The sequence below is a fragment of the Triticum aestivum genome, chromosome 2D (assembly GCF_018294505.1).
Source record: "Triticum aestivum cultivar Chinese Spring chromosome 2D, IWGSC CS RefSeq v2.1, whole genome shotgun sequence".
NCBI lineage: Eukaryota > Viridiplantae > Streptophyta > Magnoliopsida > Poales > Poaceae > Triticum > Triticum aestivum.
In genome coordinates this window covers 160,659,723-160,803,901 of record NC_057799.1, presented here as the reverse complement: position 1 = coordinate 160,803,901, position 144,179 = coordinate 160,659,723, and positions in this window count along the sequence as shown.

The window sequence follows — 144,179 nt, the reverse complement described above, 5'->3', positions numbered from 1 at the left end:
TACAATTGTACTCACGTTTGCCCATTTTATGTTTTGCAGAGAGACGTCAGTCTCGCTAGTAGTTCCGTGTGGACTTCGACGTCTAGCTTGATACCTCAGCTACGATCTTGTGCCCTCGGCAGGATCTAGTAGATAGTCAGGCTTCTCAGCCTTTTTCATTTATAGATGTCTGTACTCAGACATGTTAAGCTTCCGCATGTGCTTTGACTTGTATGCTCTGAATGTTGGGTCATGAGACCCATGTATTTAATATCTGGCTCTTCGGAGCCTAATGATTAAATACTCTGAGTCGTAGAGTCTTGTTGTGATGCCATGTTGTATTTGCACATATCGAGCATATTGTGTGTATGTTTGAAATGCTTGGTATGTGTGGGATCCGACAACCTAGTTGTTTATCCTTGGTAGCCTCTCTTACGGGGAAATGTAGTCTTGTACTTCCATGAGCCATAGTAGTCCGCTACAGCCCGGTTCACCTGAGTCCTGCTAGCCCAGCACTACTGCTCCGGAACACTTGACTGGCCGGCATGTGATTCACTTCGTTCCTGTGTCTGCCTCCGGAACACTTCGTTCCATGAGCCATAGTAGTCCGCTACAGCCCGGTTCACCTGAGTCCTGCCTAGCCTGCTACAGCCCGGTTCACCGGAGTCCTGTTAGCCCAGTGCTACAGCCCGGATTCGCACGCTGCTGACCGACATGCTCGATGTTGATTGATGTATGCCTGTCCCCGTAAGTTAGTGCCACTTTGGGTTCACGACTAGTCATGTCGGCCCGGGTTCTCTGTCATATGGATGCTAGCGACACTATCATATACGTGAGCCAAAAGGCGCAAACGGTCCCGGGCCTTGGTAAGGCGACACCCGTGGGAATACCGTGCGTGAGGCCGCAAAGTGATATGAGGTGTTACCAGCTAGATCGATGTGACTTGGAATCGGGGTCCTGACAGCCGTGGAGCGCAGCCTCGAGCATGAACGGTTGGAGACGATGGAGCGCCAAGTTTCTCTAGCGGAGGATGCCGTCAACGCGCGCGAGGCTCGGGCCCAGGAGGATGTCGACCGCCGCGTGGCTGAGGCTCGCGCGGATCTTGTGGGCAGGTACAACCTGGAGCTGGAACTCGTAGCGGCCGAGGCTGCAGGCAGGACTGTTGCCCTCAAGTCCAGGCTCACTGAGGTGGAGCGGCGCGAGGAAGCCACCGCAGCTGCCCTGGTCTCGGCGCAGGCTGAGTTGGCCTCTGCCCGCGCCACGCTGCTTCCTCTTCAGCAGCGGGTCGTCAACGCCAAGTCCATTGCGCAGCAGAACAGGGAGGAAGTGCTTCAACGGCAGACGCTGGAGCGCATGCACGGCCCCATGCTCGAGGGCCTCAGGAACAGGGCCAATGCGGCGCTGGGCCACATCTGTGATGAGAACGCCCCTCATCCCCATGCGAACGACTACGCCAGCAACCTCCGCTTCTTTACTGACGTGGTGACGCGCCTGGAGAATCGTTCCGAGAGAGCTCGCCAACTTGTTGAAGAGAGCAGCTGTGGCCTGCTTGTGCGCGCGTTCTCCCGCGTCTTCAGCCTTCTCCAAAACACTTACCCCGACATCGATTTTGACGCCGCCATTGCCCCCGTACCCGAGGCCATCTGAGGTGACCTGGCGCGATGGGTGGAAGAAAATGTGGATGCACTGGTCAGGGCCTTTACTTCCGATGACGATGCGGTGGTGGTTGTGGCGGACGAAGGCGACGTGGTCGACGACGGCGAGGGCGGCGCCGGTGATGGTGACGGGAACGCCAGAACGGCGACAGCGGCGCCAGTGACGCGTCTGAAGGCGACCCAGGGGACGCCGTGAGCGACATGTCCAATTGAACCCGAGCCTCCCTATTGTTTATCCTGCATGCTAAAACTCGGGCACGGCCCTGGAAGTTGTAAGAGCATTTTGGTTGGGGAAGCCCCTCATGTAAATAGATTGTTGTCTCTATTTCTTAGCCCAAGCTGAATATATGCCTTCATGAACTTGTGAATCCTGCGGCGAGTTTGCTATTTGTAATTTACCTTAGCCGGAACGGGCCCCGAGCTGGCCCATAAGGTCGCGAGTTTCTGAGGAGCCTGTGAGGAGCTTGCCGATCCGCCCGAGGGAGCCTCGCGAGGAACGTGCGCCAGTCATGGCAGGGCACACGTGCAGCGCTCGTGTGTTATGCCCAGCCCCTGCTCGCGAGGGGCTCGCGAGGAGGAGGCAGCAGGCGCAAACACTGAACTAAGGCAGGAACCAAATTGCAAGAAATCGCATGAACGATAAAAGGCACTCCCCACGGGCCCCAACGAAAATTCAACTTCAACTTAAATCCAAAGCCAGAAAGCAGGGCTATAGAGAAGAGGTTAAAAGCAAATGGCCACGTCTGGCGCCTAGTCTAGTCTTCTTGTCTTCTCACTAGCGCGGAGCTAAGTGTTGCCACTAGGACGTGGGAGGGAGCCCCCGAGGCCCAAGGGCGGCACTCCTGAGGCTCCGGGGCGTGTACAGCCCCACTCATTATTACGTGAGAGTGTCACGGGTGGAGACCTTCACAGGCGCGAGCCTTACTTCATATCGCCAGATGAGGGCCCCACCTTGCGCCGCCCTCGACCATCGTTGGGGGCGACCAGAAACCAGGACGTCATCAAGGGGCAAAGGGGACGCCAGCGGCGCCCTCGGCGACCACGGGTCCTCTGCCGGGGGAAGGCTCTCCTGCGCCTCCCAGGTAGAGGGCCTACCTCTGGGGGTCTCCCTGCTTCGTGCGTCGCGGGGAGGGGCCTTGATCCTGGCCCCTCTCCTGCAGCACCCAGTGCGCTCCTCCTGGCGGAACGGAACCTGCCGAGCTGGGGCCGCCATCCGCTGTTGTGACCTGATCCTCCTGCGACCCATGGTTAGCGTAAGCTTGCTCCTGAGAAATTAGTGATACTCTATAGCTGTTGTTGCCGGCGCGGTTGGCGAGGCTCCCGGGAGGCTCCTGGAAGGTCTCAGCTTCTGGCGCCTCCTCTTCCCAGCCTGGCCCGAGGAACCAGCCAGGGCCGTCTTCCAGCGTGTACTCCAGGTCCACCATGCGGGGCACGTAGGCCTCCGAGGCAGTTGCCTCGAAGACCTCGCCGTAATGCCCCACGCTCCACGTTGCCCGGCCCAGCGCGCCGCCCTGACGATGGTAGGGCGGCATCCCGCTGGGGCCGTAGGTGGCAATGCTCATACCCGCGCTTATTGGGGGTGGCGCGGGGAGGCCCGTTGGTCACGCCGGTGTCGATGAAGCCCAAGGTTGCGCCTGGGGGCACGTGGGCGCGGGGGGGGGGGCACCATGCAATCCAGCCGTGGCCTGAGGTGCAAGAAGGGAGCAGAAGGGTGGTGCTCCCAAGGCCGCGGCGTCCAGGAGCTCGGCGACGCGCTCCAGCAACGCATCCCGGCCGCTCTCCATCAACAGGCATCGCAGCAGCTCCCGGTCCACTGTGAGCGCGGCCCTCATGTTCGCTTCTTCCCGCCGGGTGTGCGGCGCCGTGGCCGCGGCGTGGCTTGAGGCCCTTGCGGCTGCCCGCGCTTGTCGTCGGGTGAGGGCGGGCGGCGTCTGACCGTGCCGCCCACGCCCCGCAACGTTTGGCGGTGCGCGTGCTGCCTGGGGCGTGGGGTTGAGGTCTTCTTGGCAAGGCGGTGCTGCCCGGGCCAGCCAAGCTGCCCAGCGGTCGGCGCTGGTCCTCGGGTCATCGGACATTGGAACCGCGGAGTGTCGGCGGATCAACTGGTGGAAGGAAAACTCCGGCGCACCCTACCTGGCACGCCAAATGTCGGATTTCGGGTTCTGGCAAAACCCTTGAGGTTCGAACACTGGGGCGCGCGCGAAGATCTCCTCCTGCCTAATCACGCCCTCAACCTCGCCACGATCTCAAAGGCTAGCTCGACGAACTTGCAACACAAGAGACACAAGATTTATACTGGTTCGGGCCACCATTGTGGTGTAATACCCTACTCCAGTGCGGTGGTGGTGGATTGCCTCTTGGGCTGGTGATGAACAGTACAAGGGGAAGAACAGCCTCCTGAGGTGAGGTGTTCTTGTGCTTGGTGGATGTGAAGATGAACTGAATGAGTTCGAGACGAGTTGAGGCTGAGTTGCCTCCTACTGTGGTGGCTAGTCCTATTTATAGAGGCCCTGGTCCTCTTCCCAAATGTTGAGCGGGACGGGATCCAACAACGGCCAATTTGAAAGGGGACAGCTAGTATAAGCTATCCTGACAAAAGTAGTCTTCGTCTGCCAAAGGCTCTGGTGATGACGCCGTCTTGGGCTCCACGGTGACCTCCGTCCTGCCGTCCTGCTGGCCTAGGTCTCGTTGCACCAATATGGAAACCTTTGGCTGATGCCTCGGTACTCATCGCCTGCGCTTGCCTCCTTAGCACCAAAGAGGAAACGAGGACGTTGTGCGCGCTGTCGCCCTCCTGATCTTGGTCGTCATGGCTGACATCGTAGGAACCTCGCGAGGTTTGCCTTGCCTTGATCTCTCTGCCCCTCGCGAGCCAGCCTGGTGAGGCCGCTCCCGAGGAGGTCTTGTGTCGTCCACCTCATGAGGCTTGGCCCCTCGCGAGGCTCTTGAGCGTTTGCTAGTGAAAACGGGTCGTACTGGGCCGCGAGTGGGGCCATGCCGTGGGCCGCACGCAGGCAAGTCTGGGGACTCCCGTTCCCAGAACGCCGACAACCTCATATTCTCCCATGCGAGAAAACATCAGGTGCTCTCGCAGCTTGGATGGTACGGTGATACGAGCTTTGAGGTCGTTTGATCTGAGATCCAATGGCATCTGAGCAGTCTTTGTGCTTGTAAGCAGTGGCCGAACTCTTTGGGGGCTTTTCTGCAAAAAACATTCGAACCACCGAGGAGTTGTTGGGTCACAAATCCAACGTCTCCGAAGAGCTTGTATCACCAAAGCATCTAAGGTGTGGTAGCACATGATATTCTTACATACAGGAGAATATGATGTTCTCCTTCATCTTAGATGCTACGGTGATACGAGCTTTGAGGTCGTTGGATATGGGATCCAAGGGCATCTGAGTAGTTTTTGTACAAATTGTGTGCAATTCTCAAACTCATTAAGGTTTCCTGTAAAAATATTAAGACATCATGTGAGCTGTTATATCTCAGATCAACAAGCTCCAAGCAACTCGTATCAGCATATAGCATCTAAGGCGTGGGGGCACATGATATTCTCCTGGGGAGGGGGGGGTGCACAACTAATCGGTGTTTGGGAGGGTGGGGACAAATATAATCTAAACAATCCTAAACAGAGCTTCACAATTTCATCTAGGGTCGAGGGGTTAACCCCCGACAATCTACATAGCTCCGCCTAAACACAACGTTTGCATGTACTATGGTACTAGAATTAATATTCATGTTTCAGTTTCCTGTTCATTTTAAATATTGAATTGAGGACCATGCATGTCTTTCATTTTACTCCCTTCGTTCCTAAATATTAGTCTTTTTAGAGATTTCAAATGGACTGCCACATACGGATGTATATAGACATATTTTAGAGTGTTGATTCACTCATTTTGCTCCATATGTAGTCACTTGTTGAAATCTCTGAAAGACTAATATTTAGGAACAAAAGGAGTATTTTGAATTCGTGTCATACATGCATGGTTTGGAAAAATAGATGCACTATACTTATTGGATTGCTGTTGTGTTCGTGTGTGTTCGTGTGTGTGTGTATCTGTGTGTATGGTTGTATGCTTGATATATACGAAGTTTTCTCACCACCATACCGTTCATCTTTTAAATTTGAATTTGCAATGAAAAACTTACTAGGGATACCATGAAATGTGAAATCCACGTTGAGATCACTATATCACAAACTCACTCTAATTCAAGAACTCATCATAAATCAATTACCATATTGAATTACTATTTGTAAGGAAAATACGGGCATTATAATACACATAGATTCGTTCGGCAATTTAAAAGATTCCTTTCGTATTCTTTTTTGGTAGTAGGACCCAACGGCGTACCAGCCAGACCTTGGCTCGTGTTGATCCTAAAAATAAAATGGGCTCGTGTCCTTCTGGTGGCGTGCGTGGTATGCACATTAGCCAACACCAACCAGTCGAGCCTCCGCATTTCGAGTCGAAATATCTGGCGGCCAGAATTCCAGCCCTAGGAAATTCCCCTCATGTCCCCGGTCCATAATGACTACCGATGAACAATGGAGGGATGCTTTAGTAACTAGACAAACATACCTACCGTGCCGAGCACGGTTCAATTCCCTCGGTCGCCGCTACCAAGGTCACTCGTCAACTGCATTGCCTAGTACTACTACTACACCAGCATGAGCACAAAATTGAGCCCGTTTGTTCGTGCCTACTAGTACTTGAGTTAATTATATCTGGACGCGTTCACAAGTTACGGCACCAGTTTCACGTACAAGTAGTACTAGTCAATGTGTACGTGCAATGCACGTTAATTTGGAAGTATATTAAGTGCATGTTGATATTAAGTAGGATATTATTTGCGTATTATTATGTGATTAGCACTATTTTTGGCATGAAATTAACTGCACGCTAAACGTGTTGAGCGTTCGACATTGAAGCAGTCTAGGTCGTTGGATGAGAAGGAACATGTGGCTTGATAACGTTTTATATTTAATTTGATACGGCTCTAGCAGAACATTCAATCGATCAAACCTTAGATTTCATTTAGTCTAACTCTGAATTTACATTCATACGATGATTGATCTAAAATAAACGAAAATGATAAACGTTCGGATTTTAAGCATGGCAATCCGAACGTTTTTCATGGCAAATTCAGATTACGCGGCGGCGGCGGGGGCGTCCTGCGGTTGGAAGCGGCTCCTCTTCCGTGCTCTGTGTGTCGTCTGGCCACTGACTGACGACGACGGCGACGGCGGCGTCTTGCATCATTGTTGGCGTACTCCTGGACGTTAGCCCTAGCTTCAAGGAAGGCCACAATGTTCTGGACTTCGATCTCCAGGAGCGAGTCAACTGGCGGGAGGAGGCGACTGGCGTTGGTGCAAGGAAGCGATCGACAGCGGCCGTCCATGCCGCTGTGGGGGGCACTGGCACCTGCGCGGGGACAGGCGCTGGCAACAGCGTGGCGGAGACATTCGTGTGCACGGGCACCAGCACGGGCGCGCACGTCAGTGCACGCGGAGGTGCATGCGCTGGCAGGTGCACGGGCACCGGCACGGGCGTGCGCGTTAGTGCACGCGCAGGCGCATGCGCTGGCAGGTGCACGGGCGCGTGAAAGTCGGCGGGGACCTCGTGGAACCCCGTGTCATCAAGCTCGGCGACAATGTGCGGCTCCCAGCCCATCAATGCCACAGGGATGGGCGCTGGCGCAGACGGGGCGACGGGAGCCGCAATGGGAGCGAGGACAGGCGCAGCGTCTTCCCACAAGGCCGGTTGAAGCTCGTCCCACAGCGCCTTATGTTCTTGAGACTCTGGCTGGGTGTCTTCCTCAGGAAAATGGAAGACTAAGGGCAGACCATCATGATGCGGCATGGCGTACGGTTAGGTCAGGCTGGTTGGAGGTAGACGACAGGAGAATCGGAGGGGAAGAGAGAAGATTGTAGCGATACTGGGTAGTGCGGGGTTGATTTTAAACTGCGGCGCCGGCGACATTAAAAGTGGGAGCAGTTGGGATGAAGGTGGGCGGCGGAGCCTGGTCAAAGGGCTCGCCTCCCGGTGAGCCTACGCAGCGGTCTGCTCGCACGCCTCCCTGTCAGCCGGTGCAGCGGTCTGCTCGCACGCCTCCCGTCGACTCACACGCTTGCTCAGACGGCACCTGCCGATGAGAAGGGGGACTCGTGGCGGCACGTAAACGCCCACGGTTTCAATAGTGAAAGCGTTCGCCTTAACGTGGCAGGTCTTTCTTCCAAAATACCTTGGCTCTTCATTTGTGCAACTTCTCATAAGCATCTTGTCTCAGATTGAAGAAAAAAATACGTAGGAATATTTGTGCCATATCACGTGATCATGCTCAGTTTCATGAATTTCTAGTCACTTTTGGATTTTCTGAAATTTAAAATCCAGGATTCGAAACAATATCATAACCTGCATCATGATATAAATTTTGAAGCGATACATCTTTCCTGTTGTATTTCTTAAGAAAGGATTTGGTCAAACATTTTGCCTAGTTAGACTTCAGACAAGTTATATGCAGAGTAAAAGGATAATCCCTCCATACCAGTGCATTGGCTGATATATTAACTCAAGTTTTTTAGGGGTATATGTCAACGGCAACATCGCCCGCGAGTTTCTTCGTGTTTGCCCGTGCGTCTAAACGCAGAAGGGGAGGAGAGAGAGAGAGCACACATGGAACCTACCAGTAAGTGAAGGCGAATAGTACGTGCTAACGAGCCGGTCCCACTAATGTACTAAAAATAATATTACGTGTTATCCATTAAATAGGTTGTGGTAATATAATAACATTATATGAACAAAGGGGGCTACAAAAAACATTGATGTTCTACGTATGTTGCCTATTGACGTGCGGCTTGAAGGCCCTAGTCGCATGTTTGATCCTCGTCCTTTATTTTTTAAATTTGTATATGGGTCCAAAATTGTTTCATGACAGGTGGGCCCCTCGGTGTGTAGTTCGTAGCACTTTAATTTGTGGGTCGAAATTTGTTCCATTCCAGGTGGACTATCGGTCTGTAATTTTGTAGCTATTTGTAATAATTAAAGAGAACAACAGAGTTTTTTGCAATGATACCATGGTGCGACGTTGAAGGCGAGAAAGGACGTGCGAGAGAGCGATGACCGAGCCAGAGGGAAATCAATGGGGGGAGGTGTGGGGGTTGCAATGGTGTTTGGAGTAGTTGTGGGCCGAATGCTACGAAAATATAATCTAAACCCACCGGGATAAATACCTACACAAATTAATCCAAGGTTGGAGTCCCCCTCGCAATGTAAATAGCTCCGGCTTTGCGAGGGATGGAGAGGTAGCTTCAATGTGTGGAAGATACGGCGTGAGAAAGCGAGGTCAATCGAGAGACATATAGATAGAGAGACAAAGTGAGTCTAGTCCGACATTCATTGAAAAGATATATATGCTCTGGAGAGATATTGTCCAATTGAGATTTTGGGAAGAGTGAGGGATGTAAGATAGAGCTTGAGAGATGATCCAGCCACAGACATGTAGATATCTTTTGTGCATGGGAGGAAGCAAGGTCAATCGATTACATATATAAAGGGAGAGAGATTGAGCGACTGTGGGTCGTCGTGGGATCGAAAGAGTGAGACGGGTTGGAGAGAGTGACCTAGATAGACGTGTGAGTGAGAGAGTATACAATATGAATATGTCGAATTGGGCTCAATAATGGAGATATATCGTTTGTGTCCGAGAAAGAGCGAGGTCAATCGAGACATACAGAGAGAGAGATTGAGCGAGCGTGGCCCGCCATGAGGTCGAAAGAGCGGGGGCGGCTTGGATGGACTGACCTAGATAGACAATCTGCGTGAGAGAGTACAGAGTGTGTCGATCGAGGCCCGAACAGGGAGATATATCATTTGTGTGTGAAAGAAAATGAGGTTAATCAAGACTCAGATAAAGAGAGCGAGATTGAGAGAGTGTGGCCCGCCGTGCGGAAGAAAGAGTGAGACAGTCTCGAGGGAGTGACCTAGATAGACAACGTGCGTGCATGTGCACGAGAGGTTGGGGGGCTAGATAGGCAATGCATGTATCTAGCAAGAGAGGGTGGGAGGGAGAGAGAGAGAGAGAGAGCTCGGCATGGGGTGCAATGGCGGGTGTGTGAGGTAAATACATTTGGTAACAGAGTGTAAAAAAGGGGGTTATGTAGTTGAGAGAGTTAGAGATCGAAACATGGAGAGAAAGAATGAAGATGTGTCAGAAACCGATAGCTTCCTAATATGGTTAGGAGAGGAAGATTGACCGATGCAGGAAGTATGTAGCATGTGTGCCGAGGGGGGGCAAAAACAACATTTGAATGTAGATAGTACGAGACTTAATATCGATGTTTCAATTCGGTGCACATTGTAAGATTTGAATTGAGGACCATGCGTATGGGTAATTATTTTGAATTCATGCCATACTAGGTTTGGAAAAGTTGACATTGACTCGATTGTTGTGCTATTTACTAGCAAGAGGCCAATGCGTTGCATGGAACATCAAGATGCATTTATACGAGCTGTTTATCTCATGGGAGACAAAGATGAATGAGGGAAGTCCTTATCTGCAAATGTGGAGAGGGGTGCGGGTATATTTTTGCAAAATTGTCATAGTTTGCTTTCTATCCGTCTGATATAGATCGGACAGTCTATATTGCAGGATGGCAGGCACACCATCATCACCAACTCGGTTTTTTTATAAGAGTAGATATTAGGTCATATGTTTGAATCCATCCAAAGTTTTATCACTACCATGGTTTTCAACATATACATATGGATTTGTATTAAAAAGTAGCATGGATACCGTGAAATGCGAAATCCATGTTAGAATTGGAGATCGCAATGTGACACACACTCTAATTTAAATAACTAATTATGTGACACACACTCTAATCCACGTTAGCTTGGATACCGTGGATTCTGTTTCGATTTTTTTCAAATAACTCCTAATTAATTAATTTATAGTATCTCGTTTCAAATGACTAATTATTTGCAAGGCAAACACGGGCATGGTTATACATAAAGATTCGTTTGCAAATGAAAGAAGATTCATTTGCATTCTCAAATGTAGGCGCACCAGGCAGACTAGGGTCGTGTCTTGGTGGTCGCGTGTGTCGTACGGACACTTAGCACCCAGCCACCCACCCCCTCCCTCCCTCCCCCTCCCCCCCAAAAAACGACGAGAAAATAAGTTCGCGCTTCCATGTTTTGGATTGAAATATCTGGCGGCACCAAGCAAAATCTCCCTTCTCCACCGTCCCCTTCAGCGCCCAGATTGCTCAAATCCCTAATTCGCCGCCAACCCAAGCAAAGTTCGAATCGCCCCTCGTCTCGTCTCTTTCCCCACCTCTGAGCCATACGACGACAATGAAGATGACGGTCGCGCTTCACCACCGCACCGGAGCTACCTCATCTATGCCCTCGTCCACCGCACCGGGTGGTCCACCGACAACGTCAGCCGCCGCAACCGACGTGCCTCACAGACACCGACTTCCACCGCATCAGGTGCGCTTCACCGACGCCGTCTCCCACCTCACCGGGGCTACTTCACCGAGCACATCGTCGCACCTCCCCCCCCCCCCGAGGCCGTTGGGGCTTCACCAACGGTCTCGTCCACCGCATCATAGCGCTCCGCTGCCACTCGAGATCTGCATCCGTGCGCGGCCAGCAAATGCCAGCGCATCACCCTCAACGGCTCTGAAGTGACCCGCACTCTAGCTAGGCGAGCATCCCCAAACGTCGGCGCGAACTAGGTATCCACACATCACTCCCTTGTGCACTGTTCCGACGATGTTTGGATATCCTTTCACTGCTCTCTTAGCTTACTCGCCTATGCAACTCTGACTTTAACTCTTATTTTTTCTGGAGATATCATCTGAAACAAGCAAAACCATTTTTTAGCGAAGCATGACGGCGCTACGGGATCTGGTACACATCCTGCACACCCGTATAACCTTGTAAGTATCTGTCCTCCGATACAACAACAAGGTCGATTCCTCTTATTTGATCAAGCATTCGCCGTGTCAAAAATGCAGAGGGGGATGCAAGGAGCACAAGGCCTGCACATCCAAGCAAGTGGTAACATGGACTTGTACATGGAACATCCCAAGCGCAAGCAGAGCTGCAGTGAGCCTGTACAACGAGCTAGCGTAAGTCCCTGCATTTCATTTAATTCGTACTGGCCTGCGTGTATGATTTGTGTGCAGTGGCGGATCCACGAATTCAAGTTACCAGGGGCGAACATTTAACTTAAAAAATACGAAGGCACTTGCACTCCAGAAATCAACATAACTTGAGAAATGTGAAGCTACATGCACTTTGAAAACCAGCTAATGATCCAAAGTAGTTCAGATTATAAAACACTAAATGATGTAAGCACCAAAAAACACAAAATGCAACATGGTGTACAAGGACTACTAACATGGTCTGTACCTGCTTGAATTATTCGTTCTCTAGCTGAAAATATCGAAGTGTAATTGCACCTATAACCAGTGCGCAAACTGCATATCAATATATCTATCCTGCACAAGTATGCCAATAGTTTCAAACAACAGATTAGAAAAGTATTTATGCTACGTTGTCATGATACGGCGACTTTCTGGTAGATGGCCTCGACGTTTCCTCAAGCCATGAAAATGAACTATAATTTGCTTCTCATCAATTCCTGCAAATCTCTATGTCTCTCTCAACATAGCAGATCATCATTAGACACTAAATCCTTCAATGGGAGCATGCAAAATGCTTGCATTAGATCCCTCATTAGACACTATATGTTCATCACCAGGAGCATGTAAAATGTTTGCATCAAATCCTTCATTAGTAGTCTGTTCACTAGACACTTTAGGCTCAAGAACAACATGAGCTTGTATGTTTGCACTAGAAACTTGATTAGATACATCAGATTCAGTCAGTTCAGTATTGATTGGGGGAGTTATAAAATAAGCAGAAATAGGTTTCATTTTCACATAGATTCCCTACATACAAGCAGTTTTACAACACCGTCAGGTTTAACTATTGGCCAGAAATTGAACAGTTGAATTAGATATAATCAGGGATGTGATGTACCTGCTCGTTGCGCATGCTGCTCTTGCAAGCTGCGACTGTCCGTTTGTGCAAGCTCGATGCCATGCCGTGCTGCTGCCGCTGCCTCCCACACAGGCTACACCCAGGGTTGGATCTTCATCTTCCTGTCCTTCCATTCGCTTGAAGCCCGGCGATCGCCCTCCAACGAGGGCGCGAGGAAGTGTTGTGTCGGTCTGTCTAGCGGCGGCTAGGTTAGGAGTGAACCATCCTGGAGGCTGGAGCGAACGAATTGGGATTTTTCCTGCTGTCGATCGATATGGGAGGCGCTCGTTTGGGCCTGCCTTGCACTTACGTTATTGGCCCATCCGAATTGAAACATTTTTCTTCATTTTTTACATTGCCTTCTCGTGCATTGGGACGAACAAAACTAGCATGGGCCAACCTGGACGACTCAAACTAGGTGCACACTTTCCAGCCACCCGAGGCGGCCGCCCATACCAGCCCCTATGGTGGCGTCGCCCCTTTTGCGTGTATGATTGGGGTACTGAAAAATAATCCAGTGGCGCTTTTGATTTACCCACCGAATGGTTGAATTGCTTGTTTCTATGAACTGAGTTCGCCAATAATGTGAAGGATGCCAGTCTTTTCATCCTATTGATTGCTTAGATCTCGATATGTCAATTGTAATCGCGTGAAATATACAGTAAAAGCCAGTGTGATGTGTGTGGCTACAACTAGTCTGAATACACATCCTCATATAACATATCAAGGACGCACCATCTTACTAGATTAACCATTCGACTTACCAATGCAGTGAGGGAAAAATAAGTATTGGGACTGCGTATCCAAGAAATTGATGCCATGGACTCCTTCGTAAAACCTTGTAAGCGAAAAAGAAGTTGCAGTGCGCCTGTACAAAGAGCTAGCGTAAGTTCAGTTACCTGCTTCTCGGAATTTTAGTTAGCCATTTATTGCAAAATTGTTCAATTACGTTGCTTGGCTTAATTTAGTTTGCTACTGATTACATAATGCCATAGCCTGTTAATCCTATTATAGACTGCGCCTATCTATGTGTTTGATACTTACTGTTAAGAATTACCTGTTTGCCTTAACTTAAATAGCTACTTAAGCACGTAGATAGCTGGTCATATGTACTTCTAGGGTGCAGCAGAATTCATGTGTAATTTACGTTCTGATACCCTATTTGTTTAAATGGTTTGCTGTTATGACTTGATGCACTAGTAATGTTTGCATGTTCATAGATAGACAACTGTCAAGTTTATATGAGGGACACCGTCTTTTTAACTTATATATGTGTTGGAACCATTTTGCTTACGTCAAACAAATTTACAGATGTCTGTGTTGCTGGTAAACGGTACCGACTTGTTACTTTAATATGTTACCAAGAACTTGTTAGTTTTATTAGTTCATGTGTAATTAAATATGTTGCCAAAACTGGTTAGTTTTACTAGTTTCATGTTAGTTTCTTATGGCTCTTGCAAAATTTATTTATTGATTGCTAACATTCAAGTTTGCAGGACCCAACTGAAACTCCGTTGGCACAACAGGTATGTTTTTAGAAACTTCCTTGTTTACCTGGTTTGCTGCTGTAACTTGTTGTTGCAATCATCTTACCAACTTCAAGTTTCAGGATCCAATTGGAAGTCCAATTGCACAGCAGGTACATTTTCAAAAATATATTTGTGTAACAGGTTTGCTGCTGTAACTTGTTGCTCTAATCAAGTTACTGACTACTCAACTTTTCAGGATCCAAGAGAAACTCCAATGCCACAACAGGTTCCTTTTGCAAAACTTGTTTGTTTAACTGCTTTGCTGCTGCAACCGGTTGCTCTAATCATGTTACTGGCTACTCAACTTTTCAGGATCCAAGAGAAACTCCAATGCCACAATAGGTACCTTTTGGAAAACTTGTTTGTTTAACTGCTTTGCTGCTGCAACAACCGGTTACAATGATGTTAATAACTACTTTTCAGCATCCAATTGAAACTCTTTAATTCCTTGTTTGTTTAACTGGTTTGCTGTTATAACTCCCAGTTGAGATGTTTTGCTAACTTCAACTTTTCGGAATCCAATCGGAACTTTAATGGCAAAACAGGTTAGCCCAAGATCAAAGAGCGAGGTCCCCATGGACGTTGTATCATCCCACAGCAGTGGCACCGGCCCAATCGTGCATCATGAATTGCCAACTGCTGATGCTCTAGAGGCTAAACTAGTGGTAGAAAGAGATTCTGCTTCTGCACTTAGAGATGAAGTTGACATGTTGAGGAAGCAAACAACACAATCACAAGAAGTACTCAAGACAACCATTAAATATTTGGTGGATTTCAAAACGAAGCAAGCTGAGACTGACCGCATTGTTAAGGTCCTGAAGGAAAAAAGGAAATTAAATTCCCACTTGGTAAATCATAGGTGAAATGTTCTTTCCATCGTTGAATAACCTTTGTGTTGTTTGTTCATGTAATCGATCAAACCATTTGTTTTAGAGATCATGTAATAATTGTTTTTTGTTTTTGGTTTGTAATTTTATTTGAGCACAAGTCTGTATTAATTGATAAGACTCGGAGACATTTCATTTTGATTGTTGTGCCAGACCTACAAATATGCCAATCGGGCTGAATGTGCATTCAGCAATAATAGTAGTATAGATGGACCATAAGTGGCACGCATCAGAAAGGGCCAAGATGCTGTACTAGCTTCGCTAGAAAAAGGATGCTCTTCTAGCAAAAAAAATATAGCGGCCTGGCTTATGTATGTTAGTTGATATTATTGATCCATATCTATAAGTGTTTATATGTCTGTTAGTTTTGTACATTCTTGGTTGATTGACTCGTATTTGAATCTTGATGCATCGCTTGTGTACATATCTAAATGGGAGTACATATTATGCTGCATGTGACATTTGAGTTGGACATAAAGTGTTCCAAATATTCGAATTCACCTTACACTGGATTCTAGCTTCTGAATTCAAGTATCGGTATTTGTAAATCATATTCATATATGACAGTGGAATACATCTTTGTCGTGCTTTTGAAGATATATAAAAACACATAGAATGATTTATAAAGATTCGTATAGGAATACAAAATGGATTTGAATTTAGTTGCCAGGGTAAACGTGGATGCTTATTGTCCCACGTCGGCTGCCCGAAGCCAAGTGTTTGGGAGATGGAAATTACTGTCTACCCCTTACACGGACAATCCACCGGCCCGATTTCCACTGCTCTTAATAGGGGTAGGGTAGTAACTTCAATTAGACGTGACACGACCGCCTCTGAGCCCATTCTGACACGGTGGGAGCCAAACATGGGCGGCAAAACACATTTGATTCAAGCTCGTCCGAAAGACCTCTGTTTCTCCCCCCATTTCCCCATTCATACACTGTGGGCGGTAAAACAAACTCGCCTCGGCGCGATGTAGGCAAATATTTTCAAAATAGGGCAGGTTTGTAACTTCACTCAGACGTGACACAACCGCCCTACCTGTCAGCCCGGTTCATACACCGTGGGCCCCAACCATGGGCGCCAAAACACCCTATCCTCGCCAGAAATGGCTCTGGGCAAATATTAGCGAGATGCGAGATTACCATCCTATCCCCAACCGACAGGACGTCCAAATTTTAAACGGGGGCTAAGTTCGTCACTTTCCCATATTTCAGACAGGCGCGTCCCAAAAGCATGGTTCCCCGTACCTCTCCCTCCATTTTCCCATTCATACACCGTCCGCGCTAGAACACCATCCCCACACCAGCCTCCTCTGTCCGCCACCCCATCCATCGTCGTCGTCCTCCACCCCATCCATCGCCACCGTCCTCCACCATGCCAGAGCGCCTACCAATACTGCGTCGTCCACTGCTAGAGATGGACGTTTCTCATCCACGGCGACGGACCAAGAGCCTTGTATCGCGTCCTCTCGCTTCATCGGTGTCGTCGTCCTCTTTGTCGGGGCCGCTCACACGACCTTCTCTTCCACCGCAACCGGACTTATCCCCCGATGCACCCGTCTACGCTCGCAGATCTGCTTCAACGCCATCGACAGCCATCGCACACCCGATGCCTACACGGCGCCACAAGAGAGGTGGTACTTCATATCTCCTGAACTTTTTGATCTCAACCAGAAAATAGATCGTAACTTGGTTACTGTACTTTCTTTTCAGCTCTTAGAATTTAGTTCTTAGTTCGAAGCAAACTATGGATGCTAAATAGCATTTCTCCGGTGTGCAGCTTTAAATCTGCCATGGAACAGTCATAATAGGGTTTAATTGATCATGCTTAGGGTTTAATTGATCATGTTGGTTCCGTGGTGGTTTCTTTAATAGAAATCGGAGGGGAAACCCTCTTTTGCTAAAAAAATGCTAGCAGAAGAACACTCGGGTGTGTATCTCTACAGGGTGCCCACGGTGGGCCGCGGCCCACCCTAGGATTTTGGGTCGGCCCAGGCCCCGATTCCCCTCTGTTCTGCTGCGCGCTTCCGATCTCTACTCGCCCCCAGCCGCCTGCCTCGCCGGCGACTTGCCGTCCCCGGACGGCATGACTCTAGGAGGAGACGCCGGACTAACAGGAGGTCAGGAGCCGCTCGCCCAACAGCGTCACCGCTGCCCGGGCGCGCCGCCGTGCCTACCTTCCCAGTCCGTTCAATGCTCAGGCGTGCAGCACCCACTAAGCCAACCCGATTTATCCTGAGATACTTCCTCAACACTCAGCAGCCACTCCTCATCACCCATTTTCTAATTGATTCATTACTCATTAGGCAGGACTGTCATTAGGGTTTGTTGTGTGCTGAGTGCTACCTACACTTAATGGTTCAGATGTATTTCAGTAATCTTTAGTACCTGTAAAGTTCACAGGGTTTCAAAATTCCGGCCCTAGGAACAGACACTAGTCATTTTGGATTGTTGGTCGTAGTGACATTGACCCAGATTACTACTGCAGGCCAGGTTTGTTGACAATTTTACTTGTCTTTCTTACTCATTCGATATGATATCCAATTATTCACGTCGATTAGGTGCAAACAATAAGTGCTAGACAAACTTCTTGATTCAGATTTTGGACGGTCTCTTACTGCAGTTACAATTCTGCATACTTGTCCTAGTAAGCTCACAAGTAAATGATTGATTCACTACATCTATGCTTGCCTTGTCATATTTGTTGTCAATATTCTTTTAGGGTGGACCACCCTGTTTCAAAATACTGGAACCGTAGACATGAGTGAATAGTATTTCTCTGTGTGATCTCTTCCATCATGTGTGGGCAACGAACACTGCATTGTATAGAAAGAAAGTGTCATTTCCAGCTTTTACATAGACTACAATCTTTTACATGGAATACAATCTGCCTACTTGCTATGCGTCGCACTACCAGCACTCCACCCTTGAAGCTAAACATTATGCCACTCATAATTCCTTAGTTTATTTGTTCAAATACGAATTTGATATGATTCTAATGTTCCTACTTCAGTTTTGAAATGTGTGTCTGCCTGTTATAGAGACATAAGAGGTTTGTATTTCTGTGTGGTCTGGTCAGCACGGTTGGGGGGTGAACTTTGCATATGCAGGGGTTTATAGGGAGACACTCTTCGAGTTGAATCCGCAATGCATTCCATAGATAATCTGACTACTTTTTATGTTTTCATGAATCTCAGATTCTGAACAGCATCATAATGATTATGAGCTTGCGCGCATGAAAAGAATAAAGCAGAACAATGCCATGGCTGTCAAACTTGGCATTAAGGGACTGAAATCAAGTCTGGATGCAATGCAATGCAAACGCTCTCCACCTACAGATTCATGCTCAGAATATGATCCTAACAGTGATTCTGAGCTAGAGGGAGACCTAAGTCAATGTAGCTCCCTAGTGGAGGAGTCAGAGGCAGATGCCCTATCTTATTCACCCATCAAGGTGCTTGCTCTAACTTTCCAAGGTTATATTGGTCGCACATATCTTGCAACTGATGCTTTGCATTGCTTCTACTTTGTTGCACTGCCATTAGCTTAGTTTACACATCGTGTATGTGAATACGCCCTGCCTATCCATTTTCAGTACATATTCCATCTGTCATCATACCATATTTATCCATTGAAATGTTGTTCTTGTGTATCAGACGTTCAAAAGGAAGAGGGCGATTGCTGATCGCGGAGGAGCACGAGCAAAGTATTTGGAAAAGGTAGTGACACCTGATAAATCAAATAGCCCATTAGGTGTAGTTGCAATATCACCTGACCCACAAAACACCCCAACTCTAGCAGACTCTAGCCCTACTACACTGGTCATTTCTGATGCCCCAACTCAGCAGACCCCAACTGCAGCAAACAGTATGATGATGCCAGTTGACATAGCACCAGCTCTACGACGCAAAACCCCCATTCCAGCAAAGAGTACACCAAATCCAGTTGCCAAATCCCTTTTCGAACCAGAGAGAGCCCCAATTGCAGCAAATAGGACCCCTGTTCCATTTCTTCCCAGTTTAGAAGACGAAGCTTATATTGTTGTCAGGAACTTTGTGCGCATCTTTCCTTCATGGAAAGATTATACCGCAGACACAGAACAATTTCCAGTCTTCCTCCGCAACTTACGCGTAAGTAATGTACTAATGTTATTCATGGTAATTACTGCATATGTTTCTGCTGACAGAAGACACAAGATTTCATTCTTTTAAATAGGCGAGGACCAAACTGGATTGTCAAGACGAGCAAGGGTTGGTTGCGCTTTTCAAGCACTCGTTGATGAAGTATCGTTCCTACCTGAGGCAAGCGCACTTCGATGGCAAGCCTCTAAACGAAATTTCTGTAAAGTCTCCGGTGCTACATTTATCAGACAGTGACTGGAATAATCTTGTTACACATTGGTCTCGTCTGCAGCGTAAGGTACTGTCTATGATATCACATCACAATTTGAACTACATTTCTGCATTTGCCTTAACGTCTCACTTGTACGAAAACTGTTAGCAGAAGAACACTCATTCTCAAGGGACCACAGAATCTCGCAACTATACTGCACACTGCATTGCTCTTGTGAGTACCTCTTGCCCTGTATGACCATACTTACTTTCATAGCTGTTTGATTATGTAGCATCACTGCACATGTTAGCCTCGTTATCGTCCATTTGGTGGACATTATAAGATCCGTATGGACTCTTACATAAATTTAGAATCAACCCAATGCTTTTGAAGAGGTTTAGCTCTGCAGTCCTCTTGTAAGGACTGAACGTCGTCTATCACTGTACTTACATTAACAGCTACTCCCTCCGTCCCATAATATAAGAACGTTTTGTACAGTACACCAGTGTTCAAAACACTCTTGTATTATGGGAAGAGGGATTGGTTCATTGTGTAGCATTCTGCATCTTATCTCCCTCGCCCACCATTTACTAAAAAATATCAGATCTATATTTAATCTTACCAAAAAGTTGAATACACAGACAATGCCAGTGCAGAAGTGTAGCCCATTGCTCTTGTCAGTACATTTTGTCCTGTAACGCTTGTACTTCCAGGGATTGGTAGTTGATTATGTAGCATCAATCTGCATCTTATCTTCATTATCCTCTATCCCTTCCAGTATTATCATATCTATAATTACTCTCTACAAAATGTAGAGTACAGGCAATGCTTATGAAGAAGATTCTGTGCTGAAATTCTTGAGTTATCCTTCCCTTGACATGGAGAAGGGCATTATAAAGCCGGTGTTAACTGTTAATGTAAGTCAGTCCTTCTAAAGCCTTTATCCTCAACTGCTGTTTAATTTGCTCATACTCCCTATCGTTTACTGCTGTTTAGTTTGCTGTTTCTATCAAAATGCATGTTTGCAAGAACCGTAAGTTCCAAGTTTTACTTGTAAAATCAAATTCCTTATTCATACCATGCACATTACTCAATACTCCCTATATGTATGCTTGTTTTTGTGGATCTATAATCCAGTGTGTGGTGAAGCAGCCCACATTTGCACCTTGTCATCTCCTGTTTTATCTTACTGATGTGGCTGATGATATGAACAACATGCCATGCACATTAACCAAAATAGATACAATGATTGTCTTTGCCCTTCATCTATGCTTGTTATGTTGACATGGTAATCCAGTAGTGTGGGGAAGCTCCCCGCATTATGAACAATGCCAAATTATGCTATTGATATTTTGAACTTACTCTTTATTTTCTAATTTCAAATTGGATGGAATTGACAGCACAGTTATCATCTTTGTTTATACACGTGCAAAACCTGTCATCTCTCTGCTTGTTTCAGGGTGATATGCCTGATGGCATGAACAAGTCTGCTGAAGGCTGTGAGACAAACCCAACATATATTGCAGCAAAGAAGGCAAAACATCTTGAAGATAGCGAGACAACCCCAAAGTCTTGTCTTGATGCAGTGTTCAAGTTACTTGAGACTAGCAGTCAGACAAGCTCACAGAATTCGCTGTCTGAATCAGTTCGACTTCTTCAGTCCCAAGTTCTAGCAGAAAGGCATTCTGCAACTCAACTTCGACTTGAAGTCCTATCTCTAAGAAAGATTGCGGAGAACACCAATGAGAACCTCATTGCTAAACAGCTACACCTGGAAGCTATGACCGACATGCTAGGCCGGTCTCACAGCCTTGCTCAGCAGCTTGCGCAGCAGTTCCCGCGCAAGCCTAACCTTTCTTGAACTGTCTTGGAAGTGGTCTCGGTTTAGTATTATTTTGTTACGCTGCAATGGTGCCCAGTTTTTGTAATCTGCTTCTTCGTTGCGCTTTATGATCACTGGTGGCGAACTTCGATGCCCAGTGGATGTAATATACCATAAATCCTTTATTGTATAGTGTAGGTTTATTCTAAGTTACTATGTCGTAATTTCTTTATTGTATAGAGTAGGTTTGTTCTTAATTCCTACTAGTTACTGCCATCATTCGCTATCTGAAAAAAATCTGATGTAGTCGACCGGGCCGAAACATTCGCCTCTAACGGGCCTGGTTTTTAGCGGGCCACAATTGGGCCGGCCTGCATCTTTCTTGGGCCCGAATGGCCATTGGGGCCTTCACACTTTGCGCCAGGCCCACAACTTACTCCGGCCTATATTCGGCCCAAATTTTAGTTGGGCCTTTTGTGGACCCAGCGCTTAGTTTGGCCCATGTAGCGTTGGGCCATTAACAGGCTGAATATTCTGCTGGCCTGTTACGGCCCAGAAGAAACCATGGGCCTTTAGCAGGCCGAAATGCATGTTGGGCCTCAATTTTCACTAGTCGTCGACGGGCCTTCAGCAGGCTGAAATGTAGACCGGGCCTTTTTCGGCCCAGTTATATGACGGGCCGTTACCAGGCTGAAACATATCTCGGGCCTTAGTTGGCCCACTGATATCATGGGCCTTTAACAGGCCGAAAGCTTAGTACACGCATCAACGGGCCGAATTATACGACAGGCCTTTAACAGGCCCAAAGTCACGTTGGGCTGAACTGTTGCCACCTTTATCACGGGCCGTTAGTGGGCCGGATGTCGCGTCGGACCATATATGGCCCATGGGCAGCACTGGTCATTCCCAGGCCGAAAGACACACCGGGCTGAAATGGGCCCATGTCTACATCGGGCCTCTAACAGGCCGAAAGTCACTGGGCTGTAATTGGGCCCAAATATTCGGCGAACAATTAACGGGCCAGATCTGGCTTCGGGCCGTAAATGGGCCTTTATTAAACAGGCCGTTATTGGGCTGGCCCACTAGTACCCGAGTAAGTACTACGGGCCTTTGATTGGGCCGGCCTTTTTAACCTATATGGGCCTCTGTTGGGTCGTGCCACGTGTCGACATATCATAGGCGCCTCATGTCCAATGAATGGATGACATGTGTCCCAACGGTGAGCCAACATGTGTTTCCTCCGACCAATGAGAATTTTACACGTGGAAATCCTCATTGGTCTGGGCTGTTAGCGGGTTATCGGATCGAAAACCGGACCTGATAACTTAACGGTGACCCGTTACGGTGGATGCCACGTGTCGGTCACCCTTGACGAAAGCACTTCCATGACGCGGCATTTATCGTCATGGAAGTGGACACTTCTGTGATGATAATTTTCGTAATGTCATGGAACACTTCTACGACAGCACAGGTATGACTATCTTGATTCTGTCATAAAATTGTCATGGATGTACATGCATGACAGAAAACGTGACCTACTGTGACAAGCATGTATCATCACGGAAGTGTATTTTTTTGTAGTGCAACCTTCTCACTTCCACATGCATGCAAGGGTATATTAATGTCCTTGGTTGCTAGTACGAGGCAAACCCCATCAATTTTGCCTTGATTAGTGTTAGTGGCCTTCTGCAAATTGTAATATTGATACTAGCCTTGTATACAAAAAATGGAGGTAGTAACTATTTGACTTCATTCCCCATTGTGGTGACGTCGACGATATCTCGATCGTTGTGGCTTTGGCGAAGTGCGTTCGATGGAGCACACCATTGAGGCAGACCACAGTAAGTCGTTCGCGAGTGCCGCCTGCAAGCCGAGACAACCGCCTTCTTTGCATCCAGGAAGTCCGTTGAACCAAAGGAGGCCTAAATGTACTACTAGTAGCACAATAGTGCGGTAAAGGTGGTTTCTCGAAGAAGACAATGGAGAAGGGTTGTAAGCGAAGAGTGAAATGATGGTTGCTTCATCCATGCTTTGTGATTTGATGCCTCACTTCTTTGGGATTTGTGATAGAAGGGACAAGGGAGTAGACTCTGTGATCTATACATGCGTCCAAATAGGGGAGAAAGAGGAGAGAGGCTGCATTTTACTATTCTTTCAATCAATCAATTAGGGAGCTTCGGTTCCTCTTTTTTTCCTTTGGCAACACCCTCCACAATGGTTCCCATCGATGCCAAAAGCTATTTTCACATTTGGGTACACATTGTGGATGCCCTTAAGCGTACCAGTTGGTTTTGCTCATTGGTGCTATCTATACAAATATCGATTATATTGAACTAAAAAAATATATCAAGATTAAAAAGGAGGTGATTTTGTCGCGCTGAAGGCGGGGGAGGTTTCTTATTTTTAGAGGAGGTTGGCCTGGCGGTTTGCTAACATGCGGTCCCATGTGTCAGTGATGTACCAAGTTGATCCGCGTCCAACATGAGGCAGAACCACGGCAGAAGCAACACGTGGTTAACTTGAAGAAGATGAGGGAGAAGCAGATTCAGCAAAGAGTGAAACGATGGTTGCTTCGTCCCTCCAACTTAACTGTGGGAAAGGTGCATCTTTGTGATTTGACGCCTCATTGCTCATTACCACGACGGCGCCAAGACCAGGGTGCGTCCCCCTTGCTGCTCTACATTGTTATTTCGGTATGGCACGTGGACCCGGTTGCTTGATGTCCCACATGTCGGCGAAAGGGTCTAGAACATTTATGAAAGCGAGCACTCCATTCTTACGACGGAGGAGTACACGACATGACGGCCCTGTGAACTGTTACTTGTATTGTAGTACTACTATAGTTTTGCTGTTTCACACGATCCATCGATACAAACTCGATTAACCAGGCAAGGGCGGGATTTTCCCCACGTGGTAGGCAGGGTAGTTTGGCATAGTCAGTCTGACACAGAGAGCGAGAGAAAGATGTGAAATGCTTGAATGTGTAATGGGCCCTTGTGTGTGTGTGTGTGTGTAGTCTGACCTTTCATATCACTAGATGATACTAGGCATACATTTCAAAGGCAGTTTTAATATATGCAAATTGAATAATTAAGTAACAATATGAGGTCTAGTAAAACTAAAAACACATATGATTTACTGTGTTAGAGTGTAGTAGTGCTGTATTGCATAGTTGTTAGATGTAACATGCGAGAACGTGTAGAGATGTACTTTTGGAGGGCCTACAGAGAGAAATTGGGCATAAGGTGGATTCAAATATTTGTATTCGTCTTCATAGCATTTGTAACTCACATCTACAGTTTGACGGTAGATGTGAATGCTTGTTCGCTCTTACGGAACCAGTACAACAATAATGGGGTGGCGTGCGCCAATTTAGGCACTGGCACGTTGGCCTACTCGGATCCACAGAGAGAGCGACAAAACAAATAAATACACTGACGGTTAGTGTATTTCAAGCGAAAAGCGTAATACGGTCACCGGACTTCAGAATATGGTCATTACGGTCACTATATACGTTTTGAAGTGATTATACGGTCACTTGTTCACCGTTCAGCATCGGATTGTACTATGTTGATCGGCTAAATAGTCTGTGTGGCACTATGTTGACTGGTTAAATTGAACATGTTCCTTGTGGGTCCCACATGTCAGTTCAGATAGGAAAAAAGTGAGATAGACACAAATTTACACAGGCACGATAAGACTGCAACCCGTGCGTGGGAACCACCTGGTTGTGTATGTGCCTGTCAGGGCCTGATGTGTGCGCATGCACGTGTAGGTTGAGCACTTCAGCATGAGCGTGTGTGTTGGTCGTGTGGTGTGTGCATGCATGCGTGCGTGTGTGCCTATGAGTGTTGCGTGGCTGCGTGTGTACATGTGAGTGTTGCATGCATGCAGTTCGTGTGCATGCGTGTGTGTGTGTATAATCACCACACTAGCGCTTGTGTACTAAAACAGATGGCTCAACATACCAATACAAGGCCACCTTGTCCGTTGTGTCCGCGGTCATGACTTCGAATACCCACCGTCCAATATTTTTTTATTGTTTGTTTTCATTCTTATACATGCCGATAGGTGGGACCTATGGTAGTGAGATAATGTAATACAACACTAGATGTGCCACGTGGAGCATTTAACTGGTCAACTAGTCGTGTCTTCAACAAATATAGAGATGTAAGGTCAGCCCGTGACTGTATAATAACCACAAGACGTAAATGGTGACCGTAATGAGTGGATTTTTAAGTCCAGTGAATATATCGTGATTTCACTTCAAATACAGTGATCGTTGCTGTATATATCGCGAGGCAAACATGAAACATGCATGAATGTGCTGGGGGCGTACTTTGAGAGGACCTAGAGATAGTTTGTGTGCGTACGTGAAAGGGGCGTAGAGGGGGGTGTGCGATGGAGAGAGATGCTCTTCGTTTCTCTTTATTATGACTAACTTTATGTATAGTATAAAATATAAAAATTCACAGTGCGGAATAAATATCATTGGGTGCACCATTCAATGCAAATTAACTTTCATACTCCATATAACTTTGTAACGTTGTATATATGTATAATTTCTAAAATAAATTTTTGGCCACACTTTGTGTGGTTTTATTCAAAAGGAATGTTGTATGCGAATTAAAAGTGAAGAGAGGGATTTTTAGATCAATTGGGTACGTGATAAGATGTAACATGTGTGAATGTGTTGTTGACGTATTTGGCGGGGCCTACAGAGGATATGTGTACGTATTCAAGAGAGACATGGATAGAGGGGCCGGCGGGGGCGACGAGGGAGAAATAGCACGAGAAATGAGAGAGAGAGAGAGAGAGAGAGAGAGAGAGACGAATAGGATGTCTCGGCGAGAGATGCCCTTGAGTGTGTCCATGCAGGGGGGATAGAGGCATGAGGAGAAATAGTTTGTGCGGTGTCTGTGTTGGTATGTGTGGGTGTGAGAAGATAACGAGACCTAGGGGTAGAGGTTGTGTCACCACGTGAGGTCCGGTGGGCCGAGGTGAGGCCCTTGGGTCGGTTCCATCCTGCGCCACATTGGTTGACCTATGATGCATATCAGGGAGACCCATGAAGGACTAGCCATACAAGACAAAGATACCAGAGCCGTGAAGGACTCTGTGTCCATTGACAAAGCTGGCGAGATAGGCCTTGTCTCTGATATTACCATTCATCCAGCCTAACTTTAAGGTGCATCCAACAGAATGCTCTGCTGGAATCATATTCGTCAATTAGGAAGTGAAGAAATATTCCCTAGAGGCAATAATAAAGTTGTTATTTTGTATTTCCTTATATCATGATAAATGTTTATTATTCATGCTAGAATTGTATTAACCGGAAACTTGATACATGTTTGGATACATAGACAAAACACTGTGTCCCTAATAAGCCTCTACTAGACTAGCCCATTAATCAAAGATGGTTAAGCTTCCTAACCGTAGACATGTGTTGTCATTTGATGAACGGGATCACATCATTAGGAGAATGATGTGATGGACAAGACCCATCCGTTAGCTTAGCATATTGATCGTTCAGTTTTATTGCTATTGCTTTCTTCATGTCAAATACATATTCCTTCGACTATAGGATTCTGCAACTCCCGGATACCGGAGGAATACCTTGTGTGCTATCAAACGTCACAATGTAACTGGTTGATTATAAATATGCTCTACAGGTATCTCGGAAGGTGTTTGTTGGGTTGGCATAGATCGAGATTAGGATTTGTCACTCCGAGTATCGGAGAGGTATCGCTGGGCCCTCTCCGTGATACACATCATAAGAAGCCTTGCAAGAAAAGTGACTAATGAGTTAGTTGCGGGATGATGTATTACAGAATGAGTAAAGAGACTCGCTGGTAACGAGATTGAACTAGGTATGAAGATACCGACGATCGAATCTCGGGCAAGTAACATACCGATGACAAAGGGAATAACGTATGTTGTCATTACGGTTCGATCGATAAAGATCTTCGTAGAATATGTAGGAGCCAATATGAGCATCCAGGTTCCGCTATTGGTTATTGACCGAAGAAGTGTCTCGGTCATGTCTACATAGTTCTCAAACCAGTAGGGTCCGCACGCTTAACGTTTGATGACGATTTTGTATTATATGAGTTATGTGATTTGGTGACCGAATGTTGTTCGAAGTCCCAGATGAGATCATGGACATGACGAGGAGTCTCGAAATGGTTGAGAGATAAATATTGATATATAGGATGATAGTATTCGGACATCAGAAGTGTTCCGGATTGTATCGGGTATTTATCGGAGTACCGGGGGGCTACCGGAACCCCCGGGGGAAAGATATGGGCCGTATGGGCCATGAGAGGGGAGCACACCAGCCCACAAGGGGTGGCGCGCCCCCTATGGAAGCTGGTCGAATTGGAAAAGGAAAAGGGGGGGTTCGCCCCCCCCCTTCCTTTCTCTCTTCTCCCTTGCCTTTCCCCCTCCGGTAAAAAGGAAAGGTGGAGGCCGAATTTGGAGGACCCCAAGTAGGATTCCTCCTACTTGGGGCGCCCCCTTGGCTGCCTCTCCTCCCCTCCAACCTATATATATGTGGGTGGGGCACCGCTAGAACACACACCAACATCTGTTAGCCGTGTGCGGCGCCTCCCTCCACAGATTACACCCTCGGTCACATCTTCGTAGTGCTTAGGCAAAGCCCTACGCGGACCACTTCACCATCACCGTCACCACGCTGTCGTGCTGACGGATCTCTCCCTCGACACTTTGCTGGATCAAGAGTTCGAGGGACGTCATCGAGCTGAACATGTGCAGAACTCGGAGGTGCCATACGTTCGGTGCTTGATCGGTCGGAATGAGAAGAAGTTCGACTACATCAACCGCGTTGTCTAACGCTTCCACTTTCGGTCTATGAGGGTATGTAGACGCACTCTCCCCCTCTCGTTTCTATGCATCTCCTAGATATATCTTGCGTGAGCATAGGAATTTTTTTGAAATTGCATGCTACGTTTCCCAACGGTGGCATCACAGCCAGTCTATGCGTAGATGATATGCACGAGTAGAACATAAAGAGTTGTGGGCGGTGATCGTCATACTGCTTACCGCCAATCTCTTATTTTGATTCGGTGATATTGTTGGATGAAGCGGCCCAAACCAACATTACATGACCACGTTCATGAGACCGGTTACACCGACAGACATGCAACTAGTTTTGCATAAAGGTGCCTGGCGGGTGTCAGTTTCTCCAACTTTAGTTGAATCGAATTTGACTGTGGCCGGTCCTTGTTGAAGGTTAAAACAGCAAACTTGATAAATCACCATTGTGGTTTTGATGTGCAGGTAAGAATGGTTCTTGCTAGAAGCCCATAGCAGCCACGTAAAACTTGCAGCAACAAAGTAGAGGACGTCTAACTTGTTTTTGCAGGGCATGTTGTGATGTGATATGGTCAAGACATGATGTGACATACGTTGTTGTATGAGTTGATCATGTTTTTTAAAAGTTATCGGCAACTGGCAGGAGCCTCATGATTGTCGCTTTATTGTATGAAATGCAAACGCCATGTAATTGCTTTACTTTATCACTATGCGTTAGCGACAGTTTTAGAAGCAATTGTTGGCGAGTAGACCACGACGCTACGATGGAGATCAAGGTGTCAAGCCGGTGACGATGGAGATCATGATGGTGCTTTGGAGATGGAGATCAAAGGCACAAGATGATGATGACCATATCATGTCACATATTTTGATTGCATGTGATGTTTATCTTTTATGCATCTTATTTTGCTTAGTACGGCAGCAGCATTATAAGATGATCCCTTACCAAAATTCCAAGGTATAAGTGTTCTCCCTGAGTATGCACCATTGCGACAGTTCATCGTGCTGAGACACCAGATGATGATCGGGTGTGATAGGCTCTACGTTCACATACAACGGGTGCAAGACAGTTTTGCACATGCGGAATACTCGGGTTAAACTTGACGAGCCTAGCATGTACAGACATGGCCTCGGAACACTGGAGACCGAAAGGTCGAACGTGAATCATATAGTAGATATGATCAACATAGAGATGTTCACCATTGATGACTACTCCATCTCACGTGATAATCGGACATGGTTTAGTTGATTTGGATCACGTAATCATTTAGATGACTTGAGGGATGTCTATCTAAGTGGGAGTTCTTAAGTAATATGATTAATTGAACTTAATTTATCATGAACTGAGTCCTGATAGTTTTTGCATATCTATGTTGTAGATCAATGGCCCGTGCTTTCATTCCCTTGAATTTTTTGATATGTTCCTAGAGAAAACTAAGTTGAAAGATGATAGTAGCAATGATGCGGACTGGGTCCATGATTTGAGGATTATCCTCATTGCTGAATAGAAGAATTATGTCCTTGATGCACTGCTAGGTGACAGACCTATTGCAGGAGTAGATGCAGACGTTATGAATGTTTGGCAAGCTCGATATGATGACTACTTGATAGTTTAGTACGCCATGCTTTATGGCTTAGAACCGGGACTTCAAAAATGTTTTGAACGCCACGGAGCATATGAGATGTTCCAAGAGTTGAAATTAGTATTTCAGACTCATGCCCATGTCAAGAGGTATGAGACCTCTGACAAGTACTTTGCCTACAAGATGGAGGAGAATAGCTCAGCCAGTGAGCATGTGCTCAGAATGTCTGGGTACTACAATCGCTTGAATCAAGTGGGAGTTAATCTTCCAGATAAGATAGTGATTGACAAAGTTCTCTAGTCACTCTCACCAAGTTACTAGAACTTCGTGATGAACTATAATGTGCAAGGGATAACAGAAAAGAATCCCGAGCTCTTTGCGATGCTGAAATCGGCGAAGGTAGAAATCAAGAAAGAGCATCAAGTGTTGATGGTTAACAAGACCACTAGTTTCAAGAAAAGGGCAAAGGAAAGAAAGGGAACTTCAAGAAGAATGACAAACAAGTTGTCACTCCCGTGAAGAAGCCCAAAGCTAGACCTAAGCCTGAAACTGAGTGCTTCTACTGCAAAGGGAATGGCCACTGGAAGCGGAACTACCCCAAATACTTGGCCGATAAGAAGGATGGCAAAGTGAACAAAGGTATATTTGATATACATGTTATTGATGTGTATTTACTAGTGTTCATAGTAACCCCAGGGTATTTCATACCAGTTCAGTTGCTAAGATTAGTAACTCGAAACAGGAGTTACAAATGAACAAAGACTAGTTCAGGGCGAGGTGACGATTTGTGTTGGAAATGATTCCAAGGTTGATAAGATCACCATCGCACACTCCCTCTACCTTCGGGATTAGTGTTGGAACTAAATAAATGTTATTTGGTGTTTGCGTTGAGCATAAATATGATTGGATCATGTTTATTGCGATACAGTTATTCATTTAAGTCAGAGAATAATTGTTGTTCTGTTTACATGAATAAAACCTTCTATGGTATTACACCCAATGTAAATGGTTTATTGAATCTCGATCGTAGTGATACACATATTCATAATATTGATGCCAAAAGATGCAAAGTTAATAATGATAGTGCAACATATTTTTGGCACTACCGTTTAGGTCATATTGGTGTAAAGCGCATGAAGAAACTCGATGCAGATGGACTTTTGGAATCACTTGATTATGAATCATTTGATACTTGCGAACCGTGCCTCATTTTCAAGATGACTAAGACTCTGTTCTCCGGAACAATGGAGCGAGCTAATGACTTATTGGAAATAATACATACCGATGTATGCGGTCCGATGAGTGTTGAAGCACGCGGTGGGTATCGTTATTTTCTGACCTTCACAGATGATTTGAGTAGGTATGGGAATATATACTTGATGAAACACAAGTCTGAAACATTTGAAAAGTTCAAACAATTTCAGAGTGAAGTGGAGAATCATCGTAACAAGAAAAAATAAAGTTTCTACGATCTGATCGTGGAGGCGAATATTTGAGTTACGAGTTTGGCCTTCATTTAAAACAATGTAGAATAGTTTCACAACTCACACCAGCTGGAACACCATAGCGTAATGGTGTGTCCGAACGTCGTAACCGTACTTTATTAGATATGGTGCGATCTATGATGTCTCTTGCCGATTTACCACTATCATTTTGGGGTTATGCATTAGAGACAGTTGCATTCACGATAAATAGGGCACCGTCTAAATCCGCTGAGGCGACACCGTATGAACTTTTGTTTGGCAAGAAACCTAAGCTGTCATTTCTTAAAATTTGGGGTTGCGACACTTATGTCAAAAGGCTTTAGCCTGATAAGCTCAAACCCAAATCAGAGAAGTGCGTCTTCACAGGATACCCTAAGGAAATGATGTCTGCTAGGACAACATCGGTATTTCCCCAAAGAGGAAGGGATAATGCAGCACAGCGATAGTAGGTAAGTAGGAGAACCAAGCAACACAACGTAAACAGCCCCTGCACACAAATAACAACTACTTGCAACCCGACGTGTTAAAGGGGTTGTCAATCCCTTTCGGGCAACGGCGCCAGAAATTGGCAAACGGACGTGAATAAAGTTGTAGTAGATTGATAGATCGAACGCTAAATAAAATAAATAAGAATAAAATGCAGCAAGGTATTTTTGTATTTTTGGTTTAATATATATGAAAATAAAAGCAAAGGAAAAGTAGATCGCAAAGGCAAATATATGAGAAAGAAACCCGGGGGCCGTAGGTTTCACTAGTGGCTTCTCTCGAGAAAAATAGCAAACGGTGGGTGATACGTCTCCAATGTATCTATAATTTTTTATTGTTACATGTTGTTATATTATCATTACTGGATGTTTTATAATCATTTTATATCATTTTTTGCTACTAACCTATTGACATACTGCCAACTGCCAATTGCTGTTTTTGCATGTTTTTTACATCGCAGGAAATCAATATCAAACGGAGTCCAAACACCGCGAAACTTTTTGGAGATTTTTTATGGACCAGAAGACCACCAATGGGCCAGAGCAGCACCTGGGGGTGCACCGAGGGGGCACAACCCACCAGGGTGCGCCTGGGGGGCCAGGCGCGCCCAGGTGGGTTGTGCCCACCTCGGTGGCCTCCCGCACCCCCTCTTTACCCTATAAATTCCAAAAAATTCCAAAAACCCTCAGGGTTAACCTAGATCAGAAGTTCCGCCGTCCCAAGGCTCTGTAGTCACTGAAAACCAATCTAGACCCCGTTCCGGCACTCTGCCGGAGGGGGGATCATCACCGGTGGCCATCTTCATCATCCCGGCGGCCACCACGATGAGAAGGGAGTAGTCCACCCTCGAGGCTGAGGGTTTGTACCAGTATCTATGCGTTTAATCTCTCTCTCTCTCTTGTGTTCTCGAGATGTCACGATCTTGATGTATCGCGGGCTTTGTTAATATAGTCGGATCATATGGTGTTTTCCCCTCTCTATCTTGTTGTGATGAATTGAGTTTTTCCCTTTGAGATTTCGTTGTTATCGTATTGAATACTTTTATGGATTTGAGAACACTCGATATATGTCTTGCAATTGAATACTCGTGGTGACAATGGGGTATCGTATTGATTCACTTGATATATGTTTTGGCACTCAACTCGCGGATTCCCGAGGTGACATTGGGGTAATTTATGCATAGGGGTTGATGCACGTTCTTGTCTTTGTTTCTCCGGTAGAAATCTTGGGGCACTCTTTGAAGTTCTTTGTGTTGGATTGAGTATTATGAATATGAATTTGCTTTGGTGTTATTTTAGTACGAACTCTAGGATAGATCGAACGGAAAGAATAGCTTTATGTTATTTTAGTATGAACTGTTGAATAGATCGAACGGAAAGAATAGCTTTGAGGTGGTTTTGTACCCTACAAACAATTTATTCTTATGTTCTCCGCTAGATAGGAACTTTGGAGTGATTCTTCATCGCACTTTGAGCGATGGTTATATGATCCAATTATATTAGCACTGTTGAGAGATTGCACTAGCAAAAGTACGGACCCTAGGCCTCATTTTCAAGCATTGCAATACCGTTTTTGTGCCCGTTTACTACTTTCTACCTTGCTGTTTTTATTTATTCAGATTATAAGATTATATTTCTACCATCCATATTACACTTTTATCACCATCTCTTCGCCGAACTAGTGCACCTATACAATTTGCCATTGTATTGGGTGTGTTGGGGACACAAGAGATTTGTTGTATTTGGTTGCAAGGTTATTTGAGAGAGACCATCTTCATCCTACACCTCTCACGGATTGATAAACCTTAGGTCATCCACTTGAAGGAAAATTGCTACTGTCCTACAAAACTCTGCGGTTGGAGGCCAACACATGTCTACAAGAATAAAGTTGCGTAGTAGACATCAAGCTCTTTTCTAGTGCCGTTGCCGGGGAGGTGAGTGCTTGGAGGTATATCTTTAGATCTTGCAATCAAATCTTTTAGTTTCGTGTTTTATCATTATTTTGGTTTATAAAAGACAACTACATAAAAAATTTAATTGAGGTTGCATCATATTATTGATCATCTTTATAATATCTTTCATGAAAATGATGGAAAGGAAAATTGTGCTCAATTGTTAGAAGAAGAAGTCAATAAAATGTTTGGCACAAAGTATTCGAATGATGAGCATGATTGCAATGCTGTTAGTATGAATTCTTTGAATATCCATGATGCTAATGATATGCAAAGCCATAAGCTTGGGGATGCTATGTTTGATGAAGATGATGTTTTTAGTCCCCCAAGTTTTGATGAGAAAATTTATTATGATGAAAGCATGCCTCCTATTTATGATGATTATATTGATGAAAGTGGATTTGGGGAGGTCATGACTTTATTTAATGATGATTCCACTATGTTGGAAGAAGTCACAATTGATTATGACAACAAAGTTCCTATCTATGATGATTATGGTGATGACATGTATGCTATAAAGAATAATGATAACCATGAAACTTGTCATCATGATTTTAATTTTCAATCCCATGATAGTTATTTTGTTGAGTTTGCTCCCACAACTATTCATGGGAATAAATTTGCTTATGTGGAGAGTAAGAAAATTTCTATGCTTATGTATCATGAAAAGAATGATTTATGTGATGATTATATTCTTGAATTTCTTCATGATGCTACTGAAAATTATTATGAGGGAGGAACTTATGCTTGTAGGAATTGCAACAATGTCAAGTTTCCTCTATATATGTTAAAAGTTTTGAAGTTATGCTTGTTTTGCCTTCCTAGGCTAGTTGATTCTTGTTCCCATAAGTTGTTTGCTCACAAAATCCCCATGCATAGGAAGTGGATTAGACTTAAATGTGCTAGTCATATGCTTCATGATGCTCTCTTTATGTTTCAATCCTTATCTTTTATGCGAGCATCATTGAACTCGTCATGCCTAGCTAAAAGGCATAAAAGAAAAGCGCTTGTTGGGAGACAATCCAACACTTTTACCTACTGTTTTTATGTGTCACCATGATTAATCTACTGTAGTAATCATGTTTTATTGCTTTTGTTTCAATAAAGTGCCAAGTAAAGCCTTTGGGATCATGTTGGGTGGTAGTTGATTTGATCTTGCTGAAAAATAGAAACTTTTGCGCTCACGAAAATAATTCTCATTTTTAACAAATGAGTGATTTTGAGTTGATTCTTTTTGCATAAGTTTAATATACAAATTTCTCACGTGGTCCTATTTTTTCATAATTTTTGGAGTAGCATAAGTATGGTTTGAGTACAGATTACTACACACTGTTCTGTTTTTTGACAGATTCTGTTTTCAATGCATAGTTTGCTTGTTTCCTAGTTTCTATGGCTTATATTGCTCAATATAAATTGTGGAAATGATATTCTACAGTGGTAATTGTGGAAAAAATTATAAATCTTGTCTTTGACAGTACCAAAGTGAAATGGTTTGCTCTTTACCATACTAATAACCTGTCTCACGAAGTTCCGTTAAGTTTTGTGTGATTGAAGTTTTCAAGTTTTGGTTGAGATGTCGATATGAGGAGAATAAGGAGTGACAAGACCCTAAGCTTGGGGATGCGCAAGGCACCCCAAGGTAATATTCAAGGAAGATCCAAGCAACTAAGCTTGGGGATGCCCCGGAAGGCATCCCCTCTTTCATCTCCAACATTATAGGTAACCTCACTTGGAGCTACATTTTCATTCGTTACATGATATGAGTTTTACTTGGAGCGTCATTTTCTTTTGCTAGGATTTGCTTGCTATTATTTAGAATAATGTTTTGCATCTTTCATTTCAATAAAAATGTCAAGGATAGCCTTTACCCTGCTTATTTTGCAAGTCTACATGTTGTTGTTTCAAAACAGAAAGTTTACCGCTGTTGCAAAAATTCCCTAGAAAAGTCAGAACGTGGTGAAATGTTGAAACCTTTTGCATAATAAGCTCTGATAAATTTTCAACAGTGTGGTAAAATTTTAATAATTTTTGGAGTAAAATAAGTATTGATACTCTTGCATTCTTTACAGACTGTACTATTTTGGCAGATTGCTGTTATGTTTGTATTGCTTGCATATGTTTGCTTGTTTAATGATTCTATTTGAGGATAGGAGTATTAAATATGCAGAGGCATTTAGTATGAAATGTTGAATAATAATTTTAGTGATTTGCTACAGTAGAGAATGATAAGGTTTTTGCATTGGTTTATACTAACTTATCTCACGAGTTCTTGCTGAGTTTTATGTGGATGAAGCTTTTGAGATTTAGGGAAACCGTGATATGAGAGGAATTAAGGAGACACAAAATCTCAAGCTTGGGGATGCCCAAGGCACCCTAATAACCCACAAGTATAGGGGATCGCAACAGTTTTCGAGGGTAGAGTATTCAACCCAAATTTATTGATTTGACACAAGGGCAGCCAAAGAATATTCTCAAGTATTTGCAGTTGAGTTGTCAATTCAACCACACCTGGATAACTTAGTATCTGCAGCAAAGTATTTAGTAGCAAAGTAATATGGAAGTAACGATAACGGTAGCAAAAGTAACATTTTTGGGTTTTGTAGTGATTGTAACAGTAGCAACGGAAAAGTAAATGAGCGAAGAACAATATGTGAAAATCTCGTAGGCATTGGATCGGTGATGGAGAATTATGCCGGATGCGGTTCATCATGTAACAGTCATAACATAGGGTGACACAGAACTAGCTCCAATTCATCAATGTAATGTAGGCATGTATTCTGAATATAGTCATACGTGCTTATGGAAAAGAACTTGCATGACATCTTTTGTCCTACCCTCCTGTGGCAGCGGGGTCCTAATGGAAACTAAGGGATATTAAGGCCTCCTTTTAATAGAGTGCCGGACCAAAGCATTAACACATAGTGAATACATGAACTCCTCAAACTATGGTCATCACCGGGAGTGGTCCCGATTATTGTCACTTCGGGGTTGCCGGATCATAAGACATAGTAGGTGACTATAGACTTGCAAGATAGGATCAAGAACTCACATATATTCATGAAAACATAATAGGTTCAGATCTGAAATCATGGCACTCGGGCCCTAGTGACAAGCATTAAGCATAGAAAAGTCATAGCAACATCAATCTCAGAACATAGTGGATACTAGGGATCAAACCCTAACAAAACTAACTCGATTACATGATAAATCTCATCCAACCCATCACCGTCCAGCAAGCCTACGATGGAATTACTCACGCGCGGCGGTGAGCATCATGAAATTGGTGATGGAGGATGGTTGATGATGACGACGGCGACGGATTCCCCTCTCCGGAGCCCCGAACGGACTCCAGATCAGCCCTCCCGAGAGGTTTTAGGGCTTGGCGGCGGCTCCATATCGTAAAACGCGATGAATCCTTCTCTCTGATTTTTTTCTCCCCGAACACGAATATATGGAGTTGGAGTTGAGGTCGGTGGAGCGTCAGGGGGCCCACGAGGCAGGGGGCGCGCCCCCCACCCTCGTGGACAGGTGGAGGCCCCCCTGACGTGGATTCTTCTTCTAGTATTTTTATATTTTCCAAAAATAAGTTCCGTGGAGTTTCAGGTCATTCCGAGAACTTTTGTTTCTGCACATAAATAACACCATAGCAATTCTGCTGAAAACAGCGTCAGTCCGGGTTAGTTCCATTCAAATCATGCAAGTTAGAGTCCAAAACAAGGGCAAAAGTGTTTGGAAAAGTAGATACGACGGAGACGTATCAACTCCCCCAAGCTTAAACCTTTGCTTGTCCTCAAGCAATTCAGTTGATAAACTGAAAGTGATAAAGAAAAACTTTTACAAACTCTGTTTGCTCTTGTTGTTGTATATATGTAAAGCCAGCATTCAAGTTTTCAGCAAAGATTATGAACTAACCATATTCACAATAACTCTTAGGTCTCATGTTTACTCATATCAATGGCATAATCAACTAGCGAGCAATAATAATAAATCTCGGATGACAACACTTTCTCAAAACAATCATAATATGATATAACAAGATGGTATCTCGCTAGCCCTTTCTGAGACCGCAAAACATAAATGCAGAGCCCCTTTAAAGATCAAGGACTGACTAGACATTGTAATTCATGGTAAAAGAGATCCAGTCATAGTCATACCCAATATAAATTAATAGTAATGGATGCAAATGACAGCAGTGCTCTCCAGCTGGTGCTTTTTAATAAGAGGGTGATGACTCGACATAAAAGTAAATAGATAGGCCCTTCGCAGAGGGAAGCAGGGATTTGTAGAGGTGCCAGAGCTCGGTTTTGAAAGCAGAGATAAATAATATTTTGAGCGGCATACTTTCATTGTCAACATAACAACCAAGAGATGGCGATATCTTCCATGCTACACACATTATAGGCGGTTCCCAAACAGAATGGTAAAGTTTATACTCCCCCACCACCAACAAGCATCAATCCATGGCTTGCTCGAAACAACGAGTGCCCCCAACTAACAACAATCCCAGGGGGAGTTTTGTTTGCAATTATTTTGATTTGATTTGCATGGGACTGGGCATCCCGGTGACCATCCATTTTCTCGTGAGTGAGGAGCGGAGTCCACTCCTCTTGAGAATAACCCGCCTAGCATGGAAGATACGGACAGCCCTAGTTGATACATGAGCTATTCGAGCATACAAAACAGAATTTCATTTGAAGGTTTGGAGTTTGGAGCATACAAATTTACTTGGAATGGCAGGTAGATACCACATATAGGAAGGTATAGTGGACTCATACGGAATAACTTTGGGGTTTAAGGGATTGGATGCACAAGCAGTATTCCCGCTTAGTACAAGTGAAGGCTAGCAAAAGACTGGGAAGCGACCAACTAGAGAGCGACAACAGTCATGAACATGCATTAAAATTAATATACATTAAGTGCAAGCATGAGTAGGATATAATCCACCATGAACATAAATATCGTGAAGGCTATGTTGATTTGTTTCAACTACATGTGTGAACATGTGCCAAGTCGAGTCACTTAAATCATTCAAAGGAGGATACCACCCCATCATACCGCATCACAACCATTTTAATAGCATGTTGGCACGCAAGGTAAACCATTATAAACTCCTAGCTAATTAAGCATGGCATAAGCAACTATAATCTCTAATTTTCATTGCAAACATGTTCATTCATAATAGGCTGAATCAGGAACGATGAACTAATCATATTTACAAAAACAGGAGAGGTCGAGTTCATACCAGCTTCTCTCATCTCAATCAGTCCATCATATATCGTCATAATTGCCTTTCACTTGCACGACTGAACGATGTGAATAATAATAATTGTGCACGTGCATTGGACTAAGCTGGAATCTGCGAGCATTCAATAAACAGGAGAAGACAAGGCAATATGGACTCTTGGTTAAATCAACAATAATGCATATAAGAGCCACTTCAACAATTTCATCATGGTCTTCTCCTATCGACCCCCAAAGAAAAGAAAAGAAATAAAACTATTTACACGGGAAATCTCCCAACAAGCAAAAGAAGAACAAGAAATCTTTTTGGGTTTTCTTTTTAATTATTACTACTACAGCATGAAAAGTGAACTAACTAAAAGCTACAACTAATTTTTTTGCTTTTTCTTAAGGTTTATTAAACACACAAGAAAAAAGCGTAAAAAGAAAATAAACTAGCATGGATATTACAGTGAAAAAGTATGAGCACCGACATCTACCAATGAGTGTGTGAACATAAATGTAATGTCGGTGGGAAATACGTACTCCCCCAAGCTTAGGCTTTTGGCCTAAGTTGGTTTATTGCCACGGATGGCCTGGCGGATATCCATAGTTGTAGCCGGGGCTGTACTGAGATGCAGCGGCTATTGCCTCCTGAGCTGCAGCGTGGCGGCGAGCTGCCTCCGCCCTCCTCTCGTACTCATCTGCCTCCTCTCTGGTAATAACATGTCTTCCTTTTGCCTGATAATCAAAGAAGGCAGGAGCAGGGAGAGTAATATGGACAGCACGACGTCTGTCAAAGATTAAGCGATACTGGAGGGACTGCTCGTTCCTCTCAAGAAAATGATGATGAACCATGGCATTATAATCTAAATAAACATTAGGCAGCTCAACATCATACTCACGTACAGGTACCTCAAGAAAATTAGCTAGACGGGCTGCATAAATCCCTCCAAAGAAATCTCCATTAATTTTATTATTATGCAACCTACGTGCAACAATAGCTCCCAAATTATAGGATTTGTCTCCTAACACAGCACTCCTAAGAACACTGAGGTCAGGCACACACATGTGACATGCTTCATCCTTACCATTTATGCACCTACCTATAAAGAGAACAAAATAATGTATAGCAGGAAAATGAATACTCCCTATGGTAGCTTGTGTTATGTCTCTAGATTCACCCATAGTTATACTGGCAAGAAAATCTCTAAATTCAGATTTGCGAGGTTCACGAGGACTACCCCATTGTGGAAGTTTGCAAGCAGTGGTAAAATCCTCTAAGTCCATAGTATAAGAATTCTCATAAAGATCAAATAGGACAGTTTGAGAATTGCGTGAAGATGAAAATTCAAACCTCCTCACAAAGGAACTAGTGAGATAGTGGTACTAGGGGCACTTTTCTGCCTCAAAGCTCACAAGATCGGCGTTACGCAAATATGCGTTAAATTCTTCCTTGATTTCTGCTCGATCCATAAAGTCTTCTGAAGGCCACTCACAAGGCCGCACTGGGGCGTCCCTTGGTGGTTCATCATCAGCATCACGCATTGTAAGCCTGGGTCCTTGCTTCCTTGAAGGACCACCTTGGTACATTTTCCTAAACATATTTCTTCCTCTGAAAAATTTCTGAAATTTTTAGTAACTTCAAATAAAAGTGAACCAAGCTCAACAAAATTGATAGCAACTACTCCTACAAGTGCCCGGAGCCTATATCATGCATTTTCACTACTTGGAACCATATAAATTTGACATGCAAGCTCAAGAACATGGTCACCTAGGCAGCACAAATTTGCAATGAATAAAGCACTAGAACAAAAACTAATTGGACCAATGGAGGAGTCACATACCAAGGAACAATCCCCCCAAGCAGTTTTGTGAGAGGTGCTTTGAGCAAGGAGATCAAAAATCGCAGCAAAATGAGCTAGAACTCGTGCTTGAGCTGGATGGTGATTTTTTTGGAGGAAGAAGAAGTGTGTGGGTGCAGGAATAAGTGGAGGGAGCCACTATGGGCGCATGAGGCAGGGGGGCGCCCTGTAGGGGTGGGCGCGCCCTGGACCCTCGTGGCCAGGTGCTTGCTCCCCCTGCTGTGTTCTCAGTGCCAAATATTCTCAAATATTCCGGAAAAATCATATTAAATTGGCAGGGCATTTGGAGAACTTTTATTTTCGGGGTGTTTTTTATATTGCATGGATAATTCAGAAAACAAACAGAAAAATACTATTTTTACTTTATTTCAACTAAATAACAAAAAGTAAAAGAAGGGTACAGAAGGTTGTGCCTTCTAACTTCATACATCTCATGCTTATCAAAAGGAATCCACTAACAAGGTAGATCAGGTCTTGTTAACAAACTCATTCCGATTAACATGGAACCGGAAAAATTTCGAATGACACTATGTTACCTCAACAGGGATATGCACATCCCCAATAATAAGAATATCATATTTCTTCTTGACAGTAGGAAGGGGAAATTCAAAACCTCCAAAAATAATCGATGGAATTTTTCCAATAGAATTGATACTGTGGACTTGAGGTTGTTTCCTCGGAAAGTGTACCGTGTGCTCATTACCATTAACATGAAAAGTGACATTGCCTTTGTTGCAATCAATAACAGCCCCTGCAGTATTCAAAAAGGGTCTTCCAAGAATAATAGACATACTATCGTCCTCGGGAATATCAAGAATAACGAAGTCCGTTAAAATAGTAACGTTTGCAACTACAACAGGCACATCCTCACAAATACCAACAGGTATAGCAGTTGATTTATCAACCATTTGCAAGGATATTTCAGTAGGTGTCAACTTATTCAAATCAAGTCTACGATATAAAGAGAGAGGCATAACACTAACACCGGCTCAAAGATCACATAAAGCAATTTTAACGTAGTTTCTTTTAATGGAGCATGGTATAGTTGGTACTCCTGGATCTCCTAGCTTCTTAGGTATTCCACCCTTGAAAGTGTAATTAGCAAGCATGGTAGAAATTTCAGCTTCCGGTATCTTTCTTTTATTAGTAACTATTTCTTTCATATACTTGGCATAAGGATTCATTTTGAGCATATCAGTCAAACGCATACGCAAAAATATAGGTCTAATCATTTTAGCAAAGCGCTCAAAATCCTCATCATCCTTTTTCTTGGATGGTTTGGGAGGAAAAGGCATGGGTTTCTAAACCCAAGGTTCTCTTTCCTTACCGTGTTTCCTAGCAACAAAGTCTCTCTTATCATAACGTTGATTCTTTGATTGTGGGTTATCAAGATCAACAGCAGGTTCAATTTCTACATCATTATCATTGCTAGGTTGAGCATCATCATGAACATTATCATTAACATTTTCACTAGGTTCATGTTCATTACCAGATTGTGTTTCAGCATCAGAAATAGAAATATCATTTGGATTCTCAGGTGGTTCAGCAATAGGTTCACTAGAAGCATGCAAAGTCCTATCATTTTTCTTTTTCTTCTTTTTAGAAGAACTAGGTGCATCTATATTATTTCTTTGAGAATCTTGCTCAATTCTCTTAGGGTGGCCTTCAGGATACAAAGGTTCCTGAGTCATTTTACCCGTTCTAGTAACCACTCTAACAGCAAAATCATTCTTCTTATTATTCAATTCATTGAGCAAATCATTTTGAGCTTTAAGTACTTGTTCTACTTGAGTGGTAACCATAGAAGCATGTTTACTAATGAGTTTAAGTTCACCTTTAACTCTAGACATATAATCACCCAAGTGTTCACTCATATAAGCATTTTGTTTTAATTGTCTACCAAAATAAGCATTCAAGTCTTCTTGCTTAACCATAAAGTTATCAAATTCATCCAAACATTGGCTAGCAAACTTAGTAGGAGGGATTTCAGCTTTATCATATCTATAGAGAGAATTTACCTTTACTACCTGTGTCGGGTTATCAAGACCATGAGTTTCTTCAATAGGTGATGAATTAAGATCATATGTTTCTTCAACAGGCGGTAAATTAAGACCATGTATTTCTTCAATAGGAGGTAAATTCTTAACATCTTCAGCTTTAATACCCTTTTCTTTCATAGATTTCTTTGCCTCTTGCATATCTTCAGGACTGAGAAATAGGACACCTCTCTTCTTCGGAGTTGGTTTAGGAATAGGCTCAGGAGTTGGCTCAGGAAGTGTCCAATTATTTTCATTTGTGAACATATTATTCAATAGAATTTCAGCTTCATCCGGTGTTCTTTCCCTGAAAATAGAACCAGCACAACTATCCAGGTAATCTCTGGAAGCATCGGTTAGTCCATTATAAAAGATATCAAGCATTTCATTTTTCTTAAGAGGATGATCAGGCAAAGCATTAAGTAATTGGAGAAGCCTCCCCCAAGCTTGTGGGAGACTCTCTTCTTCAGTTTGCACAAAGTTGTATATATCCCTTAAAGCAGCTTGTTTCTTATGAGCAGGGAAATATTTAGCAGAGAAGTAATAAATCATATCCTGGGGACTACGCACACAACTAGGATCAAGAGAATTAAACCATATCTTAGCATCACCCTTTAATGAGAACGGAAATATTTTAAGAATGTAAAAGTAGCGAGTTCTCTCATCATTAGTGAACAGGGTGGCTATATCATTTAATTTAGTAAGATGTGCCACAATAGTTTCAGATTCATAGCCATAAAAAGGATCAGATTCAACCAAATTAATTATATCAGGATCAACAGAGAATTCATAATCCTTATCAGTAACACAGATAGGTGAAGTAGCAAAAGCAGGGTCAGGTTTCATTCTAGCATTAAGAGATTGCTGCTTCCATTTAGCTAATAACTTCTTTAGATCATATCTATCATTGCAAGCTGAAATAGCTCTAGCAGCTTCTTCATCCATAACATAACCCTCAGGAACAACAGGTAATTCATATTTATTAGGGGGAGAGTCTTCATCATCACTATCTTCAATATTATCAGTTTCAATAATTTCATTCTCTCTAGCCCTAGCAAGTTGTTCATGAAGAAATTCACCAAGTGGCACAGTAGTATCAAGCATAGAAGTAGTTTCATCATAAGTATCATGCATAGCAGAAGTGGCATTATCAATAACATGCGACATATCAGAATGAATAGCAGAAGCAGGTTTAGGTGCCGCAAGCTTACTCAAAACAGAAGGTGAATCAAGTGCAGAGCTAGATGGCAGTTCCTTACCTCCCCTCATAGTTGAGGGATAAATTGTTGTTTTCGCGTCTTTCAAGTTCTTCATAGTGACCAGCAGATATAAATCCCAAGTGACTCAAAGAATAGAGCTATGCTCCCCGGCAACGGCGCCAGAAAATAGTCTTGATAACCCACAAGTATAGGGGATCGCAACAGTTTTCGAGGGTAGAGTATTCAACCCAAATTTATTGATTCGACACAAGGGGGGCCAAATAATATTCTCAAGTATTTGTAGATGAGTTGTCAATTCAACCACACCTGGATAACTTAGTATCTGCAGCAAAGTATTTAGTAGCAAAGTAATATGGAAGTAACGTTAACGGTAGCAAAAGTAATATTTTTGGGTTTTGTAGTGATTGTAACAGTAGCAACGGAAAAGTAAATAAGCGAAGAGCAATATGTGAAAAGCTCATAGGCATTGGATCGGTGATGGAGAACTATGCCGGATGCGGTTCATCATGTAACAGTCATAACATAGGGTGACACAGAACTAGCTCCAATTCATCAATGTAATGTAGGCATGTATTCCGAATATAGTCATACGTGCTTATGGAAAAGAACTTGCATGACATCTTTTGTCCTACCCTCCTGTGGCAGCGGGGTCCTAATGGAAACTAAGGGATATTAAGGCCTCCTTTTAATAGAGTGCCAAACCAAAGCATTAACACATAGTGAATACATGAACTCCTCAAACTATGGTCATCACCGGGAGTGGTCCCGATTATTGTCACTTCGGGGTTGCCGGAACATAACACATAGTAGGTGACTATAGACTTGCAAGATAGGATCAAGAACTCACATATATTCATGAAAGCATAATAGGTTCAGATCTGAAATCGTGGCACTCGGGCCCTAGTGACAAGCATTAAGCATAGCAAAGTCATAGCAACATCAATCTCAGAACATAGTGGATACTAGGGATCAAACCCTAACAAAACTAACTCGATTACATGATAAATCTCATCCAACCCATCGCTGTCCAGCAAGCCTACGATGGAATTACTCACGCGCGGCGGTGAGCATCATGAAATTGGTGATGGAGGATGGTTGATGATGACGACGGCGACGGATTCCCCTCTCTGGAGCCCCGAACGGACTCCAGATCAGCCCTCCCGAGAGGTTTTAGGGCTTGGCGGCAGCTCCGTATCGTAAAACGTGATGAATCCTTCTCTCTGATTTTTTTCTCCCCGAACACGAATATATGGAGTTGGAGTTGAGGTCCGTGGAGCGTCAGGGGGCCCACAAGGCAGGGGGGCAAGTGCGCCCCCCACCCTCGTGGACAGGTGGAGGCCCCCTGACGTGGATTATTCTTCCAGTATTTTTTCTTGTTCCCATAAGTTGTTTGGTCACAAAATCCCCATGCATAGGAAGTGGGTTAGACTTAAATGTGCTAGTCATATGCTTCATGATGCTCTCTTTATGTTTTAATCCTTATCTTTTATGCGAGCATCATTGAACTCGTCATGCCTAGCTAAAAGGCATAAAAGAAAAGCGCTTGTTGGGAGACAATCCAACACTTTTACCTACTTCTTTTATGTGTCACCATGATTAATCTACTGTAGTAATCATGTTTTATTGCTTTTGTTTCAATAAAGTGCCAAGTAAAGCCTTTGGGATCATGTTGGGTGGTAGTTGATTTGATCTTGCTGAAAAACAGAAACTTTTGCGCTCACGAAAATAATTCTCATTTTTAACAGATGAGTGATTTTGAGTTGATTCTTTTTGCATAAGTTTAATATACAAATATCTCACGCGGTCCTATTTTTTCATAATTTTTGGAGTAGCATAAGTATGGTTTAAGTACAGATTACTACACACTGTTCTGTTTTTTGACAGATTCTGTTTTCAATGCATAGTTTGCTTGTTTCCTAGTTTCTATGGCTTATATTGCTCAATATAAATTGTGAAAATGATATGCTACAGTGGTAATTGTGGAAACAATTATAAATCTTGTCTTTGACAGTACCAAAGTGAAATGGTTTGCTCCTTACCATACTAATAACCTGTCTCACGAAGTTCCGTTAAGTTTTGTGTGATTGAAGTTTTCAAGTTTTGGTTGAGATGCCGATATGAGGAGAATAAGGAGTGACAAGACCCTAAGCTTGGGGATGCGCAAAGCACCCCAAGGTAATATTCAAGGAATATCCAAGAAACTAAGCTTGGGGATGCCCCGGAAGGCATCCCCTCTTTCATCTCCAACATTATAGGTAACCTCACTTGGAGCTACATTTTCATTCGTCACATGATATGAGTTTTACTTGGAGCGTCATTTTATTTTGCTAGGATTTGCTTGCTATTATTTAGAATAATGTTTTGCATCTTTCATTTCAATAAAAATGTCAAGGATAGCCTTTACCCTGCTTATTTTGCAAGTCTACATGTTGCTATTTCAAAACAGAAAGTTTACCGCTGTTGCAAAAATTCCCTAGAAAAGTCAGAACGTGGTAAAATGTTGAAACTTTTTGAATAATAAGCTCTGATAAATTTTCAACAGTGTGGTAAAATTTTAATAATTTTTGGAGTAAAATAAGTATTGATACTCTTGCATTCTTTACAGACTGTATTGTTTTGGCAGATTGCTGTTATGTTTGTATTGCTTGCATATGTTTGCTTGTTTAATGATTCTATTTGAGGATAGGAGTATTAAATATGCAGAGGCATTTAGTATGAAATGTTGAATAATAATTTTAGTGATTTGCTACAGTAGAGAATGATAAGGTTTTTGCATTGGTTTATACTAACTTATCTCACGAGTTCTTGCTGAGTTTTGTGTGGATGAAGCTTTTGAGATTTAGGGAAACCGTGATATGAGAGGAATTAAGGAGACACAAAATCTCAAGCTTGGGGATGCCCAAGGGACCCTGATAACCCACAAGTATAGGGGATCGCAACAGTTTTCGAGGGTAGAGTATTCAACCCAAATTTATTGATTCGACACAAGGGGAGCCAAAGAATATTCTCAAGTATTTGCAGTTGAGTTATCAATTCAACCACACCTGGATAACTTAGTATCTGCAGCAAAGTATTTAGTAGCAAAGTAATATGGAAGTAACGGTAATGGTAGCAAAAGTAATATTTTTGGGTTTTGCAGTGATTGTAACAGTAGCAACGGAAAAGTAAATAAGTGAAGAACAATATGTGAAAAGCTCGTAGGCATTGGATCGGTGATGGAGAATTATGCCGGATGCGGTTCATCATGTAACAGTCATAACATAGGGTGACACAGAACTAGCTCCAATTCATCAATGTAATGTAGGCATGTATTCCGAATATAGTCATACGTGCTTATGGAAAAGAACTTGCATGACATCTTTTGTCCTACCCTCCCATGGCAGTAGGGTCCTAATGGAAACTAAGGGATATTAAGGCCTCCTTTTAATAGAGTACCGGACCAAAGCATTAACACATAGTGAATACATGCACTCCTCAAACTATGGTCATCACCGGGAGTGGTCCCGATTATTGTCACTTCGGGGTTGCCGGATCATGACACATAGTAGGTGACTATAGACTTGCAAGATAGGATCAAGAACTCACATATATTCATGAAAACATAATAGGTTCAAATCTGAAATCATGGCACTCGGGCCCTAGTGAAAAGCATTAAGCATAGCAAAGTCATAGCAACATCAATCTCAGAACATAGTGGATACTAAGGATCAAACCCTAACAAAACTAACTCGATTACATGATAAATCTCATCCAACCCATCACTGTCCAGCAAGCCTACGATAGAATTACTCACGCGCGGCGGTGAGCATCATGAAATTGGTGATGGAGGATGGTTGATGATGACGACGGCGACGGATTCCCCTCTCCGGAGCCCCGAACGGACTCCAGATCAGCCCTCCCGAGAGGTTTTAGGGCTTGGCGGCGGCTCCGTATCGTAAAACGCGATGAATCCTTCTCTCTGATTTTTTTCTCCCCAAACACGAATATATGGAGTTGGAGTTGAGGTCCGTGGAGCGTCAGGGGGCCCACAAGGCAGGGGGCAGGTGCGCCCCCCACCCTCGTGGACAGGTAGAGGCCCCCATGACGTGGATTCTTCTTCCAGTATTTTTTATATTTCCAAAAATAAGTTCCGTGGAGTTTCAGATCATTCCGAGAACTTTTGTTTCTGCACATAAATAACACCATAGCAATTCTGCTGAAAACAGCGTCAGTCCGGGTTAGTTCCATTCAAATCATGCAAGTTAGAGTCCAAAACAAGGGCAAAAGTGTTTGGAAAAGTAGATACGACGCAGACGTATCACACCCCAAGATAATATTTCAAGAAGTCTCAAGCATCTAAGCTTGGGGATGCGCCGGTAGGCATCCCACCTTTTTTCTTCAACAATTATAGGTTCGTATCGGTTGAGCATAAGTTTTTGCTTCTTCACATGATGTGTGCTATTCTTGAAATGTCATTTTGTTTTGTTTTGCTTGCTGTTTTAAGAAAATACTTAGATATAAAAGTTTTTAAATAAAATAGAGTCCTCAAATAGTTGCCAGGGAGGCTAGGTAAGCGGCATGCACATCCCGTCAACAAAGCTCTTTTCTATGGAATTGCTCTAGTGCTTCACTTATATCTTTTTGAGCATGGTGTTCTTTAGTCTTTTTGAATAAATTCTCTCTTGCTTCACTTAAATTAATTTGATAGAAAGAAATATTATGCTCATGATCTTCACTTATATTTGTTTTAGCTTATCAAAAGCAACACATGAAAATTAGTCCCAAAGTGATAGATATCCAAGAAGGATATAATAAAAACTTTCATGAAGATCATTGGACAAAATAAACTTGATTCCTTGTAATAGTTTTGAGATATGATGATGTGATATGTGAGTCATATTGATGAGTAATTGTGCTTTAGTAAGAATATTGGTGTTAAGGTTTGTGATTCCCTATGCAAGCACGAAAGTCAATAGTTATGCAATGAAATTACATCCTACTTGTGGTGCATTATTCGGTGTTAATTATGCTCAATGCTCTCTTATGAGATTATTCGTTTCTTGGTTGGTCGCTTCTCAATCTTTTGCTAGCCTTCATTTTGCACTAAGTATGATCACTACTTGTGCATCCAAAATCCTTTAAACCAGTTTGGCCACATGAGTCCACTATACCTACCTATATGCGGTATTCTTTTGCCGTTCTAAGCAAATTTGTATGTGCCATCTCTAATTTTCAAAATAAATTTCTCTTTTGTGTGCTCGTACCGCTCGCGAGGCGGTGAGGGGAGGCCAATATTTTCCATGATAGATGTGTTATTTTCACGATGAGTGTTTATTCACTTGTCATTGCACGAGAGTAAGGCAAAGGTATTAGGGATACCCAGTCCCGAAATGAAAAATGAATTTACTTTATGTTGTCAAATAATAAGTTCCTTGGAAAGTGTTGGTATGAAGGGCACCCGTGGATACGGTTAGCCATGGAAAGTGAAAGTATGGTGGAAAAAGGAATAAACTTTATTTCTTGTTTGGGAACCGCCTATGATATATCTAGCATGGAAAGTGTTGGGAGCTCTAAGTCGTTTTCGTTGGTGGGAAAAGTATGCCTCTCAAAATGTTTTTATCTCTTATTTTTCGCTTTGAGCTCTGGCACCTCTACAAATCCCTACTTCCCTCCGCAAAGGGCCTTTCTTTTACTTTATGCAATTTTTATTTTTAATTTGAGTCACCATCTTCTCTAATAAAAGCACCAACTAGGGGGCACTATGATCGTACTTGAGCATTGAGTATAGCTAATATGCGAGTGTGTTTCATGAATGGATCAATGATTGAGCATGATGGGCTAGGGATAACTTATTTTAGCATTGATATTGCGAAAGACATTGTTGCTTGCTGATATGCTTGAGTATTTAAGTCCTCATGTCAAAACTAGACTATTGCTTTGAACCATATAAAAGTCCAAATGTGCATGCTATAAAAAAGGAATATGAGATGACATGTTAGGCAGCATTTCACATCAAAAATTCTGTTTTTATCATTTACCTACTCGAGGACGGGCAGGAATTAAGCTTGGGGATGCTGACACGTCTCCAACGTATCTATAATTTTTGATTGTTCCTTGCTGTTATATTATCATTCTTGGATGTTTTACAATCATTTTATAGTCAATTTATATCATTTTTTGGTACTAACCTATTGACATAGTGCCAAGTGCCAGTTGATGTTTTTCCATGTTTTTTACATCGCAGGAAATCAATATCAAACGGAGTCCAAACACCGCGAAACTTTTTGGATATTTTTTATGGACCAGAAGACCACCAATGGGCCAGAAGAGTACCTGGGGGTGCCCCGAGGGGGGCACAACCCACCAGGGCGTGCCTGGGGGCCCAGGTGCGCCCAGGTGGGTTGTGCCCACCTCGGTGGACTCCCGCACCCCCTCTTTACCCTATAAATTCCCAAAAATTCCAAAAACCCTCGGGGTTAACCTAGATAAGAAGTTCCGCCGCCGCAAGGCTCTGTAGCCACCGAAAACCAATCTAGACCCCATTCCGGCACTCTGCCGAAGGAGGGATCATCACCGGTGGCTATCTTCATCATCCCGGCGGCCACCACGATGAGGAGGGAGTAGTCCACCCTCGAGGTTGAGGGTTTGTACTAGTAGCTATGTGTTTAATCTCTCTCTCTCTCTCTCGTGTTCTTGAGATGTCACAATCTTGATGTATCGCGGGCTTTGTTAATATAGTCGGATCATATGGTGCTTTCCCCTCTCTATGTTGTTGTAATGAATTGAGTTTTTCCCCTGAGATTTCGTTGTTATCGGATTGGACACTTTTATGGATTTGAGAACACTTGATATATGTCTTGCAATTGAATACTCGTGGTGACAATGGGGTATCGTATTGATTCACTTGATATATGTTTTGGCACTCAACTCGCGGATTCCCGAGGTGACATTGGGGTAATCTATGCATAGGGGTTGATGCACGTTCTTGTCTTTGTTTCTCCGGTAGAAATCTTGGGGCACTCTTTGAAGTTCTTTGTGTTGGATTGAGTATTATGAATATGAATTTGCTTTGGTGTTATTTTAGTACGAACTCTAGGATAGATCGAACGGAAAGAATAGCTTTATGTTATTTTAGTACAAACTCTTGAATAGATCGAACGGAAAGAATAGCTTTGAGGTGGTTTCGTACCATACAAACAATTTATTCTTATGTTCTTTGCTAGGTAGGAACTTTGAGGTGATTCTTCATCGCAGTTCGAGGGATGGTTATATGATCCAATTATATTAGCATCGCTGAGAGATTGCACTAGCAAATGTACGGACCCTGGGCCTCATTTTCAAGCATTGCAATACCGTTTTTGTGCATGTTTACTACTTGCTACCTTCCTGTTTTTATTTATTTAGATTATAAAAATATATTTCTACCATCCATATTACACTCTTATTACCATCTCTTCGGTGAACTAGTGCGCCTATACAATTTGCCATTGTATTGGGTGTGTTGGGGACACAAGAGATTTCTTGTATTTGGTTGCAGGGTCGTTTGAGAGAGACCATCTTCATCCTACACCTCTCACGGATTGATAAACCTTAGGTCATCCACTTGAGGGAAAATTTCTACTGTCCTACAAAACTCCGCGCTTGGAGGCCAAACACGTGTCTACAAGAATAAAGTTGCATAGTAGACATCAGTGGGTATACAAATTACTGTTGGGCAATTGATAGAACTTCAAATGATCATGACTATATCTAGGCAATGATCATTATATAGGCATCACGTCCAAGATTAGTAGACCGACTCCTGCCTGCATCTACTACTATTACTCCACACATCAACCGCTATCCAACATGCATCTAGTGTATTAAGTTCATGGGGAAACGGAGTAATGCAATAAGTACGATGACATGATGTAGACAAGATCTATCTATGTAGAGACAGACCCCATTATTTTATCCTTGGTAGCAATGATACATACGTGTCGGTTCCCCTTCTGTCACTGGGATCAAGCACCGTAAAATCGAACCCACTACAAAGCACCTCTTCCCATTGCAAGATAAATAGATCAAGTTGGCCAAACAAAACCCAAATATCGGAGAAGAAATACGAGGCTATAAGAGATCAAAGAAACTCAAATAACTTTCATGGATATAAAAAGATAGATCTGATCATAAACTCAAAGTTTATCCGATCCCAACAAACACACCGCAAAAAGAGTTACATCATATGGATCTCCAAGAGACCATTGTCTTGAGAATTCAGCGAGAGAGAGGAAGTCGTCTAGCTACTAACTATGGACCCGAAGGTCTACAAAGAACTACTCACGCATCATCGGAGAGGCACCAATGGAAGTGGTGAACCCCTCCGTGATGGTGTCTAGATTAGATCTGGTGGTTCTGGACTCTGCGGCGGCGGGAATTCATTTTCGTCAACTCCCCTAGGGTTTCTGGAATATTGGGGTATTTATAGAGCAAAGAGGCGGTCCGGGGGGCACCCGAGGTGGGCACAGTTGTGCTCCCCTCGGAGCACCCCGAGGCGCAGCCTTGGCCCATTAGGTGTCTTCTGGTCCATTAAAAATCTCCGTGAAGTTTCATTGTGTTTGGACTCCGTTTGGTATTGATTTCCTGCATGTAAAAAACATGCAGAAAACAGCAACTGGCACTTGGCACTATGTCAATAGGTTAGTACCAAAAAATGATATAAAATGATTACAAAATATCCAAGATTGATAATATAACAACATGGAACAATCATAAATTATAGATATGTTGGAGACGTATCAGCATCCCCAAGCTTAACTCCTGCTCGTCCTCGAGTAGGTTAGTGATAAAAACAGAATTTTTGATGTGGAATGCTGCCTAACATGTCATCTCATATTCTTTTCTTTATAGCATGGACATTTGGACTTTTATGTGATTCAAAGAAATATTCTAGTTTTGACATGATAACTTAAATACTCAAGCATATCAACAAGCAGTCATGTCTTTCAAAATATCAATGCTAAAATAAGTTATCCCTAGCCCATCATGCCTAATCATTGATCCATTCATGAAACACACTCGCATATTAGCTACACCCAATACTCATGTACGATCATATTGCCTCCTAGTTGGTGCTTTTATAAGAGAAGATGGAGACTCAAATTCAAAATAAAAATTGTATAAAGTAAAAGAAAGGCCCTTCGCAGAGGGAAGTAGGGATTTGTAGGGGTGCCAAAGCTCAAAGCAAAAAACTTAGAGATAAAAACATTTTGTGAGGTGTGCCTTTCCCACCAACGAAAACGATTAGAGTTCCCAACACTTTCCATGATAAATATATCATAGGCGGTTCTCAAATAGAAAATAAAGTTTATTCCTTTTTCCACCATACTTTCACTTTCCATGGCTAGTCGAATCCACGGTTGCCTTCCATACCAACACTTTCCATGGAATTTATTATTTGACAACATAAAGTAAATTCCTTTTCATTTCGGGACTGGGCATCCCTAATACCTTTGCGTTACTCTCGTGCAATTACAAGTGAATAAACACTCGTCGTGAGAATAACACATCTAGCATGGAAAATATTAGCCACCCCTCACCGCTCCGCGAGCAGTACGAACACACAAAAGAGAAGTTTATTTTGAAAATTAGAGATGACACATACAATTTGCTTAGAACAGCAAAAGAATACCGCATATAGGTAGATATAGTGGACTCATGTGGCAAAACTGGTTTAAAGGATTTTGGATGCACAAGTAGGGATCATACTTAGTGCAAAATGAAGGCTAGCAAAAGATTGAGAAGCGACCAACCAAGAAACGATTAATCTCATAAGCGATCATTAAGCATAATTAACACCAAATAATGCACCACAAGTAGGATATAATTTCATTGCATGACTATAGACTTTCGTGCTTGCATAGGGAATCACAAACCTTAACACCAATATTCTTACTAAAGCATAATTACTCATCAACATGACTAACATATCACATCATCAAATCTCAAAACTATTACAAGGAATCAAGTTTATTATGTCCAATGATCTTCATGAAGTTTTTTTATTATATCCTTCTTGGGTATCTATCACTTTGGGACTATTTTTCATGTGTTGCTTTTGATAAGCTCAAACAAATATAAGTGAAGATCATGAGCATAATTTTTCTTTCTCTCAAAATAATTTAAGTGAATCAAGAGAGAATTTGTTGAAAAATACTAAAGCACACCGTGCTCAAAAAGATATAAGTGAAGCACTAGATCAAGTCCATAGCTCACAAAAATTTAAGTGAAGCATAGAGAGCAAATCTAACAAGTCATGACATAATTTTGGCTCTCTCAAATAGGTGTGTCCAGCAAAGGATCAAGACTTAAAACACAAAATAAAACAAGCAAAGACTCATATCACACAAGACGCTCCAAGTAAAACACATAGTATGTGACGAATAAAAATATAGTTTCGAGTAAAATACTGATGGTCGTTAGAAGAAAGAGGGGATGCCACTCAGGGGCATCCCCAAGCTTAGTTGCTTGCTCTCTTTTGGATAATAGATTGAGATGCCGGGGCATCCCCAAGCTTAGGCTCTTCTTACTCCTTATTCCTTCATCCATCGTAATATAACACAAAACATGAAAACTTCAATCACACAAAACTCAACAAAACCTTCGTGAGATCCGTTAGTGTAGAAAGCAAATCACTACTATAAATACTGTATCAAACCAATTCATATTTTGTTCTTGCATTATATCTACTGTATTCCAACTATTCTATGGCAAAACTCATCAAAGAAAAGCATAGAGCCATCAAAGCAAGCACACAATGCAAAGAAAACATAATATGTCAAAACAGAACAGTCAGTAGCAATCTGACTATTTCGAATAATTCTAAAACTCCAAAAATTCTGAAAACTTAGGACGTCCTGAGCAATTTTTATATTAATCTTCTGCAAAAAGAATTGGTATTTTATCACTCTCTGGTGATTTTTAACAATTGTTTTCGTGAGTGCAAAAGTTTCTGTTTTTCAGCAAGATCAAATTAACAACTATCACCCATGAAGAACCTAAGGAATTTACTTGGCACAAACACTAATTAAAACACAAAAAACACAATCATAACAGTAGCATAATTGTGCAAACACTCAAGAACAGAAAGCAAACGGCAAAAATAAATTTTATTCATTGGGTTGCCTCCCAACAAGCGCTATAGTTTTACGCCCTTAGCTAGGCATAAAGCAAGGATCTAAGTATTGTCATCTTTGGTTCAAAATCCATAGGATGCTCTCATGATTGATTCATATGGTGGCCTAATTCTTTTTCTAGGGAAGTGTTCCATACCCTTCCTCAACGGAAATTGGAACTTGATATTGCCTTCTTTCATATCAACCATGGCACCGATAGTGCGTAAAACGGTCTACCAAGAATAATTGGACAAGACGGATTGCAATCAATATCAAGAACAATAAAATCTATGGGCACATAATTCCTATTTGCAATAATAAGAACATCATTAATTCTTCCCATAGGCTTTTTAATAGTAGAATCCGCCAATTGCAAATTCAAAGAACATGATTCAATATCGGTAAGACCAAGCACATCACATAAAGATTTCGGAATTGTAGAAACACTAGCACCCAAGTCACATAAAGCAAAACACTCATAATTTTTAATCTTGACTTTGATAGTAGGTTCCCATTCATCATGTAATTTTCTAGGAATTGAAACTTCTAATTCCAATTTTTCTTCAAAAGCTTTCATCATAGCATCAACAATATGTTTAGTAAAAGCTTTATTTTGTTCATAGGCATGGGGTGAATTTATCATGGATTGCAACAAAGAAATACAATCAATCAAAGAGCAACTATCATAATTAAAGTCTTTGTAATCCAAAAGAGTGGGTGCATCACTAGTTAAAGTCTTGACCTCTTCAAACCCACTTTTATCAATTTTCTCAACAAGATTTTCACCCTTCGAATTACCGGGACGCCTTCTAGCTAAAGTTGACTCTTCTCCAGTCCCTTTTTCATCAATCTTAACTTTACTAAACAAGGAATCAATATAAGAAACACCAATCATTTAAGATCTTCACCACTTTTATGAAAGTAATCACTAGAGAACGCTTTTTTCTAAAAATTCTCTTTTAGCTCTAAGCATAGCCGTTCTTTTCTTACTTTCATCCATAGAAACATAAAGAGCTTTAATTGATTCATAAACCTTAGGCACACAAATTTTCATCTTGAGATTTTCCACATCATGAGAAATTCTATCAACACTTCTAGACAAATCATCAATCTTATTCAACTTTTCTTCTCTGGTAGTGTTGAAAACTTTTTGCGTGTTGATAAATTCTTTAATATTATTCTCAAGATAGAGGTGTTCCTATTATTATTATAAGATTTATTTCCATAGGAATTACCTTAATTATTAGAGGAATTACTAGGAAAAGGCCTAGGATTAAAATTACCTCTATAAGCATTGCTATTGACATTATTTCGAGAGATAAAATTCACATCTATAGCATCACTATTTTGCTCAATCAAAGTAGACGAAGGCATGTCATTAAAATCCATAGGAGCACTTATACTAGCAACCAATTTCATAAGAGCATCAACTTTTTCACTCAAAGAAGAAATTTCTTCTACCGATTTTACTAGTAGGAGCTCTTTCGGTATGCCATTGGGAATAATTTGCCATAATATTATCAAGAAATTTGGTGGCTTCACCCAAAGTAATTTGCATAAAAGTACCACCTGCGGTAGAATCTAAAAGATTACAAGAAACAAAATTCAACCCCGCATAAAAAATCTGTATGATCATCCAAAGATTTAACCCATGAGTTCGGCAATTCCTTAGCATCATTTTCATCCTTTCCCAAGATTATGCAACATGCTCATGTTCAAGTTGCGTGAAATTCGTAATCTGGGTTCTAAGGGAAATAATTTTCGCGAGCGGAAAATACTTAGTGATAAAAGCATCTTTGCACTTATTCCAAGAATCGATACTATTGCGAGGCAAAGAAGAGAACCAAATTTTTGCAGAATCACGCAAACAAAATGGAAATAATTTCATCTTCACAACATCATTGTCCAGATCTTTTTTCTTTTGAATATGGCATAATTCCACGAAGGTATTAAGATGGAACACGGCATCCTCATTAGGAGTACCCGAAAATTGATCTTTCATAACAAGATTCAGCAAAGCAGTATTAATATCACAAGACCCTGCACTAGTGGCGGGAGGAGCAATCAGAGTGCCAATAAAATCATTGTTGTTGGTATTTGATAAATCACACAACTTGGTGTTCTCTTGAGTCATGATGACTATGCAACAAGATTGCACTCAAAAACAGATCCGGCAAGAAAACGGCAAACAAAAAAGAGGGGCGAATAAAACGGCAAATTTTTGTGAAGTGGAGGAGAGGAAAACGAGAGGCAAATGGCAAATAATGTAAATTGTGAGGAGATGAGATTTGTGATTAGGAACCTAGTATATGTTGAAGATCCTCCCCGGCAACGGCGCCAGAAATTCCTTTTGATGTCTGCTAGGACTACGTCGGTATTTCCCCAAAGAGGAAGGGATGATGCAGCACAGCGACAGTAGGTATTTCCCTTAGTGATGAAACCAAGGTTATCGAACCAGTAGGAGAACCAAGCAACACAATGTAAACAGCCCCTGCTCACAAATAACAACTACTCGCAAGCCAACGTGTTAAAGGGGTTGTCAATCCCTTTCGGGCAACGGCGCCAGAAATTGGCAAACAGACGCGTATAAAATTGTAGTAGATTGGTAGATCGAACGCTAAATAAAATAAATAAGAATAAAACGCAGCAAGGTATTTTTGTATTTTTGGTTTAATAGATCTTAAAATAAAAGCAAAGGAAAAGTAGATTGCAAAGGCAAATATATGAGAAAGAGACCCAGGGGCTGTAGGTTTCACTAGTGGCTTCTCTCAAGAAAAATAGCAAACTATGGGTAAACAAATTACCATTGGGAAATTGATAGAACTTCAAATAATCATGACGATATCCAGGCAATGAGCATTATATAGGCATCACGTGCAAGATTAGTAGACCGACTCCTGCCTGCATCTACTACTATTACTCCACACATCGACCGCTATCCATCATGCATCTAGTGTATTAAGTTCATTGGGAAACGGAGTAATGCAATAAGAACGATGACATGTTATAGACAAGATCTATCTATGTAGAGATAGACCCCATCGTCTTATCCTTAGTAGCAACGATACATACGTGTCGGTTCCCCTTCTGTCACTGGGATCAAGCACCGTAAGATCGAACCCACTACAAAGCACCTCTTCCCATTGCAAGATAAATAGATCAAGTTGGCGAAACAAAACCCGAATATCGAAGAAGAAATACGAGGCTATAAGAGATCATGCATATAAGAGATCAAAGAAACTCAAATAACTTTCATGGCTATAAAAAGATAGATCTGATCATAAAATCAAAGTTCATCCGTTCCCAACAAACACACCACAAAAAGAGTTACATCATATGGATCTCCAAGAGACCATTGTATTGAGAATTCAGCGAGAGAGAGGAAGCCATCTAGCTACTAACTATGAACCCGAAGGTCTACAAAGAACTACTCACGCATCATCGGAGAGGCACCAATGGAAGTGGTGAACCCCTCCATGATGGTGTCTAGATTGGATCTGGTGGTTCTGGACTCTGCGGCGGCTGGAATTCATTTTCGCCGACTCCCCTAGGGTTTCTGGAATATTGGGGTATTTATAGAGCAAAGAGGCGGTCCGGGGAGCACCCGAGGTGGGCACAACCCACCAGGGCGCGCCTGGGCCTCCTGGCGCGCCCTGTTGGGTTGTGCTCCCCTCGGAGCACCCCCCCCAGGCGCAGCCTTGGCCCATTAGGTGTGTTCTGGTCCATCAAAAATCTCTGTGAAGTTTCGTTGCATTTGGACTCCGTTTGGTATTGATTTCCTGCGATGTAAAAAACATGCAGAAAACAATAACTGGCACTATGTCAATAGGTTAGTACCAAAAATGATATAAAATGACTATAAAACGATTATAAAACATCCAAGATTGATAATATAACAACATGGAACAATGAAAAATTATAGATACGTTGGAGACGTATCATGAAACAATTGGGTACACCTTCTACAACCGATCCAAAAGGCAAGATCTTTGTTGCTAAGAATGGATCCTTTCTAGAGAAGGAGTTTCTCTCGAAAGAAGTGAGTGGGAGGAAAGTAGAACTTGATGAGGTAATTTTACCTTCCCTCAAATTGGAAAGTAGCACATCATTGAAATCCATTCCCGTGATGCCTACACCAACTAGTAAGGAAGCTAATGACGATGATCATGAAACTTCAGATCAAGTTACTACTGGACCTCGTAGGTCGAACAAAGCACGTCCCACACCAGAGTGGTACGGTAATCCTGTCCTGGAAGTCATGTTACTAGACCATGATGAACCTACGAACTATGAAGAAGATATGATGAGCCCAGATTCCGACAGATGGCTTGAGGCCATGAAATCTGAGATAGGATATATGTATGAAAACAAAGTGTGGACTTTGGTGGGCTTGCCCTATGATCGGCAAGCCATAGAGAATAAATGGATCTTCAAGAGGAAGACTGACGCTGATGGTAATGTTACTGTCCACAAAGCTCGACTTGTCGCAGAATGTTTTCGACAAGTTCAAGGAGTTGACTACGATGAGACTTACTCACCCGTAGCAATACTTAAGTCCGTCTGAATCATGTTAGCAATTGCCACATTATGAAATCTGGCAAATGGGTGTCAAAAATGCATTCCTTAATGGATATCTCAAAGAAGAGTTGTATATGATGCAACCAAAAGGTTTTGTCAATCCTAAAGGTGCTAACAAAGTGTGCAAGCTCCAGCAATCCTTCTATGGACTGGTGAAGCATCTCTGAGTTGGAATATACGCTTTGATGAGGTGATCAAAGCATATGGTTTTATACAGACTTATGGTGAAGCCTGTATTTACAAGAAAGTGAGTGGGAGGTCTGTAGCATTTCTGATATTATATGCGGTTGACATATTGCTGATTGGAAATGATATAGAATTTCTAGATAGCATAAAAGGATAATTTAATAAGAATTTTTTTAATGAAAACCTCGGTGAAGTTGCTTACATATTGGGCATCAAGATCTATAGAGATAGATCAAGACGCTTGATAAGATTTTCAATTAGTACATACCTTGACAAGATTTTTAAGTAGTTAAAAATGGAACAGTCAAAGAAGGAGTTCTTGCCTTTGTTGCAAGGTGCAAAGTTGAGTAAGACTCAAAACCCGACCACAGCAGAAAATAGAAAGAGAATGAAAGTCATTCCCTATGCCTCAACCATAGGTTCTATAAAGTATGCTATGCTGTGTACCAGACCTATTGTGTACCTTGCCATGAGTTTGGCAAGGGGGTACGTTAGTGATCTAGGAGTGGAGCACTGGACAGCGGTCAAAGTTATCCTTAGTTACCTAAGAGGACTAAGGAAATATTTCTCGGTTATGGAGGTGATAAAGAGTTCGTCGTAAAGAGATACGTCGATGCAAGCTTTTACACCGATCCGGATGACTCTGAGTCTCAATCTGGATACATATTAAAAGTGGGAGCAATTAGCTAGAGTAACTCTATGCAGAGCATTGTAGACATAGAAATTTGCAAAATACACACGAATCTGAATGTGGCAGATCCGTTGACTAAAATTATCTCACAAGCAAAACATGAGCACACCTTAGTACTCTTTGGGTGTTAATCACATAGCGATGTGAACTAGATTATTGACTCTAGAAAACCCTTTGGTTGTTGGTCACATGGCGATGTGAACTATGGGTGTTAATCACATAAAGAGGTGAACTAGATTATTGACTCTAGTGCAAGTGGGAGACTGAAAAAAATATGCCCTAGAGGCAATAATAAAGTTGTTATTTTACATTTCCATATATCATGATAAATGTTTATTATTCATGCCAAAATTGTATTAACCGGAAACTTGATACATGTGTGGATACATAGACAAAACAATGTGTCCCTAGTAAGCTTCTACTAGACTGGCTCGTTAATCAAAGATGGTTAAGTTTCCTAAGTATAGACATGTGTTGTCATTTGATGAACAGGATCACATCATTAGGAGAATGATTTGATGGACAAGACCCATCCATTAGCTCAACATATTGATCATTCAGTTTTATTGTTATTGCTTTCTTCATGTCAAATACATATTCCTTTGACTATAAGATTATGCAACTCCCGGATACCGAAGGAATACCTTGTGTGCTATCAAACGTCACAACGTAACTAGGTGATTATAAAGATGCTCTACAGGTATCTCCGAAGGTATATGTTGGGTTAGCATAGATCGAGATTAGGATTTCTCACTCCGAGTATCGGAGAGGTATCGCTGGCCCCTCTTCGTAATACACATCATAAGAAGCCTTGCAAGCAAAGTGACTAATGAGTTAGTTGCGGGATGTTGTATTACGGAACGAGTAAAGAGACTTGCCGGTAACGAGATTGAACTAGGTATGAAGGTACCGACGATCGAATCTCGGGCAAGTAACATACCGATGACAAAGGCAATAACGTATTTTTTTCATTACGGTTCTGTGACGCCCGGATAATTAAACTACAGTAACCCTCTACTAATGATGCCATGTCACCTCGATTACTGTTGCTAATCTCGCGTTATTTCGAAACTGATTCAAATTCAAATTCAAAATCAAGCAAACAATAAAAGATTTCAAATAGGTGGATCTTGCGAGTGATTCACGGATTGGGGGCTGATAGGACCTTTGTCCCGACGGCCCTCTGTGTGGATCTTTGTGGCAGAAGCGACAGGGCAGGTTGAGACTATCTAGGTGAGAGGTGGGCCTGGCCCTGGTCGGCGTCCGCGGTTACTTCAAAATAACACGCTTAACGAGTTCTTGGTATTTGATCTGAGTCTGGCCATTTGGTCTACACGCACTAACCAACTACGTGGGAAAGATATGGGCACTTGACGTCGTGGTATCAGCCGAAGCCTTCGTGATGTCAGCGACTGAGCAGCGCGCGCCAAATAGGACCGCGTAACGTGACTTCCTTTGTAATGGAGGTTGCTAGGTCTGCTTCCGGCCGCCCACGCAACGTGCAGGTGTGCAATGGGCGATGGGCCCAGACCCCTGCGCGCTTAGGATTAGACCGGCGTGCTGACCTCTCTATTGTGCCTAGGTAGGGCTGCGACGTGTTGATCTTCCGCGGCCGGGCATGACCCAGAAAAGTGTGTCCAGCCAAATGGGATCGAGCGTGTTGGGTTATGTGGTGCACCCCTGCAGGGAAGTTTATCTATTCGAATAGCCGTGTCCCTCGGTAAAAGGACGACCCGGAGTTGTACCTTGACCTTATGACAACTAGAACCGGATACTTAATAAAACACACCCTTCCAAGTGCCAGATATAACCCGGTGATCGCTCTCTAACAGGGCGACAAGGAGGGGATCGCCGGGTAGGTTTATGCTATGCGATGCTACTTGGTGAACTTAGCATCTACTCTCTTCTACATGCTGCAAGATGGAGGTGGCCTGAAGCATAGTCTTCGACAGGATTAGCTATCCCCCTCTTATTCTAGCATTCTGCAGTTCAGTCCACCAATATGGCCCTTTACACATATACCCATGCATATGTAGTGTAGCTCCTTGCTTGCGAGTACTTTGGATGAGTACTCACGGTTGCTTTTCTCCCTCTTTTCCCCCTTTCCCTTCTACTTGGTTGTCGCAACCAGATGCCGGAGCCCAGGAGCCAGACGCCACCGTCGACGACGACTCCTACTACACCGGAGGTGCCTACTACTACGTTCAGGCCGCTAACGACGACCAGGAGTAGTTTAGGAGGATCCCAGGCAGGAGGCCTGCGCCTCTTTCGATCTGTATCCCAGTTTGTGCTAGCCTTCTTAAAGCAAACTTGTTTAACTTATGTATGTACTCAGATATTGTTGCTTCCGCTGACTCGTCTATGATCGAGCACTTGTATTCGAGCCCTCGAGGCCCCTGGCTTGTATTATGATGCTTGTATGACTTATTTTATTTTTAGAGTTGTGTTGTGATATCTTCGCGTGAGTCCCTGATCTTGACCGTACACGTTTGCGTGTATGATTAGTGTATGATTGAATCGGGGGAGTCACAGGTTCGATCGATAAAGATCTTTGTAGAATATGTAGGAGCCAATATGAGCATCCAGGTTCCGCTATTGGTTATTGACTGGAGAAGTTTCTCGGTCATGTCTACATAGTTCCCGTGTGTGAGAATGTGTGAGACCCCCGATGGATATACACCGTGTGCACGTATGTATGAGAGAGAAATTTAGCGCGTGTGTGAGGAGGGGCCTATGGAGAGTGAATCTACACGTAAAAGACTGATGTACACATTGATTAAAAATATTTTTATCCAAATATTAGGATGGGATCATGATATTTTCAATTCGCCTAAGGAATGGTCATTGATCCATCACACATCCATATTATATCGAATTTGAGCATGTCTATGTTATTATTCAACATAATTGATCCACAGAGTTAGTATTTTGAAGTTCACCAATGCATCGCTTTAGCAATTCGAATATAAACATGAGTATAGTTCATGTTGTGTGTGTAAAGCACATTATACATACAAAAGTTACACAATGAACATTCTAAATAGCTAGCTAGGAACTAGCGTACATTTGAATTCAACTTAAGGTGGTTTAAAAAATTCGAATTCAACATGAAATCCATTCAGTTATTTGAATTTGTGATCATGGCATTTGTAAATCATACCTAAATTAAGGGGGCACAAATCTTTGCTTTGCTTTTGTGCATAATAGCATATATAGTTGTGTACAAAATAGATTCAAATTTACCTCCTCCATTCCAAAATAATCGTAGTTATAGGATTTTCAAGAGTCATATTTTCAAAAAGAAGCGCATAATTTAATGAGGTTTTCAAACATACAAGGTCAAATTTAACGTTGTCTATTTAGGTCAATCCTGAAAGATCAAGAGTACTCTAAACATGAATGATTCTGTTTCAAAATTTCGAACGAAGCACCAAAAGAGCCTCTACTCGCCCGAAACCGCGTGAGACCAATGTTTGGTAGAAGGAAATTACTTTTCTAACTCTGACCCGTGAAACCTACCCGCCCGACGTCCATAGGTCTAAACCGGGGTAGGTTTGTAACTTCATCTTAACGCCACGCAACCGCGTCCGAAAAACATTCATACACTGTGGCCGCCTAAACACACATGCGCGCGGCCGAAATCGCTCCCGCCACTCTTTGGGACACTTGGGATTTCCGTCCTACCCTCGACCCACAACAGGTCCGAAATTTAAGAGGGGGCAAAGTTTGTACTTTCCCCAAATTTCAAACAAGCGCGTCCCAGACCGAAATATAGCTCCCCCCAGTCTGGTTCCCCATTCATACTCTGTGGGCGCCAAAACTACCTCTCCACCAGCTGCGAACACCCACCATCCTCCGTCCGCCACCCCATCCCACCCATCAACTGCCGCCCTCCTCCATCACGTCGAAGCCGATACCCCGACGTCGTCGTCCACCACAACGCAATGCCCTCCACGGCTAGTAGTTGAAGCTGTGGCTGAGCTGCCTCCAGGACGCCGACATGTGCCGTACGCGAGCCAGCTCAATCACGTCGTCCTGTGCCTCACCACTGCTGCTCCAACGTCGCCACCGTCCACCGCACCGGAGATGTTCCCGCTTCGCCGTCCATTGCCGCCTCAGATCTGCTTCCCTTTCGCCGACAGACGGCCATTGCAACACAGTCAACAATTTGGCCATGGGTTCGTCCAAGGCTCCACCGTCCTCCACAACATCGGTTCCCCCAGTAAAACCAAGAAGATCGGCGCAAAATCGGGAGGACACAGCACTGGCAACCGAAACTGGTACTCCTCTTCCATTATTCGTGCAAATCTTACGTGTCTGCTTGCACAGTATTCATCCCACAGAAGACACTAGTTGAATGCTGATACATCTCCATCGTATCTATAATTTTTGATTGTTTCATGCCAATATTATACAACTTTCACATATTTTTGGCAACTTTTTATATGATTTATTGGACTAACCTATTGATCCAGTGCCCAGTGCCAGTTCCTGTTTTTTGCATGTTTTTTGTATCGCAGAAAATCCATATCAAACGAAGTCCAAATGCAATAAAATTTCACGGAGAATTATTTCGAATATATGTGATTTTTGGGAGTTGGAATCACCACAAACGGAGGCCCACATAGCCCACAAGACACCAGGGCGCGCCCCAGGCCCCTGGCGCATGGTGGTGGGTTGTGCCCTCCTCGAACATCGGTTGGAGCCCTACTTCGGGCGCAAGGAAGCTTATATCCGGAAAAAAATCATGTTAAAATCTCAGCGCAACCAGAGTTACAGATCTCCGGGAATATAAGAAACGGTTTTCAGCCAGATCTTGGGAACGCGAAACAGAAGAGAACAGAGAGGGAGATCCAATCTCGGAGGGGCTCCCGCCCCTCCGCCGCCATGGAGGCCATGGACCAGAGGGGGAACTCTCCTCCCATCTAGGGGGAGGCCAAGGAAGAAGAAGAAGGAGGGGGCTCTCTCCCCCTCTCTCCCGGTGGCGCCGGAGTGCTGCCGGGGCTAGGATCGGGACGGCGATCTACATCAACAATCTTGCTACCGTCAACACCAACTCTCTCCCCCTCTATGCAGCGGTGTAACACCCCTTCTCCCCGCTGTAATCTCTACTTAAACATGGTGCTCAACTCCATATATTATTTCCCAATGATCTATGGTTATCCTATGATGTTTGAGTAGATCCGTTTTGTCATGTGGGTTAATCATGATCTTGGTTTGTATGATTGTATATTTTATTTATGGTGCTATCCTACGGTGCCCTCCGTCTCGCGCAAATGTGAGGGGACCCCACTGTAGGGTGTTGCAATATGTTCATGATTCGCTTATGGTGGGTTGCGAGAGTGACAGAAGCTTAAACCCGAGTAAGTGGGTTGTTGCGTATGGGATAAAGAGGACTTGATACTTAATGCTATGGTTGGGTTTCATGACCTTAATGATCTTTAGTAGTTGCGGATGCTTGCTAGGGGTCCAATCATAAGTGCATATGATCCAAGTAGAGAAAGTATGTTATACGTCTCCACCGTATCTATAATTTTTGATTGTTTCGTGCCAATATTATACAAGTTTCCCATACTTTTGGCAACTTTTTATATGATTTATTGGACTAACCTATTGATCCAGTGCCCAGTGCCAGTTCCTGTTTTTTGCATGTTTTTTGTATCGCAGAAAATCCATATCAAACGAAGTCCAAATGCAATAAAATTTCACAGAGAATTATTTTGGAATATATGTGATTTTTGGGAGTTGGAATCACCGCAAACGGAGGCCCGTGGTGGGCACAACCCACCGGGATCCGACCCCTGAGCCAAGCGTGTGGAGGTGGGTTGTGCCCTCCTCAAACGTTGGTTGGAGCTCTACTTCGGGCGCAAGGAAGCTTATATCCGGATAAAAAATCATGTTAAAATCTCAGCGCAATTGGAGTTACGGATCTCCGGGGATATAAGAAATGGTTTTCGGCAAGATCTGGGGAACGCGAAATAGAAGAGAATAGAGAGGGAGATCCAATCTCGAAGGGGCTCCGGCCCCTCCACCGCCATGGAGACCAAGGACCAGAGGGGGAACTCTCCTCCCATCTAGGAGGGAGGCCAAGGAAGAAGAAGAAGGAGGGGCTCTCTCCCCCTCTCTCCCGGTGGCGCCGGAGTGCCGCCGGGGCAACGATCGGGACAGCGATCTACATCAACAATCTTGCTATCATCAACACCAACTCTCTCCCCCTCTATGCAACGGTGTAACACCCCTTCTCCCCGCTGTAATCTCTACTTAAACATGGTGCTCAACTCCATATATTATTTCCCAGTGATCTATGGTTATCCTATGATGTTTGAGTAGATCCGTTTTGTCCTATGGGTTAATCGTGATCTTGGTTGGTATGATTGTATATTTTATTTATGGTGTTGTCCTAGGGTGCCCTCCGTTCTCGCGCAAATGTGAGCGGGGCCCTGCTGTAGGGTGTTGCAATATGTTCATGGTTCGCTTACGGTGGGTTGCGAGAGTGACAGAAGCTTAAACCCGAGTAGGTGGGGTATGACGTATGGGAGTAAAGAGGACTTGATACTTAATGCTATGATTGGGTTTCATGATGTAACATCCCAAATTTTCAATTTCGAATGTTATACATTAGATCATCATTGCATAGCATATTTTATTGCATTTCGGCAAATCCTCGAAATCCTAAGCAACTCAAGGACCCTAGGAGAGAGTTGGGGATTTTCCCGGTTTTCATATTTGATTTTATTTATCAAATAATGAAACGAGGATTTTTGGTTTTAATTATTTTTCTCTCCGAAAAATATTTCGTATTAAAATAAATGAGAGGAGAAAATATAACTTCTCCAAAATAATTGAAATATTGGAGGAAAAATATTAAAATCAAATATTGGATTTTATTCGGATTTTATTTGCAATTTTAATTGCATTAGAAAAATTGCACGTTTTCAAAACTGTATTTTTGGGCCAAGAAAATGTTCATCTCGTTCTAATTATTTTAATTAGACGGTGAAAATTTGTTTTGGCATTTTTGGATTTTTATTTATTTTTCTACTATTTTTTCTAGGTTCGGCGAAATTATTTTAAAAAAACTCGCGAAGCGCGCCGACTGGGCCGAAACCCAGCCGACGGCCCAGCCCAGCCCAGCCCCGCGCCTCGTCTCCCTCCTGGAGACCGAGACGGAGACCACTGCCACCCCGAGTCCCGCTCGTCGCCGCCGCCCCTTGCCCCTTCCCCAAGGCAGCACCCCCCTCCTTAAATACTCCCCCCGCCGCCCCTCTCCTCACCCCGCCCCGACCCGAAGCCGCCCCGCCGCCGAGAGGACCCGCCGGAGCAGGAGCCCGACGCCGCCGCCTCGGGAAGCCCCGTACGTCGCCGCCCTCGTCGCCCCTCGCCGCCCCCGACGACGCCCGAGCCCCGCCGCCCTCGCCGCCCTCTCCCGAACCCGTCGGAGCCCGCCGGAATACCTCGTCGGAGGTATAACCGCAGCCGCCGCCGTGCCGGTTTTTTTAAACCGTTCGGTTTATTTATTTTTTTGAAACCCTAGATTTTTTTAATAGACCGGTTTATTTTTTTGTTCGGTTTAGTTAGTTAGTGAACGTTCACCGATCCGTTCGTTTTAACGAACGTGTTCGCCGGTTAGTCGCAGTTAACGAATGTCCGTTCGTTTAACTGTTCGTCGGTTTTCTTTTTCATCGGATTTTCCGTGATTTCCCAGATCACGATTTCTGATCAGATTTTCATTTTGGTTTATCTTTTAGCTCGTTTATCAGAATCAGGCGATTCAAGCGCCTAGAGTTTCGTCTCGAAATTCTATTTCCGTTTAACCTATTCAAACAAGTTTTTGCTACTGTAAAATTTGACTTAGATCCAGATTAGTAAACGAAGCTTGTTTCTTTCACCGTTTGACTTTCGTTTCTTCGTTTGATTCGATTCTTTTTGCAAACCAGAGTTCTTAAGTTGAACTTTATGGTTAAATCTTTATTTGAGTTTTACCTGTGCATTAGATGAGTGCTTATTGTATGCTTGTTTGTTTGCGATAGAGTACCCGGAGTGCGCCGCTTGCTACTTCGAATCTCTAAGTTTCACGGATCATCAGCAAGGCAAGTAACACTTTGATCATACCTCTTTTACTACCCAGTTTTATTGCATTAGACCAATCCTCAAACATTGCATGATTAGGATCTAATTAAATTGTGGGTACTGGGAAGTAGATGAGGTAGTACCTATTGCCCTGTTTATTATCAAACTTTGGGAGTTACTTCTACGTTTGCTCATATTGCTATGCTATGCTAGTAGACGTGGATTGGGTTTGAGTGTTACCATGACAGATGTGAGATTGTTAATTAATGGTTAACCTTAAGGTGGCAACTAAAACTCACATCTGGGTGGATTGAGGTACCTGGGTATTCCAGGATTGCCTGTTTTCTTTTGGACCGCCACCCAGGTTCAAAGGGATCATGAGATTATTCATGCTAGAAACTTCCGTGTGCAGCCGCAAGCTATTATGGGCTCTAGCATAGTTGAGTAGGTTGTGTGAGCTCTTGAAGAGGTAGACTAGCAGATGTAGGGGATGTAGGTGGTACTGTCTACCCGGAGTAGAGAGTTAACGCTTCTGAAAGACTGTGTCTCGGTCATCCGTTTCTCAAACACCATGAAGTGCGAGAATCCCAACGGAGGAGATCGAGTCTTGTGGGGAAAAGTGCACAAACCTCTGCAGAGTGTATAAACTAATCATGGTTAGCCGTGTCCCCGGTTATGGACATCTTGAGTATCTAGTACTTGGATTATCATGTGAATCTCATCATGTTACTTTAATTAATTTTGTTGGGTTAATGATGATACTTAATTGGGATTGAGATGCTGTCAACCATTCTCAATGTTTAACAACCACCATGATAGTTAAATAAAATTTATTCCTTTGCAGTAGGGAAAAATTGGCTTTTCGCAAAACTGTAACCATAGAGCCTTCTACCAGCCATATATGCATGTAGTATAGCATTATTATGTTCATTACTCTCTATGTGTTACATTGCCAGCATATTCCATGTGCTGACCCGTTTTCGGGCTGCAACGTTTCATGTTGCAGACTTTTCAGACGACGAGTAAGGTGCCTTAGGTCGTGGTCTTATACTCAGTGATGCCGTTGGAGTTGATGGACTCACTTATCTTCCAAGTCTTCCGCTGTTATCGTTTTAGATGGCCTTAAGCCATATTTGTCATACTTATTTCTCTCTTGAGATACTCGATGTAATAAGTGTGTGATTGCTACTCTGTTATAAATCCTCCATTTGTACTGTGCGTGTCAGCATTACTGATCCAGGGATGACACTGGTGCACGGTAGATCAGACTATTTGAGGTCTGGTCGCTACAAAGGTGGTATCAGAGCACACGCTGACTGTAGGACACGACCACTAAGCTTAAACCCTAGAACACTACTCTCTTCTCATTTCTGACTCCTCTCCACTTTCTACTCTTTTAGGAATGGCGGATGCAAGGAACAAGTTCATGCAACCGGATGAAGATACACCTTTTGGACGACACTTGAAGGAAGTCACTAAGTACCTGAACATCGGAATACCAAGCTTCACCGGGACTTACAAAGCCACACTACCAGAAGAGGAGCGCTGGAAGATTCAAGTTCAAGTTCCAGGAAGGACGTTTACGCCAGTCACTGAGCCTATAGAGTTTTCCTTTGATGCACCAACCTGGAGTTTAGGGAAGAGCATGGCAGCCCACATCTCTATGGGACGCATTGGAGAAGTCTACCATAGGGAGCTTAAGGATACTATTTATCAGATTTGTGGACGCCGAGATGAGCAATGGGAGATGATCAGCACCAAGAAGGATGGATCAATTGCAGCTTTCATCCAGGAGCAAAACCAACACATTCGTCGCCAGGAGAACCAGATGTGCGCAGACATGTTAGATCTGAAGAAGGCATTGACCAAGATCACGGAGTTGGAGGAAGAACTCAAGTCTACGCGCGATGGATATGAGGAGGAGATCGCCACGTTGTTGGAGAAGAATGACGACCTGATAAAGAAGATCGGAGTATTCATGGGAGACCCAGCACCAGGAGGAGAAGATGACGATTCTACTTGCCCGGATAACTACATCATCATCGACGACACCGACTCGGACCCCAGTGAAGATGACTTTGTTGATGAAGCTGGAGCAGATATCATGGAGTCTTCGACCGATCAAAATTTCTAGTAGACCACCATAATCAGTAGTAGTATTCCCCCATGTATATAGTATAGTCCGAGCACTTTGTAACGATAGTTAGATCGATTGTATGCCTTGTTTGATTGATTGAGTGATATTGATTGTGTTTGTCTCATGAGCATATGGGTAGTGTTTTCTCTCTAGACCTCATTCTATTCTAAATTCTCATCTTTTCTAAACCTATCAGATGCCTCCGAGACGCGACACCGGATTTGTTTTCCCACCGGAGATCACTCAGTTGATTCAGCAGCAGAATGCCCTGATGCAAGTGTTAGTACAGAACCAAGGCAACAACAACAACAACAACCCACCACCACCACCTGTTGATCACTTAGCCCGTTTCTTGAGGCTAAATCCGCCGGTGTTTTCCAGCAGCACCGAGCCGATTGTTGCAGATGATTGGCTCCGCAAAGTTGGAAGGGAGTTGACCACTGCAGGATGCACAGATGCGGAGAGAGTGCGTTTTGCCGCACATCAGCTTGATGGACCCGCAGCATCATGGTGGGAGAATTACACAGCCACACACCCTATTGACACTGTCACATGGGACCAGTTTCAGCAAGCTTTCCGTACTGCCCATGTTTCAGCAGGAGCTATGGCTATGAAGAAGCGTGAGTTTCGCAACCTACGCCAAGGAGGACGCACCGTAGGCCAGTATGTGGAGGACTTTAGTAAGTTAGCACGTTATGCTCCAGATGACGTTGCTACAGATGCAGCCAAGCAGGAGAAGTTTCTCGAAGGACTGAATGATGAGCTGAGCATGCAGTTGATGGTAGCAACCTTCAACAACTACCAGGAGTTGGTAGATAGAGCTCTCATGATTGAAGGGAAGCAGCAGCAGATTGAAAACCGTAAAAGGAAGTATGGACAAGGGAAGTACAATTCTGGAGCTCAGCAGAAGCCACGTTTTACCCCGAAATCGGGAGGACAGTTTCAGCATACCCATGGAGGAGGTAGTTCGCACAACCATAATGGCCCCAAGAATGGTAATGGGAATGGAGGAAGCAACGGCCAGAACCGTACCAACCCTTCAACCCCAGCTAAGAGAGACCTGAGCCAAGTCACTTGCTTTAAGTGCCAGAAGACTGGACATTATGCCAATGAATGTCCTGAAGCCCAGAATGGAAATGGCAATGGAAGCTCTGGGAAGAAGCCGAACCCTTTCAACAAAGGACATGTGAACCACGTTAGCGTGGAGGAGGTAGAAGCTCAGCCAGATGCAGTAATAGGTATGTTTTTGGTTAAGTCATTTACTGCACTCGTTCTTTTTGATACTGGTGCATCGCATTCATACATATCAAGGGGATTTGTGGATAAGTATAAACTGCCAACCCAAGCCCTTAGGTCACCCATGTTAGTAACCTCGCCAGGAGCAGAGTATATGGCTAGTTTATGGTGTGATCGGTTACCATTAAGGATTGGTAACTACGTGTTTCCCTCGGACCTAATAGTACTGGAATCGCAAGGATTGGATGTGATATTAGGCATGGATTGGTTATCGAAGTATGGAGGGAACATTGAGTGCGCCAGTAAGTCGATTTTGCTTACCACCCCAGAAGGAAGAAGGATTAAGTATGTATCCCGGCATATGCCGAAGAGGACTCAGGTGAATTCCTTATCAGGAGTTGTACAGGAGGAAGTACCAGTGGTGAAGGATTACCCGGATGTATTTCCAGAAGAGTTGCCAGGCATGCCACCAGATAGAGACATTGAGTTTTTGATTGAGCTTTTGCCAGGCACAGGGCCAATATCTAAGAGACCGTACAGAATGCCCGCAAAAGATTTGGAGGAGATTAAGAAGCAGATTAAGGAGTTACTGGATAAAGGCTATATTCGCCCAAGTTCTTCACCTTGGGGATCACCCGTACTTCTAGTGGAGAAGAAAGATGGATCGTTGAGGATGGTTGTTGATTATCGTGGATTGAATGAAGTGACCATCAAAAATAAGTACCCACTGCCGATGATCAATGATCTGTTTGACCGATTACAAGGAGCTAAGGTATTTTCCAAGATCGATCTACGATCAGGATACCATCAGTTGAAGATTCGAGAGCAGGATATACCTAAGACGGCTTTTACCACCAGGTATGGGCTGTACGAGTATACCGTTATGTCATTTGGTCTGACTAACGCACCTGCCTATTTCATGAACCTGATGAACAAAGTGTTTATGGAGTTTTTGGATAAGTTCGTCGTAGTGTTCATTGATGACATTTTGGTTTATTCCAAGAATGAAGAGGAGCATAAGGAACATTTGCGTTTGGTACTTGAGAAGCTCAGAGAACATCAGTTATACGCCAAGTTCAGCAAATGTGAGTTTTGGTTGAAGGAAGTTGGATTCCTCGGACATGTTATATCCGGAGAAGGAATAGCAGTAGACCCCGCCAAAGTCGACACTGTGACAAACTGGGAATCACCCACATCAGTTGGAGAGATCCGGAGTTTTCTTGGACTTGCAGGATACTACCGGAGGTTCATTGAGAATTTCTCGAGGATTGCTAAGCCCATGACAGAGCTGTTAAAGAAGGACACCAAGTTCAATTGGACTGAGGAATGTGAAGCTAGTTTCCAAGAGTTGAAGAAACGTTTGGTTACATCACCAGTGCTGATTCTGCCAGATCAACGCAAGGATTATGAAGTATATTGCGACGCTTCACGTCGAGGACTTGGAGCAGTGCTAATGCAGGAGGGAAGAGTTGTTTCATATGCTTCACGACAACTTAAACCCCATGAGAAGAATTATGCCACCCATGATTTGGAGTTAGCAGCCGTAGTACATGCGTTGAAGACATGGAGACATTTTCTCATCGGAAATCACTGTGAGGTGTACACGGATCACAAGAGTTTGAAGTACATTTTCACGCAGAAGGAGTTGAATCTCAGGCAAAGGAGATGGTTGGAGCTCATTAAGGATTATGATATGAGATTGCATTATCACCCAGGGAAGGCTAACGTAGTAGCTGATGCGTTGAGCCGCAAGAGCCATGTTAACACCCTCATGACCGGAGAGTTACCGAAATTATTAGCCGAGGATCTTCGCGAGCTATGTTTGGAGATAGTTCCAAGAGGCTATTTAGCAACGTTGGAGATTCAGTCTACCTTGATGGAAAAGATCAGGGAAGCTCAGAAGACAGACAAGGAGATTGCAGAAATAAAGAAAAGGATGAGTAAAGGAAAAGCCAAGGGATTTCGTGAGGATGAGCACGATACCTTATGGTTTGAGGACCGCGTTTATGTGCCCAATGATCCGGAGATCAGGAAGTTGATCTTGCAAGAGGCCCATGATTCGCCGTATTCGATTCACCCAGGAAATACCAAGATGTATTTGGATTTGAAGGATACTTTCTGGTGGACCGGAATGAAGAAGGATATTGCGGAGTATGTAGCAGTTTGTGATGTATGTCAGAGAGTGAAGGCAGAGCATCAGAAGCCAGCAGGATTGCTACAGCCATTGCCGATACCCGAATGGAAATGGGATAAACTAGGCATGGATTTTATCACGGGATTGCCCAGGACTCGTTCAGGCTATGACTCAATATGGGTTGTAGTCGATCGTTTGACGAAAGTAGCTCATTTCATCCCAGTGAAGACCACTTACACCAGTGCTAAGTTGGCAAAGATATACATGACCAGGATCGTATGTCTGCATGGAGTTCCGAGGACCATTGTATCAGATAGAGGAACCCAGTTTACTTCGAAGTTTTGGAATCAGTTACATGAAACTTTGGGTACCAGGCTAGAGTTCAGTACAGCCTTTCACCCACAGACAGACGGACAGACCGAGAGAGTCAATCAGATTTTGGAAGATATGCTGAGAGCTTGTGCGCTAGATTATGGATCTAGTTGGGACGACAATTTGCCGTATGCAGAGTTTTCTTACAACAACAGTTATCAAACCAGTTTGAAGATGGCCCCTTTCGAAGCTTTGTACGGAAGGAGGTGTAGAACACCATTGTTGTGGACGAAGTTGGAGACCGCCAGTTGTTTGGACCAGACTTGATTAAGGAATCAGAACAGAAGGTGAAATTGATTCGCGATAGGCTCAAGGTAGCCCAGTCCAGGCAGAAGAGTTATGCGGATTCTAAACGCAAGGAGACAGTTTACGAAGTCGGAGACAGAGTTTACCTACGAGTATCACCACTTCGAGGAGTGAAGCGCTTTGGAGTTAAGGAAAGTTAGCGCCACGTTTTGTAGGACCATACAAAGTTTTGGAGCGTATGGGAGAAGTTGCCTACAAGCTGGAATTGCCTGAAGGATTGTCAGGAGTTCATGATGTATTTCACGTTTCCCAGTTGAAGAAGTGCCACGCAGATATGGCTGAGATACCACTGAGAGATACGGTGCCATTGGAAGCGATTCAGCTGGATAGTGACTTGACCTATGAGGAGAAACCAGTTAAGATTCTTGAGTATGCCAGCCGAGTCACCCGCAGCAAGGTTATCAAGTTTTGCAAAGTTCAGTGGAGTCACCATACCGAGGACGAAGCCACCTGGGAGCGAGAGGAAGATCTACGGAAGAACCACTCTCACCTATTTTCTAGCCAACCCGAATCTCGAGGGCGAAATTCCTCTTAAGGGGGTAGGTTTGTAACATCCCAAATTTTCAATTTGGAATGTTATACATTAGATCATCATTGCATAGCATATTTTATTGCATTTCGGCAAATCCTCGAAATCCTAAGCAACTCAAGGACCCTAGGAGAGAGTTGGGGATTTTCCCGGTTTTCATATTTGATTTTTTTTATCAAATAATGAAACGAGGATTTTTGGTTTTAATTATTTTTCTCTCCGAAAAATATTTCGTATTAAAATAAATGAGAGGAGAAAATATGACTTCTCCAAAATAATTGAAATATTGGAGGAAAAATATTAAAATCAAATATTGGATTTTATTCGGATTTTATTTGCAATTTTAATTGCATTAGAAAAATTGCACGTTTTCAAAACTGTATTTTTGGGCCAAGAAAATGTTCATCTCGTTCTAATTATTTTAATTAGACGGTGAAAATTTGTTTTGGCATTTTATTTATTTTTCTACGATTTTCTTTTAGGTTCGGCGAAATTATTTTTAAAAAAAACTCGCGAAGCGCGCCGACTGGGCCGAAACCCAGCCGACAGCCTAGCCCAGCCCCGCGCCTCGTCTCCCTCCTGGAGACCGAGACGGAGACCGCCGCCGCCCCTTGCCCCTTCCCCAAGGCAGCACCCCCCTCCTTAAATACTCCCCCCGCCGCCCCTCTCCTCACCCCGCCCCGACCCGAAGCCGCCCCGCCGCCGAGAGGACCCGCTGGAGCAGGAGCCCGACGCCGCCGCCTCGGGAAGCCCCGTACGCCGCCGCCCTCGTCGCCCCTCACCGCCCCCGACGACGCCCGGGTCCCGCCGCCCTCGCCGCCCTCTCCCGAACACGCCGGAGCCCGCCGGAATACCTCGCCGGAGGTATAACCGCAGCCGCCGCCGCCGTGCCGGTTTTTTTTAACCGTTCGGTTAATTTTTTTCGAAACCCTAGATTTTTTTAATAGACCGGTTTATTTTTTTCTTCGGTTTAGTTAGTTAGTCAACGTTCACCGATCCGTTTGTTTTAACGAACGTGTTCGCCGGTTAGTCGCAGTTAACGAACGTCCGTTCGTTTAACTGTTCGTCAGTTTTCTTTTTCGTCGGATTTTCCGCGATTTCCCAGATCGCGATTTCTGATCAGAATTACATTCTGGTTTATCTTTTACCTCGTTTATCGGAATCAGGCGATTCAAGCGCCGAGAGTTTCGTCTCGAAATTCTCTTTCCGTTTAACCTATTCAAACAAGGTATTGCTATTGTAAAATTTGACTTAGATCCAGATTAGTAAATGAAGCTTGTTTCTTTCGCCGTTTGACTTTCGTTGCTTCGTTTGATTCGATTCTTTTTGCAAACCGGAGTTCTTAAGTTGAACTTTATGGTTAGATCTTTATTTGAGTTTTACCTGTGCATTAGATGAGTGCTTATTGTATGCTTGTTTGTTTGCGATAGAGTACCCGGAGTGCGCCGCTTGCTACTTCGAATCTCTAAGTTTCACGGATCATCAGCAAGGCAAGTAACACTTTGATCATACCTCTTTTACTACCCAGTTTTATTGCATTAGACCAATCCTCAAACATTGCATGATTAGGATCTAATTAAATTGTGGGTATTGGGAAGTAGTTGAGGTAGTACCTATTGCCCTGTTTATTATCAAACCTTGGGAGTTACTTCTACGTTTGCTCATATTGCTATGCTATGCTAGTAGACGTGGATTGGGTTTGAGTGTTACCATGACAGATGTGAGATTGTTAATTAATGGTTAACCTTAAGGTGGCAACTAAAACTCACATCTGGGTGGATTGAGGTACCTGGGTATTCCAGGATTGCCTGTTTTCTTTTGGACCGCCACCCAGGTTCAAAGGGATCATGAGATTATTCATGCTAGAAACTTCCGTGTGCAGCCGCAAGCTATTATGGGCTCTAGCATAGTTGAGTAGGTTGTGTGAGCTCTTGAAGAGGTAGACTAGCAGATGTAGGGGATGTAGGTGGTACTGTCTACCCGGAGTAGAGAGTTAACGCTTCTGAAAGACTGTGTCTCGGTCATCCGTTTCTCAAACACCATGAAGTGCGAGAATCCCAACGGAGGAGATCGAGTCTTGTGGGGAAAAGTGCACAAACCTCTGCAGAGTGTATAAACTAATCATGGTTAGCCGTGTCCCCGGTTATGGACATCTTGAGTATCTAGTACTTGGATTATCATGTGAATCTCATCATGTTACTTTAATTAATTTTGTTGGGTTAATGATGATACTTAATTGGGATTGAGGATGCTGTCAACCATTCTCAATGTTTAACAACCACCATGATAGTTAAATAAAATTTATTCCTTTGCAGTAGGGAAAAATTGGCTTTTCGCAAAACTGTAACCATAGAGCCTTCTACCAGCCATATATGCATGTAGTATAGCATTATTATGTTCATTACTCTCTATGTGTTACATTGCCAGCATATTCCATGTGCTGGCCCGTTTTCAGGCTGCAACGTTTCATGTTGCAGACTTTTTAGATGACGAGTAAGGTGCCTTAGGTCGTGGTCTTATACTCAGTGATGCCGTTGGTGTTGATGGACTCACTTATCTTCCAAGTCTTCCGCTTTTATCGTTTTAGATGGCCTTAAGCCGTATTTGTCATACTTATTTCTCTCTTGAGATACTCGATGTAATAAGTGTGTGATTGCTACTCTGTTATAAATCTTCCATTTGTACTGTGCGTGTCAGCATTACTGATCCAGGGATGACACTGGTGCACGGTAGATCAGACTGTTTGAGGTCTGGTCGCTACACATGACCTTAATGATCTTTAGTAGTTGCGGATGCTTGCTAGGGGTCCAATCATAAGTGCATATGATCCAAGTAGAGAGAGTATGTTAGCTCATGCCTCTCCCTCATATAAAATTGCAAGAATGATTACCAGTACTTGTTATCGATTGCCTAGGGACAAATGACTTTCTTGTTGACAAAAGCTATCTACTTTTATTACCTTGCAATTTACTCATAGTTTTTTCCCGCAAAGTACTTGTAGATTTATTCTTGCCAAATAGTTTCATACTTGTTTCCGGTAAAGCAAACATTAAGTGTGCGTAGAGTTGTATCAGTGGTCGATAGAACTTGAGGGAATATTTGTTCTGCCTTTAGCTCCTCGTTGGGTTCGACACTCTTATTTATCGAAGAAGGCTACAAACGATCCCCTATACTTGTGGGTCATCAGTATGTTAGCTCATGCCTCTCCCTCATATAGAATTACAAGAATGATTACCGGTACTTGTTAACGATTGCCTAGGGACAAATGACTTTCTTGTTGACAAAAGCTATCCACTTTTATTACCTTGCAATTTATTAGAAGTTTTATTCTCTCAAAGTACTCGTAGTTTTATTCTTGCAAAATAGTTTCATACTTGTTTTAGGTAAAGCAAACGTCAAGTGTGCGTAGAGTTGTATCGGTGGTCGATAGAACTGGAGGGAATATTTGTTCTTTCTTTAGCTCCTCATTGGGTTAGACACTCTTATTTATCGAAGAAGGCTACAAGCAATCCCCTATACTTGTGGGTTATCAAGACCTTTTTCTGGTGCCGTTGCCAGGGAGCAATAGCGTGGGGTGAATATTCTCGTGTGTGCTTGTTTGCTTTATCACTAAGTAGTTTTTATTCTCTATTATAAGTTGTTCTCTATCTTTAGTTATGGATATGTAACACGAAACACCAAAAAAATTAGTGGTACTTTCTACTCATGGAGATGGGGAACCTCCTAAAACCCTCGATGCTCGTTATGGGAAAAATAATATGCACTACTTTGATAATCCTGAGAAAACCCCATTCAACTTGATAATGGGAGTAACGGATCAACGTGAATACTTTAGGGATTATTGGTTGACACAAAAAGGGAAACTTTTATGGGATCAAATTTATATGTTGCATTGGTATGCTCGGGATTTATGCTTGAGATGTGATTTTACTTGTTGCTCTAGGATGAATGCTCCACACCTTCCCTTTTCATGCAAATTTAATGATAATGAAAGCTTAGCTCCTATGCTAATGGTATATATGATTATTATGATGTGGAACGGATAGAAGAATTTGTTGCTTTTAAGGGTGCTTATGAAATTGAATCTTTGTTTTTCAAGTATGAGGCTTTTGATGATGATGTTTATAGACCTGAAAATTTTGCCATCCTTGAATATTGCTATGATAATTATAAATACAATTCCGATATTGATTTATTTATTGAGAGAGTCTCCGCTGTCCAAGAAGAGACTAATATTTTGCAGGAGTCTATGGAAGAAGAAATTGATGATATTGTGAGCCCATTGGATGAAAAAGATGAGGAGGAGAGCGAAGAACAAAAGGAGGAAGAGCGGATTGATCACCCGTGCCCACCTTCTAATGAGAGTAACTCTTCAACTCATACATTGTTTAGTGTCCGTTCGTTCTTACCGAAGGATGAATGCTATGATAATTGCTATGATCCCATTGTTTCGTTTGAAATATCCCTTTTTGATGAACTTGATGCTTGCTATGCTTGTGGCCATGATGCCAATATGAATTATGCTTATGGAGATGAACTTGCTATGGTTCCTTATATTAAGAATGCAATTGTTGCTATTGCACCCACACATGATAGTCCTATTATCTTTGTGAATTCTCCAAAATCTACTATATTGGAGAAGTTTGCACTTATTAAGGATTACATTGATGGGTTGCATTCTACCATTACACATGATGATTTTGATTATTATAATATGCATGTGCTTGCTGCTCCTACTTGCAATTATTATGAGAGATGAACTACATCTCCACCTCTTTATGTTCCAATACGATAAAATTGCAAGAAACCTCTTATGCTATGTATTGGCCTTTACTTCATGTGCATGAATTGTTCTTGTATGACATGTCGATGCATAGGAAGAGAGATAGACTTCGTCATTGCATGATATATATTGCTTTGTGCTCACTACTAAATGCCAAATCATTGCTAATTAAAATTGGCTTTGATATACCTTGGGATCCGGGTGGATCCATTACTTGAGCACTTTATGCCTAGCTTAATGGCTTGAAAGAAAGCGCTGCCAGGGAGACAACCCGGAAGTTTTAGAGATTCATTTATTTCTGTTGAGTGCTTTTATAAAGTTTAAAAACAAAAAAATATAGAGGGGAACTTAAAACTTCACAAAAAGAAAAGTGAAAGTGAGAGGGACGAGCATTGTGAAAGTGGGAGCTAGACTTGAACTTTGTTTATGCCCATGGAAACTTTGTGAATCTTAATTATAGAAACTTTTCAACAAAAATAATTATCCCCTCGTACAATTCCATTGTATTATAAAAATAATGTGCCAAGATTTGCCTTTAGGATGATTAGATTGCTTGTTAGTATGTGCGGTGCAAAAACATAAACTTTGGCTGTAGCGCGCGATTTTACATTTTTTACTGGAACGTCGAAAGCTTCTAAAACTTTTTGCACAGTCTTGCTATACAATTTTTTTATTTTGTCATAATTTTTGGAGTACCAGAAGTACGGTGAATGTTCAGATTACTACAGACTGTCCTGTTTAAGATAGATTCTGTTTTTGATGCATTGTTTTGCTTGTTTTGATGAAACTATCGATTCTATCAGTGGATTAAGGCATGAAAAAGTTAATTACAGTAGCTAAAATGCAAAAACAAAATATGAATTGATTTGCAACAGTACTTAGAGTAGTGATTTTCTTTATTATACTAACGGATCTTACCGAGCTTTCTGTTGAGTTTTGTGTGGATGAAGTGATTAAAGATCAAGGAGTTCTCGGTGTGAGGAGAAGAAGGAGAGGCAAGAGCTCAAGCTTGTGGATTCCCAAGGAACCCCAAGTAAATATTCAAGGAAACTAAAGCGTCTAAGCTTGGTGACGCCCCGGAAGGCATCCCATCTTTCTTCAATAAGTATCGGTATGTTTTCGACTTCGTTTCGCCCATGTGATATGTGTGAATCTTGGAGTGTCTTTTGCGTTTAGTTTTCATTTTTCTTTTATGCACCATGCTAGTATGAGATAGTCCATGGTTTATTTATAGAATGTCCATTGCACTTCACTTATATCTTTTGAGTGTGGCTTTATGGAATGCATCATGTGCTTCACTTATATCTTTTGAAGTTTGGATTGCCTGTTTCTCTTCACATAGAAAACCCTTATTTGTAGAATGCTATTTCGCTGCACTTATAATTATTAGAGCATGATCTTTTGTAGAAAGAATTAAACTCTCATGCTTCACTTATATCTATTTAGAGAGTCAATAGGAATTGGTCATTTGGATGGTTAGTTATGAAATCCTACATAAAACTTATGGATCACTGAATATGATATGTTTGATTCCTTCCAATAGTTTTGCGATATAGAGATGACAATATGTGGGAGGTACTAGTAAACGGTTGTGGTTAGTAAGAATATTGGTGTTAAGGTTTGTGATTCCCGAATCATGCATGTATAGTCTCTCGTTATGCTATGAAGTTGGAGCATGATTTATTATTGATTGTCCTCCTTATGAGTGGCAGTCGGGGACGAGCAATGGTCTTTTCCTACCAATCTATCCCCCTAGGGGCATGCATAGTAGTACTTTGCTTCGAGGGCTAATAAAAGTTTGCAATAAGTATATGAGTTCTTTATGACTAATGTGAGTCCATGGATTATACGCACTCTTACCTTTCCGCAATTTGCTAGCCTCTACGGTACCGTGCATTATTGCCCTTTCTCACCTCGAGAGTTGGTGCAAACTTCGCCGGTGCATCCAAACCCCGTGATATGATACGCTCTATCACACATAAGCCTTATTATATCTTCCTCAAAACAGCCACCATACCTACCTATTATGGCTTTTCCATGTCCATTCTGAGATATATTGCCATGCAATTTCCACCGCTTCCGTTTGATGACGTGAGCATTCATTGTCATATTGCCTCGCATGATCATGTAGCTGACATAGTGTTTGTGGCTCAGCCACCGTTCATAATTTTTATACATGTTACGCTAGATTATTGCACATCCTGGTACATTGCCAGAGGCATTCATATAGAGTCATACTTTGTCATAGGTATTGAGTTGTAATTTTTATTTATTTTGAGTTATAAGTAAACAGAAGTGTGATGATCATCATTATTCATTTTTAGAGCAATGCCCCAGTGAGGAAAGGATGATGGAGACTATGATTCCCCCACAAGTCAGGATGAGACTCCGGACAATGAGAGAACAAGAAAAAGGAAAAAAAAGGAAAAAAAGAAAGAAAAGAAAAAGAAAAAGAAAAAAGAAAAAATAAACAAAGAGAGAAGGGGAATTGTTAGTATCCTTTACCACACTTGTGCTTCAAAGTAGCACCATGTTTTTCATACAGAGAGTCTCCTATTTAGTCACTTTCATATACTAGTGGGAATTTTTCATTATAGGATGAGATGCACACCCACTTAGTTTCATATTGAGCTTTCATACACTTATAGCTCTTAGTGGGTCCGTTGCATGGCAATCCCTACTCCTCACATTGATATCAATTGATGGGCATCTCCATAGCCCGTTGGTTATCCGTGTTGATGTGAGACTTTCTTACTTATTTGTCTTATTTATATTTACCCCTATCATCATACTCTATTCCACCTATAGTGCTATATCCATGGCTTGCGCTCATGTACTGCGTGAGGGTTGAAAAAGTTGAAGCGCGTTAGAAAGTATGAACCAATTGCTCGGCTTGTCATCGGGGTTGTGCATGATAAATACTTTGTGTTAAGAAGACAGAGCATGACAAGACTATATGATTTTGTAGGGATAACTTTCTTTAGCGTTGATATTTTGAAAGACATGATTGTTTGTTGGGATGCCTGAGTATTGATGTCTTTATGTCAAATTATAGACTATTGCTTTGAATCACTTATGTCTTAATATTCATGCCATGATTAGATATATCATCAAGTTTATGCTAGGTAGCATTCCACATGAAAAATTATCTTTTTTATCATTTAACTGATCAAGGACGAGTAGGAATTAAGCTTTGGGATGCTGATACGTCTCCGTCGTATCTATAATTATTGATTGTTCCATGCCAATATTATACAAGTTTTACATACTTTTGGCAACGTTTTATATGATTTATTGGACTAACCTATTGATCCAGTGCCCAGTGCCAGTTCATGTTTTTTGCATGTTTTTTGTATCACAGAAAATCCATATCAAACGAAGTCTAAATGCAATAAAATTTCACGGAGAATTATTTTGGAATACATATGATTTTTGGGAGTTGGAATCACCGCAAACGGAGGCCCACCCAGCCCGCAAGACACCAGGGCGCCCCAGGCCCTTGGCGCGTGGTGGTGGGTTGTGCCCTCCTCAAACATTGGTTGGAGCTCTACTTCGGGCGCAAGGAAGCTTATATCCAGAAAAAATCATGTTAAAATCTCAGCGGAATCGGAGTTACGGATCTCTGGCAATATAAGAAACAGTTTTCAGCCAGATCTGGGGAACGCGAAACAGAAGAGAACAGAGAGGGAGATCCAATCTCGGAGGGGCTCCCGCCCCTCCGCCGCCATGGAGGCCATGGACCAGAGGGGGAACTCTTCTCCCATCTAGGGGGAGGCCAAGGAATAAGAAGAAGGAGGGGGGCTCTCTCCCCATCTCTCCCGGTGGTGCCGGAGTGCCGCCGGGGCTAGGATCATGACGGCGATCTACATCAACAATCTTGCTACCGTCAACACCAACTCTCTTGTTATCGATTTGCAAGAATGATTACCGGTACTTGTTATCGATTTGCTAGGGACAAATGACTTTCTTGTTGACAAAAGCTATCCACTTTTATTACCTTGCAATTTATTCGTTGTTTTATTCTCACAATGTACTTGTAGTTTTACTCTTGCAAAATAGTTTCATACTTGTTTTAGGTAAAGCAAACGTCAAGTGTGCGTAGAGTTGTATCGGTGGTCGATAGAACTTGAGGGAATATTTTTTCTACCTTTAGCTCCTCGTTGGGTTCGACACTCTTATTTATCGAAGAAGGCTACAAACGATCCCCTATACTTGTGGGTTATCAACCGCTTCTTACTGCACCTTCTTGCTGATACTAGATGTTCCTAGTACCTCGCGAGGCACAAGGTTTCTCCTTATATACTATTTCACCTTAGCTAGAGGTCCATCTCCCCCTGGATTTCAATTCCTGGTCAAGTGATTCCCAATTAATGGAAGCACCAGCTGCGGAGGCGCTAGTCCGCCTGTTACACCGGGGAAGCAGCGCCTCGGTGTCTATCTTAGGGGTGTGTGGGGCCTAGGAGCTGCTGGCGCCCGATTTAGAGGTCACCCGGCCTTAAAGGGATGTCGGGGGGCGCTGCCAAGCACGGCGGTGGTGTGAGGTCAAGGGGAGGGCGGGACGGTGGAGGCAGGGGTCTGGGCCGGCGGTCGCTGGAGGTTCGAGAAAGATCGTCAACAATGGCTGGCGGGAGGTAGACGAAGGCCATCTCCCCGTTCCCTGTAGATCGGACGGTTCAGAAAAAATCGACTAGCCTATTTATTTCCAGTCGACTGTTATTTTGATAGGACCACATGTGGTGGTGTGCTGGAGGAGTACCTGCATTTCCCAGCCATCCCTGTGCTCATATTACAAAATCATACAGAGTATAGACTAATTTCATTTGCCATGCAATGTTGTAGAGCCATCATATGTCTGCTGTCATTTATTTTTCAGCCACCTCCTATCTGCTACTTTTACAATGCACTAGTTCTGCACACACTTCACCCATACTCTCACTATTTTTTTATGCATGGGTATTTCAGCCTCTGCCAAACTGTTGACAAAAACACGAAAGAAAAGAGAGAAGCCGCTCCAACTTTGTACGCAGGTAGGCAAGATAAGTTTCAGCACTTTAAAGGGTGCAGTGTCAGCAGATGGAGATGGTAAACGTAGCTCTGGAGTTGATGATCTCACTCGCCATGAACCACCATCCCAGGTGCTTGCTTTAACTTCGCGGTGTCATATGTGGTTGCATGTTGCATATGGTGTCTAGCTTGTATTTGAAAGGCCGAAGTCGGTTTTTATTAAGATAAGGAAAGATATTTTTTACATGAACCACCATCCCGGGAGCACCAGAAGCAAAATAGCTAGTCAGGGCACTGGCTGAGCCAGTGACAAGCCCAGCACAGACATGCATCATGTGCAAGCCAGCTAAAAAGCCACGATGGTGGCAAACAGCCTGCCTCCCACCAGGCTCTCAGGTCCTCGATGATCATGCTCAGCACTCCAGCTGGGTGTCTAGCTTGTATTGCTTCCAATTTGGTTAAATTGCATCTTATTAGCTTACACACTATACCATTGAATATGACATGCCTTCCTGTTTTTGGTACATACTACTACAGCTGTCTATTAACCATGTTCTTACATCAAACTAATGTTCTTGTGTATCCCTCATCAGTCACTTATGATGAGACAGTCAGGCCCGTGGATTACTGTGAGAAAAGATCCTCTTTTAAAGAATGCAGTGTCAGCCTCCCCACATGATTCTCAAGAAACAACAAGGCTAGATGAAGATAGTCAACATAGCTCTCTAGTTGATGACTGCATTTCCCCTACACCACCATCGCAGGTGCTTGCTCTAACTTGGCAGCGTGATATGTGGTTGCATGTTGCATATGGTGTCTAGATTGTAATTCTTCCAATCTGGTTAAATTGCATGTGCTATTATGCTTAGTTTATACATTATACCTGTTAATGTGACATGCCTTCCCGTTTTTGGTACATAGTACATCTGTCTATTAAGCATGTCCTTACATAAAACTATTGTTTTTGTATCCCACATCAATCAATTATGATGAGACACCTTTAGTATATGCAGTGTGATATTGGTTGCATCTCTTTCATATGATTTATAGCATGCACTGCTTTGTTGAAACGCCATTTATGATGGGACGCTTTTAACTTGGGAGAGTCATATTGGTTGCATCTTTCATGTGGTGTCTAGCTTGCATTGCTTCTAATTTGTTGAAATGGCTTCTGGTTAGTTTACACAAATAGTTGTGAATATGCCATGCCGTCCTGTTTTTCGTACATATTCCTTCCTCGTATTATGTGTTTGCCTTACATAAAAGTAGTGATTGTCAGTATGGTGCATGAATGAGTTCTGAAGAGGGAATTTTATTGCTTTTTTGTCGGCTTTACTTGACAATGCAAAATCAATAAAGTGGAAGGAAATTAGCAAGGCAGTGTATAATGGTGCTCCTTCCAACCAACTGAAACGGAGGGCCTCTACAGATTCTACTCCGCCACCCCCTCCCCAACAAGATTTGTAAGACAACACATGCATAGACACTCAACGTAGTTGTGTTGATGATGAGCACGTCTCCCCTAGTCCACCATCATAGGTGCTCCCTCTAACTTGGCACTATTATATGTGGTTGCATGTTATGTATGATGTCTAGCTTATATTGATTTTAATTTGTTGAATTCCATCTGCTTACTTTACACGTTATACTTGTGAATAAGACATGTGTTCCTATTTCTAGAACATACAATATCTGTCTATCACACCATGTTCTTACATCAAAGTACTATTGTTGTGTAACCTACAACAATCACTTATCATAAGACACGTTTGACTTGGGAGTCTGATATAGGTTACATCTCACATTATTTTCTAGCTTGTACTACTAATTTGTTGAAATGCACTAATGACGAGACATTTTTAACTTGGTAGAGAGATATTTGTTGCATCTTACATATGGTGTCTAGCTTTCATTGCTTATAATTTGTTGAAATGCCTTCTACTTAGTTTACACATCATAGCTGTGAATATGCAATGGCACAAATGACGAGAGACCTTTAACTTGGTAGTGTGATGTTGTTTGCATCTTGCATATGATTTATTTCTTGTACTGATTCACATTTGTTTAAATGCCAGTTATGACGAGACACTATTAACTTGGTAGACCGATATTTGTAGCATCTTTCATATGGTGTCTACCTTTCATTGCATTGCTTCCAATTTATTGAAATGCCTTCTGCTTAGTTTACACATTATAGGTCTGATTGTCTCATGTCGTCCTGTTTTTCGTACATATTACATCCTCCTATCATGCGGTTGTCTAACATCAAAGTTCAGTTCTTCTGTATCATGCACCAATTTGTTCTAAAGAACTAAATTTTTATTCCTTTTTCTTGTTGGCTTGACTTGACATGGCAAAGATAAAGAGGAAGGAACACAGAATGGTAGGGGATGGTGTTAGTACTCAGGACGCACGGAAACGGAAGCGGAAGAATTATGCAGATTCTGTTGGTATTGATGGTGCAATAGAATGTCGAATTCCACCGGAAATTCTACAAACACGGTGTCCCCTGCTACACCAGCTGCAAAACAATCCAAACACAAACTAATGGCTGCCACCAAACAAGCAACGACAACCCTAGTTGTTGGAGCACCTTCTTCCATAGTACCAACATCTGCATGAGTTACTTGTTCGACAACTCTGCTAGCGGCAAGTTCCCAAGCTCCCTTGACACCTGACACTACTTCGGAAGCACTCTTGACACAAGATGAGTTGGCAAGATCAGGTGAACCTTGTGAGCCTCAACAGCAAGAAGGTAGTTGCTCGAGTCAAGTTATAGTTGCATGCTTCTTTATATGTAGTCTCAGAGTTTGATGTACACTAGCACTTCCTATGTTCGTTGTTGAACTAGCACCTAGGCGCAAGAGGAAACAGACATCAGGGATAATGCTCGATAGGTTAACTAAATCTAGAGGAGGAAGAATGCAGATCGATTTTAAGGCAGGTTTAAAAAGGCCACGTGATGCTACAGAGTCAGCCAAGTTAGTACTAGAGGCAGCCGATGTCGTTACGTGTCATGCACGTATCCTCCTAACATGGATTCAGTACAGGAATGACAAAGACGAAACCCAGTTTAACACCTTCCTCGACCATTTATCTGTAAGTATGGTTATGTATGGAAATTAGTAATATCGTCTCGCTCTGTCCCATACTTTCTAGGTTGCTGGTAATGAGACTCCCATAATTTTCAACAGATGAGGTTCAAGTTGGATAGCCAAGATGATGCAACCAGCCAAGCATGCACCCATGTTTTCAAGTCTGCTTTGCAACAGTATCGGTATAACTTGAGGAAAACTCACTTTGAAGGCAAGGCTAACAGTGAACTTGCTCAAACATCTCTAGTAGAAAATATATCAGATGAAGACTAGAGAGGCCTTGTTAAACACTGGTCTGATCCAAAGTATCAAGTACATTATATATATGTGACCAGATCACATGTTGAACTCCTATTTACGCATGTGCCTCACAACTCTATCTTCTTGTAGGTGAACTGTTCAAAGAACAAGGCCAACCGTACGAAAGTGAAATTCCAACAGACGGCAGGATCTCGTAGCTATATTGCACATTGTGAGGCTCTTGTAACTAGTTGTTGTTTCACTCTTTCCGTTGTGCCATATTATCAAATCTATATTGACTTTTCCAAATGCAGAGGAAAGCCCGCAAGGACCAAAAAGTAACTGAACCAAATGATGTGGAAATCTTCAAAGACTTTCACACTAGTAATACAAAGGGCATGACTACACCAATCAAAGCCACTTTTATAAGTCCTTAATCCTCATGACTTTTAACTACTACTTACTCTGACTTGTGCATTGAACTGCACGGTTTGCATCCAATATCTATTACTATTTTCAATTTTATACACAATTGTCTTAGCATATCATTGCACCTTACAAGGTTTAAGAGAGAGGAGTGATGTTCCTTTGATCTTGATTTATAATCTAGTTCCGTGTTGGACTTGCCCACACAACGTTACAATTGCCTGTTTGTCTGTTCTCAATTGTTTTGTGATATGAATGATGTCATACTATGCTTACCGTATTATAAACTTTGTCTCTTTATCCTTAGATGTCAATACAATGTGAAGAAATAGACAATACATTAGCCATGGTACATGGTCATATGTTTGGAACCTGGCTTTATTATGTACTTTGCAGTAAAATACAACTAATATTTTACACGGGTTCACCAGAATAAGTTCTGTATATAGATCAAAGCTATTCTGTTTGGTTTTGCTGCCTCCTTAATATCTTCTGTTCTGGTACTACTAATGTACGAACTCAAGTTTTCAGCAAGCTATGGAACAAATTGTGGAACCAGCACCTTCTGAAGGTGACGATGCAACTATAACCGCAATGTCAACTCTTGTTGCAGTGGGTCAGTACATGTCCACTAATAGTGCCAAAAGCATGTTCCTACATAATACTGGGTTGGTTGTTAAGGCAATCTCGTCCAAACTGCCTCATGATCAAGATATGCAAGCTCAAAACAATGTTATATCTGCGCTCCAGACACAAGTCCAATCCCTAACAGAGACCCTTTGTGAAACAAGGACAACCATTGTTTGATGTCGTCAAGATATGCATGGTTTTGAAACCAGACTATCAGACATTTGCTATGTTGTTCATGAGCCTAGGAGAAATGAAGGTGAAGGTTATGGTGTTTGTCGAATTTCTGGTTCCAGCAAAACCCTCAAGGTTCGAACACTAGGGTGCGCACGGAGATTTCCTCCCTACCGATCTACGCCCTAGCTCGCTAAGATCTCGCGGACGAACTCGACGAACTTGCAACACAAAGACACAAGATATATACTGGTTCGGGCCACCGTTGTGGTGTAATACTCTACTCAAGTGTGGTGGTGGTGGATTGCCTCTTGGGCTGATGATGAACAGTACAAGGGGAAGAACAGCCTCCTAAGTACTGCTCCACCGTTGAGTACTGCTCCAGCCCCCACGCCTTGATGTGCAAAGGTGCCATCGAAATACATGACCCAACCGTCTGGCGCTTCCTGGTGAGGTGGACCGGTCTTCTCCTACTTCAAGTGTCGGGGCTTCCGTCCATTCCGCCACAAAATCAGCGAGCGCGGCTCCCTTGATGACCCTGGTAGTGCTGAACTCCAACTGGAATGCTTGTAGCTCGATGCTCCACTCAGCGACCCTTCCGGCAGAATTGGGGCTCCTGAGCACCCTCTCCAATGGGTAGGCTGAGATGACCTTGATGGGGTGGCCCTGGAAGTAGTGCCACAGCTTGCGCGAGGCCACCAAGAGCGCGAGCAGGAGCTTCTGGGGCATGGGATATCGCGCCCTCGCGTCCCGCAACACTGTGCTGACAAAATACACCGGGTGTTCGACAAGGACTGGTGCGCTGTTGAGGCTCGTGTCTTGTGGAGGTTGGGACGCCTCCTGAGGTGGAGGGACTCCTGACGCCTGATTGCTTGCGGGAATCTCGGTGACGTTGTCCTGCCGAGCTTGGTCTTCTATTGACGCTGCTAAGGCTCTTGCGGCGCCTTCCTGATCTCGCATTGCTTCAGATGTAGCTTGGCGCGATGCGCCTTGGCTTGGTGCTCCACCCGAACCGCCACCAGAGCTACGCTGGTGGAGTACAGGGTAGCAGCAAGGTAGAGTGCTAGAGGCTCGAGAGGTCGCGGTGCCACCATCACTGGAGGGCTGGTCAGGTATCTCTTGAGGTCTTGAAAAGCTCGGTCGGCCTCCTGGGTCCACTCAAATGGGACCTTCTTCTTAATCAACTTGAAGAAGGGTAGGGCGCGCTCTCCTAGCTTGGAGATGAAGCGCCCCAACGCAGTTACCCGACCAGCCAGCTTCTGCATTTCCTTAAGGGTCTGCGGTGGGCTCATGTCCTCAATGGCCTTGATCTTCTCTGGGTTCGCCTCGATCCCTCTGTGGGACACGAGGAAACCCAACAGCTTTCCGGAAGGGACACCGAACACGCACTTCTCTGGGTTAAGCCGCAAGTTCACCTGGCGCAGGCTCGCGAAGGTCTCCTCCAGGTCTTGAATCAAGGTCCTTGCCTCCCGAGACTTCACCACAATGTCGTCGACATAGGCCTCCGTGTTTCTCCCGAGCTGCCGCCCCAAGGTGATATGAATCAGTCGCTAAAAGGTTGCGCCCGTGTTGCGCAGTCCGAAGGGCATGCATGTGTAGTAGTACATCCCACACGGGGTCAAGAAGGGTGTCTTCTCAACATCTTCTACCGCCATCTTGATCTGGTGATACCCTGAGAATGCATCCAGGAAGCACAGCAGGTCGCACTCGGCGGTGGAGTTGATGATCTGATCGATGCGTGGGAGCGGGAACGGATCTTGGGGGTAGGCCTTGTTAAGGTTGGTGAAGTCGACGCACATTCGCTCCTTCCCGGCTTTCTTCAGCACTACGACGGGGTTCGCCAGCCATTCGGGATACCGAACCTCGCGAATGGCACCCGTCACCTCCAGCTTGCGGGTCTCTTGGATGATGAAGGCCTGCTTCTCAGTGGACTGCCGTCTCGCCCGCTGCTTCACAGGGCGTACATTGGGGCATACCCTTAAATGATGCTGAATCACCTCTCTCGGGACTCCCACCAGCTGATCGGGCTCCCACGCGAATATATCCTTGTTCGCTCACAAGAACTTCACCAACGCTTCCTCTTGGCTTGGGTCGAGGCTGGCACCTATGGTAAAGGTGGATCCTGAGGGCCCGTCCTCGTCGACTGGCACCTGCTTGGTTTCCGCCTTGTCTTGTGTGAACAACTGATTCTTCTTGGCCGGTGCAGCTCCCTTGGGCTCGGAGGCGCCCGCATCGGCAGGCTGCGCTGCCGCAGCGGACTTGAGGGCGAGCTCGAGCACTGCCAGGGCCTCCTTGGCGTCCCCCTTGACAGTGAGGACGCCTTTGCTTCCGGGCATCTTCATGAGGTTGTAGGCCGGATGAGTCACCGCCATGAACTGGGCCAGAGCTGGGTACCCGAGAATGGCGTTGTACGGGAGGCCGATGTGGGCGGTGTCGAAGTCGACCAGCTCGGTGCGGTAGTTGTCGCGCGTGCCGAAGGTGACGGGAAGGCGGATCTGCCCCAGGGAGCAGGCAGTGCCACCACCAACTCCTGAGAAAGGCTTGCTGAGGCTGAGCCGCTCGAGTGGCACATGAAGAAGGCTGATGGCCTCCACAGAGAGCAAGTTGAGGCCGGCGCCACCGTCGATGAGGGTCTTGGTAACAGCCACGTTGCAGATGGTGGGCATGCAGAGCATTGGGAGCATGCCCGAGCCGTCGGTGGAGTCGGGGTGGTCTTCTGAGCCGAAGGTGAGGTCGGCCTCTGGCGCAGCCCAACCCGGCGGAGCCCCCGAGCGCTTGGAAGCGGCGCCAATCTGGCGGAGGAACGGCTTGACGTGGCGATCTGAAGGCGGTGCTTGAGAGCCGCCCAGCAGTGCCGCGACTGCGTGGTGCACCGGTACCGCGTAGCGCGCAGTGAAGAGGTCGCGGAGTTCCTCCCAAGATACCACCGTGGATCCTGGGAGGTTGAGCAGCCAGGCGCATGGCTCGCCGGCGAGGGCCACGGGGAGCCAGTTGGCCATGACCTTGTCGTCGCCCAGGGCCTCGAGGACGGCCTCCTCGTATGCCAGCAGGAAAGCCGACGGGTCCGCCGCGCCGTCGTAGTGCGGCGGCATTTCCGGCCTGAACTTGGGTGGCCATCGCGCCTGCCGTAGGGCGGGGGCCAGGGCTCGGAGCCCCTGGCCCCGTCGTCAGCACCGGCCACCGGAGCCGGTAGTGTGGCGCCTGCCATGAGGGCGAAGTGCGGTGGAAGTGGAGCGTATGTCGGTGGAGAGGAGCTACGGCGCACCCCTACCTAGCGCGCCAAATGTCGGATTTCGGGTTCTGGCAAAACCCTCAAGGTTCGAACACTGGGGTGCGCGCGGAGATTTCCTCCCTGCCGATCTACGCCCTAGATCGCTAAGATCTCGCAGACGAACTCGACGAACTCGCAACAAAAAGACACAAGATTTATACTGGTTTAGGCTACTGTTGTGGTATAATACCCTACTCCAGTGTGGTGGTGGTGGATTGCCTCTTGGGCTGATGATGAACAGTACAAGGGAAGAACAGCCTCCTGAGGTTGGGGTGTTCTTGTGTTCGATGTGTGGCTAAGGATTGGCTCTTGATCTGATGCCTGAGGCTCAGTTTCCTCCTACTGCTGTGGCTAGTCCTATTTATATAGGCCCTGGTCCTCTTCCCAAATATTGAGCGGGAAGGGAGCCAACAACGGCCAATTTGAAAGGGGACAGCTAGTACAGCTTATCCTGACAAAAGTGGTCTTCGCCTGCAAAAAGGCTCTGGTGGTGACGCCGTCTTGGGCTCCATGGTGACCTCCATCCTGCCGTCCCGCTGGTCTTGGTCTTGTTGCACTGATATGGAAACCTTTACCTGATGCCTCGATACTACGCGCCCGCGCTTGCCTCCTTAGCACCAAAGAGGCAACAAGGACACTGCGTGTGCTGGCGCCCACCTGGTCTTGATCGTCATGGCTCACGTCACGAGAGCCTCGCGAGGTTCTCCCTACCTTGATATCTGTGCTCCTCGCGAGGCAGTCTGATGAAGCCGCTCCCGAGGAGGTCTTGTGTCGTCCGCCTCGCGAGGCTTGGCCCCTCGCGAGGGTCTTGGATGCCTTGTTGATGAAGATGGGCCATACAGGCCTGCCAGCACAGCCACGCCATGGGCCGCAGGCAGGCAAGTCTAGGGACCCCCATTCCCAGAACGCCGACAATGCTCCATCGGACAGTACAACATGAAAATGTAACAGTCAGGTGAAATGAATTGAGCTTATGAACTTCCGGTGGTGCATTTATCTGCCGGACTGTTAACTTTTATGCCAACCTTCATTTTGTTTTATGGTTGTAGTTTGTTTTGTTGCGATACAAAATTTGTTCTTAACGTGCAGCGATCGGCTGAAGAAAACAACAAGCCATTTTTGTATAGTGTAGGGTGTTCCCTATATTTGCACTGGTGGCGAACTTTGAGCCCAATGGATGTAATCTGTGCATTCGCCTTAATAGCCTAGCGTTAGTTTCTGGCTTATTTATTTCCCTAGTCTTATTTTTCCTTGGTTTGCTAGTGGCCGCAACAACAATGGGCGAGATATGGACCATGGTAACCTTGAGCCTACTACGGGTTGTAGGATCAATGGGCCTCCTACGGGCCGTAGGATCAATGGGCCCCTACGGGCCGTCGGATAAATTGTCCTCCTACGGGCCGTAGAATCAATGGGCCTCCTACGGGCCGTCGGATAAATGGCCCGACATGGGCCGTAAAGGGGCGTAATTGGTATCGGGCCAGCATGGTAACGGGCCGTTAACAGGCCGGAAGACAGCAAAGGCTTAATTCTGTCACATGCATAACGGGTCGCTAATGGGCCGGAATACACGACAGGTTGGAAACGGCGCAACGTGTTAACAGGCCACAAATGGGCCGACTCTAACCACGGGCTGAATTTGGCCCATTAGGAGAATAGGCCAGTAACGGGCCGGAAGTAATTGAGGGCCGGAAAGGAGCCCAAGAATGTATGGGCCGTCAGTAGGCCGAAAGCTAACACGGGCTGGAAACTGCCCATGTGAATCATGGAACGTTAATGGGTATAAAGAAATTTATTGTTTATTATGGGCCGCAGGCCACTAAGGACCCAAAGATACGAAAGGCCTCATATGGGCCGAAAGACGTCATGGGCCATACATGGGCCGAAAGTGAAACAGGCTGTTATTATACTGGACGGCCCACATGACGTTGTTGGGCCGAATTCTGGAACGCCATAACGGGCCGTGAGATAAATGGGCTATATGCGAATAGACCGTTAACAGGCTTTTCATGGGCCGACCCGCTAGCTTTTGACAAAGTCAAACGGGCCGGCCTTTGTAAGCTAAATGGGCCACTGTTGGGTCGTGCCACGTGTCGACATATCATAGGCGCCTTTCTGTCCCAATGACGAGCTGACAAGGTGGTTCCTGTCGCCAATGAGAATTTTACACGTGGAAAATCCCCATTGGTCTAGGCTGTTAACGGGTTATCGGATGCAAACCGGAACCCGATAGCTTAACGGCAACCCGTTACAGTGGAAGCCACGTGTCGATTACCCTTGACAAAAACACTTCCATGACGTGGTATTTATCGTCATGGAAGTGGACACTTCCGTGATGATAATTTCAGTATTGTCATGGAACACTTCTATGACAGCACATGTATGACTATCTTGATTCCGTCATAAAATCATCATGCATGTACATGGATGACAGAAAATGTGACATACTGTGACAAACACGTATCATCACGGAAGTATTTTTTGTAGTGATGGACGTAATTCAAATTGAACTGCATGTACATGCAACAGGAAACCATCATGGGTTGGAAAAATCATTTACGTATTACATTACATTATACAATAATATCATGGTAACACAAAATAAGCATTCATGCCTTATATGTGGAAATAAAATGTAAATATCTGGCAAGACAACTGGGCCCCACATGGTTGGCACTCTATTTTGCGCCTCGAGGTTTGGAAGGTGAGTGGCGCGGGTTATTAATCAGACGCTATTCTGTATTGAAAACTGTCAGCAATTAAATTCACACACGGCTTTTGCTGTGGGAATCGTGTGCAATTCAAACTACAGTACTCGTAAATTCCGGTGACCGGCGTTTGAACTGTTCCCGTCGATCTAGATTCTGGCCGCCAATAAATACTACCTTGTTCACATCATCCTGCATGCATTCTCATCTACATCCTCTCCTCGCTCGCCCCCTCCCCTCTCTCACACACACAATCTCCGCCATGGCGCCACCGATCTGCCTACGCATCGACGAGGAGGCGCCGCCCCCGAGGACGTTCAGTCGAAGAGCAGCGACGAGGAGGACCCCCATGCGTCGCCGGATGAGGTTGCACCGGACCCCCCAACTTTAGAGTGGTTTTGGGGCCATTACAATCTTTGTCTGTGGAAGTCGCTGCCGCCGGCTGATAAAGCCAGGCAAGTGGCATTGAAGAAGGAGATGGCGGAGGAGGAAGCTAGGTACAAGGCGGCCTGTGAAGCCCGTGAGGCCGCCTGGAAAAAAGGAGGTGGTGGAGCTTTGGGGGCGGGGGCGTTGATGTGCGGAGGAGGTGTACGAAGACGGGTACTTTGCAAGGAAGGCCAAAGGCACTAGGTGCCTCATCACTGCGTGGAGGTGGGTTGATAAGGTCCAGTGTGCCACCGACGAGGAGCTCCGGTGGGCTCCCAACGAAATGGCAAGATTGTTTGCGCACGTCCGCCAGAAGAGGCAAATCGGTTTGTCAAGCGCTGCGAGGCGGAGGAGCCGGAGGAGTGCCCCCGCGCTGGGAAGACACTGCGCACCAGGGAGCTGTTGGCGAGGGGTTGCCGGAATAATCCTCCCTAAGGAGGGCTTATTAGTTTTAGTATCGTTTGTTTTCATTTTTATGCATTGTACAGTAGTTAAGTATCATCACGTATATGTGATGATATTGTATATATTTGTGATGAACTAATAAAAAATTAATATATATTATGAATTCCATTTTTTTACTGTTTTTGTATACTAATTTGTATCTAGCTGTTATCATCCACATATACATAATGGAAAGCAGATATATATATATACACATTGAAATAGAACAATATATAAGAACGGAAAACGGAGTACACACATTGAAACAGAGCAATATTATGATTGTTGTGAATACATAGCGATCCACGTAGAAACAACTCAACAAAATAAAACATGTCCATGACCAGCAGCCCTTTCCTACGGTAGCTCTTGGCTCTGCCTGAACTCATGCACGTGTTCGTCCAAGCGGTCGACACGCTCGCTGTACATCTGGATCGCGATCTCGAGCTCCAAGTTGGCTATTTCATCGGAGATCACCAGCTCAAGGATGCGATGGCCATGTTCCTCTACTGCGCCTAGGTGGACACCTAGGCCAAGGAGGCAGTCAAGCCTTGCGACCAGCGCATCTGCATCGAGCGGGTCACGGACAAGGCGAATGGCGCGACCCATACGAATGGCGTGGCGGGCGTCCGGTGCAAGTACGGCGCGGCTGGCCTCTGGTACAAGTACAGCCCAAACGGCCTCTACCCACTTCTGGCGAGGAACTGGGGTACTGACAGGCCGTGTACCCAGCTGTGATGCCCTATCGACAGCAGGCAATCGCCGATGGATCCGCTCTTGCTGTACGGCGCGCTGCGCCTCTCGCTCTGCGACGCTCCAATGGTCTTGTTGTGCGGCGAGCCGCAGCCTATCGGTGCGGACGCACCTAGCTTGCTCTGCGGCGCACCATTGATCATGTTGTGCGGCGAGCTACAGCCTCTCAGTGCTGACATGCATATCTTGATTCCCGGCGCTGAAATGCCGTGCGCCAAGGGTTTGCTCAACCCTAGCGATGACATGCAACACGGCGTCATCCAACGCGTTGCCGGGGACACCTCGGCCTCAATGGGCCGTGGCGCCTTCTCGTTTTCCTTTGTCAAGAAGGTTGATGGCAGAGGCGTTGCTTCGGTGGGTTGGCATGCTTGGAAAATGTTGATGGGCTATAGGTTGCGCTTGTTGCCTCGGTGTGTCGCGCGCTGCCTAGGTTTATGCGCAATATCACTGGGGTGGCGGCGGGAAACTGATGAGGAAATGGTGGGAAACGGTGGTGTGTTCATAAAACTCCATCAATTAATGGAAACTTAGCATAGAAGGAATAGCGAGCTGGCACGATGCATGCAGACACATTGCTCGCCCAAGGCTATGATCCATATACTTGTGTGCCCAACAGAGCACACTATTCCATTAAAGAATATTGTTTTGTACATAGAGAGTGTAGGTGTTGTGTAGACTGAGCAAATCATGGCAAATGATTAAACTAAGGAATAGGTCGATGATGATTTCAAGAATGGCAGACAATAATTTACCAGCAAGCATCATTTGCCAAGAACACACACAGCTTATTAGCAGGAAATGTCTTTGTTATTGTCGGTCTTCCCACAGAATTAGCCGGTGCACCATTGTACGTTGCCCGCATTCACATCATCGTGCCGGCCTATGCTCCCGTCCCTCGGCGCGCTCTACTTGGCATTAGGCACCGCGGCATGCTCTGCTCACGTACCTCCATGCGATCGGCTTGTGGACGGCTTTTCCCTGCGTGTTCAACTGCCATATGCATATATATGGTTGCTTGCCGTTGAGGCGGCCGTAGAGTGCTCTGCTCACGTCCCTTCGCGCGCGCTCTGCCAGCATTTGGGGCAGGTGCACGATCATGTTGGGGGCCCCATATGCATGCGGTTGCGCCATGCGCGTCGCCATGATGCAGTTATGTGTGACACAATGGAGTAACGCGCTGCAAAAACTGCCATCCGGGCATGCCAATATTCCAGGTCGTCCGGCTTCCCCATTAATTCCAGCAACCATTATAACCTTAGTCTCTTCAACCTTTCGATTGCGCCCCACAACACAACAAGCACACCCACGACGATACATACCTAGAGGATATCTAGCGGCTCTCCGATGGAGTTTGGCGTGCATCAAGTGGAAACCCATGCGAGGGAGACGGATCTCTCGGTGATGTACACCATCGACTCGGTCGTGGTGGAGGACTACATCAACACCGTGGAGCAGTTGCTTGCTTGAGACAAGTACAAAGTGGTCAGCATCGACCTCCAGTACACCGGCGGTCATCCCAGGATAGATCAGAAGGTTGTCCTCACCCAGTTGTGCATGCGCCATCATGTCCTCATCTACCACTACTGCATGGCCACAGAGCTTGGCGACCATTTCACCAGGTTTGTCAACAGCACAGACTACAAGTTCGCTATGGTGGAAACCACCGACAATGTAAAAGCCCTCAAGGTTACAGGCTTGGCCGGCAACAACCGTGTCAAAATCCGTGGACACTACAAGGTCCGGGGCAGCACCAAGAAGGACTCCCTGGTTGAACTCGCCTCGGCCATGATCGACCCCTACTACGAAAAGATGAAGCAGAATGCCAAGAGAATACATCCTGTATCATGGCACAGAGTCTGGATGGGAAAAATGGATGAAGCTCACCTCAAGTTCGCGACCAAGAATGTGTACACATGCTACGAGATGCACAGGCGGATCGTTGACATGAGGGTGTGCCTCCTTTCTGTAAATGACGAGGATGAATCGAGCCACCAGCAGAGTAGTGGCGGCAGGCGGCATAAGAAGAAGTAGATGATGATCAGATGATCGAATATCCTAGTTAATTATTCATGTAATAGTTTGCTTTGGTGTGTGCAAATGTCATGTGTGTACTAGCCACCTATGTGATTGGATGTTTAATTTGGTTATGCAACCATTCCTTATAAGTATATATGTTGTTGTTCCGTATGCAATCACATCGCACACGGATAGTACTAGGGAAACTGTCGGTGATGAATTCATCAATCACTGAGAATCATATATCAGGAAGCGTTTTCGCACAACACACATGGCTTATTAGCAGCAATCGTCTGTGTTATTATCGGTCTTCACACACATTTCTTATTACGGACCTGTTTGTTGTGTATCACACACATCTTGTTAAGTTGAAATGTTTCTGTTCTCTTGGCTCAGCGCAAAAGGTTCATCCGAGTGAACTGTATGCCCTCTATCGCACATACCTTGATCTAGCTGACCGTTTCTGTCGTGTTGCCTAATCACAAACAGTTCATCTGAGTGAACTGTATGTCTTATATCGCACACACCTTCATCTCGCTGCCAGTTTCTGTTGTTAAGCTCATCGCAAACAGTTCATTCGAGTGAATTGTATGCCATGCATCACACACGCAACTATAACCTGAATCATGTTTGATGTCTCCGACATCGCAAACAGTTTGTATTATTTTTGACGGTTTTCTTACAGCACGGTTTGCGATTAGTGCATCGCACACAATTTTGTCGAAGGGTCTCTGATTGTAGTGTCGCGTTAGTAGCATCCTGCCATAGTGACATGATGCACTCCGGAATGCTACGTGTTATAGACGGTTGCAACACTAGGAAAAACACCTTTTAACTTGATATATACTATGAGAGATCACCCTAATAATTGACTATTGCACAATCAAAGGGTGCAAACAATAAAGGGATAAACATGTCAGGCAATTCATAATAGCATGATATGGTATAGCCCTAGGCGCCGGGAGTTCTACATGATCGTCTTCAATCTCTAGTTGAAGCGACGTGACAGCCAATATTTCATTGTCGTGGCAACCGTTTCAAAAATGTTGCCGTGGCAATCGTTTGAAAAGCGTTGTCGTGGCAGCAATCTCAAAAAATGTTGTTGTGGCGGCCGTTTCAGAAAATGTTGTCGTGGCACCAAAATCTGAAATTCCACCGTGGCACGAAATGATAGCTCTTCATCTCGCGCCTGTTACACCTTCTCCTCATCGGGGTCCTCCATGTACATCATGCCACCGTCACATGTAACCTATCTCTATGATATTTACATTAAGGTGGCAATCTCATGGCTCCCGCATCATGTCGTGACGCGCAGGCCACTTAACATTACAACATATAACCATCTCATACATAAACTCATTATCACGACGAAGGCTATACCACATCATATGCAAACCCTGCAAAACCAAGTTAGACAACCTCTAATCGGTTTGGCAAATTTTAGTTACATGGCTTCTAGGCTTTCCGGATAAACCTAGCTACCTACGTGCACACTAAAAATTGACAATCCTTGTTGCTAGATTAACTTTCAGGGTGTGTGAAAGAAGAGACTTAATTAAAAATCTCGTCCACCCACACTAAACTTCGTCTAATATGCGTGACCCCCCTCGAAGATCATCCATCTTCATCACCCTCTTGCGTACGCGACAGTTCACTATTCTTGACTATGGTGAAGCCCAAGGAACTGTTAGCAGATCATCGATAGCCAGAGCCAAGCAATTTTCAGAACCTTGTAAAAAGCGACACCATGTCGTCAATGAACTGAACCGAAGCAACACTTAGCATAGAAAGAACATCACCCTCGCAATCACATGTGATCTATCTACTCATAGAACCGCTCATGATGCCACTGTTGGGAAACGTAGTAGAAAACAAAAAATGCCCTACGAACACCAAGAACAATATGAAGATGCATATCGGGTTTGGATCAACGATCGTTACCGACTCTGGAGTGCAGTGGAACTAGAAGAGTCGATGTAGATTGTAATTGGAGTCCCTCGAATGTCGATGACGATTACATGAATCGCCCTCGAACGATCCCTCGAACTGAAGACCGAAGGCACGCGACCTCTCTACTTGGTTGCAAGCATACAGTCTTCATGATCCGGTAGCGCTTCGCCGTCCAGAGCTAATCGTCGCCGGAGAATTAGAGGAAGGAGATTAGAACCAAATGGGGCTTCTAATTATGAGGATTAGAGGTGGCTAGGGCTAGCACTAATTAATCAACTAGGACCAACCAAAACTAGAACTAGATCAACTAGAGGAGGCTCCAAAACTTATATATCTCATAGAGCAAACTCCCCTAGTATATATAGGTTGGAGGAGAAGGAGAGGGCAGCCACCAAGGGGGGAAAGTCCCCCTTGGGGCGCCAGCCATGGGGGAAGAGTAGGCCATGGGGGGGAAATACCTGGAAACATTTTCTACCTATATATATTAATCGGTAATACCCAGTATTACCCGATATTCACCGAAACCCTTCTCGTGACTCAGAAACGCTTCTAGAACCTCTCGGAACCATTCCGGATACTAATGAAATAATTCCACAAATATATTCTCATTACTCCCACACTACTAACACTCAGCATATCGTGATTACCTTAAGCTTGTGACCCCGTAGGTTCGGTAAATCATAGACATGAACGAAACGCCTTCGTTCAATGAACGATAGCGGAACCGTGGACATCCATATCGGTCCATGTGATTACACGAATGATATTCGAGAGAACCTTTGGTTACCATGTGATGTTCCCTTTGCTTCGCGATACTTTACAAAACCCGGTGTGCATCGGTATCCTCCTGAGTCATCACCATGCTCACGTTACCGGTTTTGTTCTTCTTTCTTGTTAACGTGTTCCGGCATCCCTGTGACGTAGTAACCTGTGTCTGGCCAGACGATGATGGATGCCGTCACACCGAGAGGGCCCTAAGAATATCTCTCCATCATTGGAGGATCAAATCCCACTCTCGAGCTATCCGGTCACTTGTCAAACTTTCCGATGAGCCTAACAGTTTTCGTTATGATCACCTTGTTACAGATGACGTTTGAGCAACACCAAAGCCCACCGTCTAGTAGAAAGTGATCGGGACACTCTCATGGTCTGAGGAACTAAAACACATGCTAACAATCTGTGTTATAACAAATGATTCCAGACGAGACAAAGTACAACAGATAAGTTTGGGTCGATTCAATATGATCGTTCTTCTAACGTCATACCCTCAATGTTGTTTTAGGACTATCGTTACACTTAACGGTATCCTAAGATCCGGAAAACATGATCACCAACAACACTTGAGCCAATCTTAGAGGTGAGACTGGGAACCTATTGTTTAACCATTTATCATTCACACGTGCATATGAGTTTTCCATTGAATCGCATATTCCATGATCATAGCAGTTATAGCATGAAAGATGAACTCTTAATTATGAATAATGGAAATATAATAATACAATATTATTGCCTCTAGGGCATATATCCAACAGTTTGTCAAACAAATTTGTTAAGTAATTTATATTATTTTCCATTCTCCAAGAAATATATGGAAGGTAGTAGACAATACCTACTACAGTTATGGTTCAGAATTAACTTGCGAGGAGAAAAAATATCTTGCCTCGCTTATTAATGGTGTTGAGACTTTCAAGAATAATTATGAAATTAACCAAAATTGTGCTCAATACGTACCACTAGTCCACGTGTTGAACTAGGGCAACATCCATGGAAATAGCATGGTAAGATTTTTTTTACTATTGTGTCACTAGTGTATTTTTTGCATACATTCTTCTTAAGCTAAACTACATTGCGAACTATGTTATTATTGTGTTTTTCAACAGAAACTCCCGAAGGATTGTGTGCCATATGATGCATATGGAAGGTGACATGGATATTATCAGCTTACGGCCAAGTCTGCCTATGGTTTTTCGCAGTCCATATTCGATTTCTCGAAGAGATGAAGACCTCACAATCAAAGGATGGAGAAAATTTATGAATGACGGCAGGGAACTGCTTGGAGGCAACATGGTGCATGCGCAACCCACAAATTGGAGACATGTGGATCTCTATTCTCCATAATAGAGATGGAGGGGCTATCCTATTTTATGCTATTTTACATTAGAGAGATAAGCATGTCCTAGCTAGTACTTGTCATGTGCTAGGATGATGATGAGTTATTACCTAGGATGATAACCATTAGCTAATGTTGGTTAACTTGTCATGTGCTATATTGATGGTGAGTTATTTTATGACTACGGAAGATGAGTTATTATATAACTAAGATGGTGATGAGGAGGACATACTACTTGTCATGTGCTAGAATGATGATGAGTTATTATCTACGGATGATGATGATGCATTATTATTATATGACTATGGATGAGTTGTTATATCAATGGTTGTGTAAGAAACATGGATTAGATTAAAGTGGACGGATCAATATGATATGATGAGATCGTATGTGTATGGTATAATTAGAGTACTATATAAAACCTGTACGAATACAACGTAAATACATAGAAGAAGAAAAATACATAAAACATTAGCAGTACCACGGGAACAGGAGTAGCAGTAGCGCGGGTCCTACCCGCACTGCTGCTACATATCAGTAGCTTCACCATCCTTCAAACTTTCCAGAACGAAACAACCATGTATATTGATTTTATTGATAATGGCGTAGCGGCGGCTGTCCAGTTGTAGTTGCGGGGCTACCCCCAACCAGTAGTGGGTCCCTTTATTTTCCTCAAATTTCACTTGGGGTAGCTCGTGGAGTCCATCAATGGTGTAGACCATATCCCATGAGATAGAGCAAAAGAGAGATAATGAGAGAAGACGGCATGACCTACGAAAACGTGTGGCTGGAAAAGAGAGTGTGTCTTAATAACGAGAGAGAGGGGATAGAGCGGTGGGTGGAAATAGAATTCACCAGACGCGTGTCGCCCACGTAAAAGGTGACGAGCGCTAGTCATGATTATAGCCGGTTGACAAGAATCAGTTCTCTTTCTTTATTTGATGACTCACGCCCCCCCCCCCACGATGCGTGCGTGGATTTTAGTATCGTCCATTCGATGATCTGTGTTGAAGTTACCCTCACGATAGAGCACAACTTCTATCAGTCAGAAAAAGCTAGAACCGCACGTCTCTCTCACACACACACACCCCAATAGAGCGAGAGGCACCCCCTTGCTTGGGCGCGACTATGTGTCGCTTGGTGCAAGATCGAACGTGGTCTCGCCAAAAGCGGGCGACAATGGGTGGCCCAGCGTGCTGGAGGTCCACCAGCCTTAAGTGCTCTTTTTTTCACCTTTTTATTTATTTTTTGATTTCCTTTTTACTTTTGTTTATGTTTCGAAATATTCTTAACATATATATTATAAAAATCAATTTAAATAAAAAAATGAATAGATGTTAATGATGCATTTTTAAAATGTTACACATGTATAGAAAATTATTTCTGATGTATACAAAAAATGTACAACGCGTATGAAAAAAATAGACATCAAAACATATATCTGAGAAAATGTTAAACCTGTATAAAACTATGTCTCTGATGTATAAAAAATATGCAGAATGGTGTATGGAAAAAGTACGCATCAAGATGTCTATTTTAAAAAAAATTCAGTCATGTATTTGAAAAATGTTGGACGTGTATAATGTAATGCAAAAAAGCACAATACATCTGGAATTTTTGTGAAATTAGAACCTATATTTGAAAAAAATATTGTTTAGGATGTACCTGGAAAATGTTAAACGTGTATAAGAAAAATGTTTCTTATGTACACAAAAAATGTACAATTTTTATGAAAAAATAGATATCAAAACATATATATGAAAAATTGATAATCATTTACTTGAAAATATTGAATGCGTATAAATAAATGTTGGGGAACGTAGTAATTTCAAAAAAATTCCTACGCACACGCAAGATCATGGTAATGCATAGCAACGAGAGGGAAGAGTGTTGTCCACGTACCCTCGTAGACCGAAAGCGGAAGCGTTATGACAACGCGGTTGATGTAGTCGTACGTCTTCACGATCGACCGATCCTAGTACCAAAAGTACGGCACCTCCGCGATCTGCACACGTTCAGCTCGGTGACATCCCACGAACTCACGATCCAGCAGAGTGTCGAGGGAGAGCTTCGTCAGCACGACGGCGTGATGACGCTGATGATGAAATTACCGGCGCAGGGCTTCGCCTAAGCACTACGACGATATGACCGAGGTGGATTATGGTGGAGGGGGGCACCGCACACGGCTAAGGGATCAATGATCAACTTGTGTCCTAGGGTGCCCCCTGCCCCCGTATATAAAGGAGCAAGGGGGAGGCCGGCCGGCCTTGGGGCGCGCCAAGGAGGGGGAGGAGTCCTCCTAGTAGGAGTAGGACTCCCCCTTTCCTAGTCCAACTAGGAGGAGGAAGGGGGAAGGAAGGAGAGGGAGAGGAGAAGGAAAGAGGGGGCGCGCCCCCCTCCCTAGTCCAATTCGTACTCCCTATAGGGAGGGGCGCGGCTGCCCCTTGTGGGTTGCCTCTCCTCTTCCCTATGGCCCATGTAGGCCCAATAGTCCCCCTGGGGGTTCCGATAACCCCCCGGCACTCCGATAATTATCCGGTGATCCCTGGAACTCATCCGGTGTCCGAATATAGTCATCCAATATATCAATCTTTATGTCTCGACCATTTCGAGACTCCTCGTCATGTCCGTGATCACATCCGGTACTCCAAACTATCTTCGGTACATCAAAACACATAGACTCATAATACCGATCGTCACCGAACGTTAAGCATGCGGACCCTATGGGTTCGAGAACTATGTAGACATGACCGAGACACGTCTCTGGTCAATAACCAATAGCGGAACCTGGATGTTCATATTGGCTCCCAAATATTATACGAAGATCTTTATCGGTCAAACCGCATAACAACATACATTGTTCCCTTTGTCATCGGTATGTTACTTGCCCGAGATTCGATCCTCGGTATCTCAATGCCTAGTTCAATCTCGTTACCGGCAAGTCTCTTTACTCGTTCCATAATGCATCATCCCGCAACTAACTCATTAGTCACATTGCTTGCAAGGCTTATAGTGATGTGCATTACCGAGAGGGCCCAGAGATACCTCTCCGACAATCGGAGTGACAAAACCTAATCTTGATCTATGCCAACTCAACAAGTACCATCGGAGACACCTGTAGAGCACCTTTATAATCACCCAGTTACGTTGTGACGTTTGGTAGCACACAAAGTGTTCCTCCGGTATTCGGGAGTTGCATAATCCATAGTTATAGGAACATGTATAAGTCATGAAGAAAGCAATAGCAATATACTAAACGATCAAGTGCTAAGCTAACGGAATGGGTCAAGTCAACCACATCATTCTCTAATGATGTGATCCCGTTAATCAAATGACCACTCATGTCTATGGCTAGGAAACTTAACCATCTTTGATTCAACGAGCTAGTCAAGTAGAGGCATACTAGTGACACTCTGTTTTGTCTATGTATTCACTCATGTACTAAGTTTTCGGTTAATACAATTCTAGCATGAATAATAAACATTTATCATGAAATAAGGAAATAAATAATAGCTTTATTATTGCCTCTAGGGCATATTTCCTTCAGTCTCCCACTTGCACTAGAGTCAATAATCTAGTTCACATCGCCATGTGATTTAACACCAATAGTTCACATCACCATGTGATTAACACCCATAGTTCACATCGCCATGTGACCAACACTCAAAGGGTTTACTAGAGTCAGTAATCTTAGTTCACATCGCCGTGTGATTAACACCCAAAGAGTACTAAGGTGTGATCATGTTTTGCTTGTGAGAAAATTTTAGTCAACGGGTCTTCCACATTCAGATCCGTATGTATTTTGCAAATTTCTATGTCTACAATGCTCTGCACGGAGCTACTCTAGCTAAATGCTCCCACTTTCAATATGTATCCAGATCGAGACTCAGAGTCATCCAGATCGGTGTCAAAGTTTGCGTCGACGTAACTCTTTACGATGAACTCTTTATCACCTCCATAACCGAGAAATATTTCCTTAGTCCTCTAAGGATAATTCTGACCGCTGTCCAGTGATCTACTCCTAGATCAGAATTGTACTCCCTTGCCAAACTCGGGGCAGGGTATACAATAGGTTTGGTACATAGCATGGCATACTTTATAGAACCTATGGCTGAGGCATAGGGAATGACTTTCATTATCTTTCTATCTTCTGTCGAGGTCGGGCTTTGAGTCTTACTCAATTTCACACCTTGCGATATAGGCAAGAACTCCTTCTTTGACTGTTCCATTTTGAACTACTTCAAAATTTGTCAAGGTATGTACTCATTGAAAAAACTTATCAAGCGTCTTGATCTATCTCTATAGATCTTGATGCTCAATATGCAAGCAGCTTCATCGAGGTCTTTCTTTGAAAAAACTCCTTTCAAACACTCCTTTTATGCTTTCTAGAAAATTCTACATCATTTCCGATCAACAATATGTCATTCACATATACTTATCAGAAAGGTTGTAGTGCTCCCACTCACTTTCTCGTAAATACAGGCTTCATCGCAAGTCTGTATAAAACTATATGCTTTGATCAACTCATCAAAGCGTATATTCCAACTTTGAGATGCTTTGCACCAGTCCATGGATGGATCGCTGGAGCTTGCACATTTTGTTAGCACCTTTAGGATCAACAAAACCTTTTGGTTGCATCATATACAACTCTTCTTTAAGAAATCCATTAAGGAATGTAGTTTTGACATCCATTTGCCAGATTTCATAAAATGTGGCAATTTGCTAACATGATTCGGACAGACTTAAGCATTGCTACGAGTGAGAAAATCTCATCGTAGTCAACACCTTGAACTTTGTCAAAAACCTTTTTCGACAAGTCTAGCTTTGTAGATAGTAACACTACTATCAGCGTCCGTCTTCCTCTTGAAGATCCATTTATTTTCAATGGCTTGCCGATCATCGGGCAAGTCAACCAAAGTCCACACTTTGTTCTCATACATGGATCCCATCTCAGATTTCATGGCCTCAAGCCATTTCGCGGAATCTGGGCTCATCATCGCTTCCTCATAGTTCGTAGGTCCGTCATGGTCAAGTAACATGAACTCCAGAATAGGATTACCGTACCACTCTGGTGCGGAACGTACTCTGGTTGACCTACGAGGTTCGGTAGTAACTTCATCCAAAGCTTCATGATCATCATCATTAACTTCCTCACTAATTGGTGTAAGCATCACTTGAACTGATTTCAGTGAAGAAATACTTTCCAATTCGGGAGAAGGTACAATTACCTCATCAAGTTCTACCTTCCTCCCACTCACTTCTTTCGAGAGAAACTCCTTCTCCAGAAAGGATCCATTCTTAGCAACGAATATTTTGCCTTCGGATCTGTGATAGAAGGTGTACCCAAAAATTTCGTTTGGGTATCCTATGAAGATGCACTTCTCCGATTTGGGTTCGAGCTTATCAACTTGAAACTTTTTCACATAAGCATCGCCGCCCCAAACTTTAAGAAACGACAGCTTAGGTTTCTTGCAAACCACAGTTCATATGGTGTCGTCTCGACGGATTTAGATGATGCCCTATTTAACATGAATGCATATGTCTCTAATGCATAACCCCAAAACGATAATGGTAAATCGGTAAGAGACATCATAGATCGTACCTTATCTAATAAAGTACGGTTATGACGTTCGGACACACCATTATGCTGTGGTGTTCCAGGTGGCGTGAGTTTGCGAAACTATTCCACATTGTTTCAAATGAAGACCAAACTCGTAACTCAAATATTCATCTCCGCGATCAGATCGTAGAAACTTTATTTTCTTGTTACGATGATTTTCCACTTCACTCTGAAATTCTTTGAACTTTTCAAATGTTTCAGACTTATGTTTCATCAAGTAGATATACCCATATCTGCTCAAATCATCTATGAAGGTCAGAAAATAACGATATCTGCCGCGAGCCTCAACACTCATCGGACCGCATACATCAGTATGTATTATTTCCAACAAGTCTGTTGCTCGCTCCATTGTTCCGGAGAACGGAGTCTTAGTCATCTTGCCCATAAGGCATGGTTCGCAAGCATCAAGTGATTCATAATCAAGTGATTCCAAAAGTCCATCAGCATGGAGTTTCTTCATGCGCTTTACACCGATATGACCTAAATGGCAGTGCAACAAATATGTTGCACTATCATTATCAACTTTGCATCTTTTGGCATCACTATTATGAATATGTGTATTATTACGATCGAGATTCAGTAAACCATTTACATTGGGTGTATGACCATAGAAGGTTTTATTCATGTAAACAGAACAACAATTATTCTCTGACTTCAATGAATAACCGTATCGCAATAAACATGATCAAATCATATTCATGCTCAACGCAAACACCAAATAACATTTATTTAGGTCCAACACCAATCCCGAAGGTATAGGGAGTATGCGATGATGGTCTTATCAACCTTGGAATCACTTCCAACACACATCGTCACTTCGCCCTTAACTAGTCTCTGTTTATTTTGCAACTCCCGTTTCGAGTTACTGCTCCTAGCAACCGAACTAGTATCAAATACCGAGGGGTTGCTATAAACACTAGTAAAGTACACATCAATAACATGTATATCAAATATACCTTTATTCATTTTGCCATCCTTCTTATCCGCCAAGTATCTAGGGGCAGTTCCACTTCTAGTGACCATTTCCTTTGCAGTAGAAGCACTCAGTTTCAGGCTTGAGTCTAGCTTTGGGTTTCCTCATGGGAGTGACAACTTGTTTGTCATTCTTCTTGAAGTTCCCTTTCTATTCTTTTGCCATTTTTCTTGAAACTAGTGGTCTTGTAAACCATCAACACATGATGCTCTTTCTTGATTTCTACCTTCGCCAATTTCAACATCGCGAAGAGCTCGGGAATTACTTTCGTCATCCCTTGCATATTACAGTTCATCACGAAGTTCTAGTAACTTGGTGATAGTGACTAGAGAACTTTGTCAATTACTATCTTATCTGGAAGATTAACTCCCACTTGATTCAAGCAATTGTAGTACCCAGACAATCTGAGCACATGCTCATTGGTTGAGCCATTTTCCTCCATTTCATAGGCAAAGTACAGTCAGAGGTCTCATACCTCTCGACACGGGCATGAGTATGAAATACCAATTTCAACTCTTGGAACATCTTATATGCTCCATGGCGTTCAAAACATTTTGAAGTCCCGATTCTAAGCCGTAAAGCATGGTGCACTAAACTATCAAGTAGTCATCATACCGAGCTTTGTCAAACGTTCATAACGTCTGTATCTGCTCCTACAATAGGTCTGTCATCTAGCGGTGCATCAAGGACATAATTCTTCTATGCAGCAATGAAGATAATCCTCAGATCACGGACCAAGTCCGCATCATTGCTACTATCATCTTTCAACTTAGCTTTCTCTAGGAACATATCATAAATAAAACGGGGAAGCTATTTGCGAGCTATTGTTCTACAGCATAGATATGCAAATACTATCAGGACTAAGTTCATGATAAATTTAAGTTCAATTAATCATATTACTTAAGAACTCCCACTTAGATAGACATCCCTCGAGTAATCCAAATGATCACGTGATCCATATCAACTAAACCATGTAAGATCATCACGTGAGATGGAGTAGTTTTCAATGGTGAACATCACTATGTTGATCATATCTACTAGATGATTCACGTTCGACCTTTCGGTCTCCAGTGTTCTGAGGCCATATCTGCATATGCTAGGCTCGTCAAGTTTAACCCGAGTATTCTGCATCTGCAAAACTGGCTTGCACCCATTGTATGTGAACGTAGAGCTTATCACACCCGATCATCACGTGGTGTCTCAGCACGAAGAACTGTCGCAACGGGGCATACTCAGGGAGAACACTTATACCTTGAAATTTTAGTAAGGGGTCGTCTTATAAAGCTACCACCGAACTAAGCAAAATAAGATGCATAAAGGATAAACATCACATGCAATCAAAATATGTGACATGATATGGCCATGATCATCTTGCGCCTTTGATCTCCATCTCCAAAGTACCGTCATGATCTATCGTCACCGGCATGACACCATGATCTCCATCATCTTGAACTCTATCAATGTGTTGTCACATGGTTGTCTCGCCAACTATTGCTCTTGCAACTATTACTATCGCATAGCGATAAAGTAAGGCAATTATTTGGCGCTTGCATCTTATGCAATAAAGAGACAACCATAAGGCTTCTGCCAGTTGCCGATAACTTCAACAAAACATGATCCTCTCATACAACAACTTATATCTCATCACGTCTTGACCATATCACATCACAACAAGCCCTGCAAAAACAAGTTAGACGTCCTCTACTTTGTTGTTGCAAGTTTTACGTGGCTGCTACAGGCTGAGCAAGAACCGTTCTTACCTACGCATCAAAACCACAACGATTTTTCGTCAAGTATGTGATGTTTTAACCTTCAACAAGGACTAGGCATAGCCACACTCGATTCAACTAAAGTTGGAGAAACTGACACCCGCCAGCCACCTGTGTGCGAAGCACGTCGGTAGAACCAGTCTCGCGTAAGCGTACGCGTAATGTCGGTCCGGGCCGCTTCTGTTGGGGAACGTAGTAATTTCAAAAAAATTCCTACGCACACGCAAGATCATGGTGATGCATAGCAACGAGAGGGGAGAGTGTCGTCCATGTACCCTCGTAGACCATTATGGCTCCTGCCAGTTGCCGATAACTCCGTTACAAAACATGATCATCTCATATAATAAATATAGCATCATGTCTTGACCATATCACATCACAACATGCCCTGCAAAAACAAGTTAGACGTCCTCTACTTTGTTGTTGCAAGTTTTACGTGGCTGCTACGGGCTGAGCAAGAACCGTTCTTACCTACGCATCAAAACCACAACGATAGTTCGTCAAGTTAGTGTTGTTTTAACCTTCTCAAGGACCGGGCGTAGTCACACTCGGTTCAACTAAAGTTGGAGAAACTGACACCCGCCAGCCACCTGTGTGCTAAGCACGTCGGTAGAACCAGTCTCGCGTAAGCGTACGCGTAATGTCGGTCCGGGCCGCTTCATCCAACAATACCGCCCAACCAAAGTATGACATGCTGGTAAGCAGTATGACTTGTATCGCCCACAACTCACTTGTGTTCTACTCGTGCATATAACATCTACGCAATAACCTGGCTCGGATGCCACTGTTGGGGAACGTAGTAATTTAAAAAAATTCCTACGCACACGCAAGATCATGGTGATGCATAGCAACGAGAGGGGAGAGTGTCGTCCATGTACCCTCGTAGACCGTTAAGCGAAAGCGTTATGACAACACGGTTGATGTAGTCGTACGTCTTCACGATCGGCCGATCCTCAGTACCGAACGTACGGCACCTCCGCGTTCAGCACACGTTCAGCTCGGTGACGTCCCGCGAACTCATGATCCACTAGAGCTCGAGAGAGAGTTTCGTCAGCACGACGGCGTGGTGACGATGTTGATGAAGCTACCGATGCAGAGCTTCACGTAAGCACCGCTACAATATGACCGAGGTGGATTATGGTGGAGGGGGGCACCGCACACGGCTGAGAGAGATCAATGATCAACTTGTGTGTTCTAGGGTGCCCCCTGCCCCCGTATATAAAGGAGCAAGGGGGAGGCCGGCCGGCCCTGTAGGGCACGCCATGAGGAGGAGTCCTCCTCCTACTAGGAGTAGGACTCCCCTCTTTCCTACTCCTACTAGGAGGGGGAAAGGAAAGGGGAGAAGAAGAAGGAAAGGGGGGCGCCGACCCCCCCCCCTTCCTAGTCCAATTCGGACCAGAGGGGAAGGGGGCACGCGGCCTGCCCTGGCCGGCCCCTCTCTGTCTCCACTAGGGCCCAACAAGGCCCATTAACCCCCGGGGGGTTCCGGTAACCCCTCCGGCACTCCGGTAAAATCCCGATTTTACCCGGAAGTCTTCCGATGTCCAAATGTAGGCTTCCAATATATCAATCTTTATGTCTCGACCATTTCGAGACTCCTCTTCATGTCCGTCATCATATATGGGACTCCGAACTACCTTCGGTACATCAAAACATATAAACTCATAATACCGATCATTATAGAACTTTAAGCGTGCGGACCCTACGGGCTCGAGAACTATGTAGACATGACCGAGACACGTCTCCGGTCAATAACCAATAGCGGAACCTAGATTCTCATATCGGTTCCTACATATTCTACGAAGATCTTTATCGGTCAAACCGCATAACAACATACATTGTTCCCTTTGTCATCGGTATGTTACTTGCCCGAGATTGGATCCTCGGTATCTCAATACCTAGTTCAATCTCATTACCGGCAAATCTCTTTACTCATTCCGTAATGCATCATCCCGCAACTAACTCATTAGTCACATTGCTTGCAAGGCTTATAGTGATGTGCATTACCGAGAGGGCCCAGAGATACCTCTCTGACAATCGGAGTGACAAAACCTAATCTTGATCTATGCCAACTCAACAAGTACCATCGGAGACACCTGTAGAGCACCTTTATAATCACCCAGTTACGTTGTGACGTTTGGTAGCACACAAAGTGTTCCTCCGGTATTCGGGAGTTGCATAATCCATAGTTATCGGAACATGTATAAGTCATGAAGAAAGCAATAGCAATATACTAAACGATCAAGTGCTAAGCTAACAGAATGGGTCAAGTCAATCACATTATTCTCCTAATGATGTGTCCCGTTAATAAAATGACAACTCATGTCTATGGTTAGGAAACTCAACCATCTTTGATCAACGAGCTAGTCAAGTAGAGGCATACTAGTGACACTATGTTTGTCTAGGTATTCACACATGTATTATATTTCCGGTTAATACAATTCTAGCATGAATAATAAACATTTATCATGATATGAGGAAATAAATAATAACTTTATTATTGCCTCTAGGGCATATTTCCTTTAGTCTCCCACTTGCACTAGAGTCAATAATCTAGATTACACAGTAATGATTCTAACACCCATGGAGTCTTGGTGCTGATCATGTTTTGCTCGTGGAAGAGGCTTGGTCAACAGGTCTGTAACATTCAGATCCGTATGTATCTTGCAAATCTCTATGTCTCCCACCTGGACTTGATCCCGGATGGAATTGAAGCGTCTCTTGATGTGCTTGGTTCTCTTGTGAAATCTGGATTCCTTTGCCAAGGCAATTGCACCAGTATTGTCACAAAAGATTTTCATTGGTCCCGATGCACTAGGTATGACACCTAGATCGGATATGAACTCCTTCATCCAGACTCCTTCATTTGCTGCTTCCGGAGCAGCTATGTACTCCGCTTCACACGTAGATCCCGCCACGACGCTTTGTTTAGAACTGCACCAACTGACAGCTCCACCGTTCAATGTAAACACGTATCCGGTTTGCGATTTAGAATCGTCCGGATCAGTGTCAAAGCTTGCATCGACGTAACCATTTACGACGAGCTCTTTGTCACCTCCATAAACGAGAAACATATCCTTAGTCCTTTTCAGGTATTTCAGGATGTTCTTGACCGCTGTCCTGTGATCCACTCCTGGATTACTTTGGTACCTCCCTGCTAAACTAATAGCAAGGCACACATCAGGTCTGGTACACAGCATTGCATACATGATAGAGCCTATGGCTGAAGCATAGGGAACATTTTTCATTTTCTCTCTATCTTCCGCAGTGGTCGGGCATTGAGTCTGACTCAACTTCACACCTTGTAACACAGGCAAGAATCCTTTCTTTGCTTGATCCATTTTGAACTTCTTCAAAACTTTATCAAGGTATGTGCTTTGTGAAAGTCCAATTAAGAGTCTTGATCTATCTCTATAGATCTTGATGCCCAATATATAAGCAGCTTCACCGAGGTCTTTCATTGAAAAACTCTTATTCAAGTATCCTTTTATGCTATCCAGAAATTCTATATCATTTCCAATCAGCAATATGTCATCAACATATAATATTAGAAATGCTACAGAGCTCCCACTCACTTTCTTGTAAATACAGGCTTCTCCAAAAGTCTGTATAAAACCATATGCTTTGATCACACTATCAAAACGTTTATTCCAACTCCGAGAGGCTTGCACCAGTCCATAAATGGATCGCTGGAGCTTGCACACTGTTAGCTCCCTTTGGATCGACAAAACATTCAGGTTGCATCATATACAACTCTTCTTCCAGAAATCCATTCAGGAATGCAGTTTTGACATCCATTTGCCAAATTTCATAATCATAAAATGCGGCAATTGCTAACATGATTCGGACAGACTTAAGCATCGCTACGGGTGAGAAAGTCTCATCGTAATCAACTCCTTGAACTTGTCGAAAACCTTTCGCAACAAGTCGAGCTTTGTAGACAGTAACATTACCGTCAGCGTCAGTCTTCTTCTTGAAGATCCATTTATTCTCTATGGCTTGCCGATCATTGGGCAAGTCAGCCAAAGTCCACACTTTGTTTGTCGGGTGGTAGGTGCGACATATGCCAACGGGTGGCTTATCATTGTGGAAGCCAGTAAGACATTGCCGGTGCCTGGAAACGGGATAAGGCGAAGACATGCACGCCGGCGGATCTTACCCAGGTTCGGGGCTCTCCGTGGAGATAACACCCCTAGTCCTGCTCTGCGGGGTCTCCGCATGATCACTAGATCAATATAAGTGGCTACAAGTGCTCCTTGAGCTGTTTGGCTAGAGGAAGAAGAAGGGCAAGGCTAGCTCTCCTTTTCTCTCTATGTGGTGTGTGAAACTCTATGAGATCAACCCTTTGCATGGGTGTCCCGGGGGGCTTATATAGGCCTACCCCCCAGGGGTACAATGGTAATCCGGCTGGGCGCGGGTCCCAGCCGTCAGTGTCTATGCTCGCCGGCTTCTCCGCCGGCCGTTGGGGCCCGCCGACTGGTGGGTCCCGCCGGCTGCCGGCCTCTTAGCCGACAGGCCGGCCTCACCGCTCGGGGGCCTTATCGGCGGCTGGTTACTGTTGCCTCACCTCTGATGACGAGGGCTTTGTCGAGGTAAGCGTGGCTACAGTGTCGCCGCCTTGCGGGCTCTCACTGTAGCCTCACCTCGTCTTGTCTTCTTAATGAGGCACATGTTTCGAGGGAGGGAGGTAGCCAGCTATTGGGAGCCGGCTACGCCCCTGGCCAACTAGGGGAGGCTGGGCTGCCTTCGAGTGTCTCTCTGGCTAAAGAGGCCTGCCGCCCGCGGGCCGTACCGGCGCCTGTCGTGGGTAACATCGAGGTCAACATGGCTACAGTGCTGCGCCGGACGGGTGATGGCTGATCCGTATGGGGCCCTGTGACCATGCCTGTTCTGGGGTTCGGGGTGTGGGATGTACTGCGGCCACGCCCCGTCTTATCACCGTTATGTGGATGCAGTCTTGGTGGGTGCAGTCTTGGCCGGCTTCTGAGAGTCGGCTTTCTTCATGGCCGGCTTCTGGGAGTCGGTCCTCTTGGGGCCGGCTTCCTGGAGTCGGCCATCTCGTAGCTTTCTTGGGGAGGGTTTCTGAGGCCGGGTCGCCTTCTGGTAGTCGGCCCTGGGGATAGCCGGCCGGGGGAAGGCGGCCCTGTGCTCTGTATGCTTGAAGGCTCGAATGGCCTGATAATTTTTCGAAGAGCCAGGGGGAGTCGGTTAGGCTACCCGTGGCCATTTACTCCGACAGTAGTCACCGAAGCTGGTTGGGCTTCGAGGCTGAGGGGAGGTCGAGAAGCTCGGTCAGCTTCTTATCTTGACGAGCCAGCAGCTGGGAGCCGGCTTCGGTTGAGCGCGCCGTCTTGGCGAAATTTCTGAAGTCAGAAGGCGGGAGTCTGTTGGCGCGTGCGCCGGGCCGCGGGCCGGCCACTCACCTCCTGCGAACCACGTGGCATCCTCCGGCTGAAAAAAGCCTGCCAACCCACGCACGCGACAGGACGTCGCCGCAGGCCGGGGGCCCACCACTCCTACACCTAGGCCCAGGCGCGGATCCTCTGTGGCCCAGAGTTGTCCGCACGTCTTCCGGCGGCAGTTTCCGCACGCCGTTAGGGAGCAATAATCGTGGGACATGGGGGAGTGGGCGCAGTTAATCCCACGTTCCTCCCCACGCCTCGCCTCCTCAGCTTCGCCGCACGAGGCTATAAGTAGGGGAGGAGGGGAAGCGGCAGACGCTCGCACGCTCCTCTCCTCTCCGCCATCTTCTTCCTCCTGCTTTCCCTCGCAGCAGCGCCTCGCCGCCGCGCCGTCCCACTAATCTTCACTCCGCCCCGCAGCTTCGCCGCCGCAGGGCCGTGCTTTCTCTGCCGCCGCACCCTTCCTCGTTAGCTTCTCGCCACCATGCAGTACGGCGGGGACTGGGACGGCTCCAACGTCCATATGGACCACATCGACTTCCTCCGCAAGATGCGGCGGTTGCCCGGCAAGGACCAGGTGCGGGTCCGTCTCGTGCCGGAGAAGGAGATCACGCCGGCGCCGGAGGAAGGCGAGCGGGTAATCTTCCGCTCGCACTTCCTGCGCGGCCTCGGCCTGCCGGCGAGCACTTTCTTCCACTCCTTCCTCGACTTCTATCAACTCCAGCCACACCACCTCACTCCGAACACAGTGGTGCTGCTGTCCGCCTTCGTCACCCTGTGCGAAGGCTTTCTTGGCGTTCTCCCCACCCTCGAGCTCTAGGGGGAGTTCTTCCAAACCAAGCTCGGCACCCGCATGCAGGGCGTGCCGGCTCAGAGCGGCGCCTTCATCGCGATGCGGAGGCCGGCGGCCGACAACCCCTTCCCCATCATCACGCTGATCCAGTCGGTGAAGCGCTGGCAGAAGTCGTATTTCTACATGAGGAACGTCGCCCCGCAAGGCGACTACGTCAACTTGCCGGCTTACGTAGTCGGCCCGCCGGCTGGGAGGCGGCCCCAGTGGTCCTATCGGGCCGTGACGCTGTCGCAGGCTGGTGCCGCGGCCGTCGCCCAACTCCGGGTGATGATCCAGTCGGAGGGCCTGACTGGGTCCGACTTGCTGGCCGCCTTCGTCACGCACCGGGTGCTTCCGCTTCAAAGCTGCCCTCACCTGATCTGTCAGATGAGCGGCCAACTCGATCCGAGTCGGATGTGCACTAAGGATATGCCGCACGACGAGGTGGCTCACATGGTGAATTATCTTGCGAACTGCAAGCTCTCCGCAGAGTGGCGGTTTGGCAAGGAGCCATACTCCCGTGCACATCCTCTGCCTACGGTATGCTCTCTTTATCCTTTCTTCTCTTAGTTTTGTCGCCGAGTTTCTCTTGGCCGACTCTGACCAGTCGACATGTCTTGGCAGAGCCCTCTCCTTCGACCTACGGCCGAGTCGGGGGCGGATCACCGATTTCTTCCCGACCGGGTGGAGCATGACTTGGAGGACCACGACTTGGGGGCGGCCGCCATGGACGACAACACCGAGGCGGGAGGCGGCGAAGCCGGCGGCGAAGCAGGCGGCTCCGGGCTTGGAGTCAGCTTCGATGACTGGCCGGATGACGACGAGGCGGAAATCGTCCCACGCCGCCAGCCGGCGTCTGCCCATGGCGCGGGTTCCTCTGCCGCACCGCCTGCTCGGGGCGGCGGGCAGAAGCGCCGGGCCGCGTCGGGCTTGTTCGGCAGTCGGCCGAAGAAGCCCAAGGGCGGGGCGGCGGCGACCAGGCGGGATGAGGCAGCCGCGAAGGCGGCCCGCTTCCGCAAGGTGGTGAAGCAGCCGCAGACGGTGTCAGCGTAAGTGTATATTCTTTGGCATACTCTTTCTTCTTTTCTTGTTGATTTCTGAATCCTTGCCCTTTCTCAAAACTCAGGGCTCCGCTTTCTCTTGAGCGGGTTGCCGCCGCCTCTGTGGTTGGATCGCCGGGAGGATCCGGGAGCACCCGCCGTGTGGACCCCCGCGCCAAGCTTCAGGCGGCGACGGAGCGAAATGCGCGGGAGGAGCGGGAGGCGGAGGAGTTGAGGGCGGCTGCCGCCAAGGCGGCACAGGAGGAGGAGGAGTCGGCGAAGGCGCGTGCCGACGCGGCGGCCAAGGCCCAGGCGGAGGCTGCGGGCGCGGCAATAGCGGAGGGGGCCTTGCTTGTCACCCCTCTGCGTGTCGCGGCGCCCGAGGCCCCGGAGCCCCCGCCGGAGGAAGCCGGCGGCGACCTGCCGGGGTTGGAGAGGGAGGACGACGTCGTCGTCCCGGAGAGGGAGGCGGCAGCAGCCTCGCCGACTGGGGCGGCCCAAGGCAGCTGGCCTAACGTGCCGCCTACGCAATCGGCTGGGGGCAAGCCGGCTGCAAGGACGGACCTGGTGGTCCAGTCGCCATCGCGCGAGCGCGCGGGGAAGGCCACTTCGGACCCGCAGAAGGCAACGGGCTCCAGCTCATCGGCCAGGGACGTGGAGGCGGCCAGCGCCAGCTCGGGGTGGACGCCGGGTGGAGGGACGGCCGTGGTGAATGTGGCGGCGCAGGAAGTCCGGAACCGGCTTCAGTCCCAAGCCGCGGCGCTGAGGAAATACAATGACGAGTTCCTCGCGACGCGAGCGGCCATTCGGGTAAGTCTTCCCATTTTTGCTTTTTGATCTTGGTTTCTTCCGTGCGGGCGCGTCAGCGCACCCACTGGGTGTAGTCCCCGAGTTCCGAGTCGGCTGCTGAGCAGGCGGCTTGGAACTTCTTAGCGGGCTTTGTTTGCTATCTTGTTCTCATTCGTTTCTCTGCCTGACTTGCAGGACTACCACAATCTCCGTGCAGCTGCCTTCAACTCCCAGGCTCGGGAGCTGACCCAGAAGAATGCTGATCTATCTGAGAGCCGGGGTAAGTGCTTCATCTTTTATCTCATGTGGGGGCGCGTCAGCGCACCCACTGGGTGTAGTCCCCGAGATTCGGGCCGACTGCTGAGCAATCGGGTCGGATCTTTCTTGACGACTTCTTCCTTATTGCTTCTTTCTTCTCTGCCATGCCTGCAGCGGCCAACGCCAAACTGAGGGAGCAGCTGGGTGGGACTCAGGCCGCCCTTCGCGCTAAGGAAGCCGAGTTTGACGCCTTGGCCCAGGAGCGTGACCGCTTTGCCAAGAGGCTAGCCGGCCAGGAGGAGAGCCACAAGGCGGCCTTGAAGGCGGTGCAGGACAGCGAGGCCGCCCTTCAAGCCGAATATGAGACAGAGGCGGCGAGCTGGGCCGAGGCTAGGCAGTCGTTGATCAACGGCTACGGCCAGATCGAAGACTTGGTTGACGGTAGGCCGCCCTCTTCTTCGTCCTTTGCTTGCCGCTTGCCGTTTGGTTCATTTTCTGACTTGGTATTTTTCTCTTCTTTCTCTTTCTTTCTTGCGCAGAGTACTTCCCTGGCTACTCTACTGCCGCCAACCAGGTCGTCGAGGCCCACCGCGAGGCACAAAGGCAGGCTGGCGCCGAGATCGCTCCGAATGCTCGCCGGTCGCTGGAGGAACGGCTCTTGGCGATTCAAGCCCGCCTCCAGCCGGCTCACCGCATGCTCCGCCGGCTTCAGCGTGTTGGGGCGTAGGTGCTGGCCGCTCTCTGGCCCGGTGAGGTGATTCCCCGCACCCCCAGTCGGACTGTTGACTGGCTGGAGGTGGCGGTCGGTCGCTTCGAGGCCTGGAAGGCTTCTGCGGCTCGGTCCGGCGCCAGGCGGGCGCTGGAGTTCGTCAACGCCTGGTATCCCGAGCTGAGTTTGGACCAGCTGGCCACCTGGCGGTAGGAGGCCGACACGGAGCTGGAGCCGGTGCGGCCGGCTATCATCCAGCAAGCCTCGGCGATCGCCGACTACACCGACACCAGCGACTTTGCTCCTGAGGTGGACGACAACGGCGTTGCCCAACCGGAGGAGTGGTTCGGGCTGAACCCGGTAGATGGCGAGGACTCGGCGGAGGAGATCGACTCCAGCGACGAGGGCGAGGAGGAGGAGGAGGGTGAAGACGCCGCACCAGATGGTGGAGCGGCCGGTCAGCCTCAGCTTGACCGTGCCTCCAGCAACAAGGCACGTGCGAGCGCACCGCCTGCAGCCGGCGATGATCAAGCCGAGACTCACCAGCCGGCCACTCCTCCAGCCAGTGCCACCGTCTCCACCGACCAGCCCGGCTCCCCTGCTGCGCCCTTAGTCTAGTCTGCTGCCTCTACTTTCCTGTTTTATTACTCTTGGAACAGTATTTTGTTAAGTTTGCACAGTTCCACCCACTGGGGGTGTATTCGAACTATATTGACTGCCGGCCTGTTGAAGGCCTTATGTGTAAATATAATTATGCATGCGTTTGGCTTTCCCTTGTTCTTTGCTTGTCGTCCCTCGGTTGTTTCCTTTGCCGCCCTCCCTTGGTTGCCGCCTTCCCAGACGGACAGCTGCTCTGCAGTCTGTGGCTGGAGAAGTGCTTGGCCGGTTGGGAGGGCAAGTACTCTAGCTTTGTTGGATTGTAGCGAAGTGACTAGGAAGCCGGCCAGCCGGCTGTTTTGTCAGCCGGTATGCGTGGCTGGAGGCCGGCTTGCGTTATATAAGTTCGTTAGTCCTTAGCCTTTTTCGTGTGGGCATCTTTTCTGCCTTTGGCTCTTGCCAGTCGGACAGTCGGTTCTTCGAGCTGCGACTTTCAACAAGAGAGGGCTCGGGTGCTGGCACACTACTTGTCTGACTTCAGGTAGAACTTTTAATATAACTTAAGGCGGCCAGTCCCCGGGCCGACTAGTCGAACCCGGTGCCAGATAGAAAATCAAATGTACTAATACATTCATGGGTATGACACTTGTCATTCATAGATAAAGGAGGGCAGTCCTCGAGTGCGCCTCGGGGGGCCCGTTGTCTCGTACTTAATACAAAAAGGTAGCATGATGCATACTGCTTTTAACTGAAAAATCTTCTCAGGAGGTTGGCGTTCCATGGTCGTTCCGACTCCTTGCCGGAATCATCCCTCTTGCGCGCTCTTGGCTTCTGCGCGTCGATCAGGTAGTAGGAGTCGTTGCCTAGTGCCTTGCTGACGACGAAAGGGCCTTCCCAAGGGGCCGAGAGCTTGTGCTGGCTGGCTGTTCGCTGGATCAGCCGGAGCACAAGGTCGCCCTCTTGGAAGGATCTTGGCTTGACCTTCCGGTTGTGGTAACGGCGCAAACCCTGCTGTTAGATGGCGGACCGGCTGAGTGCTAACAGCCGGCCTTCTTCCAACAGGTCGACGCCGTCTTCTCGCGCTTCCTTGGCCTCCGCTTCCGTGTACATGGTGACCCGAGGCGAGTCGAACTCAATGTCAGTTGGGATGATAGCCTCGGCACCATATACAAGGAAGAACGGAATGAAGCCGGTTGACTTGTTTGGGGTAGTACGCAGACTCCAGAGGACAGCCGGCAGCTCATCGAGCCAGCAGCCGGCCGAACGCTCCAGTGGTACGACCAGTCGGGGCTTGATGCCGGAGAGGATGAGGCCGTTTGCTCGCTCGACCTGGCCGTTTGACTGCGGGTGGGCAACGGACGCTAAGTCCAGTCGGATGCCCTGTGTCGCGTAGAAACGTGCCAGTGCTCCCTTGGCAAAATTTGTGCCGTTGTCGGTGATGATGCTGTGTGGCACACCATACCGAGTAGTGATGTCTGTGATGAATGTCACGGCAGTCGGCCTGTTCAGCTTCTTGATCGGCTTCGCTTCAATCCACTTGGTAAATTTGTCTACGGCGACAAGCAGATGTGTCATGCCGCCGCGGGCTGTCTTGAATGGGCCCACCATGTCCAGCCCCCAAACGGCAAAGGGCCAGGTGAGGGGGATGGTCTTGAGTGCAGAAGCCGGCAGGTGTTGCTTGGAAATGAAGACTTGGCATCCTTTGCAGCATTTGACTAATTCTTTGGCATCTTCCAAAGCAGTCGGCCAGAAGAAACCATGGCGGAAAGCTTTGGCGACAAGTGATCTTGATGCTGCGTGGTGGCCGCATTCGCCTTGGTGGATATCCTTGAGGATTGCTATGCCCTTCTCTGGCTCGACGCAGCGCTGGAAGACTCCAGTGACGCTACACTTGACAAGTTCTCTGTTTATTATTGCGTATGCCCCCGCTCGGCGTTGCACTAGTCTTGCCGAGATCTCATCAGTTGGCAGTTCTCTGTTGACTAGGAAGTTGAGGATGGGCTGGGCCCATGATGGAGCTGTGACTTCTTCTACGGTCAGTACGGCCACTGCGACCCGGGTGGGTGGGTTGGGTGGTGGAGAGTTGGAGTCGGCCACCACTTCTTGTGCCGCTGCAGTCCCCGGGCCGACTGTTGTAGTCCCCGGGCCGGGTTCTGAAGTCCCCGAGCCGGGTGCGACTACGGCAGTCCCCGGGCCACTTGTTGAAGTCCCCAAGCCGCCTGCTGGGTTCCTCCAGTCGGATCCGGCTGCATCAGGGGCGGGCGGTACGAAGATAGAGTCCGATTCTGGAGACGGCTTGATAGTCGGTTTGAGGAGGCGCTGGAGAGAGACACCGGTTGGTATAGCCTGTCGGGTGGAGCCGATCCGTGCCAGGGCATCTGCTTGGTCGTTGTCGGCCCGTGGCGGCGAAGTACACTCCACAGCACATCTTCTGGTAGTGCGGGTAGTTTTGCTTTGAGGTGGACAGTACTTCGCTTAAATAATATACCGGCCTCTGGACTAACTGGGCTCAGCCTTCTTCTGGGCGCTGGACCATGATGACTGTACTGACCACTTGGCTAGTCGCGGCAATGTAGAGGAGCATGGGCTCCTTCTCAGTCGGCGCCGCCAGGACAGGTGGAGTGGTCAGCATCTTCTTCAACTCATGGAAGGCTTGGTCTGCTTGGTCATTCCACTCGAAGTGAGTGGATTTCTTCATGAGTCAGTACAGGGGGAGAGCCTTCTCCCCTAGCCGGCTGATAAAGCGGTTTAGGGAGGCCAGGCACCCGGTGAACTTCTGAACGTCTCGCAACTTGGTGGGAATCTCCATTCTCTCAATGGCCTTGATCTTCACAGGGTTGCATTCAATACCGCGTTCGGAGACTAGAAAGCCTAGAAGCTGGCCGGCTGGTACTCCGAACACGCATTTCTCGGGGTTGAGCTTGATCTGGAATCGGCGCAAGTTGGCAAATGTTTCTTTGAGGTCTTCCAGCAGGGTGCCGCGCTTCTCCGTCTTCACCACAATATCGTCTACGTAGACGTGGGCATTTCTGCCGAGTTGCTTGAGGAGGCATTTCTGCATGCAACGCTGAGAAGTGGCACCGGCATTCCTCAAGCCGAATGTCATAGTCAGGTAACAGAAAGCTCCGAATGGTGTGATGAAGGCGGTCTTCAGGCGGTCCGCTGGGTCCAACTTGATCTGGTGGTATCCTGAGTAGGCATCCAGGAAACTCAACAGCTCGCATCCGGCTGTGGAGTCTATCACTTGATCAATCCGTGGTAGGGCAAACGGATCTTTGGGGCAAGCTTTGTTGAGGCTAGTGTAGTCTATACACATACGCCATTTGTTGTTCTTCTTCAACACCAAGACCGGGTTGGCAAGCCACTCTGGGAAAAACACTTCCATAATGAAGCCGGCGGCAAGGAGCCAGGCTATCTCTTCTCCTACGATTCTTCTCTTCTCCTCCGACAGTCGGCGGAGAGGCTGCTTGACTGGTTTCGCGTCCGCTCGGACGTGTAACTTGTGCTCGGCGAAATCCTTCGAAACACCCGGCATGTCCTTTGGGGACCATGCAAAGATGTCTCGATTCTCACGAAGGAAGTCGACGAGCTCGCCTTCCTATTTACTGTCCAGGTTCGCGCCAATGACAGTAAACCTCTCCGGGTTCTCCGGGTCCAGAGGTATCTTCTTCGTCTCCTTGGCCGGTTGGAAGGAGCCCTGAGCATCATATTCCTTGGGGTTGGGGGACAGGGCCGGCTGCTTGCCGGCCATGGCCACAACTCGCTCCAGCATCTTCTTCTCTTCTGCAACCACGAGGGACTCGGCCAGTCGGCTGCTGGCTGCAGCGCACTCGATGGACTTCTTGTAGTCGCCGGCTACAGTGATGATCCCCTTCGAGCTCGGCATCTTCATCTTGAGGTAGGCGTAGTGGGGCATAGCCATGAACTTGGCCAGGGCAGGTCGGCCAAGCAAGGCATGGTAAGGGCTCTCTAGGTCCACTACCTCAAACCAGATCGCTTCTCGGCGAAAGTGATCCTTGTCTCCGAACAGAACATCCATCTTGATCTTGCCAATTGGGGAACAGGACAGGCCGGGTACGATGCCATGGAACATGGTCCGGCTTGGCATGAGCTGCTTTGCCTTGAGGTTCAACTTCTCCATGGTGTCGCGGTACAGTATGTTGATACTGCTTCCGCCATCAATCAACACGCGGGAGAATCGGGCATCTCGCCTCTCCGTCGTGAGGGTGACGTCCAACACCAATGCGTAGGAGCCAGGAGACGGCATCACCTCTGGGTGATCGGCCCGGCTCCAGCTGATAGGCCTTTCAGACCAATGCATGAACTCGGGGTTGCTGGAGGCGACCGCGTTGACCTCTTGGTGCTGTCGGTGCCGGCTGCGCTTATCTTCAACCTGGCTCATGAAGACAACGTAGGCGGCGTGCTCATCTGGGAACTCATCCTGAATGGCTCCGACTGCTGGTCAAGCAGCCGGCTGCTGGGGGGCTGGAGGCGGCGGGCCGGGAGGCGGAGGCGGCACAGCCCCTCGCCCTTGGAGATCTCTGTGAGCCAGTGGCACTTCCGGGTCGTGTGGTTGGACGGCTTCGCGCTGCTGTGAAACTTGCAGGGGGCATTGAGAGTCTGCTCGTAGGAGAAGGCCGGCTGCCAAGCCGACCTGCCGCCCTTCTTCTTGGGAGCGGGCCGCTCTTCGGGCTGCTCGTCTTCGACAGTGGCCACCTGCCGACTGGTGGAAGGCGGCATAGGGCCTTGCGCTTGTGGTCGTTCTGGTAGGGGCGTCGGTTGGAGTCACCAGCCGGCGTCCTGGGAGCCGGAGCGAGCACCTTCCCAGAGGCGTCCACTCGGAGCTCGGTCTTCATCGAGGAGTCGGCCGTGGCGTACTTGTCTGCTATGACCAGCAGCTCGTCGAGGGTAGCCGGCTCGTCGCAGAGGAGTCGGTGCTTGAGGAGGGTGCCCTCTCGGCACCCGACGGTGAAGTATTCGATGGCTTGAACCTCGTGCACCCCCTTGCAGGAGTTGCGGAGCTTAGCCCACCGCGTGAGGTAGTCGCGAGTCGATTCGCTGGGCCCTTGGACGCACAAGGAGAGCTGGCGGGGCTTTGGAGGCCGCTTGTACGTGCTGGTGAAGTTGCGGACGAAGACTTCCGTGAAGTCCAGCCAGCTGTTGACGCTGTAGGGCTTGAGGCTGTTCAGCCAGGTGCGTGCCGTGCCTTGAAGCATAAGAGGGACGTACTTCACGGCTACGCGCCTGTTGCCGTTCGCTATGCTGACAGCGGTAGAGTAGTCGATGAGCCAATCTTCCGGCTTCACAGAGCCGTTGTACTTGGGCGTGTCTCTGGGGAGTGAGAACCCTTTGGGGAAGGGCTCGTCGCGGATGCGGGGGCCAAAGCAAGGCGGGCCGACATCGTCTTCTTCTTCTAGCGCCAGGGATCGTGCTAGGCGGTCGATCCGGTGGCGGGCGTCGTTCTCGCCGACTCCTTCACGGTTGCCTAGTCGGCCACCGAGAGTCGGATGCGTGACAGGCGGCGGGGTGGGATATCTCTCCCCACGAGGCGGGGGAGGAGGCGGATTGCCTTGGCGCTCCACCGCTCGAGGGCGGCCTTCTGCATCGCGCTCGATGATGATTCGAGTCCGGCTGCGGCTAGCAGCCGGCTCCTTGTCTTTCCTTGCACGGGCGCCGCTCGCAGTCGGCGACCGGGATGTCGCGGCGTGTTCTCGGCGTGGGGGAGGACTCTCAGCGCGGGCGCCGGCTTCATGCGGCTCTGCGGCCGCGTCGATCAGCTGCTGGATGCGCCTTGTCATGTAGGGGAGCTCATCAGCCCCCAGCCCGTTCAGCTCTTCTGCGGCCGCCTGAGCGGCTCGCAGATTCTCAAGCGGTGTGGCGTAGACTGGGCGGTCCGCCCCCAGCATGCTGGCGATGGCCGCGCCGCGCTTCTTGACGAGGTCGGCTCGGCTCGGCCCGCCATGAGGCGGCGTACCAAAGGCGGCGCGGTCGACTTCGCGCTGGTGAGCCTCGGTGAGGCGTCTCATGGAGGCTATCTTCTGGCCCTCCGCGATGAGGGCGAGGCGGCGTGCCTCCAGAGTCTCGGCGTCGGCGTCGGCCGGGATGGGGACGGACAAGTCATGCATCGCCGCTTGTAGGGCGTCATGGGCGTTCTCGCCCGAGTCAGCGTCGTGGCTGATGACCAGCACCTCAGTGACAGCGCTGCTGCCACTGTCGGCTCGAGGGAGAGGGTCGTCGAAGATTACCACGTCGGAGGGGTAGGCATCAAGCGATGCCATGTCGGAGTCGACAAGCATCGGGTCAGTGGAGCCGACCGACTCCAAGTCCACAGCAAGCTCGCTGGAGATGTGAAGCTGGTCGAGGAGGCTGACGAGGCGGCTCTCGGGGCAGTCTGTGCCCGCGTTGGACGCGGGCTCGTCAGAGATGCAAGTCTCACCAAGAAGGTCGGCGAGGCAGCTCGCCGCGCAAGCGTCGTCGACGCCTTGCAGCGCGTCAAGGCAAACGCCATCGGGCGTAGCAGGCTGGCTACGCTCGCGGGGGAGGAAAAGGGTTCCCGTCCAGAACAGGTCTCTGGACGACGGTGCACCTGGCCCCACGGTGGGCGCCAAATGTCGGGTGGTAGGTGCGACATATGCCAACGGGTGGCTTATCGTTGTGGGAGCCAGTAAGACATCGCCGGTGCCTGGAAACGGGATAAGGCGAAGACATGCACGCCGGTGGATCTTACCCAGATTCGGGGCTCTCCGTGGAGATAACACCCCTAGTCCTGCTCTGCGGGGTCTCCGCATGATCACTAGATCAATATAAGTGGCCACAGGTGCTCCTTGAGCTGTTTGGCTAGAGGAAGAAGAAGGGCAAGGCTAGCTCTCCTTTTCTCTCTATGTGGTGTGTGAAACTCTATGAGATAAACCCTTTGCATGGGTGTCCCGGGGGGCTTATATAGGCCTACCCCCCAAGGGTACAATGGTAATCCGGCTGGGCACGGGTCCCAGCCGTCAGTGTCTATGCTCGCCGGCTTCTCCGCCGGCCGTTGGGGCCCGCCGACTGGCGGGTCCCGCCGGCTGCCGGCCTCTTGGCCGACAGACCGGCCCCACCGCTCGGGGGCCTTGTCGGCAGCTGGTTACTGTTGCCTCGCCTCTGATGACGAGGACTTTGTCGAGGTAAGCGTGGCTACAGTGCCGCCGCCTTGCGGGCTCTCACTATAGCCTCACCTTGTCTTGTCTTCTTAATGAGGCACATGTTTCGAGGGAGGGAGGTAGCCGGCTATTGGGAGCCGGCTACGCCCCTGGCCGACTAGGGGAGGCTGGGCCGCCTTCGAGCGTCTCTCTGGCTAAAGGGGCATGCCGCCCGCGGGCCGTACTGGCGCCTGTCGTGGGTGACATCGAGGTCAACATGGCTACAGTGCCGCGCCGGACGGGTGATGGCTCATCCGTACGGGGCCCTGTGGCCATGCCTGTTCCGGGATTCGGGGGTAGTTGGCTATACTGCGGCCACGCCCCGTCTTATCACCGTTATGTGGAAGCAGTCTTGGTGGGTGCAGTCTTGGCCGGCTTCTGGGAGTCAGCTTTCTTCATGGTCGGCTTCTGGGAGTCGGTCCTCTTGGGGCCGGCTTCCTGGAGTCGGCCATCTCGTAGCTTTCTTGGGGAGGGTTTCTGAGGCCGGGTCGCCTTCTGGTAGTCGGCCCTGGGGATAGCCGGCCGGGGGAAGGTGGCCCTGTGCTCTGTATTCTTGAAGGCTCGAATGGCCTGATAATTTTTCGAAGAGCCAGGGGGAGTCTGTTAGGCTACCCATGGCCATTTACTCCGACATTGTTCTCATACATGGATCCCATCTCGGATTTCATGGCCTCAAGCCATTTTGCGGAATCTGGGCTCACCATCGCTTATTCATAGTTCGTAGGTTCGCCTTGGTCAAGTAACATGACCTCCAGAATAGGATTACCGTACCACTCTGGTGCGGATCTTACTTTGGTTGACCTACGAGGTTCGGTAGTAACTTGATCTGAATATTCATGATCAACATCATTAACTTCCTCACTAATTGGTGTAGATGTCTGCTACCTCTTGAGCACTGCATTGGTTTTTCCCTTGAAGAGGAAAGGGTGATGCAGTAAAGTAGCGTAAGTATTTCCCTCAGTTTTTTAGAACCAAGGTATCAATCCAGTAGGAGACCACGCTCAAGTCCCACGCACCTACACAAACAAATAAGAACCTTGCAACCAACGCGATAAAGGGGTTGTCAATCCCTTCACGGCCACTTGCAAAAGTGAGATCTGATAGAGCTGATAAGATAATTTTTTTGGTATTTTTATGATAAAGATAAAAAGTAAAGATTGTAAAATAAACGGCGCCAGAAATAGCTTGTTGACGGGAGATTAATATGATGGAAAATAGACCCGGGGGCCATAGGTTTCACTAGTGGCTTCTCTCAAGATAGCATAAGTATTACGGTGGGTGAAAAATTACTGTCGAGCAATTGATAGAGTTGAGCATAGTTATGAGAATATCTAGGTACGATCATGTATATAGGCATCACGTCCGTGACAAGTAGACCGACTCCTGCCTGCATCTACTACTATTACTCCACACATCAACCGCTATCCAGCATGCATCTAGAGTATTAAGTTCATAAGAACGAAGTAACGCTTTAAGCAAGATGACATGATGTAGAGGGATAAACTCATGCAATATGATATAAACCCCATCTTTTCATCCTCGATGGAAACAATACAATACGTGTCGTTTCCCCTACTGTCACTGGGATCGAGCACCGCAAGATTGAACCCAAAGCTAAGCACTTCTCCCATTGCAAGAAAGATCAATCTAGTAGGCCAAACCAAACTGATAATTCGAAGAGACTTGCGAAGTTAACCAATCATACATAAAAGAATTCAGAGAAGATTCAAATATTGTTCATAGATAATCTTGATCATAAACCCACAATTCATCGGATCTCGACAAACACACCGCAAAAGAAGATTACATCAAATAGATCTCCAAGAGAATCGAGGAGAACTTTGTATTGAGATCCAAAGAGAGAGAAGAAGCCATCTAGCTAATAACTATGGACCCGAAGGTCTGAGGTAAACTACTCACACATCATCGGAGAGGCAATGGTGTTGATGTAGAAGCCCTCCGTGATCAATGCCCCCTCCGGCAGAGCGCCGAAAAGGCCCCAAGATGGGATCTCACGGGTACAGAAGGTTGCGGCGGTGGAAATAGGGTTTTGGCTCCTCTGCTGATGGTTTGGGGGTACATAGGTATATATAGGAGGAAGAAGTAGGTCGGTGGAGCCACGAGGGGCCCATGAGAGTGGAGGGCGCGCCCAGGGGGGTAGGCGTGCCCCCTGCCTCGTGGCCTCCTTGTTGATTGCTTAACGTCCACTCCAAGTCCTCTGGATCACGTTTGTTCCGAAAATCATGTTCCCGAAGGTTTCATTCTGTTTGGACTCCGTTTGATATTCTTTTCCTTCGAAACACTGAAATAGGCAAAAAAACAGCAATTTGGGCTGGGCCTCTGGTTAATAGGTTAGTCCCAAAAATAATATAAAAGTGTATAATAAAGCCCATTAAACATCCAAAACAGAATATATAATAGCATGGAACAATCAAAAATTATAGATACGTTGGAGACGTATCAGTGTCACAGAAACCGGTTTCTGTGATGAACTACTTTCCAATAAGGGAGCAGGTACAGTTACCTCATCAAGTTCTACTTTCCTCCCACTCACTTCTTTCGAGAGAAACTCCTTCTCTAGAAAGGATCCATTCTTAGCAACGAATGTCTTGCCTTCGGATCTGTGATAGAAGGTGTACCCAACAGTCTCCTTTGGCTATCCTATGAAGACACATTTCTCCGATTTGGGTTCGAGCTTATCAGGTTGAAGCTTTTTCACATAAGCGTCATCTCAACGGATTTAGATGGTGCCCTATTTAATGTGAATGCAGTTGTCTCTAAAGCATAACCCCAAAACGATAGCGGTAAATCAGTAAGAGACATCATAGATCGCACCATATCTAGTAAAGTACGATTACGATGTTCGGACACACCATTACGCTGTGGTGTTCCGGGTGGCGCGAGTTGCGAAACTATTCCGCATTGTTTCAAATGTAGACCAAACTCGTAACTCAAATATTCTCCTCCATGATCAGATCGTAGAAACTTTATTTTCTTGTTACGATGATTTTCCACTTCACTCTGAAATTCTTTGAACTTTTGAAATGTTTCAGACTTATGTTTCATTAAGTAGATATACCCATATCTGCTCAAATCATCTGTGAAGGTGAAAAGATAACGATACCCGCCGCGAGCCTCAATATTCATCGGACCACATACATCAGTATGTATGATTTCCAACAAATCCGTTGCTCGCTCCATTGTTCCGGAGAACGGCGTTTTAGTCATCTTGCCCATGAGGCATAGTTCGCAAGTACCAAGTGATTCATAATCAAGTGATTCCAGAAGTCCATCAGTATGGAGTTTCTTCATGCGCTTTACACCAATATGACCCAAACGGCAGTGCCACAAATAAGTTGCACTATCATTATCAACTCTGCATCTTTTGGCTTCAACATTATGAATATGTGTATCACTACTATCGAGATTCATCACAAATAGACCACTCTTCAAGGGTGCATGACCATAAAAGATATTACTCATATAAATAGAACAACCATTATTCTCATATTTAAATGAATAACCGTCTCGCATCAAATAAGATCCAGATATGATGTTCATGCTTAACGCTGGCACCAAATAACAATTATTCAGGTCTAAAACTAATCCCGAAGGTAGATGTAGAGGTAGCGTGCCGACGGCGATCACATCGACTTTGGAACCATTTCCCATGCGCATCGCCAACTTGTCCTTAGCCAGTCTTCGCTTAATCCGTAGTCCCTGTTTTGAGTTGCAAATATTAGCAACAGAACCAGTATCAAATACCCAGGTGCTACTGCGAGCTCTAGTAAGGTACACATCAATAACATGTATATCACATATACCTTTGTTCACCTTGCCATCCTTCTTATCCGCCAAATACTTGGGGCAGTTCCGCTTCCACTGACCAGTCTGCTTGCAGTAGAAGCACTCAGTCTCAGGCTTAGGTCCAGACTTGGGTTTCTTCTCTTGAGCAGCAACTTGTTTGCCATTCTTCTTGAAGTTCCCCTTCTTCTTCCCTTTACCCTTTTTCTTGAAACTGGTGGTCTTGTTGACCATCAACACTTGATGCTCCTTTTTGATTTCTACCTCCGCAGCCTTTAGCATTGCGAAGAGCTCGGGAATTGTCTTATCCATCCCTTGCATATTATAGTTCATCACGAAGCTCTTGTAGCTTGGTGGCAGTGATTGAAGAATTCTGTCAATGACACTATCATCCAGAAGATTAACTCCCAGTTGAATCAAGTGATTGTTATACCCAGACATTTTGAGTATATGTTCACTGACAGAACTGTTCTCCTCCATCTTGCAGCTGTAGAACTTATTGGAGACTTCATATCTCTCAATCCGGGCATTTGCTTGAAATATTAACTTCAACTCCTGGAACATCTCATATGCTCCATGACGTTCAAAACGTCGTTGAAGCCCCGGTTCTAAGCCGTAAAGCATGGCACACTGAACTATCGAGTAGTCATCAGCTTTGCTCTGCCAGACGTTCTTAACGTCGTCAGTTGCATCTGCAGCAGGCCTGGCACCCAGCGGTGCTTCCAGGACGTAATTCTTCTATGCAGCAATGAGGATAATCCTCAAGTTATGGACCCAGTCCGTGTAATTGCTACCATCATCTTTCAACTTTGCTTTCTCAAGGAACGCGTTAAAATTCAACGGAACAACAGCACGGGCCATTTATCTACAACAACATAGACAAGAAAAATACTATCAGGTACTAAGTCCATGAAAAATTTAAGTTCAATTAATCATATTACTTAAGAAATCCCACTTAGATAGACATCCCTCTAATCATCTAAGTGATCACGTGATCCATATCAACTAAACTATAACCGATCATCACGTGAGATGGAGTAGTTTTCAATGGTGAACATCACTATGTTGATCATATCTACTATATGATTCACGCTCGACCTTTCAGTCTCAGTGTTCCGAGGCCATATCTGCATATGCTAGGCTCGTCAAGTTTAACCCGAGTATTCTGCGTGTGCAAAACTGTCTTACACCCGTTGTAGATGAACGTTGAGCTTATCACACCCGATCATCACGTGGTGTCTCGGCACGATGAACTTTGGCAACGGTGCATACTCACGGAGAACACTTTTACCTTGAAATTTAGTGAGAGATCATCTTATAATGCTACCGTCAAACAAAGCAGAATAAGATGCATAAAGGATAAACATCACATGCAATCAATATAAGTGATATGATATGGCCATCACCATCTTGTGCCTTTGATCTCCATCTCCAAAGCACCGTCATGATCACCATCGTCACCGGCGCGACACCTTGATCTCCATCGTAGCATCGTTGTCGTCTCGCCAACTATTGCTTCTACGACTATCGCTACCGCTTAGTGATAAAGTAAAGCAATTACAGGGCGATTGCATTGCATACAATAAAGCGACAACCATATGGCTCCTGCCAGTTGCCGATAACTCCGTTACAAAACATGATCATCTCATACAATAAATATAGCATCATGTCTTGACCATATCACATCACAACATGCCCTGCAAAAACAAGTTAGACGTCCTCTACTTTGTTGTTGCAAGTTTTACGTGGCTGCTACGGGCTGAGCAAGAACCGTTCTTACCTACGCATCAAAACCACAACGATAGTTCGTCAAGTTAGTGTTATTTTAACCTTCTCAAGGACCGGGCGTAGTCACACTCGGTTCAACTAAAGTTGGAGAAACTGACACCCGCCAGCCACATGTGTGCTAAGCACGTCGGTAGAACCAGTCTCGCGTAAGCGTACGCGTAATGTCGGTCCGGGCCGCTTCATCCAACAATACCGCCGAACCAAAGTATGACATGCTGGTAAGCAGTATGACTTGTATCGCCCACAACTCACTTGTGTTCTACTCGTGCATATAACATCTACGCGATAACCTGGCTCGGATGCCACTGTTGGGGAACGTAGTAATTTAAAAAAAATCCTACGCACACGCAAGATCATGGTGATGCATAGCAACGAGAGGGGAGAGTGTCGTCCATGTACCCTCGTAGACCATTAAGCGAAAGCGTTATGACAACGCGGTTGATGTAGTCGTACGTCTTCACGATCGACCGATCCTCAGTACCGAACGTACAGAACCTTCGCGTTCAGCACACGTTCAGCTCGAGGGAGAGTTTCGTCAGCACGACGGCGTGGTGACAATGTTGATGAAGCTACCGACGCAGGGCTTCGCCTAAGCACCGCTACGATATGACCAAGGTGGATTATGGTGGAGGGGGGCACCGCACACGGCTGGGAGAGATCAATGATCAACTTGTGTATTCTAGGGTGCCCCTGAAGGAAATATGCCCTAGAGGCAATAATAAAGTTATTATTTATTTCTTTATATCATGATAAATGTTTATTATTCATGCTAGAATTGTATTAACCGGAAACATAATACTTGTGTGAATACATAGACAAACAGAGTGTCACTAGTATGCCTCTACTTGACTAGCTCGTTGATCAAAGATGGTTATGTTTCCTAGCCATAGACATGAGTCATTTGATTAACGGGATCACATCATTAGGAGAATGATGTGATTGACTTGACCCATTCCGTTAGCTTAGCACTCGATCGTTTAGTATGTTGCTATTGCTTTCTTCATGACATATACATGTTCCTATGACTATGAGATTATGCAACTCCCGTTTACCGGAGGAACACTTTGTGTGCTACCAAACGTCACAACATAACTGGGTGATTATAAAGGTGCTCTACGGGTGTCTCCAAAGGTACTCGTTGGGTTGGCGTATTTCGAGATTAGGATTTGTCACTCCGATTGTCGGAGAGGTATCTTTGGGCCCTCTCGGTAATGCACATCACTTAAGCCTTGCAAGCATTGCAACTAATGAATTAGTTGTGGGATGATGTATTACGGAACGAGTAAAGAGACTTGCCGGTAACGAGATTGAACCAAGGAGATACCGACGATCGAATCTCCGGCAAGTAACATACCGATGACAAAGGGAACAACGTATGTTGTTATGCGGTCTGACCGATAAAGATCTTCGTAGAATATGTGGGAGCCAATATGAGCATCCAGGTTCCGCTATTGGTTATTGACCAGAGACGTGTCTCGGTCATGTCTACATAGTTCTCGAACCCGTAGGGTCCGCACGCTTAACGTTTCGATGACAGTTATATTATGAGTTTATATGTTTTGATGTACCGAAGGTTGTTCGGAGTCTCGGATGTGATCACGGACATGACGAGGAGTCTCGAAATGGTCGGGACATGAAGATTGATATATTAGATGACTATATTCGGACACCGGAATGGTTCCGGGGGTTATCGGATATATACCGGAGTGTTGATGGTCAATAAGACCACCAGTTTCAAGAAAAAGGGCAAAGGGAAGAAGAAGGGGAACTTCAAGAAGAACAGCAAGCAAGTTGCTGTTCAAGAGAAGAAACCCAAGTCTGGACCTAAGCCTGAGACTGGGTGCTTCTACTGCAAGCAGACTGGTCATTGGAAGCGGAACTGCCCCAAGTATTTGGCGGATAAGAAGGATGGCAAGGTGAAGAAAGGTATATGTGATATACATGTTATTGATGTGTACCTTACTAATGCTCGCAGTAGCACCTGGGTATTTGATACTGGTTCTGTTGCTAATATTTGCAACTCGAAACAGGGGCTACGGATTAAGCGAAGATTGGCTAAGGACGAGGTGACGATGCGCGTGGGAAATGGTTCCAAAGTCGATGTGATCGCGGTCGGCACGCTACCTCTACATCTACCTTCGGGATTAGTTTTAGACCTAAATAATTGTTATTTGGTGCCAGCGTTAAGCATGAACATTATATCTGGATCTTGTTTGATGCGAGACGGTTATTCATTTAAATCAGAGAATAATGGTTGTTCTATTTATATGAGTAATATCTTTTATGGTCATGCACCCTTGAAGAGTGGTCTATTTTTGTTGAATCTCAATAGTAGTGATACACATATTCATAATACTGAAGCCAAAAGATGCAAAGTTGATAATGATAGTGCAACTTATTTGTGGCACTGCCGTTTAGGTCATATCGGTGTAAAGCGCATGAAGAAACTCCATACTAATGGACTTTTGGAACCACTTGATTATGAATCACTTGGTACTTGCAAACCGTGCCTCATGGGCAAGATGACTAAAACGCCGTTCTCCGGAACTATGGAGAGAGCAACAAATTTGTTGGAAATCATACATACAGATGTATGTGGTCCGATGAATGTTGAGGCTCGTGGCGGATATCGTTATTTTCTCACCTTCACAGATGATTTAAGCAGATATGGGTATATCTACTTAATGAAACATAAGTCTGAAACATTTGAAAAGTTCAAAGAATTTCAGAGTGAAGTTGAAAATCATCGTAACAGGAAAATAAAGTTTCTACGATCTGATCGTGGAGGAGAATATTTGAGTTATGAGTTTGGTCTTCATTTGAAACAATGCGGAATAGTTTCGCAACTCACGCCACCCGGAACACCACAGCGTAATGGTGTGTCCGAACGTCGTAATCGTACTCTACTAGATATGGTGCGATCTATGATGTCTCTTACTGATTTACCGCTATCGTTTTGGGGTTATGCTTTAGAGACGGCCGCATTCACGTTAAATAGGGCACCATCAAAATCCGTTGAGACGACACCTTATGAACTGTGGTTTGGCAAGAAACCAAAGTTGTCGTTTCTTAAAGTTTGGGGCTGCGATGCTTATGTGAAAAAGCTTCAACCTAATAAGCTCGAACCCAAATCGGAGAAATGTGTCTTCATAGGATACCCAAAGGAGACTGTTGGGTACACCTTCTATCACAGATCCGAAGGCAAGACTTTTGTTGCTAAATTCGGAATCTTTCTGGAGAAGGAGTTTCTCTCGAAAGAAGTGAGTGGGAGGAAAGTAGAATTTGATGAGGTAATTGTACCTGCTCCCTTATTGGAAAGTAGTTCATCGCAGAAACCGGTTTCTGCGATGCCTACACCAATTCTTGAGGAAGTTAATGATGATGATCATGGAACTTCAGATCAAGTTGTTACTGAACCTCGTAGGTCAACCAGAGTAACATCCGCACCAGAGTGGTACGGTAATCCTGTTTTGGAGGTTATGTTACTAGACCATGACGAACCTACGAACTATGAAGAAGCGATGGTGAGCCCAGATTCCGCAAAATGGCTTGAGGCCATGAAATCTGAGATGGGATCCATGTATGAGAACAAAGTGTGGACTTTGGTTGACTTGCCCAATGATCGGCAAGCCATTGAGAATAAATGGATCATCAAGAAGAAGACTGACGCTGACGGTAATGTTACTGTCTATAAAGCTCGACTTGTTGCAAAAGGTTTTCGATAAGTTCAAGGGATTGACTACGATGAGACCTTCTCACCCGTAGCGATGCTTAAGTCTGTCCGAATCATGTTAGCAATTGCCGCATTTTATGATTATGAAATTTGGCAAATGGATGTCAAAACTGCATTCCTGAATGGATTTCTAGAAGAAGAGTTGTATATGATGCAACCGGAAGGTTTTGTCGATCCAAAGGGAGCTAACAAAGTGTGCAAGCTCCAGCGATCCATTTATGGACTGGTGCAAGCCTCTCGGAGTTGGAATAAACGCTTTGATAGTGTGATCAAAGCATTTGGTTTTGTACAGACTTTTGGAGAAGCCTGTATTTACAAGAAAGTGAGTGGGAGCTCTGTAGCATTTCTAATATTATATGTGGATGACATATTGCTGATTGGAAATGATATAGAATTTCTGAATAGCATAAAGGGATACTTGAATAAGAGTTTTTCAATGAAAGACCTCGGTGAAGCTGCGTATATATTGGGCATCAAGATCTATAGAGATAGATCAAGACGCTTAATTGGACTTTCACAAAGCACATACCTTGACAAAGTTTTGAAGAAGTTCAAAATGGATCAAGCAAAGAAAGGGTTCTTGCCTGTGTTACAAGGTGTGAAGTTGAGTAAGACTCAATGCCCGACCACTACAGAAGATAGAGAGAAGATGAAAGATGTTCCCTATGCTTCAGCCATAGGCTCTATCATGTATGCAATGCTGTGTACCAGACCTGATGTGTGCCTTGCTATAAGTTTAGCAGGGAGGTACCAAAGTAATCCAGGAGTGGATCACTGGACTGCGGTCAAGAACATCCTGAAATACCTGAAAAGGACTAAGGATATGTTTCTCGTTTATGGAGGTGACAAAGAGCTCATCGTAAATGGTTACGTTGATGCAAGCTTTGACACTGATCCGGATGATTCTAAATCGCAAACCGGATACGTGTTTACATTGAACGGTGGAGCTGTCAGTTGGTGCAGTTCTAAACAAAGCGTCGTGGCAGGATCTACATGTGAAGCGGAGTACATAGCTGCTTCGGAAGCAGCAAATGAAGGAGTCTGGATGAAGGAGTTCATATCCGATCTAGGTGTCATACCTAGTGCATCGGGTCCAATGAACATCTTTTGTGACAATACTGGTGCAATTGCCTTGGCGAAGGAATCCAGATTTCACAAGAGAACCAAGCACATCAAGAGACGCTTCAATTCCATCCGGGATTTAGTCCAGGTGGGAGACATAGAAATTTGCAAGATACATACGGATCTGAATGTTGCAGACCCGTTGACTAAGCCTCTTCCATGAGCAAACATGATCAGCACCAAGGCTCCATGGGTGTTAGAATCATTACTGTGTAATCTAGATTATTGACTCTAGTGCAAGTGGGAGACTGAAGGAAATATGCCCTAGAGGCAATAATAAAGTTATTATTTATTTCCTTATATCATGATAAATGTTTATTATTCATGCTAGAATTGTATTAACCGGAAACATAATACTTGTGTGAATACATAGACAAATAGAGTGTCACTAGTATGCCTCTACTTGACTAGCTCGTTGATCAAAGATGGTTATGTTTCCTAGCCATAGACATGAGTTGTCTTTGATTAACGGGATCACATCATTAGGAGAATGATGTTATTGACTTGACCCATTCCGTTAGCTTAGCACTCGATCGTTTAGTATGTTGCTATTGCTTTCTTCATGACTTATACATGTTCCTATGACTATGAGATTATGCAACTCCCGTTTACCGGAGGAACACTTTGTGTGCTACCAAACGTCACAACGTAACTGGGTGATTATAAAGGTGCTCTACAGGTGTCTCCAAAGGTACTTGTTGGGTTGGTGTATTTCGAGATTAGGACTTGTCACTCCGATTGTCGGAGAGGTATCTCTGGGCCCTCTCGGTAATGCACATCACTTAAGCCTTGCAAGCATTGCAACTAATGAGTTAGTTGTGGGATGATGTATTACGGAACGAGTAAAGAGACTTGCCGGTAACGAGATTGAACTAGGTATTGAGATACCGACGATCGAATCTCGGGCAAGTAACATACCGATGACAAAGGGAACAACGTATGTTGTTATGCGGTCTGACCGATAAAGATCTTCGTAGAATATGTGGGAGCCAATATGAGCATCCAGGTTCCGCTATTGGTTATTGACCGGAGACGTGTCTCGGTCATGTCTACATAGTTCTCGAACCCGTAGGGTCCGCACGCTTAACGTTTCGATGACAGTTATATTATGAGTTTATATGTTTTGATGTACCGAAGGTTGTTCGGAGTCCCGGATGTGATCACGGACATGACGAGGAGTCTCGAAATGGTCGAGACATGAAGATTGATATATTGGATGACTATATTCGGACACCGGAATGGTTCCGGGGGTTATCGGATATATACCGGAGTACCGGGGGTTACCGGAACCCCCCCGGAGGCTATTGGGCCTCATGGGCCCAATTGGTGGAAGAGGAGAGGCGGCCAAGGGGCAGCCGCGCGCCCCTCCCCCCCCCCAAGTCCGAATTGGACAAGGAGGGGGGCGGCGCCCCCCCTTTCCTTTCCCCCTCTCTCCTTCCCTCTCCTCTCCTAGTCCAACAAGGAAGGGAGGGAGTCCTACTCCCGGTGGGAGTAGGACTCCTCCTGGCGCGCCTCCTCCTGGCCGGCCGCACCTCCCCCCTTGCTCCTTTATATACGGGGGCAGGGGGCACCCCAAGGACACAACAATTGATCGTTTGATCTTTTAGCCGTGTGCGGTGCCCCCCTCCACCATAGTCCACCTCGATAATACTGTAGCGGTGCTTAGGCGAAGCCCTGCGTCGGTAGAACATCATCATCGTCACCACGCCGTCGTGCTGACAAAACTCTCCCTCAACACTCGGCTGGATCGGAGTTCAAGGGACGTCATCGGGCTGAACGTGTGCTGAACTCGAAGGGGCCGTGCGTTCGGTACTTGATCGGTCAGATCGTGAAGACGTACGACTACATCAACCGCGTTGTGCTAACGCTTCCGCTTTCGGTCTACGAGGGTACGTGGACAACACTCTCCCCTCTCGTTGCTATGCATCACCATGATCTTGCGTGTGCGTAGGAATTTTTTTGAAATTACTACGTTCCCCAACAGCCCCTGCCCCCGCATATAAAGGAGCAAGGGGGAGGCCGGCCGGCCCTGTAGGGCGCGCCATGAGGAGGAGTCCTCCTCCTAGTAGGAGTAGGACTCCCCTCTTTCCTACTCCTACTAGGAGGGGGAAAGGAAGGGGGAGAAGAAGAAGGAAAGGGGGGCGCCGCCCCCCTCCCTTCCTAGTCCAATTCGGACCAGAGGGGAAGGGGGTGCGCGGCCTGCCCTGGTCGGCCCCTCTCTCTCTCCACTAGGGCCCAACAAGGCCCATTAACCCCCGGGGGGTTCCGGTAACCCCTCCGGCACTCCGGTAAAATCCCGATTTTATCCGGAACTCTTCCGATGTCCAAATGTAGGCTTCCAATATATCAATTTTTATGTCTCGACCATTTCGAGACTCCTCTTCATGTCCGTGATCATATCCGGGACTCCGAACTACCTTCGGTACATCAAAACATATAAACTCATAATACCGATCGTCACAGAACTTTAAGCGTGCGGACCCTACGGGTTCGAGAACTATGTAGACATGACCGAGACACGTCTCCGGTCAATAACCAATAGCGGAACCTGGATGCTCATATTGGTTCCTACATATTCTACGAAGATCTTTATCGGTCAAACCGCATAACAACATACGTTGTTCCCTTTGTCATCGGTATGTTACTTGCTCGAGATTCGATCGTCGGTATCTCAATACCTAGCTCAATCTCGTTACCGGCAAGTCTCTTTACTCGTTCCGTAATGCATCATCTCGCAACTAACTCATTAGTCACATTGCTTGCCAGGCTTATAGTGACGTGCATTACCGAGAGGGCCCGGAGATACCTCTTCGACAATCGGAGTGACAAATCCTATTCTTGATCTATGCCAACCCCACGAACACCATCGAAGACACCTATAGAGCACCTTTATCATCACCCAGTTACGTTGTGACGTTTGGTAGCACACAAAGTGTTCCTCCGGTATTCGAGAGTTGCATAATCTCATAGTCATAGGAACATGTATAAGTCATGAAGAAAGCAATAGAAGTAAACTAAACGATCAAGTGCTAAGCTAACGGAATGGGTCAAGTCAATCACATTATTCTCCTAATGATGTGATCCCGTTAATCAAATGACAACTCATGTCTATGGTTAGGAAACTCAACCATCTTTGATCAACGAGCTAGTCAAGTAGAGGCATACTAGTGACACTTGTTTGTCTATGTATTCACACATGTATTATGTTTCCGGTTAATACAATTCTATCATGAATAATAAACATTTATCATGATATGAGAAATAAATAATAACTTTATTATTGCCTCTAGGGCATATTTCCTTCAGCTTCATCCAACAATACCGCCGAATCAAAGAATGACATGCTGGTAAGGACTATTATTGCCCGCAACTCACTTGTGTTCTACTCGTGCATATAACATCTATGCATAAACCTGGCTCGGATGCCAGTGTTGGGAAACGTAGTAATTTCAAAAAAATTCCTATGCACACGCAAGATCATGGTGATACATAGCAACGAGAGGGAAGAGTGTTGTCCACGTACCCTCGTAGACCGAAAGCGGAAGCGTTATGACAACGCGGTTGATGTAGTCGTACGTCTTCACGATCGACCGATCCTAGCACCGAAAGTACGGCACCTCCGCGATCTGCACACGTTCAGCTCGGTGACGTCCCACGAACTCACGATCCCAGCAGAGTGTCGAGGGAGAGCTTCGTCAGCACAACGGCATGATGACGGTGATGATGAAGTTGTCGGCGCAGGGCTTCGCCCAAGCACTACGACGATATGACCGAGGTGGATTATGGTGGAGGGGGGCACCGCACACGGCTAAGGGATCAATGATCAACTTGTGTCCTAGGGTGCCCCTCTGCCCCCGTATATGAAGGAGCAAGGGGGGAGGCCGACCGGCCTTGGGGCGCGCCAAGGAGGGGGAGGAGTCCTCCTCCTAGTAGGAGTAAGACTCCCCCTTTCCTAGTCCAACTAGGAGGAGGAAGGGGGAAGGAAGGAGAGGGAGAGGAGAAGGAAAGGGGGGCGCGCCCCCCTCCCTAGTCCAATTCGGACTCCTAGGGAGGGGGCGCGGCTGCCCCTTGTGGGATGCCTCCCCTCTTCCCTATGGCCCATGTAGGCCCAAGAGTCCCCCGGGGGTTCCGATAACCCCCCAACACTCCGATAATTATCCGGTGACCCCGGAACTCATCCGGTGTCCGAATATAGTCATCCAATATATCAATCTTTATGTCTCGACCATTTTGAGACTCCTCGTCATGTCCGTGATCACATCCGGGAGTCCGAACTATCTTCGGTACATCAAAACACATAAACTCATAATACCGATCGTCACCGAACGTTAAGCGTGCGGACCCTACGGGTTCGAGAACTATGTAGACATGACCGAGACATGTCTCCGGTCAATAACCAATAGCGAAACCTGGATGTTCATATTGGCTCCCACATATTCTACGAAGATCTTTATCGGTCAAACCACATAACAACATACATTGTTCCCTTTGTCATCGGTATGTTACTTGCCCGAGATTCGATCGTCGGTATCTCAATACCTAGTTCAATCTCGTTACCGGCAAGTCTCTTTACTCGTTCTGTAATGCATCATCCCGCAACTAACTCATTAGTCACATTGCTTGCAAGGCTTATAGTGATGTGCATTACCGAGAGGGCCCAGAGATACCTCTCCGACAATCGGAGTGACAAAACCTAATCTTGATCTATGCCAACTCTACAAGTACCATCGGAGACATCTGTAGAGCGCCTTTATAATCACCCAGTTACGTTGTGACGTTTGGTAGCACACAAAGTGTTCCTTCGGTATTCGGGAGTTGCATAATCTCATAGTAATAGGAACATGTATAAGTCATGAAGAAAGCAATAGCAATATACTAAACGATCAAGTGCTAAGCTAATGGAATGGGTCTAAGTCAATCACATCATTCTCTAATGATGTGATCCCATTAATCAAATGACAACTTATGTCTATGGCTAGGAAACTTAACCATCTTTGATTCAACGAGCTAGTCAAGTAGAGGCATACTAGTGACACTCTATTTTGTCTATGTATTCGCACATGTACTAAGTTTTCGGTTAATACAATTCTAGCATGAATAATAAACATTTATCATGAAATAAAGAAATAAATAATAACTTTATTATTGCCTCTAGGGCATATTTCCTTCAATAAAATGTTTCCAATGTATATGGAAAACGTCCATTTTCTTTGAAAAAAGTAGACATC